Source organism: Phaenicophaeus curvirostris, chromosome 10, assembly GCF_032191515.1.
Source record: "Phaenicophaeus curvirostris isolate KB17595 chromosome 10, BPBGC_Pcur_1.0, whole genome shotgun sequence".
NCBI lineage: Eukaryota > Metazoa > Chordata > Aves > Cuculiformes > Cuculidae > Phaenicophaeus > Phaenicophaeus curvirostris.
In genome coordinates, this window is record NC_091401.1 from 23127011 (window position 1) to 23271189 (window position 144179).

General features: G+C 39.6%; 3 protein-coding genes, 1 long non-coding RNA gene and 1 other non-coding gene across 8 annotated transcripts; 4 read left to right on the plus strand and 1 right to left on the minus strand.

The window, feature by feature from the left end:
• The first annotated feature begins 641 nt into the window (after positions 1-641).
• On the plus strand, positions 642-26379 carry KPNA4 (karyopherin subunit alpha 4). The gene is made up of 17 exons (XM_069865138.1): positions 642-950; positions 10171-10215; positions 10994-11083; positions 11171-11200; positions 11282-11334; positions 12772-12867; positions 12997-13082; positions 15843-15929; positions 16994-17163; positions 17256-17300; positions 18592-18723; positions 18952-19080; positions 20686-20790; positions 22007-22078; positions 22760-22922; positions 23420-23514; positions 24458-26379. The coding sequence occupies exons 1-17, from the start codon at positions 882-884 to the stop codon at positions 24554-24556; spliced, it is 1566 nt and encodes a 521-aa protein (XP_069721239.1). The 5' UTR covers positions 642-881; the 3' UTR covers positions 24557-26379.
• Positions 13424-14859, plus strand: LOC138724832 (uncharacterized). The gene is made up of 2 exons (XR_011338114.1): positions 13424-14272; positions 14327-14859. It is a non-coding gene; the product is annotated as an uncharacterized lncRNA (long non-coding RNA).
• LOC138724976 (small Cajal body-specific RNA 7) lies at positions 19410-19725 on the plus strand. Its single transcript, XR_011338158.1, has one exon. It is a non-coding gene; the product is annotated as a small Cajal body-specific RNA 7 (non-coding RNA).
• A 4178-nt stretch (positions 26380-30557) lies between the features above and the next one.
• SMC4 (structural maintenance of chromosomes 4) lies at positions 30558-67090 on the minus strand. Of its 3 annotated transcripts, none has more exons than XM_069865121.1 (24): positions 66950-67090; positions 63546-63741; positions 62243-62421; positions 61451-61642; positions 59534-59710; positions 47239-47403; positions 46089-46216; positions 45440-45580; positions 44372-44522; positions 43377-43541; positions 42754-42987; positions 41960-42145; positions 41415-41576; positions 40643-40868; positions 40467-40546; positions 39366-39518; positions 39094-39220; positions 37496-37685; positions 36462-36606; positions 35215-35388; positions 33474-33656; positions 32424-32656; positions 31645-31828; positions 30558-30914 (listed from the first exon to the last, which is right to left on the minus strand). In XM_069865121.1, the coding sequence occupies exons 2-24, from the start codon at positions 63700-63702 to the stop codon at positions 30726-30728; spliced, it is 3921 nt and encodes a 1306-aa protein (XP_069721222.1). In that variant the 5' UTR covers positions 63703-63741; positions 66950-67090; the 3' UTR covers positions 30558-30725. The 3 variants fall into 3 exon arrangements, with proteins under 3 accessions (XP_069721222.1, XP_069721223.1, XP_069721221.1); XM_069865122.1 differs by lacking the exon at positions 66950-67090 and adding an exon at positions 64346-64597 and having other exon boundaries at positions 62243-62418; XM_069865120.1 differs by lacking the exon at positions 66950-67090 and adding an exon at positions 64346-64596.
• Positions 67091-71654: 4564 nt separating this feature from the next.
• On the plus strand, positions 71655-117084 carry IFT80 (intraflagellar transport 80). 2 transcript variants are annotated; one of them, XM_069865124.1, is made up of 19 exons: positions 71655-71923; positions 79293-79403; positions 81542-81610; positions 86957-87066; positions 87550-87639; positions 88666-88803; positions 98439-98618; positions 100984-101102; positions 101952-102026; positions 103276-103439; positions 106424-106488; positions 107252-107387; positions 108068-108215; positions 108985-109156; positions 109571-109588; positions 111809-111898; positions 111992-112164; positions 113295-113418; positions 116147-117084. In XM_069865124.1, exons 1-19 carry the CDS (start codon positions 71776-71778, stop codon positions 116258-116260), a joined length of 2244 nt encoding a protein of 747 aa, XP_069721225.1. In that variant the 5' UTR covers positions 71655-71775; the 3' UTR covers positions 116261-117084. The 2 variants fall into 2 exon arrangements, with proteins under 2 accessions (XP_069721225.1, XP_069721226.1); XM_069865125.1 differs by lacking the exon at positions 109571-109588 and having other exon boundaries at positions 71664-71923.
• The last annotated feature ends 27095 nt before the right edge of the window (positions 117085-144179 follow it).

Sequence of the window (144179 nt, forward strand, 5' to 3'; positions counted from 1 at the left end):
GTTGCTCTTCTCTGGACACACTCCAGAGTCTCAACATCTTTCTTGTAGTGAATCACCTCTCTTTGCAGGCTTTCCCGGTCTCACATGCAAAGTGAGACAGAGCTGGCTCCAAAGTTCCAAAAGAGCAAGAGTTCTGAGTGTCGTGAAGTTCATAATACCATTAAAAATAGTCCTTGGGGACTAACAAAACATGCATAAGATTCCTGGTAAAATGTATACACATGCATGTAAATGGGAACTACATCCTGTGCCCCTGCTCTGGCCGCACACCATCGATGGAGATCGCTCCCTCGCGTTATCCAGGCCTGATGAAGGGCGTTCGCTTCCTAAAACCCCTAAACGAGTCTTACAGAGTATATTTGCTGTCACTTTTCCCCGCATTTTCACTCCCACCCCAGCTTCCCCTCCCCTCTCCCACCCCGCCAGCCAAGATGGCGACCACCGCTCCCACCACCCCGCGCGGGGCCCGCGTCACGTGCCTCGTCACGGCGCGCGTCACGTGCCCCCGGCGAGCTCCCTCCCTCTCCCTCCCCTCTCCCATTGGCCACCGGGCTCGCGCCCCGCAGCCAATGAGCGTGCGCGGCCCAGAACGAGGCTCCCCGCCCCCCCCCCTTGCGCTCGTTCTCTCTCTCTCTCCCCCGCCCCGCCCCCGCCCGCGCGGCTCCTCGCTCCGGGGGCACCGGGCAGCGCCGCCCTTAGCGCCCAGGCCTCGCGTGGCTTCTCCTCGCCTCGTCTCCTCGCCCAGCGCCTCTCGGGGTGTGAGCGGCGCCAGGAAGGGCTCCCCCGGCGGGCTTGGCAGGGGCACGGCCCCGGGAGGAGGAGGAGGAGGCGGAGGAGCAGCAGCAGCGCTCCCCCCCCCACCCTCCCCCCCGACTCCCGCCATGGCCGACAACGAGAAACTGGACAACCAGCGCCTCAAGAACTTCAAGAACAAAGGCCGCGACCTGGAGGTAACGAGCGGGCCCGGTCGGCGCTGGCGGCTCAGGGGCCGCCCCGCCGTGTGGCGTCTTTCCTTAATCCGCCGGGCAGGGGCCCGCGCCGGGGCCGCGGCCTGCGCTGCCGGGAGGGGAGAGGAAAGGGGAGGGGAGGGAGGGGAGGGGAGGCCGCGCCGCGGGGCCGTTGGGCGCCGCGCAGAGGCGGCAGCGCCGCCGTTCAGGGGCAGCGCGCGGCCCGGCCACGGGGTCCCTCAGGCCCCGCCGCCCCGGGAGGCGACGGCCCCGGCGTGTGGGGCGGCCCAGGCGCCCGCCGGGTGGAGGGGCCGCTTCCCCCGGGGGCCGGCGCCCGCCGCGGTGGTTCTCTGGGGTTCTGCCCTCATCCTTCCCGGCGCTAAGGACCGTCCCACCGCACCCCCTCCCTTTTTCAGGCGATAAGGGTACACGGCCCCCACCTTCCTCCCCTTCCTCTTCTTCCAGGTGCTCGTGACCCCTCTCCTTTCCCCCCTTTTCCAGGTGCTCGGGACCCCTCTTCCTCCCCCCCTCCGCCATTTCCAGGTCCTTGGCTCTCCCCCCACACCCCCCTTTTTTTTTTTTCCAGGCGCTCTGGAACACATTCTCCTTTTTTTCCAGGCACTCGCACCCCCCCCCCCTTTTTTTTCTTTCTAGGTACTCGGGACCCCACCCCCTTTTATCTATGAGCCTGGGACCCCCCCCACCTCCCCCTCTTTTTCTGGGCGCTCAGGACCCCCCGACCCTTTCGAGGCGCTGGCGCTCAGGAGCCCCTCGTGGTGCTCAGTAACCCCTCTGGCGTGGAGCACCCGGGAAAGCCCGACGGGGTGTTCTGCTATGGCTCTGTAAAACGCTCGAGGGGATACGTGAACAAGTGCCTCTGCTTTATAGTAAAGATCAGTACTAAACAAACCCATTTTTGTTTTTTAAAAGCAGGGCAAAGGGTACCTTTTTACTGTTCAGTAAGTTGAGGTGGGAACAGCTGTGGCTTGTTATATAGAGCCTCTAAACTTTTTGGTGACTGGACTGCTGCATGCATTGTCTGAACTGTGAAGGTGCTTCAGCAGAAAAGATTGTTAACTTCGGATTTCCTTAGTAAATATTCCCAGTTTAAAATCGGGTATCGATCCTCACTCATAGACGCCAGGAGGACTGACAGGGTGAATCTGTGCACGTAATGCTGTCCATAGAGGGATATGATCAAGAAATGGGCTTAGGCCATTTCTGTTTTTCACTAGCCTTGGTATGTGTCCCTCTGAATGCCGTAACATTCTAATCTTTCATATGAAGACAATTGTACAGTATTTCTAAAGTAAAAGATGCGTTTATATTGCTGTCATTCATTAAAACATCTGCAGAGTTTTCCATTTGGGTAATTCAGAAGTCAGTAACCCCATAATTTTTAACTTGCCCAAATACTTTGATAAAACAGTTTATTATTCAGTTACGTAAAAAGTTTGGTAATACTAAAAATGTTGGAAGTGGGAATAATTACTTTAGTGATTGCTCTGTTTACTGACAGGGTTGTTAACTTTGTTAGTAATTACTTGCCTTAGATGTCAATTTGGTTTAGTGTACACTGTTTTGTTATCATTAAATAGACAGCTGTACAATAAAAGGCATCTTTAGGAAGGTACACGGTAAAGCAGATACCAACATAGTCAAAAAATGAAATTAATGGGAAAATACTGGTTGGAATTCATCTCAGTTTTCTCTTTCTGGGTGCCTGCATACTGAGTTTTAAGGTAAGTCAGCTGAAGCAGGAAAGGTTCCAGATGGGCAAGTGTAAGTAAAAAGAACATGTGGGTTTATCGGGAAGCAGGTGATCTCTTCAGTATTTTCTGAATTTGCTGATGCGCTTAAGTGGCCTCTACACAGTGTGAAAACCGGTGCTAGGCCATGTTAAATTTTAGATATTGACATCTATCCAACAAATCCTGGAACATACGCTCAGTACCTAAAATAACTACCATGGATGGCTATCTTTCATACAATGGCTCAGGCTTATGGCCATCGTGCTTCCCTATTAACTGCTTATGCCTCACGTTTTTCATTAGTGAGAGAGATGTTGGTAGTGTCCACTCATAGCCAAGTATCTTGTGGTAGTGACAGTTGCTAATGAGGCTTCTATTGGTAACACCTGTATTCCTGGTCTGCTTTTAGCAGAAAGATGTCTATGTACTTCAAAAAAGAAGCCAACATCTGATCTTTATCTGTTTCCCTCATCTTGCCTCAACTCCTCCCCTTTTTTTCTCTGCTGAAATTGTACATTCAGCCATTGGTTTCTTGTACAAAGCAGTGACCTTTTTTCTTTTTGTGACAATGTACTTCCATTTGCCATCAACAGGCAAATAACAAATCACTAGTTTTGGTGAATCCCTGATTAATAGATATTTCCAGAGGCTGTGAAGTCTTGCTGTGCTGTGATTTACAAACTGTTTAAAAATGGTGCATACCTGCTCAGTTTGGTCCATGGACAGGTAATATTGCTGGCAGTTGCTGTCACATTGTGTTTACCTTCCAGGTTTTGCATCTTCACAGGACGTTGTGTCTCTTGTAAAAGACAAGGAATTGCTTGCATTTTGTCTCCTAAAGTGCTAAGCCTATGCTTAGCTTTTGGGGTCCTGAACAAGTTAAAGTTGGACTTTCATTTTCCAATCCATATCACTGTGCCTCTAAAAATACAAATTCTGGTCTTGAAAAAAGGAAGAAAAAAAAAGCCAAACCACACATACACCTGCTTTACATAAGATGATTAGCAAAATTCCTTCATATGCTGCAGTATTGAGTAAACATGCATGCATGGACATGATCTGTTGTAAATAATTGCTGCTGTGTCTTTTAAGATGACAGATTGGTGACAGCAGTGGGAATAGAGAGATTCATTGTGACCAGAAATATAAAATACTTCTCTGTCCTTTTTTCTAATTTATGATAGTGCTCAAAGGAATGCAGACCATAAAAAACTTTTTAATATTGGAAGAGTTTGTGGTGTGAGAGTAATAAATTGTAGCTAATATTAAGGCAGTACCTCTACAATGCTTAAGATTTCTAGTCTTAAGGTGTGCAGCATTCTGTTAAGGCCTTCCAAGATTTAGGAGTTGTTACAAGGGGGGGAGATCACTTGTATTGTTTCAGCAGAAAAAGGAGATAGCCTTACAGAACTGCAGAAGTGGTCACGCTCTTTTTAACATCCACACTCAATATCTTACTTAAACAAGTGTTTATCTGGACTCCTATACAAAATTATGCAAATGTTTGTTAACTAGGGAAGCTAGTTAAGGTGACTTTTTTGGTCTTGTGTTTTCAGTGAGGAACAGGCCTTACTTACTTGGGCTTTTCTTTCTTAAATAAGAAAGGATGAGCTGTTTTTTTCTGTTTATTGTGAGTATGGCTGTGGTAATACCCAATTTTCTTTCCAACATTGATTTTTAATTGTAGTACTGCAGATCTTGGAATTGAATGCTGGATCTTCTCTGGAAATAGTGGAAGAAACTGAGTTTCTGCTGCCTTTTCCTTCCCTGACTTGCCTGTGTGGTTGGGCGAGAGATTAAGATTTGCTTTAATAGTGCCCGTGCAGGAGATGTGTCAAATAGATATTTCTGCTCTGTAATTTAGAGATACGCGGTGAAAAATGATGATAGTATTGTAATGCTGGGTATTTCAAAACTAATTTTGGAGCAGCCATTGAATCTAGATGTTTTAAAATTTTGACATTGCTGATCTGAAGAGTGGGCAGTATTGTTCCCTGAAATTGTGATGCTAACAATATATTTGAGAACAGCAACAAAGTTTCAGGGGATTTAAGGAACGGTAAGGTTGGGAGATGTACTGGCAATCCCAGGTAGGTAGAAGTTTTGCAACCTTTTCTGTATCCCACACATAATAATTTGTTTGGTATTCAGGTATGGAGGAACTGCAGGAGAGGGGGAATTCACTCAGAGTCAGTTAAAAATAGGTTCCTTTAAGCTCACTTGTAATTCTGTGCTGAAGCTTATACAGTTTGTCATTTAAAAATCATATGGAGATATGTGTTTGTATAAGGCATTTTATTTGGCATGCACAACTTCTCCAGGAAAAACTGGAATGACAGCATGTGCCATTTGTAACAGAAAGTCCCATTGTAATTCTGAAGGGGAAATAGCTGCTGATATGTGTTTTCTTGTGTTACCCTGTAGAGGTTGTGTTGGCTTTAAAATCCCGTAGCACTTATATCAGTGGTCTTGAGAGTTGACTTCACTGCTGCAGTCTGCAAATGAGCCAGAATTAGCAAAGGAGAGGAATAATGCATAGAGGAAAGTCTAGATCACTCCAACTGACTGTGAAGAGTATAGATTTTTACCAGATCCAGATTTGAACTCACGTGTATCTCTGAGAGGTTCTTGGCTTCTGTTGTACTTCAGTGCCTTTTGTACAAGACAGTTTCTTAGTCATTGCTGTGGTCACTGCCTGGGCTGGTTTGGGTGTCGGACTGGTCTCCAGGTGTGGCCTGCAGACAGGGCTCTTTCTGAGTAGCAGGATAGTGAGTAAGCAGTTTGTGCACAGGGCCATGGAAAGTCCTGTTTGGAAAAATAAAAAGGGCAAAAATTAAAAAGTGAAAGTGCCACGCAGTTCACCAAAGGTTTTGAAGGCAAATAGTATCTGTTTCTGCCTGCACAGCCCACTCCCATTATTTTAACTTGTCTTTTGAACCACAGACCTCACTAGTGGTGGTGTAGAGTAGTAACTTTCTAGGAAGGAAAGATGACTGAGCAACTCTGTTTCAAAGTAACTGTTGCCCTAGTAGTTTCACACTAGAAACAAAGTGTCTTCGAAAACCATTCACTGGAATGAGCGAGAGAAGCTCTACCATTATTTGCATGCTGTCAAGCCTTCCTGTTGCTGATGCATAAACAGGGCTACTTGAGTAAAATATTTCACAAAAGCAAAAAAACCCACCCCACAAAACAGTAAAGACAGGCTATGTGCCTGGTGGGGTCTGGGCAGCAGTGACTCAGAGCAGCAGCAGAAGGGTCAGGATACACCAGCTGAGCATGAGCTCTGGAGATGCACTAGTGCACTTGGAAAGGCCTAACAGATCTGAGCTGTTCCTGAGTGCAGGCCATAAAACATCTCTTCTGTGGTGGTGTGAAAAAGACTAGTGTGTATCGGAATCCTGCAGGCATCAGCTAACACAAGATTTTAATGATAAGCTGAAGGGCTCAGTAATGACTAATGGTCAGAAAATAGCCCTTATGATCAAACTTAAGCTAAATATAATTGGAAAAAAAGGAGGATGCAGGGGTAGCAGTCACAGGCAGACAGAAATAGATCTGATCATTTGATTTTCGATGTAGCAAACAAAGAACAGGATCCAATGACTGAAAGAGCCAAACGAATTTGTACTGAAGTGGTACATGTTTTTAAATTGGAGCACTTTCCAAAGACCATTCTGAATTCTGTTTCTAGAAACCTTTAAGTTGAGCTTGATTTCCTACTTGCAGTTGTGTTAATGCAAACTGAGAACTGATTCAGAGGAGATTAGCTATCAAGTCAAATCTTCTACAGAATGGGAGTGAGACTCTAGCTTTACAATGCCATCTTCCAAGAAACCATTATACCCGTGTTTCTGCCCTTTGAGCTATTTTCTCAAAGACAGCACAAGTTGGGGTTTGAGTCTGTTTATTGTTTTAGTTTCTCCAAACTTATTCATTTTCTAGGCTGGGGTGATGATGCTGTGAAACTCCTTGACAGACCTCACTTCGTTTCTTATTTATTGTGCATTTTCTCTTCCTAGGAGGAGGAGCAGTGGCAGGTTGACCAGTAATAAGTAGTTTGCTAACCAGCTACTGTTTACACAGAAAATTATTTTAGTGGAGCCCTATTTTGGTAGATTGTTCTTAAGAGTGACTTGATTAGTTACTTGTCAGTCGTGGGGAGGCTTCCGAGTCCAAAGTATGCAGGTCCTCTTCAGAAGCATGCAGGAATTAAAATCAAGGGCCTGTCAGCTTTTGTCTGAAGGGACAGTGTTCTTCCTGTTGTGTTGATGGTGTTTCAGGATTTTTTTGAGCCTGATCAACTGCATATAGGATTTTTCAAATCAAGAGTTGTTTAAGTGACATGTCTGAGGCTTTTTTCATGGAGTATTTGTTTTGGTCCCACTCATCTCTCGCTGTATCTATCACCATGCATATGTGTGTTTGACCTGAAGGTATGTTATCACCTGAGTGGGAATACATTTCCTTTGGGGATCACTAGTAATTGCAACTATTACTTTTTAATATCCCTTTACAGCTGGTGTTTGAGCAGTTCCATGGTCTTCTCCTTGAAAATGTACATTGGGTCTTGCTCTTGGTTAGCAACAGCTTTTTTGTGACCAGTAGTATCATTATTGAAGTCTGGCAAGAATAATCCTTCTTGCAATCTGCTTTTCCTATAGGTACATTTGTTTTGTCAGGTTGCAGTAACACTTGTGTGTCAGGAAGGTGTTAATTAAGTCTTCCAAGATCATCAGGGGATGGGTACATTTCTGCGTTCTTATCAGATATTTTCCTCATTTTATTTTTTTTCTTGATTTTGCCAGGTTAGTAGACTTTCAGAGAAACTACACTGAAAACCTGGGAGAAAGAACCTATAGTAGATACGTCAGTTGTAAAGCTGCTGCATATTTCCAAAGCCTTTAAGTGGTCGGTCGTATCCAGTAGTGTATCAGCTTCCACTTCTCCAGGAAGGCAGCAGCACTTTAGGCATAGAGAAACTGGGAGTATCTTGCCTTTGACTCTGTTGTTCAGACTTTCCATTCATTGTTCAGATGGGATGCGTGGCTTCTCTGGTGAATTGCAGCCAGCACTTTTCTGGGCTCAAGTGTCATAGTGCCAACCTGAAGTTGTGACCATCCTGCAACATGTGCAGCTGCAGCGGGAGACTTGGCTCTCCAGCACTGACAGGATGTGCCCTTTGGAGATCTGAGCATGAGCTGCCAGGCAGTGACGCCAGCGGTCTGTGATCAGATCGTTAACAAATGCACGTGTGGGAGAGAGCGGTTGGAGAAACTTATCTCTTTTCAAGTTTTCTTCATTTTCTGTCAGTACAGACACTTGAGGTGGAGCTACTACGAAACATTAAAGGTTCATTCACGTATTTAAGACTGGTATTACATTAATTCAGAGAATACTTGTTGGGCCAGAAAAGTGTTAATTAAAAATTATTAGTTAAGAATAATTTTCCCCTCTCTTTAGAGACTGCACCTTTGAGACTCACTTGAACAATTCTAAGAAGTATTTGAAAAGCCTATCTACCTGTAGAGAGGAAGTCTGTAGCACTGAAATAAAGTTTGTTTGCGTGCTTGGAATGTTCAGTTTTAACTGTTGACCTTGAGTAGCAGACAATACGTTTTATAGGTTGAAAACTGAAAAAACCATGAGTCTAAGCTTCATGAGACTCAGTTATTAATTTTAAGTTAGATTGACATATTGAATTAACATTCTTAGGAGGAATGTCTTTCCTGAAGCTTGCTTTGGTGCTTTTTAGTGTTGGACAGTTTGTACTGGCTCATTACAGCTCTTATCTTGTTGCTCCAGGTGCTGCAGCTGCATTGGGTATGCTTGTATACATTGGTTTTATATAGTGGGGAGCTATCATTGTGTGACAGTGTTGGGGTTTTGCCCTGCTCTGCCGATTTTTCTCATGATGAATGGCATTTTGGGTCCTCAAGCATTGAGGAGTTCTACCTCCAAAGCAGTGGAGAACCATTGCTTTTCCACTGGCATCCTTTCCTGCCCTTTTCTTTCTCTTGAAACTCCTTTCTTTGAGAAGGTAAACTGTCTAGCTCAGAGCTGGAAATATGATTCTGATGAACAAATTCCTTTTGATAAAAATAATTACGCTCCTGTAAGTCAAGCTTTTAATCCTTATCTTCAGAGCTCCTTCATTGCTGTTGAGAAGCTCTCTCTTAGCTGTTCCTTTTCCTTGTAGTCTGTGTTAATGCAGTCCCTCATGGCCTGGAATTTCAAGCTTTCTCTGGGCTTGTGAATGTTTAAGTTATGATAAAAATGCATTTGTTTTTAACTTAGCTGTTCTGATTCACTGTAAAGTTCAAAGTGTAGAATAAAATAACTATAGACTGATTTCCACCCCCCCCATTTTCACTTTGCACTGTAGTAACACAAGCAGTAGTAAACTAATTTATTTGTATTTACAATTACTTTTTTTCTGAATACTCTCAATGGGAGCTGTAAAGGAAATGACCAAAAAAAATTGCCCTTACAGCCTCTAGGTTTTTGTGGTTCTCATTTATAAATCAACTTTGCTTGCTAGGTTTCTTAATTTGAACTTATTTGTGATGCTATTCCACAAGGCACAGAGCTAGTACTGTTTTGTACAGTAACAGAGAGGTGTGCATATCAGAAATATGACGTCTGTGAATTTATGTAGGTGTGCAAGTAGCATTGTGGAGGTTTGAGTGGGTGAGAGTTCCTGTAGGACTTCCTCCCCCTCTTTGTGTCTGGCAGGGCGTGTACGTGTACGGTGTTATGCTTGTCTGGGACCATTCGGAAAGAGCCAGGTGTGGCCCAGATCTATGTATTCTGAAGAATTAGGTTATTGAAATACTTTTTGCTCTATCAGTTGCGCTTTGTTTAGGTGAAGAACACACACATAGGCTGAACTTCAGCCTCTGTTTTCCTGTGTAGCTGTACAGTGACGGTTGGTGGTTGGTAATGGATTGTGCCTAATTGTATAGATGGGTAGTTGTGCTTAACTTATATTTTACTGTTTTCAGGTTTACCAATATGCCTTTTCATAAAAGTGGCAATTCTGGCTGTCACTACGGTTTTGGCTCGTGCTCTGTGGTTGCGTTAAAAAAACTTAAGAAAAGGTTATAAATGCTGGGCAAACTTATGGTTTCTGTTAGTTTTCCCAGGTGTTTAGAATGTTTCTGGTGGTGCTGCTCTATGCACAACTCCTTTCAACATCGCCATTTGTTAAAAGACACTTATTTAGTCCCTGATTCTGTATACCCATTTTTCTTCAACATGAAGACCTAGGAGACTGTTTTACTATGAAATAACACAGGCAGAAATAATATAGGTATATTAGTTCCCAGTTGGTTTTCTGCTTTTATAATGAAAATTAAATCTTGCATGTACAAGTACTGTTTAAAGTGCACGAACTTTAAATTACTTGTGCAACAACCTTTTAAATTGCTTTAGATTCAGAACTTAACGTATTTGATCTTGATTATTTTCAGACTATGAGAAGACAAAGAAATGAAGTTGTTGTGGAGTTGAGAAAGGTGAGATGACCTAGTATTCTTATCAAATGGGATCTGGCTCTACTGGTATTTTCAGTAAAATGTTAGAGGTTTTTTTTTAAAGGCTTAAAAAAAACAGGTGCCATTGTTCTTTCTGTAGTCCACCAAGAACACCATTGTTAAACTGTTTGTCTTTTCTAATTGTGACAAGGTACATCGGTTTAGAAGGAAGTTCTAAAGCTATTATGCTTGGTACTAGAAGTTCCATAATTTTTGTCCTGAAAAAGGGAATAATTCTTGCTTCTCCAGCTAGGTGTTTAATTTTAAAACTCCTGCTAATCTATAGACAGAAAGCTCTTTTCTTTCTCTGACAGTAGTTAAACACACAGTTAGGTGGAAGTCCATGAAGAGAAGTTGGAGTTATTGGAAGACTAGCTCTTGAGAAACGTAATCGTGACTTGAATTATTTTACTTCTGGGATGACTGTAAAACTAGTCTTTGGGGATTTCCTTGTCTTGTTACAGATAATGGCAAATAGGTTGTAGTGTTGATCTTGATGGTGTGTCCATGAAACTTCCAGCAAAAGTAGTTACTGCTGTAGACAGAGTTGAGTGGAGGGGTTTTTCTAGGAAGAAATTATTTCCAAAATGAGCTTCTCTGTGCAGCCCTTTCCAGCTTTTTGGATGTTGGAAATGAACGGTATTGGTAAAAGCATGTTTATGATGGTTGCTTAAAATGGAAAATTCTATTCCCTTCTTAACACTTCCCACATACCCTAACTCAAAATTTTAAAGGTATTGCATCATTTTTCTCTCTAAAGAACAAAAGGGATGAGCATCTTCTAAAGAGGAGGAATGTTCCCCATGAAGACATCTGTGAAGATTCTGATATAGATGGTGACTTCAGAGTGGTAAGAACTAACTCAAGCATGTTGTCTTTTTATGTACTTAAAAGACATTTGTAATTTCTAATTACTTTTCTCTCTTCTGTTTTCTAGCAAAACACTTCTTTGGAAGCAATCGTACAGGTAAAAAATAAATTTGTTTGATTTAATTCTTCGTGCAATTGTGACAAATACGTGAAAAGTCTAAAGTCTCTTTTATTTCAGAATGCTTCAAGTGACAACCAGGGCATACAGTTGAGTGCTGTGCAGGCTGCAAGGTAAGAACACACTTTTATCAAATATACTATTTTGATTCTTACTCTATCATGCTCTTAAATTCAGAAAATGTGTTCTAGATTAGCTAGAACAAGTATGTCATTGATTTCAAAAAAAGTAAGCTTGATAAATAGAACTTCACCAAACAGATCAAAATACCTGAATCTTTGATGTAGTCAGGATTTTTATTATGTAAAATAAGTACTGGGTTTTATCTTACTGCAATACTTGATGCTTCTCACAAGTAGGGAAAAATATATAATCAGCAGGACTATAAAGTCCTTAGCTTTAAATACAGAAAGAACTGGCATAATCCTTTCTCATTCTGTCATGTATTAGGCCACTAAAACCACTTTTTGCTTTAAGAGGAGGAATACTGTGTAGTTGTATGTATTGAATAAGTAATCCTAAAATACTCTTATGAACTTTTCTTGCTTAGATTTATTATTTAACTGCTGTTCCGTGAACTACTGGGTGTGCTTTTGTTGTAGCAGAAAGCTATAACTTTGTATTGGTTTAGCCCCTCTGGTTGAGGGGGTTGATTCTGGTGCAAGGAAGGACATCCAGATCAAAGAGAAGTTGTGTGAACTGGAAGTCACTTTGACTTTGGGAGATGAATGTATTTGATAGGTGCAAGAACAGTTTCTGTGCCCATTTCCATTGGTCAACTTGCCTTTATTGAAGAGGTTTGTCAGCTTAAGGTAGCCTCATGTAAAACACACTATTTACTATAGCTGATCTAAACCAGGTTAGACTGAAATACACAGAATTAAGCCTGACTTAAAATTAAATGGGAATATCCATGTTGATTTCTTACTACTATTTTTTAAAATTTAAAATCAATTTAAAATTAAAGCAGTGCAGTTTACGTTATTTTGAATCCTTACTTTCTGATATTGTATCTGCCTTTCCCCTCAAAGCAGCCCGGATCTGTTTATCTCACATATTGGGTGGAGGAGGAAGAAGCTGCAGGAGGGTGTAACTGAATAACTCTGGTGATCTTTATTTTACTGACTGGTAATAAATGTCAAAAGCAGTCAGAGAAAACACAGCAACTGAAATGGGCAATGAATGTAATGACTTTGGTTTTCCAATATTTCAGTAATTTCAATTTTGGAAATTTATTTTTCACTTACAGTGGGGAAAACAAATCTTGCATGGTCTTTGAGAGTATGAGACATACACTGGGGGGGAAAAACTTCTCAGCTCAGGAGGTAGTCCAGCACTGGAACAGCCTGTCCAGGGATGTTGTTGGAACTCCATGCTTGGAGGCTTCTGAAACTCACCTGCAGGAGGCTGTTACTGACCTGATCTGATGTTAGCAATAATTGCACTTTGAGCAGAAGGTTGAACTAAACCTGCAGGGATCCTTTCCAGTCATGACTTTTCATTCTGTAATTTGTCTGTTAAGTCTTGTGTTTTCTCCTTTTCTTAAACAGAAAGCTGCTTTCCAGTGATCGCAATCCACCAATTGACGATCTAATAAAGTCAGGAATATTACCTATTTTAGTGCACTGTCTTGAAAGAGATGACAAGTGAGTATTTCTAAAACTCAGTGTTTAATTGTTGCAAGAATTCTCAATATTTAGCTAATGTGCCTATGGCATCTTATTTGAAAACTCATGTTACAGTCTTTCTTTTTTTTTTTTCTCCTTACTTTGCAGTCCTTCTTTACAATTTGAAGCTGCATGGGCCTTGACAAACATTGCTTCTGGAACCTCTGAACAAACACAGGCTGTAGTTCAATCTAGTAAGTCCGACAGTGTTTGATCATTGCTAGAGCACGCACTGTAGCTTCCACAAGAATAAGATCATCTGAATGATACTGTAAAGAGCATCCACACTCCTGTTCCTCTCTACCTCAAGCATGTTCACCAATCCACATGTTAGGGTTGGTCCTTTCATGCGATAGCCGGGATGGTTGAAATTGAGTTGTCAATCACAGGCACGTCGCTGAAGGACCTGCCCATGAAGTCTCCTGCCAGATGCTCTACCTCTTCTCTGGCAAGCAGCGTCAGTTGAAGCGCACACCTGCTTTTCTTCTTCATTTTCTCAGATTGTAAATTCAGTTGGGTTTCCTAATGGTGAGTAATCTCTTCTGGAAACTCACACCGTTTTAGCAGGTTCATATCTGCTGGTTTCCAGTTTTCAAACTTAAAGAAGAAAACCAAGCACAACAAAAACACCTGAAACAAAACCAAACAAAAACCTTACAAACTAACTCCCATGGAGAGAGAATCTTATTGCAAAGAGGGAGGAAGAGGTGTGGAGCAAGTCCAGAGGGTGCTTGACATCAAACTCTCTTCCAAAATCAAGTTGAAACAACATGGTCCTTTGTTTTGAGGAATCTGAAGCATGGAAAGAAATTGGTTTGGAATCTGAATTGCCAAGCAAAATGAACTTTCTTCAGTACTGTAACCACGTCTGAAGTCAAATCAGTACTTCTGTTGCTAAAGCAGTTCTAAGTGGAATTGTCTGCAGGCTTTTTAAGTTGAATGAATAAAACAGCAGCACTTCTTGAGACACATGGAAGAATGAAATGTACAGTAAAACAGATTTTTGCCTAAAATTTAAGGAAACAATGCACAAAAATTGTTACATGAGATACCAGTAGCTTTAAGGGTTGGAATCAGTGTTGTGTTACAGTGGATGCTGCTGATACCATTAAACTTGCTTCCAAAAATGGAAAAAGATAGAACTGTGCTTGATCTTTTCTGTTTTCCACCACCACAGCTCTCATGAGTTAACTTATTTTAGAACTACTTGGAACTTTTATTCAATGTAATAAATACAGTTTCTAAGATCCATGGTGGTAATTGAATGTTAAAATGTAAATGTCTCTTAAATATCTTCCCAGACTTACTGTTTCACTTCAGTGTTCAGAGAAGATTTTCTTTTTTGTTGTTAGTGCTAGGCAGTTATGGGATTCTCACAAACTGTGTATTATTTGCTTTATATTTTGTGTAAAAAAAAAAAAAAGTGTTACCAAGAAAGTTCTTAGCACCATCTTCTCATTTAAATGGCTGGGTGTGTTTCATAAATCTTTAACTGGCAAAATAAGCTAATTCTACATTGCAAATGTGAAGGAATTTAAGGCAGGTGCCTTCAGTTTAAAGGATTCTTTTTAAAATTGGATTTATGTTTTGAGATTGTATTGGTTGCAAGATCAGTTGCCCTTTGCTTTTACAGACTGTTGAGAGCCTGTTAACTTTGTAGCTTGTATGTGTCTCTGCTAATACTTTAAACTTTGCTTTTTCCCCATACTCCTCCTTCTTTTCCCAGTTGCATCCTGAGTTTTCTTTTGGAAACCTATCATCTAGTCTGTCCTACACCTCTGTAGATCTAGAACACCTCTTTTTACTTAAGCCTTACTTATCGATGGATTGGAGATGAGTGCCAAATATAGTAATTATTTCTTTCAGTGATGATCTGTTATTTAGCTGGGTCTGTATGTATGCACTATTTAATTTATTAAATTTAATAATTTTAAAAGTCAATAAAATAATTTAAGGTCAATTTAATGGTTATAACATATGGAAGTACAGTTTGTTTCTTGCAGTGTTTCCAAGAGTACTTATTAATATGCTTGCTCAGGATGCTTTTTTCTCCTGGCATATACAGACCTTGCAAAAATTCTTCTATTTAGTAGGAAATAAGAAATCTGTCATCTGTTATTTCTGTAGCAAAAAATCTTTTACAATGAGTAACTAAAAATACCAGCCTGTTTTGAAATGTGATCTATAGTAGATGAGAATTTCTTACAGACTAAACTCAGTTGCAAGTTCTGTAAGCAAGCACGTAGTGCTGTGGATAAAAAATAAGAATTGAGTTTCTAGATGTGTCACAGGCTCCCTCTTGGTAGAGCCACAGGTGGAGTTATGCATTGAGGCATTGCCTGGACTTCTGTGCTGGCAATGTATACAGAAGATCCCTCAGTAGTCAGCTTTCTGCCTGTGCTAGGATTAGCCATGGGCACATAGTTCACTATTAGTAAGGATGTGATTGGGGATATAGGATACTGTAAATCAGTGAGATTGAAACAAATTAAACTCCTGTATTTCCCTTTTACTACGTTGCCATTCAATAATGTACATTTGTATCTACTGACTTTTAAGGTGGACATTTGAATGGGTGAGGTTGATCTTTAACAGTGCTTTGCAGTTGGTTCTGATAGATGATTTAGCGTGGAATTTCTGAACTCAATAAGCATAACTAAATTTAGAATCCTGACAAGCATCAGTAAACCTGTGAGACTTACAAACAAGTTAATTGTCAGGTTATTTTAAGAGTTGCTTTCGTAATATTCTGAAATAAGAAAGTGCAATAAGGAAGAACTGCCACTTTGTGTTCTATTTCACTATCATCTGGGAAGTTGAAGTTTTGAGCAATGTTTAAACAGGAGAAAAATTCCTTGTGCACTACTGAGATTTTATTTAAGAGCTAATTATGTGAGCTGTTTTGTCTTGAGATTATTTCTTAACAAGTAAATGGTGTTTTGTTTGTCTTTCAGATGCTGTGCCACTTTTTCTGAGACTGCTGCATTCACCTCATCAAAATGTTTGTGAGCAAGCCGTGTGGGCTTTAGGAAATATCATAGGTTTGTGTTCCTCCAAATGTCTAAGTTCCTTTTGATATTAAATGAGTAAACTTGGTAGGGTTTTGTGTTAGAACTTGTCAATGTTCACCTGTGAGACAGAAGGAAGCTGCTAGACTGGCAATTACTCTGTTCTGAACTTATTCCAGTCTTCTCTATTGGGCTTCAAAGGTGTGCACCCCAAACCACAGGCCCACACGCTTTTCAGGTACAGGAAAAGGAATTGCTGGCAAACAGACATGCAGGTTATTTAAAATAAAAACTGTTCCACACAGAGTTCTGAACTTTTGCCTGAGCTCACATATATTGTGTTGAATTCTAGACATGTTGTGAACATTTGATCTTTCATTTGGTTTTTTTTCCTCCTCTTGTGCAAGCATTGGCTTTGTGTTTTACAGCCCTGACCATGTTTGTAGTGCTTGAGGACTAATACTTGCTCTGACATACTGGGATTTCTATAATCTGATATATTTAGAAATGCGTAGTCCTTCCTAAGAAACAAACAAAAAAAAAAGTACAGTATTGTACTTGCCTGAAGCTGGTGACATTGTGTGCAGCACAGGTCAGATGCTGCTTTTAAGGCGACTGGATAGTGATAAGTGTTTCTTTCCAATATGAAGATGGCTATGTCTGTTTTCAGGCAATTTTGAGCTACTTTGGGGATGTTTTAGTATTGATTATAAACTTCGCGAAGAGATCTGCGGGGATGCATTGGGCTATCAGCTGTTCTTAGAGGTCTGGTATTGTCTACCTCCTCTTCCCTCTTACCCACCACCACCCCAGCCTGTACATCACCTGTAAATCATGGAATGCTTTTCTGTTAAGAATTCAGCTGGTTTTAATGAGTAGTTCCAAATGAAGCAGTTTAGTTGGACCTGTGGCTGCCTAAGTTTTATGTATCTAGAGAAATACATATCTCTACACGTGTTTATATGCATCTTTTCAAGGCCCTTATTCATTAACATTGCACACAATTTAAAGAACTGAAGTTTTAAGTATGCAGATGTTAGACTTTGTGTGACTGGCCTGCGATAATCTTTCTCTTGATAATTCTTTGTCTTAACCAGGTGATGGACCCCAGTGTAGAGATTACGTTATTAGTCTTGGAGTAGTGAAACCACTGCTGTCCTTCATCAGCCCATCTATTCCCATAACTTTCTTAAGAAATGTTACTTGGGTCATGGTCAACTTGTGCCGTCACAAAGATCCTCCTCCACCGATGGAAACCATTCAGGAGGTGACTGCATTACTCACTGTTCAGTATCACTAAACTGAAGTTGAGTATCTGCCTGCCTTAAAAATAACTCAGATGCTTCTTTTCCTCCCTAGATCCTTCCAGCTCTCTGTGTTCTAATTCACCACACAGATGTAAATGTAAGTAACACCACTTAGAGTTTTGTGTTCTTGTATAGTTTTTTACCTGAAGTATAAAGCTTGTCATAATTAACTTTTTTTTCTATAAAAAAAAACTCTGTGATATCTCATGGCAAACTTCTTTTGATATCTTTAACTGCTTATTTTTAAGTGCCGCTTGGGATTCTTGCCTGATATTTCTCTGTATCAGTGCATGCGCTTGTACCTTCTCTACATATAAAAATAAAATGCAATTTCAGTTGTATTTCTGTGAACATTCATTTACAGATAAGCACTAGTCAAAAAAACCTATATTTGAGTTTGAGGTTGCAGTGAAAGTGACTGTAAATTAAAAAAATTGTCTGCTGCGCATGTAAAGTGTTCGCTTTAGATGTAACTTCAGAGGTGTTAAATACAAACCTCAGGTTATTTTAGTAGTGAAGTGAAATGAGTGAGACTTGACTTAGGTAAAAAGCTGAACTATTTATAATTCAAGTGTAAGTCAGAATTGTTGAAGATTGATTCTTTGGTTCCTAGTGAAGTTGTAGTTCGGTTGTCTAAGTTAGTGGCAGGAGTGCTTTACTGGAATATGTTTAAATATAGTAACTAAAGTTTGTATAGTAGTTATAATATTTAATGCCCTCTGTTTAAATAGGTGAAATTAAGCTTATTTGAATTTCCTGAAATGGCTGTTTGTGAGTTGGTCAGGAGTTGTCAGCTGATTCAATGCCCACTCAGGTTTTTTGAAATTTCATTTGAAATGTTCACATTTACTGCTATTTAAATTGGCTTTCCTGTGTGCAAATACACACATGTATGCGTGTACACACACAGGAAATTCAGTTTAAGTGCAGCATCAAAGTTTTGCTTAAATTTTGTGGGAGAATGTCAAGAACAGAATTACTTCATGTCATATGTCACAGGTTTGAGGGTGCCAAATGCCTGTAGTTTAATAATTGCTAGGGCTTTATCTTCCTTCCAAGGGTGAGACTTCCGTATCTTACATTGTCCACCTCTAATTAATGGGAAGAGAGATACAGTTGAATTGCCTTTATTATATCCTTCAGAATTTGAGCTGTAGTTAGTAGTTTAGCTGCTTTTTTTAATCTGTGTATTCTTTGGAGGTTGAACAGTTTGAAAAGCAGTTGTATTTAGACTTCTGTAGAGTGGAATGTATGAAGGTTGTAAAACAGCATGGGTTTTTGCTGTATTGCATCAGTTCTGGCTTCACAATGAGATTTGTTCTCTCTTTTACTTTCTTAAAAGACTTGTGGTACTTCTGTACTAATTAAACGCATGTTTTCCCTGTTAGATATTGGTAGATACAGTCTGGGCACTCTCATATCTAACGGATGCTGGCAATGAACAGATCCAGATGGTGATAGACTCTGGAATAGTCCCTCATTTGGTTCCTCTCCTCAGTCATCAAGAAGTTAAAGTGCAAGTAAGTTTGGATAACTTTAAGGAGTGTTGCTCGCAATGTAATACTTGAGAAAAGTAGCTGGCTTCATTTTGTAGTTCATGTTGAAGTTTAAAGAGTACATTTCCCTGTGTGGTACAGCATTTGCATAAAAGCTTTTGGTGTTTAAACTGTTACTGTTTGAAAGTATGTGCTCAACTATAAAAATCTTTGATAAGAACAACTCTCTTTAAAGAAAGTGTTTTGTTTCAGACTGCTGCGCTGAGAGCTGTTGGAAATATTGTCACTGGTACCGATGAACAGACACAAGTAGTTCTGAATTGTGAAGCTCTTTCACATTTTCCAGCACTTCTGACGCATCCCAAAGAAAAAATTAATAAGGTAACTGTAGAGACTTCACTCAATTGATAACTTTTGTATATTTGGCTTGGTGCTTTTGGGTTCCATGTAATGCAGTGTGATGGAAACTTGAGTAATTGAGCACTTATAGCAGTTTATGGCAGGAGCAGGCAGGGTGCTGAGTTTTTTCTTGAAGTTAACATCTGTAAAAAATCTCGAAGGAGCTGCAAACTTTTACTTGACAGGAATGTTGCTTCCCAATTCTTGTAATGGAATTTTTATGAAATTAAAACTTTATCTTAATTTTGGCTGTTGACTTAAAGTAAGAGTTCTTAATACGTGAAATGTCACTTTAATTAAACTGACTCTCTTGGAAGTGATGAAATAGAGATAATTGGATGTCTCTCTGAATGGAGTGTGTGTGATAAATAGAATTTAAACCAAATGAGACGGGGTGGGGGGTGGAGAATGTGTGTGCAGGTGCATGTATAAAAGAGGCTTTAAATGGGGGCACTGATAATGCAGTGCTGATTCCGGAGTGCATCTGAGGCATGTTGTTAATTTCTGGGGTGCCACTTTGCAACATTGCCAATGATTAAAGCCCAAAACAAGCCCACCAGGACAAGCCTAGGCATCCTATATCTCTAACAGGTTCGCTAATGAAAGTGATCCTGTGATCTGATCCAAGAGACTCAGGTGAATGAAGTGTGAGAATTTCTCAGCCTCATGTTGAGAGAAATTAGAGGTCTAAAGCGTTGGCATGCCAGATGAGTTGAGAGGAGTAAGGAAATTAAGGAGGAGTGGTGGAGGGTTTCTGTGAAGGGAGAAATTTATCAACTGTAAGATTGAAAAAAAAAAGTGATACTCAGAATATACTTAGAATTTTATGTGAAACTGCTTGTTATTTCTTGACTGAAGTTTGGATTCCCGCTTAAAAGAGGGGATGAAGGGGATGGAGCTTCTAATCATTGTTTAATATAAGAATTCAGATGCTGAACTAAAGCCAAGGACTATATATCAACTGTTGAGGGCCTCCTGGGGAAAAGATGTCTTACATGCTTTCCTAGGCACCTGCTGTTGGTTTTTGCTGGAAGGAGAGGGTCCTGAGCTTATGGACAGAGCAATCTCTAAGGGTCATTAACTTTACAGTGTTCTTAAAAAACCAAGCATTTAATAGGTATTGCGTTTTCTGGATGTTTGGCACTAAGAGAAGAAACAATATGAAGCTGGTAACATTGTCTTCTACCACTCATGTCTGGAAAACATGATGCTGTAACGCATTTTGGAGCTCATCTGGCCATCAGCTGAAAACTGCATTCATGCTCAGTCATGGAATCAATTACGATGGCTCCTCTGTAGCCTCGTGATTTTTTTTTTTGTCCCCAAATATTTTTTCCTTCTTAATCTGTGGATTTAGGAGTATTCAGTTGTAACTTGGTAACAATGAAAGACTGAAGACTCTTGTGGACTTCCTAGGGTGAAACTGTCTGCCGTTATCTGTGTGTCTGGGCTACCTACTTAGAATGTAAACATGACTGGCTTGTGTATAAGCTGCAAATCTGAAAATCAGAATCTTGGTGGAGTAGAAATAAAATTATACAGAAGAGTATCTGAATTAATAATTTCTCCCATCCTTTTATTTTGCAGGAAGCAGTGTGGTTCCTATCTAACATCACTGCAGGAAATCAGCAGCAAGTTCAGGCAGTAATAGATGCAAACCTTGTTCCAATGATAATACATCTTCTAGATAAGGTTTGATAACAAAGAGTTAATGTTTTGTTTCTGTAATTTGGGAAAGTCAGATTGGATTCCTTTGTTTCATATTTTACGTCATGCAGTAAATATTGGGGATGGGGGTAAACTACACCCGTGAGCATTTTTCATAGGTTGTAAGGTAAAATACATGACTGCTGATATTCTTATGCAAAGAGCTGTGAGATGGTGAATACCCAATGCATTCTGCAAAGGAAGCAGACCAGGGGAAGCTCCTTCTCATGTCCTTCTAAACTTCACTTAAATTCCTTTTCTCACTCTGTAAAGCGTGGGGGTAGAATCCTTTACTGTCATGCACAGTGCAAAGGGGTCTGAGTGGGAGCAGCTCTGAGTTAGTTCCCAACATTTTGCCAAAGCTTAAGGACTTTGTCCTTTTCCCCCCCGACATTATCTGGAAACATAAGGAATTGCTCAATATTCGCAGTTATTGACCTGTGTTGCTTTTCAATTGTTGGGTATTAGTGTCTTTTAAAATATTACTTCCCAACTACGTTGTCTTCCCAGGGATCTGCCTTGAGAGAAGGAAGGGTAGCTAAAAGCACATTTTCAAATGGGAACTATGCAACATTTCTATCTTTCAAACGTTTCCTACATTTTGCTTTATTCTTACTTGATTCTTTTCTTTCCTGAAGTCTGGAAGGAAGACACAGATGCCAGTCTTATGATGTGTTCAGCCATGCTTCAGTGTAGAGGCTGAAAAATTGTCTGTTCTTCTAAGTAACGTTACACCTGTTCACAAATAGTTCTATTAACTGCTGGTTTATTGGTCACTGAGAAGAGCTAGAGACCTTTCTCTTTAAATTTAGTAAGCAGACTTGAGTTGACTAACTTTATGCTGTAACTGTGTCTGCCTCTGTAGTGATTTATTAAAATTGATGCTTACTCCATATCTCTCACTGTAATATATGACGACTGTTGATAAGCAGTGTGAGAGTGGAGTACTACAGTTTTTGTTTACCTTGATGCAATCAAATCTCCCTTCCTCTGGAAGATCAATTTAAAAACATCCTTGGAGGGGAGTGATGATCCCTCTGTGAGCAGGCTCAAACTTCTATAGGATTTGTTAGTTAACCACCCTGCTTGCTGAAAACTGGTAGTAAACTCATGCAGAATGGTTTAATGGACACAAGCTTTTACTGCAATAATATGTAACAGAAAAACTGGAATGATTCTTTCTATTTGTTTGTATTTTTAGGGTGACTTTGGTACTCAGAAGGAAGCTGCTTGGGCAATAAGCAACTTAACAATCAGCGGAAGAAAAGACCAAGTAAGTCAAACCTTAAGAAAAGCATTCATTAGCTTTCTCAGGTGCATTTGAGAGACTACATCAGTCAATTGGTTTAAATGACCTCTGTGCCGGGATTATCCATGTCTGTATTCCTCCCTTGTTCAGTAACTCTTCCCTTTTCCACAAGGGATTTAAGAGTGAACTCGAGTAGTTGTTTCTGGAATGATGTGAGATTAAGAGTGTCAATGAAGGTTTAGATGGAAGCTCTTCTGTTAAGATGGCCTATAAGCTATGAGTGAGTGCATTCCAGCTCTCATGAGATTCTTGGTCATTAGACATCTTTCTTTTTATTTATTCCTCTGATGGATAAGAGTGTGACAATTCTAACGATAGTAGCCATTGAGTAGGATTTGTGGCACAGTTGGGGTGTTGGTGTCATTCCTCAAAGATGAGCTTGAAGCTCCTTGTCTAATAAAAAAAAAATTTACAATATCTACTACTCGTGTGTTCTAGACATAAAATACATAACATAATTCATAGATGTTAACTTTTCTGTGCTCCACAACAAGACTTTTCAAAAGTAACTGCCACAGAATACTCTTGCCTTGTTAGGTAATCGAGTGCTTTGACTTCATTAAACTTGCTTGTATAGGTGCTTGTGGTGCATTGGTTGCTTCTGCCACGCTTCTGATGTAACTGGTTTTTTTTTTCTCCCCTTAGGTGGCGTACTTAATTCAACAAAATGTAATTCCTCCCTTTTGCAACTTGCTGACAGTAAAAGACGCACAAGTTGTGCAAGTGGTTCTGGATGGACTAAGTAATATATTAAAAATGGCCGAAGATGAAGCGGAAACCATAGCCAATCTTATAGAAGAGTGTGGAGGTATTTCGATTAATATTTTGATACTGGTTCTTTTCAGAAACTGATGGTTTGTTTATATCTTGTAGGCTTTGTTGTGGAAGATGTTTTAAGCAACCTTTAAAAGTGACCTTGCCGTGCCTGTAAGGTGGATATACTTTTCCAAATTCATTAAGTTCATGATCAATGTAAAGGAATTTGGACAATGGAGATGAACTTTATTAGATGCACATTTTCTAACAGTCTGGTGTACTTAGAGCAGTTTGTGGGAATTCATCTGTTTGGTTTTTTTGGTTTTTTTTTGTATTTATTCCTCAATCTGTAATGTATTTCCTCAAACCTCTAAGAAGTTCTTATGCTTTGAGCATGCCAAATGACCCTAACAGCATCTTATTTGTAGTCACTCTATTCTGAGATCTGGTTTTAGTTACTTCGTATGATGAGGCCTGAAGGAGAGGAGGAGGAGCTTGTTTTGCCTGAAGTTAGCATTTTAATTCTGTTATCTCTTGTGTTTATTATAGGCCTGGAGAAAATTGAACAGCTACAAAATCATGAAAATGAAGACATCTACAAACTGGCATATGAGATCATTGATCAGTTCTTCTCTTCAGATGATGTAAGTGTGTCACAGCTCTGCAATCTGCTTGTGTGTGTAATTGTATTTATAAATATGGTTCAAGATAAAGGCGACGGCTCTGAGCTTGCTCTGTGGCATTTGGGTTTTCAGAGAAGGGTGAGCCCTTATTTGAACCTGTTGCATTTCTTGCCGTTATTCATGATGAAGTGTCTAAAGATCTGATGCCCAATTTAAGGCTCATCTCTAGGGATTAAAAAAACTGCTTTGAATAGTTCTCTTCACTGTTGGCTTGTAGTTGAGCTTGATGTTTCACACTTGATAAGGCTCCCTGCTGACTTGAGTACTGACTCTCTGAGATTCTGCTTCTCAAGAAACAAACTATTTTGAATATTTTAGTCATTTGGAGGTAGGATGTGTTGATCAAGAATGTTGTTTCCATTTTAAACCTGTAACATAAGTCAAAGGAATCATCATAAAGTTAATTGTGTATAATTGAAATACAATCACGTCAGTCTATTATGAAGTGAGAAGGTTTTCTACTTGGTTTAAGAATTTTCAGGAACAGATTACTGCATCCATCTGGTAACGTGGGTACTGCAGGTCAGCTGCTTAAATTGAAACTGCAGTTTTGGCTTAATTGTTACTTGATTTAATGGTACTGCTCTCTCAAGAACTGTGACAGTTATGAGCTGGCAACAAGGAGGATGCATGACTGGCAGGATAATTTGCTGGACCAAAAACTGCACAAACCAGAGAGACTGTTGGGTGCCAGGTAGCCTCCCTACTAAATACAAGCTAAAACATGTCGGCCTAAATGAGTTTGTCATTATAGCGCTTTTACTAAACTGGGGAGTAGAATGGGAAGACTTGATGTGAGGAAGTAGACTAGGGGAAGAGTTAGATGCTCTTTAGGATTGTCCAGCTCCATTTTAGTGAGGCTTTTGCATTTTTATTCCTACTGATAATGATCTTTCTGTTACAGATTGATGAAGATCCTAGCCTTGTTCCTGAAGCAATACAAGGCGGAACATTTGGTTTCAATTCATCTACCAATGTACCAGCAGAAGGGTTCCAGTTTTAGAGTGGTATTTTGGAAGTTAGGTACAATGCAGCACTGAATAAAAAAAAAAAGGTTTGATCCATCAATCTTGGCTCATGGGATCCGCTGCTGCATTAAATCGGGAAAGAAAATGTGAAGATTTCATTTGGAATCACAGAAAAGCCCAAATGAAGTCAAGATGGCGAGTGGGTGCGAGTGAGAATGAGTGGCAAAATGTAATGAAAAACTTCACACTGAATGCTTATTTAGATTGTTCAAAGATAAAGGGCTACAGGTCAAAGATCTCCAGTGCCTGAGAAGGAACAATGACTTACTAGAGCAATTGGGGGGAAATGCAGTGCTATCATCATCAAGCCTTGTAAGCATAAGAGAATAGGATGCCCATATAAGTCCAAGGAGAATGAGCCCAGGCCTTGCTATGAAGCACCGTGTGAATGGACAACATGGAATGAATGTCTGGACTCGATGCTGTGGAGCCAGGCTTGTGTTTCAAACGGGGCTCTTCAGTCCTGAAGCAGGCTCCTGGTCCTGGAGTGGCGTGTGTACGAGAGTATGGTTGTGATGCTGTATGTGAACGCATGCAAGCTTGATTCGCCTTCAGGGGGCTGATAATAAACCTAGTAAATCATCAAAATGAGTTCATAAGTGTTATCTTACACTGGACACACAAAGACCGGTTTAGCAGCAGACTCTGGTTTACTCCTGCAGCCTGTGTTTCTTTTTTTGTTTTTGTTTTTTTTTATTTTTCCCCTCTTATTTTTCTTTCAGTTATTTTTTATTTCTTTCCTGTATGGCTTATTAGTTGTTTGTAAAGTCAGAATTTCAGGAAGGCTTCCCTGTGCATTTGCACCAGATGAATGTTTGATGTTATGAAAAGCTTTCCATATCATCAAAACTAATTTGTAGATTTTTGCATGAAAAAAATCATACATTTCCCTTCGGGTAGACTGTGTTGCAGTACACAAGTTGCCATAATAGTAGGAAGCAGTAAAATGTGGTAATAAAATCTCATCCTTTTCATTTTCAAAGATAACATGACAACCTTTGCATGTGGTGATCTACAGCATAGTTCATTTTTAGATTTCGTTGAGTCCTGTAACCAAATGTTTCCGTTGTGGTAGGATACCGTGCTGTGTTTCAATGTTACTTGTTTTCAAACTTTGTTTTCTATGAAAATGATATGGAAACTTCTAAAAATGAAATTTGGTGCATATGTACTGCTGAATAAAGACCGAAAAAGAGGTGTGAATAGATGTACAAATCAAGTCATGGTTTGAACACCTTTAATATGCCTAATCCGATTGTTTTAGACTCTTTTTACCTTAGATGTAGGCAGCCATGAACAATCTATTTTGAGCCACTTTAGAGAGAAAACTTTGTATTTTTAAAACTTGCACAAAAAGGATGCAAGTGTTTTTATAATTGGAGTAATACCTCAGTTTTGAGGTTCTGCACACTAAATTAAAGGTGACGTTACAAATTTGTACAAAATGAACTCTTTATAAGGTGGCTCATTGTAGGAAATGCCGTGCCTTCCCCTTTGAGCACAAGTGTTGCATGAACAACAGTTTGCTATAATAAAACATACCAGATTAGCCACCATTAGCATCTATATCTACCTTGTGTTTTAAAATCGACTGGTAATTCTGAAACACTGTAGAATGGATAAAGATTATTTTGTGATCATAACTCTTTGTTGGACTAGAGTATTTTTGCAGCATTCCTTGTCATCAGAAACATGGTTAAAGTTTAAACTAGAAGCAGCGGAAACTAGCTTGTGAAATTTATCCAAGTAGAGTGCAGGCTAGGCTGTCTTGGGGAAATAAACATTAAAACTTGCAAAAGTGGTGCATTTGTCTTTTGTGTATGTGCTCTAGTTCTCATCCAAAGGTCAAGATGATGATTTGCAAGAAGTTACAACGAGATTTCTGAATCTCTTGTCACGAGCCAGATGTCAGTGTCAGGTGGCGAGTTACCTGAGCTTGAGGTAAATAACTTTTTTGGTATAAATATTAAGAAATAACTACCTATATACAAGGTCTGTATTCACTAAATAAACTAAGGATGCAAAATGTAGGGAATCCTTAGAGGAGGTGAAATGCTTAAACTGGTGGTTTTAAGGAAGTTACAATGCTATAAGTAAAATTAAATTTATTACTGACTTCACAGTGAAATATCTGTGAAGGTTGTACTGTAGAAAATTGGTTTATTGTTAGAACCCTTTCTTGTTAGGGGTAAGAGAACAGATGTTTGTATCGACTTTTATGTTTCAAAACAAACAAAACTCACAAAACACTAGGGCAAGGCCTGTGTTTTACTGCCAGTAAATGCCTCTTTTGGGGCCTTTCTGTGATGGGAAGTGCTGCAGCTGCAGTGCACGTTGCACTTTCTTCCGTGGTGGTTGGTGGTGAGTTTGGTGAGGTTTTTTTTAAATGAAAAATTGTCTTCATCTGCTTGCCAGCAGATCCTGTCACTATTCCACAATTTCCCAAAACGCAGACGGCTTGAGCTTCTCAGCCCCCACCGGGTGGCAGCATTCTGAGCGCTAGAGGAGAAAACAGAATCCTGGTTTTTCAATGCCTTTTTCCCCAAAATTGCAGTTTGGAGTAATGCAATTCATTACTTTGGGCAAACAGGAGTTGTCTGTGAGGAACAGGGGTCGTTTGGGAGGCTTGGAATACAAAGAAGAAATAAGGATTCCCTTTAGGAGTGCTAACGGGATTGTTAAGAGTTTGGAAAGTAAGAAGGCAGAGTTACAGCCTTGAGTTGCTGCAGGGGAAGTCACAAACCAGTTTCCTGCCTACACGGGAAGATGAATAAATTTCAGCCTCTGACTTCCCAGAGCAGTGGAATTGGGTCAGTGACAGAAGCAGCTCTGATGTTTCTGTTTTAACATCACACCTGTGGCATTGAGGCTGGTGTTCAGTAGCAGAACTGCTGCTCTGTGATGTTTAGGTTGTTTGGTGTTAACTCTTTGGTTGCTGTCCCTCAGTTCTGATAAAGGCAACCATGGATGCAGGTGTGAGGTTTTCCATTAATCTACTCTTTCTGGATTTTGAAGTAGAAAATTAGCTTTTCACCTGCAGTTGGAATTACATATATGTGGAAAAAGGCCTTTAAAATATTAATAGGACAAAAGCTAATCCATAGCATAAGCCACTTCAGGTACCGTTTTTGTTGTTGAACTCTATTGGAATCTTAGGATGGATGTGAGGGTTGCACTCACTGATGGAGCTAGGAGTTGTTTTTATATAGAGGGAAATGGTGTGCTGGAGCGAAAGGGAGAGCTCAAGAGAAGCTCATAGAATGGTTTAGGGTGGACCAGATCTTAAAGATCATCCAGTTCAACACTCCCTCTTTTCGGTAGGCCCCTTAAGTTCTAGAAGGATCCTAGGTCTTTCCCCCCATCAGGCTTTCTCCAGGCTGAACAAACCCAACTCTCCCAGCCTGTCCTCACAGGGAAGGTTCTCCAGCCCCCTGGTCATCACACTGGCCTCCTCTGGCCTCAGATTCATGTCCTTCCTGTGCTGTGGAATCCAGAACTGAACAGAGCACTCCAGGTGAGTTCTTTCTACTCCACTCTCAAAGGACAGAACTGTGTCCCTTGCCCAGCTGGTCGCACTTTGGGTGCAGCCCAGGACACATTCGGCTTTCTGGGCTGCAAACACACATTGCCAGGCCCTGTGAAGCTTCTCATCTACCAGCTCCCCCAGGTCCTTCTCCTGAGGACTTGCAAGTACGCAGGATGTTGCAGAAATTGCCAAATCACTTTTGCTGCTTTGTAACTGAGACTGTTTTCAGGTGTAGACTCTGCCACTTTTAACTATAAATGTTTCCTCAACTGTGCCTGTCACAGAATTACTGGCAGGAATTCTGGTCACAAGGCTGGAAACAATTACAGAAGTCCTGCATCTGGATCAAATAGACTTTATGCAAGGAAACTTAGTAGCATAAAATGTGTAAAGTTTACAAACTCTTCTTAATAGTAAGCTTTGGCTACTGCCAGAGCGAAACACAGGAGGCACAGAAAATTCATTTAAAAAGCTAGTAATGCTTCAATACCTACAGAATATTATGACTGGAAACTTAATATTGGTAAGGGAATTCCCATTTTTGCTTGTAAATCCCTTGAACTGGGGGTCCTGTATTTATTCTGCTGGGTTTCCTCCACAACTGAGGAAAATGGTTTTTTTGCAAGCCACTGTTAAAACTGTCCTATGTAAATACCTGTGCTGTACTTTTAAATGTCTATAAAACAACATGGAAAGCTGCTCTCACTGGAAAATGACAAATGGGGGCAACTCCAGCTGTTGGCTTCGTAGTTCAAGGGCAAGGCAGCTGGTCAACAGTCAGAATCTTAGAGTCACTAGGCTGGAAAAGACGTGAGATCATCAAGCCCAGCCCTGTACCTGTCAAACCGTATCCCTAAGCGTGGTGGCAAAGGCTTCATGTTGGCAACCCCAGATCATGGTATGAAGCAAGGTTGTCCTGCCTAGAACAGCAGTGTTTCAGATTAAATGTTGCTTCATCTTGGATTCCTAGTTATTTTAAAGTACATAAAAATAAACTGGGTCTAAAACAACAGATGTTCTCACTCTGAACTTCAGTTATTTATATTGTAAATTACTGTCAAAACTCCCTAGCTTGGTTGTGTTCTGTAGCTTTTCCCTTAAGGTTTTCCTCGTGTGTTGAGGGGAGGAAAGGATTGTAACAGTTGTAGTTGTGTATTAGGTGCTCCCAGGTTGAGTGCCTGTGCTATTCATACTCCTCCAGGCACCGTAGTCTACTAGGAGATCTTCTCTGTTGTTGCAGCGTCCTTAGTGTAGATCCTGGAGCAAAGCATCGATGGCCACCACCACAAAAATTAAGAGTGTGGATGAGCTGGAGAAGCATCTTCCAAGAAATATGAAGCAGCCTTAGACCTTCATGAGCCTGGGGAGAGGAGGGAGCGGAGCAGTCGGGTGCTGTGTTAGTGGGAGTCAGTCAACGATATGGCACGCTCAAAGGTGGGGAAGTTAGGAGAGGAGCTGGTCATTGCACTAACTGGTTTGACATTGAAGTTAAGGCAAAAATCTAAGTGCTTTGTGCAGACAGAGCAGGCCAGGAACAGTCAGGGGCAGGAGCGGAGCAGCTCCTCTGCAGTTACAGTGGTTTTCTGAAGATGACTATCCTGTCCTTTCTGCAGCTCCAGTGAAACGCGTTTTCTTTGGGAAGAGAACTCCTCTCCCTTAACGGTTCCTTTGGAGGGAATTACAGTCCTGGATTTACCAAAAACCAGCAGTGGTTAACACACATTTCTGTTAAACTGTATCCATTACACAGAGAAAACAGTGAAGGAGGGTTCCCACCACACATTCTTTAGTTTCTAACCGTGAGCAAAAGCTTAACTGATTACTTTTTAAGTGGAAGTGACATTCCCAGGACTCATAGTAACTTTATGTATAAAATAAAAACTCTTAAATTTATTTCCTATGAGAATTAATTTCATTTTCAGAAAATAATTAGGCAGCAGAGTACACTGGTTGTTCGGCTTCCCTTCATTATGGACATATTTCTTTAGTTTCAATGTCTGAAGCATCAGTTACAAATATGAAATTATTAACGTATTATTAATACATATTAATAATAGGTATTATTAATGTATATCCCTACAGAACTTAGTGTTGCCACTGTGGCCCATTGGAAGAGATCATAAAATCATAAAATATCCTCACTTGGAAGGCTCCCACAAGGATCAGTGAGTCCAACTCAAGGTTGAGGAGCTTGAAAACAAGAGATGACAAGAGTCAGAAGGCAGAGTGTTACATCCCTACCCACACACACGCATCATCCCTATAACAGACACGTGTCCTTACTGGAACCCATATAATGAAACATTACAGAACACTGATGACATTTAAAAGCAATTTGCTTACTTTAATACACACAGTAAAAAACAGGCATTTAAAAACAAATGCAGAACCCAAACAAAAAAGCCTACCTGCAGAACAGTAAAAGGCAGCTAGATACATAATTTGAAAAATTAAAAAAATTAAGGTCTGTATAGACTGTATAATTAAAAATGGAATTTTTCGAGGTTGGTTTTATTCAGAAGCTCAAATAAACACAAACCTGAAAGGCAAAAACCTCAAAGACAAATGTTGTTAGATCAAAATAAAGAGCAGCACTGAGAATCAGAGTTCTTCCCACTCTATTTTTCAGTTACCGCACATCCAAGAGCGCTGAGCTCCACCAGTCCTTTAGCTGCAATAACTTTGGGGTTTGTAGCCACGCTTTTTGTGCTATTGTGAGTCTTATAAATTCCAATTAGCCTGTCTGCGATCTCGAACATGTTGTTTCGCAGGGAGATGATGATAAACTGCGCGTTTTTCGTTTGTTCCTGTAACAGAAGTTATTTGTGTCAGCCCACAATGTTTCAAAAGCCCCATGTTCATAAGGTTTCTGCATTCAGGTTTAGGAACTCGAGAGCGCAGCACTATCACTTCTGTCATTCAACAGCTCCACAGGTGCTGAGGCCTGCGAGCTCCTGCTATCCATAACTGGCATGTGCACAACACGCTCCGGGCCCGGCTCTCAGCATGGAGCACTGTAATTTACTTCAGCAGGAGCTTCCTCCTTTTTTCCGTTACACGACTTGTTTGAGTGATTTCCATTGGACACATTGGTTCTTCCCAGAGCTGCAATTCACCAGTTGTAACACAAATGCCACCACTACAGCTGATTATTTTGGGAGAAGGATCTATATTTTAAAGAGGAAGTACTAGCAGCAAGGAGACGTGGAAATGTGGCACCTTTGGCAAAATCTAGCCCTCTTGAGACAGCTTTTGAAACTCTGCAGTCAGCATTTGGAGGGAAAAAACTTGTAAATCCTCTATTGCCTCATTTCAGGAAAGCATCAAACTTAGCAGCTTAGGAAAAATATGCAGAAACCAACATTCTAAGCACCTTTCTGGAAATTTGCTTAGTACAGAGTTTCCACTTAATTATTTGGAAATTATCATTCCAGATTTTTAAATCTGGCCATAACTGTATTACCACTTTGTCTTCTCTGGCAGAGAAGAAAATATCTTAGAAAAATTATACTATAATAGTTACTGTTAAATACTTACATATATGTAAAAGGCTACAATAGATACATTTTTGAAGTCAAGTGCTGCATCAATCTCATCCATAAAATAAAGCGGTGTTGGCTTATAATGATGAAGAGCGAAAACCAGAGCCAGGGAACTAAGAGTCTTCTCTCCTCCTGATAAATTAAATATCTTCTTCCAACTTTTCTTCGGAGGCCGAACACTGAAAGAAACGGGAGTTTGTAACTTATTTGTGTTCATGATGAAAATGAATACATCATGGTGAAAAGCAAGTCACACAACAGGAAGGAATTCTTGGAAGACATAGACACAAAGAAGCTGGACTAAAACCATGGATGAGCTGCTTGATTTTCTCAGTCCCCCACAGCTGAGACGTAGAGAACTGTGATATTTCTGTTCCCCGAGGAGTAACTCCCTGGACACATACACAGCCATGTGGCAAGCTGATGTTTGCCTGAATTCCAGCTACTCTAACACTCAGCTGCTCTCTGTAGGAACTGTGACACTTAAGTGACTGACACCATTCCCCAGGCAGAATGAAATGATTTGGGAATAAAAAAACCCTGAGAAATCACTTCAGCAAAGTCTGACTTCTGTCAGTTCCTTTTTTCTTCAGGAGAAATGAATCTGTTAAACAGGGCTACAAAGTTGTGGTTTCTTGGTCTTGGCTATATTTGCCAAGAGAAAAGACTGTCTCGGTTAGCTGATGATCAATGAAAATTTACTTAAAAAGCAGGTTGGAAAAAGGAATACAATAATCAAGAACTGCCGCAATGATACAAAGTACTTTGACAAACCTAAACACGACTCCCTCAGAGAAGGGATCCAGACTGTCCACAAGTTCTAATTCAGCATCCCCTCCCAAAGTCAGCATCTGGTAGTTTTCCTTCAGCTTATTTGTTATTACATTAAATCCTGCCATAAATTCATTCAGCCTTTGTTTCCTCAGATCTTCAAAAGCTTGTCTGAACTTATCTCTCTCATTGGTAATGTCATCCAGTTCAGCCACACGTTTCAAGTACAGTTCTTCCTGTAGAAAAAAACCCAGAAAGCGAGTTAAAACAAGCTGCATCCTTAATTTAGATTTTAAACCATTTTTCCTATTACTTGAAAATTCATTGTTTCCAAAATGGCTAACAGCCTTGACACAAAAGAACAAACCCAAACCATCTCTTTTTTCTCATCTCTTTATGTGCTGCTGATCTCTCTACACTGGAAAGCCAGTGTTAAAATAAAAATAAAATAAATAAATATTTAATCTGTTGAGAGGAGAAAATGATCCTGGTATCGTGTATCTGTCTAGGCTGGCAAGAGGAGCTGACCGTAAATAAACTTTCACAGAAGAAAGTTGTCCTTAACTGGCCATCTATGATATCAAAAATATAAAAGGTGAACCTAAGCTCCTATATGTGGTTTCCCCACTTGGCTAACTAGGAGCTAACAGGTATTCAGGAGGCAGCACCAGCACAGCCTGCAGAGAAGAAAGAGACAACTCACGGGTTCCATTTCAGTTTCCGAAAGAAAGGAACAAAAGACGAACAGGACCCCCTTTCCTTTGTATGCCTATAGATGAGATATTTTCTTTTGTCACCTCAATAAAAAGTGCATTTTTTATGCACTTCAAGTGCAGGATCCATTTGAGCAGTCAGCAAAAGAAAAAAGCACAAGTGAAGATTACGTACGTACTTCAGAAGCAGTGACATGAATCCTGTGCAAAGCCAAGTACTGGAAAGGAATAAGGCTGTCTGCGCAGTGCTCACCCTCGATGCAGGGTGTGCCATATTACTGCACTGGCAGGCAATACAACACCAAAAAGATGAATCCTACTCCTGCATGACAGTGCTTACCTTCTTCCTATATTCTGCTATTGCACCCAGGTTGGGTTTCATTTCTTGACACTGGGCTTCGAGAAGAGCTATCTGATTATTGATAGCATCTGGATCCTTGATAGCATCAAGCTCTTCTTGACTTAGTACTGGAAGTTCTTCAGGTGGTTTATCTTCTATGGGGTGCAGTGATAACTTTGACATCTACAATTCAAACCCAGTTATTAGACATCTTTTAGAGATCTCTTTTATTATCACACAAATGTGTTCTCAAAAGAAACATCTTCTCTATTAGTACAAACTGACACTTCCATTCTCAAAACATTCAATTTCACACAACTCCCTTTGAAAATAAGATGCAAATACCCTTTGATCCAATTATTCTGCTCCTGAATATTACATGCATCGTTATAAGGGAGATTTGACTGTAATAGGAGCAGTAGCAGATCACAAGGAAATCGGCTCTACCAATGCCACAGAACTTTAACAACTACACCCTTAATGCTTTGTGTGTTCAAGATTGAGAAGGTTCTGGTAGCAGCTTTGCTTACTGGGCAGCTGCCCCCATTTGCCTCACATTAACAAGGGCACCCTGCACTGCAAGACCATCTGCTGCTCTGGGTCCCTATCTCTTTTAATGATTTAAATATGAAGTAGAAATGGCATATCATAAAAAGGTATGTGAACCAGGCACCTAACTGGCCTTTCCTCTGAGCACACACCTGATTTTTGCTGTCTCCATTAACCAGGAAAGCCAAACAAGACCAACTCTCAGCATTACCTCTTGTTGACTCTGCACTTAACTGACCTATGGCCAGAAAAAGTCAGGATTCCCTTCAGAATTGTTTCCAGGAGAGTTAAAAGCCCTTCCCCAAAGCTCATCAGATGCTTTCGAAATTAAGCACAGACTGTCAGGCAGTCTTAGAACTGGCTTGTTCAGCAGAATTAAAGCAGTCAGAATGGCTGTGACAGCAAGCAGCACAGTCTGTGTAAAGAGACTGAGGCATTTGCCAGAGTGAAGGGTGCTAGCAGTCCTACTCAGACCCCAGCCCCAAGCCTGAGAAGCTGGGTGCTGCAGCACCTAGAGTCAGCAGTAATTCTTTGCTCCTGCTGGCTCCCATTTATTCAATGAGCTGGTGTGAGCAGCAGTTTCTGAAGAGCAGAGTTTCTTCCTGACCCCAAAGGAATTCCCATTGTCCCAATCATCTATAGTCAGGGAAAGGCAACTTGATATACCAAATGGACTACAAGTTTTAGGTGAAATGCCTTTAAGGAAAAGTCTTGCAGTTCGTAAAGAACAGCTCAGTGGACTCAGCACTGACAGTTACACATAACCCATGTTTCAGCTATCAACAGCAACTCGCTCCTTTCTGTGTCTCTCACCCATGAGGCTGCCTACTCCTTTAAAAACAGTTTTTAGTGTGTACAGAGAGGATATGCAGGCACAAAAAGTCTCCTGGCTGCTGTTTATGGCCTACTTATTTTTCGCTCATTGCTCTTAGTAGCTCATAAATAAAAACATATTGAAAGCTAGAAGCTAAACCATTTAATACCTAAATTGTCCACAATCTTGTATGCAAACCGGAAAGTAAAACACTGAAAAGTCATAAATTTCAGAGCCCTTTTTCATAGCATAAACACCAATAAACTAGGAGCTGAACACAAATTTTCTCCCATATTACCTGTTTTCTAACAACAGGCTAACATATTAATCTTTTGAGATCTCAGAGTTCAGATTTTAGGAACTAAACAATTTCCCTACCTCTTTTTTCCAGTATTTGATCTTTGATTGGTGTGCAGAAATATGACTATCAACCTGTTCAAGTTTCAGCTTAATATTAAGAGCCTCCTTTTGAAGTGCATGTTCATCATCTTGAATAGTTTTAATCTCCTCGAGCAAACTGCGATGCTCCTGTTGAGCTGCTGGCAATGCTGCCTGAACAGAAACAATAAAAAACGTGCATTAATTGGTTGCCTACAAAAACATTTTCTCAGGTTATAGATTTGGTTTCACTACATTATCCACAGCACTTGCTCTCCACAATCCTAAGTACTGATGTAAACAAATACATAATCTTGTATTTAGAGTAACCTGGTCCCTGAATTCTGGAACAACTGAAAATTTGCTGCAGTTTATATTTTCATTCCAGATCTGGATTAAACATGTCCTAGACTCGGATGTTTTTAGACAAAAGACAGTTTTAGAGAAAGACAGTCTGTAAGAAACAGTTTTATTTGGAAGAATGTCAGCTGTCCTGGTTGTTTTCACCCTCTCTCATATGCAGATCTAGATGGGGAACTGAAGTCCAACGTAACTGGGTAAAATCTATTTTCCAACAAAGGTTTTTAAACTGATAATATCTTCGGGGAAAGTTGGTTTAAGTTTCTTCTTAGCTTCAGTAAACTGGGTCAAGATACATTTCCAGGTAACTACATAAAAAAATACACCATTCCCTCGCCATCGCAGAATGTCACTCTGCAGCAGTACAACATTTGCGTAAGAATAGAAGGATATAACTAGGATATAATTCATCATCCCGATTTTACCTGAAGACCAGACAACTTTTTAGGACTGATTTAGCCTCATATCCTCCCCACCCCCTGCAACTATATTTGAAGGTCTGCTTTGATTAATGATTAATCAAAACTATTAGTTGTGTATGAATATATTGCGGAATACAGAAAAGAACATTCTTTGCCTTTTTATCCCCATGTGAATTTTTGAGGATGGGTAGTAACGTAACCGCAGAAAGAAAAGACACTCAAGACCAGCATTATCAAGTCTGAGGCTGAACTGCCAAGGTAGTTATGGTGGTTTAATTTTTTTTTTGTTTAAATAAAGGTACTATCAGCTAACGCAACCCCTTACTAGGCCTGCCTGGAATGTCTACAGAGGAAGGTTAACAGACATCAATGATTAGGACAACTCTGACACAAAAAAGCTGTTATCTGAGATTTATTTCACAGACTGGATCCTCTGTGAAGAAACACAATTAACATGCCACTTACTTCAGCTTTCTTGCAGTCTTCCATAACCTCAGCAGCTTTGTCTTCTAGCGTGGTCAGCTCTTCTGTTAAGTCTTTAATTTCTTTTTCATTCGCTGAAATTTCCTTTTCCGTCTGAAGAAGAGCCTCTTCAGATTTTTTCAGGTTTCTGAATGGGTACAGAGATGTTTGAATACCATGTGTGAGTGCAAATATGACATAAGACGATAAAGATCATACAACAGATGCTGACAACACTCAGACTCCTGGGATATCCAAATAAAACAAATTTGTCTTCCTAAAATGTATAGCAGAGAGGCCTAATGAAATGACTTAATTTGTTCTTTCAGAGACATTTTTGATATTTGTTCTAAGTAGTCACTATGAATTGATGTGCTAACATAGATAATATACCATATTTCATTTCCTGGCACACCTCATGTTAAAATCAGTTCCTTCAGATTTGAACTGCTCCCTGAATGGCAATTAAGTGCTATTTTGAATATTTATCCTGAAATATTGCATTTCAGTAACAGGCAAATATTAGCAGAAAAATCCTGTTTAAACGTGACTTTTAAACTGCCTATTAGAATCTACAAAACTTTTTCCCCTTTACCTAGCTCCTTAACAGAAGCAACATTTAGTATGAGACTTGCAAGTGAAAATTAAGATTTTAAGATCACAGGATTTTTAGCTATGGAGACTACTTAAAACAAGCAAATGTCCTGCAGGCACTGATGTCAACAGGCTAACATGATTCTCCTTGGTTAGGTTTCACTAAGCTTTATAGGTCTCTGATCCTTTGCCTGTAAAGCATGTTAATTAATAGAGATTAGAGTTCTTATTTAAGAACCAGTCTCAGTTTGAGGTAAATCAGTTTAGAGAAAAAGGTTATGACCTTTACCCTCTAAGTTTCCTGTAGCTATAAAGAGGTGAAAACCCATCTCCTCCAGCCTGACAAATTCCCCACTGAAGGGTTCAGCAGTAATGAAACACAAGCCGCAGTCATATACAACAGGATAAAAGTTTACTAGTGAGCACATCGATGCCTACTATACCTGTTTGCAGTCTTGGCTGCCACTTGGGCTTTCGTAATAGCTGAAGTACATTCATCTATTTCTTTGCTGATCTTATCAAGTTTGTCTTGCTGTGCTTTAAGTTTTTTATTATTGATCTCAATTATGAGGTTATGTAACCGTTTCACTTCATTTTCTATTTTCCCAGCTTTCTCAGCAAGGCAATCATAATCTGTCAATAAACAAAATAGAGTTAAAGTCCTTGTGCTGCCCCTAGAAACACCAGACTACACCAACACATCAAGAGTTAAGTGATAGAAAGCTTTGCTGCATTACTGTATTAAGAAGTGTTCTTTATAGTGTGAAAAAAGTTATTTGTTCATTTACTGTGGCAAAAAGAAAACCACCACCCACATCTTTCTGACACTATTATACTACCAAAACTGTTTTGGTGTAAGCTACTAAAAATCTTAACTAGAATACTTAATATATAGAGAGTACTTAAATACCTAAGAAGATATTCCAAAACTCATTCTTTGCATTTATTTAATGGGAAGATGCTCAAAGAGCATAAACTGTAAGATCCAGCCAGAAACTGTAGCTCTGTAGCTGGTATTACTACATAGTTACTATGCATGTTGAATAATCAGATAGCACACTCTGCCCTCAAGGAGATCAGTTGCCAGTAGTTTATAGTTAAAACTCAACAAAACCATCTCAAGTCGAACAGCTTTCAAAAATTAAACAACCTCAGTTGTTTAATTACACATTAGTTTTCTAAAGGCAAAACAAAAAAACCCACATTAAGTTTGATACAGACTTATAATTTCTTTTAGGGACAGAAGAGGTAAAGCAGAGGCTTGAAAGGTGGAAGGCATTCATCTCTCCACAGAAGAACCCAGGTTTGTGTCTGTCTGGTAGAAGTGTTAGAGGAGAGATTTATAACCATAGTGTGTTTAAAAAACTAAAGCATTCATACTCTCTTGATGCTAATCTGTTCAAAAGAGGCACAGAGGGAATCCACAGTAGTATGTATTCGTTTTCTTAAAATGCTATGAAAGTGGAATCATGGGGGAAGGGAACGATATTTTACTGTGGTCGTATTACTCCCTGAGCAAGAAATATAAAGAAGCATCCAAGGTTTACTTTAGTAATCCACCAATTTATTCAGAGAAACTGTTATTCAAGTTTTTAGAGTAAGCATCTTTCACAAAAAGAACACAACAGAATACAGGGTATTCCTTTTTAAGAGCCATGTAAGAGTCCAGAGTACAGCAAAAGCCTTTACTTGATTTTAATATCATCACCCTCCACGTTAACGTTCTGACCCCTAAATAAGCTTCATGATGAATCTGTACTTATCACAGCCATAAAAGTCTATCTGAATTAAAAAAAAAAAACCAACTAAAATTTATGTTTACTTTAGCATGACTGAAACATGAGCTTGAACAACTGCAAAAATAAAAACAGGTTTCACTCTCTAATCTCCAGAAGTACCCCCCTTAGAAGAGAAAAGGTTCCAAACCAAGACAGTACCGCACTGCTAATCTGAAAGAATGAAGCCACAACCATTCACTCCTGTATTAGTAAAAGAATATGACTACAATTTTTATCTATAATCCCCTGTCCACAAAATGTACCTTTTTTATAACTGTTAAGGGTTTTTTCCAATTCCTTCTGTTTGATTTTGTCTGGAGCAGCAGCAATTACATTTGCTTCAAGTTCCTTAACTTGGGTTTTTAGATGAATTTCTTGTTCAGAAAAACTCTACAGAGAACACAGCTGTGTTAGAATTCTGTGCTTTAAAAAGTCCTTTAATGCTAGCAATGACCGTTAAGCTGAGGCTGAAGAAGTTATGCCCCTGCACATTCATGAAGAAGCCAGATATTGCCTCAGTAAAAAACTTGCTCACCTGGATACTTGCTGTGTACTTTTCTAAAGTATTTCTCATTTCCCGAACATCCTGGTGCAGATTTTTTATGGCTTCTTCAAGCTGTAATTTCTCTTCTTCACACTGTACTGCTCTTTTAGAATTCTTCTGCAGTTGAGATTCCATTTTACTGATCTACACAAAAACAAGGTATTGTCATTTGTGTAGTGTTGCCACCACAAATCCACCACAGGATCCCATTCATGTGCTCGACAGTCTATGATCTCTTAAATCACAGGAACAGAGGGGAGTAAAAACTTGAGTTTGCTCTAACTGGACAGAATATGTAAGCTGACTGCTGAAAAGATCAATTGTAATGGCGAAAAACAAGAGGAGTAAGCATAAGAAAAAGTAAGCTGAATAATCCCATGACAAGATAGCTCGTAATGGAGAATAAAACTAGATTAAGCTTGAAAGGATTAAGTCAGAGTAATGAAGGCAGAAATGAAAAAAACACACAAGTAGAAGCTAGAAGCAATTTTCATTATAGTTCAGATTTGATGCTCATTGGTCTTCGTGAGGAGGTACCAACACTTCAATGTTTGACACCAGTTAAGCTGAATGGCAGATACTAGGCAAAAAGTCCATCCGCACTAAATAAAACTACAAACTAAAATCTAAAAGCAGTCAGAAGACTAAGCAAGCTGTATCTTGATATCCCAAAACACTCTTGAAATACAAATTTGAAGGAAAGCTCTGCCACTCCCTGACAAATCTTACAAGGACATAAAATGAAGGGGCAAATCTGTCTTTTCTCACTGCTGAAGTCTGTGCATACTGCTCTGCAGCTCCACAGTTCCTTATGATCAATATCCTCCATGTTCTCATCTCTATCTTCAATCAATTGTCAAAAACTAAATAATAGACATGGGATAGCTGGGTTTGAACAAAAGCACTTAAGAGCAATATAACCTATGCTAACCTTATGAACTTTAGCTTTATAAATCATTGTTAATGTATCTTTCATCACAGGCTGTTAGCTGCTCATGTTTATTTAAAAGGTCATAGCGCACACATGTATGAACTGCCAAAACATAAGGAACTTTGATGAAATTCCACTTTTAATTGAGATTATGTACTAACCTCTTCTTCTGAAACATCCATTACAACTGAAGCACCCATTCTGCCCTTCATGACTTTACCCCCACCACCAGTCATTGTTCCTAAAGTAAAAGCGACAACAAAGAAGTTAGCAAGCTAATTGTGCTTAGATATCTATACAGTGCTTCAAATATAATTGTAAGTTTTCACTTAAATACCTGACTGTTCAATGATTTGTCCTTGCAGTGTTACCACTCTCCATCTTTTATCTTTTTGGAATGCTACTCTGGTAGCTTCTTCCAAGCTGTTAGCTACTAGGGTGTCACGTAATGCAAAGTAAAAAGCCAGGCGAACCTTCCCATCTTCTACTCTCACCAGATCAAACAACCGAGGAATATTTTCAGGAGTTGGGATTTTTGCAATTTTTTTTTCCCATACAGTCATCTACACCAAAAAAGTAAAGAAATGTATGAGAGATTCCTTGGGATAAATTAAGAGGTAATTTCATTTTTCTAAGATATGTTAAGACTTCAAAGCAAATGCAATTAGCAGCAAAGCTTCTTTCCTTGGGGGATCTCTACTTATTTCCATAACAACTGAAGATTCACTGATAACTCAGTGTTCTCTTGCATAGTTTACAGTTACTCAATTACTTGGATTATTAAGTTTGCTAATTTGTTAAAAATATAAATATGAAAATACAAAAGACATCAAACATTTGTTTTATGCATATCGGTATCTAAAAACCTTTGTAACTCTCTGTAAGTAAATGTTAAAATTTACTAGCAGAATATTCTAGGGTACCAATAGCCTATTACAATGTTTCATATTTCAGCTTTATCTGCATTTAAACACATACAGCATAATATATTAATATACTACTATGTGTTTATACACAAGCAATATTAATACATTATACATATATATATATTAATACTGTGCACATCAGGGTAAATCAACAATTTGTTCTGCCAAACTGCTAGTACTTACTTTGTCCAGGGCTATAAATGTGGCAACTCCAATTCCACTTGCCTTTAAGAAATTCACACATGCCTGTGCGGTATCAATTGTATCAACAACAATGTTGTCTAAGGCACCACAACAGGATGAAATAGCAACATCGTACTTCTCATCGATAGCTCCCAAGTCTCCCTAACAAATGAGGGGGATAGGCACAAGTAAAGACATCATGAAATTTTATAAATTTCGAAGAAAAAAGAATTTGTACAGTTTCACATTAAGTTACACACAAGCAGCAAGATGTATTTTTTAAGTTTCACGGCAATTCTACCAAGTGTGGAGTTACCCACGGGTTCTGCCTACTGTGGCACCAAAAGGTAAAAAGCACCAGTCTATGATACTTCTGCAATATATACATATTGAGGAACCTCAACGATCTTTTATTTTACACCAACTCTACTGTTAAAATTGATAGCACCAGCCAAGTGAGGAATTCTGCCTTTCATTCAGTTGCATAAACACCATACTTCCTGTAAAGACTAAAAGTATAATATAAAAGCCTTTTAAATATTTACCAGTCTTCCATACAGTCCAGGAATATTTCCACATCTCTTCTGCTGAAGCAGAGCCTCAAGCACTTTTCCTCGACCGCGACTTTGTGCTAAAGAACTCTTGGCTTCTTCTACTTTTTGACGCAGATTTCGAACAAGATTCTTTGCACCTGATTCTTCTCTTCCCAGCTTCTCAAGCTCATTCTTTTTCTAATGGTCAAAAGACAGACATGATCTTAGCATCGTGAAAATGGCAGTATGCAGGGAGTCTTAGATTGATGATTGTGTAGGTAATGAAACCTGAAATGTAACTGAAAAGCAAAATAGCAAAAATTTACCAGAAGAAAGGCTGGTGTTTGGATATACTTCAGCTAGTGTTTAGTACACTTTGATACAAATAGGACAGATTATGAATTCATGAATCAGGCTTAGGACAAGGTAGTGGGATTTCTTTTCTTTGGAGAATGAGAAAGGAGCAAGAAGTGAAATTCAAAGAAGGCTTAGAAAACACAGCCATTTATTTATTTTAACATATCTCATGACGATATTTAAACTGATTTCCTTGCAAGAACAGGTAGGATTTAATTTCAGTGCTTAACATTAACCTTGGCTTAACCCATAAACTAAGTTTGAAATCAAATACTTATTTCACTAGTTAACTGAGGATTCAAATTGAGATTTTTAATGTTATTTAATTAGACATTGTCTTTGGTTTAATTTTACCAAAATTAGTGCTAAAAACAGAGTGGAACTTCGGGTTGTCTTTTGTAGCATTGTGTTGTAAATCAAGGAAATTATATATGAAAGTTAAGTCTCACCTCCTTTAATTCCTGTTCAGCTTGGGGTAATTTTATACCTATATCTTTGATAGCAGCTTTCCTTTCCTTAAGAGTTTCTGAAGTAGTCATCAGAGTCTCCTTTGCCTGATTTAACTGAGCCACAGCAGTATTATGACGGCTGAGATAGATGTCGAGTTCTGACTGGGCTACATCCATCTTTGAACGTGCTTCATTCACTGCTTTACTGAACTCCATGAGCTCCTTCTCTTTGCCCTACAAAATGAAAAATGTTACAACTGAAAACTGTGGGATTTATTACATCAACCACATAGCATGAAATAAAAAGAGGAAATATTTTGCAATATTTTGATGGGAGAAACTTAAAGTGTGTTTGAATAATGGAAGTGTAGAATCATTTAATACACATCTGAACAATATACTGGATGATGTGATCAGTATAAAAATCAAACAACTGTAAGAACAATATAGCTCTTGATTTCAAATTCAAAATAATTTCTCAGTTGTGCTCTACTGAACTAACACGACACAGTGTATTTGTCACATAAACCAGCACTTTAAAACTACCTTGTAAACATTGTAAACTATAAAAGCTATACACATCAGTTAATACAGTAAGCGTACTAAGTCAAAACAGTTCAAACCTCTTTTTCTTCCTGAATTCCTTGTGTTTCTTTCTTAAGATTATCCATAACCTGCTTGAGTTTTTCTTCTTCCTTCTCTTTTGTCTTTTCAAGAAGCTCTTTCTTCGACGTTGCTTCACTGATAGCTTGTTCGCTATTGTGAGGTATCTTTTTCAGTTCTTCTACCTACACAAGGAAAGGACTTTTAACTTTCTCCCTTAATGAAACAAAACAGTTTTGCCATATCTTTAAACTCTGCTTTTTAAGTGTTGCGTGGAAGTCAAAGGAAAGATAAGCCCACATGGTTTTGTAGGATAAGACATACTGTGGCCCTAGCAGGAGGCCAGGATTTTATTTGCAAGGTTTGTTCAGTTCTAGAGCCCATTCAGAGAGAAGCAAGCCATAGCAGTAAAAGAACACAGCTTTATGCATAAGAACTCAAGTCTCTGAATCACAATAAGGCTTAATTCCTAGACACCTACTTTCAGAAGTCCACTCTTGATCCAGAGTGATTTAAGGCCTATAACAAGTGGCAACAGCCAACTTGGAAAAATATATCAATTACATTAACTAGGGAAACAGGAAAAAACATATCTTGAAAAAGTAGTAATTATGAGAACATGCTATATTACTGTAATCTCAACAAACATGATAAAAAGATGCTTTTCAAGACATAAGACCTCCCACCCAAGTTGAGAAGCAACAGGAAACCTTTTGACTGTCTTTAGGCAGAAAACAGCCTGGTACTGCCAGCCAGTCTCCTGTGGTAAGGAAGTTGTGTGATGAGCAATGGTTTAAGGGAGAAAAATGTATTACTTGATTAAGTTTTGCAAACAAAACTCATAACTGATTTAAATGACATAAAATATCTGATTAAAAAAATTTAAAACATTTCTCCATCTTCTTTGTGGCAGAAAGTACAATTGGTCCTTTGCTATTTTACCCCAGCTACATATAGATGTTCTCATCTAGGGTAACCAATTTCTTCCAGTAAATCAAGTTGCAGTTCACACTACCTTTTCTTTGTCCTTTTGGAGTTGCTTCTCCAGTTTTTTAGCCTTGCTTTTGGCATGTTTTAGATTTTCCCTTACTTTAACATCCTGCAAATCCAACTGACTAAATTTTTCTTTATTTTCCTCTATGTACTTTGCAATTTTATTGAGTTTCCTAAAGGGAAAAAAAGAAAGAATCATCTGTTCCGTGCTCTATAAAAGGAACATCAGTAGAGCTTGGCTTAATACGTAAGCATATAGAATTTAAACCAGGACTACTCAGTTCTTGTGAAAAACAACACCCAATACTTACAATACTCACGGTATTTTCCCTGGGGAAGTAACATTTCATCAGAAAAAGATCAACTCATCAAGCAATAATAAACACATTTTCAGAAACGTAATTTTTCCTTTGATAGCATTTATAATTCACATCTCTCAAACAACTTTAGTACTATGATCTCAGAGGATGAGAAGGTTAATATTGCAGATGGACTGGGGATTAACACCCAGAAAAACGAATTTTAGGGAAACACAATTAATGAATAAGAGATTCATAAGGAAACCAGAGAAAAATACCCAACACCCATGCATTATGTCTGCATATCTAAAACCCCGAATCTCCCATTGTGATTCAAAAATCTCCCAACTATTTTTTGTACAGTCAACAGGAAAAAAGTATGTACTTTAAAAACCATCAGAAATCAGACATTTCCTTTTTGTAACTGTGAATATCACTCGTATTTCTCCAAGAGAAGCAACCTGCAGAACCAAATTAAACCAATGAGAAATTTCCTAGATGTAGTTTGTGCAATAGATAATTTAATCCATGACAGGGAACGTTCAGATATACCATATGGGACTCAGATCAACAGATAATTTAACATTTTGGTGGGAGAACTACTGAAAAACCCAGCTGTGCTCTCACTGTTTAATGACATCCCCATGCAACTACTGTATAGTTCTGGTCTCTCAGATGTTCCCCCCACGGCAACACTTCTTTTTCTGAAAATCCTGCTACTTAATACCACAAACACAGAACATATAGAAGACTGCACTCTTAGCTTTCAAGTCTCTAACCAAAGTACTTACTTTTCCAGTTCTTTTAAAATTGAATTCTTGGTTTTCATATCATTTGCAAGTTTAGTACTCTTCTCATTAATATCTTTTTTTCCTTCATTAATTTGTTCTTTCTGTATTTCCTCATCATTTACTCGTTTTTGGAGGTCATGGCTAGAAAAACAATTAAACCCCAAATTATTTTTTCCATAAAGCTAACATTCATAATGAATATATATTTCCAATCTTAAATGTAATGAAGTGATTATGTAAAGTAATAAATTCTAATATCCTTTATTGAGTAACCTTGCAATTTAGTACAAAACAGCAAGGAAGCCTAAAAATTTAAGACACTTCAGATGAAAACAGTCTTTTAAGTGACCTACTTTCTCATTTTAAGTATAAAGCTGTGAGATATTAATTTGCCAGACTACTTCACTTTGTAAAGAGCTGGCAAGCAGATTTTTGGCTTTGCTGGGGCTTCGGAGGGGGTATTTAAAGATTTTATGAAAATGGTCTGTATTTTAAAAATTGTAACCTCATAATGCTACTTGACTAATTTTGAAAGACTTGACAGGGCTGTTAAAAAAACACAAAATATTTCTGATTAGAGATATAGAAGCAGAGTTTACACTACCACTACCACATTCAAGCAAAATCAAAACTTTAGAGAAGTACTTACATATAGAACTGGCAGACACGATTCTTTTCTTTAAATATTCTGTTTTTCAAACAAAGAAATTCAATGGCTTTATTCTTGTCGGCTTCCAAGGCATCCTTTTCTTTTTCCACCATTTTAACTCTATTTAACTAGACAAAACAAGAGGTCAGAGCTGACTTCACTGCTAGTACTACAGAAGAACAGACCATGAGAAGAAAAACCCCAGACCCTTTGTAGCACGCGTGTCCTCTAAAGAGATGTGTGCAACAATTAACTCTACAAGGCAATTTAGCACTACAAGCTTTCAGAAATAACAGATCACTACTTCTGCACCAGAGACTGTAATTTTAGGGCAATTTGGGTCCTACAGATGCTAGGAACAGCTGAGGCAAGTCCAAGAAAATGTAGGTAAGAAATAAAGAGGAGATACACGCGGACAGTCTGAGTATGTTATTTTCTGTATCTCAACTTATGTCTACGCTCTTTTTAAGTTAACTCCTGCAATTGTGTGTCTTTCGTTTTTCTTCCCAGCCTTTAAAAAGGCTGCTACCTATTAAGGAATTACCATGGCAAATAATTGATTCTATTTAGTACTTTTAGAACTCAATATCTAATTAAAATGTTAGGAAAGCAAGTTCTGGAATAGCTCTACATAGATCAAATAACTAATTTCCTATATTTTGAGCCTCCTGATACAACTGTGTGCACATCACCTCACCAATGCTCTGCCACCCCTTTTTCTTAGCATATAAATTTAATTCCTTCTCCTATGTACTATTTAGCAACAGGAGTAAGGCAGATGTATCTGGATGCATTCAGATAATGATAACCCATTTTTTTAATTCAGTCAAAGGAGCATTTAATATATGCAGATATGATCAGTGTTCAGCAGCTAAAATTCTATACTCCAGCTCAAGCATTCAAACCTTTGCAAATTGAAAGCCAACAGCATTATTACTGTTTAAAAAGACTAACTGATGTTGATCACCCATTTCTTTTGTAACTGAAACAGCAGATGCAATCAAGAACCCAATTTCTCTGTAATTCTGCTCTTGCAGAGTAACAAATTTTAACCAAACCTCAATATTAATTTTTTTCTAAAGCATCCAATGAGAAACATTGCCAGTTTGTATTTTTTATTTAGAATTCAAACAAAACTTCTGAGACTCACCTTTTCTCCCCTCTGTTCATTTAAAATCTCTACCCTGCGACACAGAGTTTGGATAGGATCTTTTAGTCGTGCAGATCCTATTAAGTCTTCTAAGTATTCAAGCATGCCTTCATCATGTTCAGTCTGGCCTTTTGGTTTCATCATTGCGATTTGTTCAACTTCCCCCTTGGAAAAGAAAAGTTTGATGTTTTCTTTTCTTAATGTGTTTTATTTTCTAGAGGGAAGAGTCAGTGTTCTGAAAAAACACAAATTTCTTCGGAATGCAGCTATGTAGCCATATTCTAGCACTATAAAAAAACCAATAAAATAATGCAGTAATCAAGACTGACTATTCAGAATAGTGATACATTTGGGAAAAAGAGGATAAAAATGAATAGAAATTTCCTCCAAGGAACGCATGGTGGTGATGTGCATGAAAAACAGCATCTCTTCAGAAGCCAACATTCAGGTCTAAATAGTGCTTCATTTCTCTAAAGATTCAAAATGTATTTCCTCAACCTGAAAAAATAAGAGAATAAAGCATGCCCCCTAGGTCATGTAGCATCCAATAATATTAAGATAGCTTAATTGGGATTGAAGTCCTTGAAGAGGTCTATTTAGAAAACAGAAGGTCCATAAAATTATGTCTGATGAATGAACTGGACTTGTAATTCATACAGCTGAGACTTCCTTGTTGGAAAAAAAAAACCCAAACATTCCTTAACCATTAGGCTTCATTCATTAAATTTTTCTTTAGGTACAGCATCAACTTTAAAATTCTTAAGCTGAATAGTAACAATTAATGTTTTTAAGGTAATAATTAGGAATGATTAACCGAGGACTTTATTTTACTGATCCTATCATTAGCCAACAAAAAGCCCACTACAGTTGGGACAGAGTAGCACAAAATCTTTCCAAATACAGGTCATATTTTATAAATTACAGAGGCACATATCAGCAAATGAAAACATGAAAATGAATAAACACATATTAAAATGGTATCAGGAGGAAGAATAGATTTGATAGATGCTGCAAAAATAGAGAAAACTGAGTAACAATTATTCACCTTTCAAAAAGCCAGATAGTTAGGTACATTGCAAGTGACAATTTATTTGTAAAACAAAGAACCAGTAATGCAGAGCACGAGGACTGGCCTCTCTGACTGATTCTGAAATGCATGAAGGGCAGGATTTCTAGGCAAGCATTGTAAATCAGACCTGTAGCCAGCTGTGGAAGTTGAGGATAAGGTACTTCTGAACCTTAGCTAGGGAAGTTGTTAGAATGTTTTGCTGAACTCATTTCATCCTAGTACTCGGTATACAATGACACCTAGCGGCCCTGTGTTTTTCTTTCAATTCAATTTTCTTTCAATAAAAGTTCTGCAAATTTTGCCAAATAGGAACTAGTATTTATTAAGATAAGTCTTTCTGGCACATAATTCCTTTGTTAGAGTAAAACACAGAGGCAGAGGGTTTTTTTAAATTTAAAAATCTAGAAGTTTAATGCCTCTAAGCTTTTACTTGATAATTGCTGTTCCTAAAAAGGGTCCGCAGGTTTGACAAGAAAAAAAAAAAACACAGGAAAACCCAACACTAATTTTTATTTCTTAGGCATGTCAAAAAGCCAAACAATTAGCTTACCAATAATTGCAGTTGTTTTGTATACAATTCCAGTTACACATGCAAGTCTGATTTCTTTACAAAAAGCCACCTGAGACACTGGTTATGGGTAAGAAACTGTAACTTAAATTTCCCTGGAATGGCCACAAGTCTCTACTTTATTTCTTCTTGCATTAAAGCCTCTCCTCTGTTTACATCCAAGAAAAAACAAAATCACAGAAAACATACTTAATTCAGGAGCCAAGCATCAAGTCTAATAATTTTAATACGTTTATATACAAAAAAGTATGTGTCTATTACTGACAGCAACCATACATATTTACACATATATTTTTGTAGATGTATAGCCCTCACGTTAGGTGCTGCTGTAAACCACAAAACTCCTCCAGATTTAACACAAGTGCAGAAATTCTGGACAATCAATGTTTTTAGATGATCCAAGTATAATTAACATTCTTTAAATCACAGCCATCTCATAGAGATGATAATGCAGTTGTGAGAGTTCTCCATGGTTCACTAATGTAGTGGAATGTAACTATATTATGTTTAATGAAGTAGTAAAACTAATGAAATTTAATCCCATTGTATCCAATTTCATAATCTCATCAGTTAGAAATCAAGGGTTTGGTTGTCTACATGATAAATAAATACATCACCATATCACCAGAAATCACTGCTGACTTCAGTATTACTGCTTTCAGTTCCAGACTTAAATTTAATTCATACATGCATCCAATTACATTTTGATAACCTGAAGTGAACCGTGTACTGTTGAGAAGACAATGCATGTGAATGGCACTTGCAAGGTTGACTTATTGCCAGTTCCTCTACCACAGACAAGCAATTTTAGAAATACATATTCTTCATCTGATGTGAAGAGATGTAGATGGACTACCTACTTAAACTCTTGGATTCTTATGAAGAGCAAAAATGCAAACATTTAGAATATAGAAATAATTTAATAATAAGACTGTTAAGCATTATTTGATAATATAACTTGGAAAACAATATAAATATGAAATCTGTATAGTTCACCTTTATAGTTAAAAAACTAAAAGGTTTCCAGACACTTTAATTAATAAAGGAGACTGAAAAAGCTGTACTTGCTTTTCTTGCAAGTAGTCATGTCAATGATTAACAAGGGAAAAAAACATTTTACAACTCTGTATTCTGTTAAGACTTGATAGTCAGTTTAAGTATTTCCTAACTTTTAAGTGTACTTATTACTTGACGCGTTATTTGAATTATGCAAAACAAAACCAAATGCAAAAACCCCCAACTTTGCTCATTTATCTAGTAAAAAAATCTTTTGAGAGACGGACAGCATTTCTGAAAGTGAAACTAAGGCGGCAGCAGGCAGACATTTGTAGAACGGAACAAAACATGCTTGGGCATGCTTAACATAGTTGTCACACCTAAATTTAAAAAGACTCAGAACAGACCACCAGGAACTCTTTAATTATTTGCCTGTTAACTTCCTCTAGCTCACAGGCATGAAATCATACCAGGAGAAGAATCAATGTGTGTGGAAAAAAAAAAATAAATCCTCTATTTACTCAAGAAGACAAACAAAATGGATGTCAACACCAAGACACTGGAGACGCAGAGAGACAGCTCACAAAAAAAACAAAACACCCACAGATGTTAAGTAATCACTGCATGAAAAAGCATCCATTGAGTATTTTGGAAGTGCTCTAAACACAATGAAAGAGCCCTAAATGCAATTATTAACACAACTGTATCTTCTGCATTGCGTGTGAAGTCTTCTACATCACTGACATCATCACTGGGATGCCAGTACATCGCTAGGAATGGAGGTAAGTCAGTTCAAGCACCTAAATCACAGCTGCTACAGAATGCCTCAGTGTCCTTACCAGGACACAATTATTGGTATGTTCTAAGGAAGAACACAAGTTTATCTGTGGAGAAATTTCTAAGCAATAATGTTAACTGACAGCTGTGACAAATCATGAGAAACCTTGCTTGGCAGCAGGTTAAAAAGTTACAAAAAAGGGGCAAGATCCATTCTCATTTGAAAGCCACTTCCTCCAGCGAAAAATACCAGGAATAACTTCAAGGAACTTGGAAGCTGGAGATTCCGCTTTTCTTTGCACAGCCGAACTCTTGAGGAAGTGAATTTCAGTACCATGTTTAAGATACTTTCTAAACTTAAATTTTGCATAAGAAAAGAGCAAAAGCTTTAGAGTTAACTGTAAAGTCCTTGAAAAACCAGGGTAAGAATTGCTCACAATAAAATTAACCTTTTGAAACCAACGACTCAGTTGAGGACTACAAGGTCAGCATAAGCACAGGATGAAGCATCAGCACAAAATGCACCAGCAAGGTGTGCTTGGACTTGCATCTGCTATGTTCAAGCTCCATGAAGATGACTGATGAATCAACAGAAGCAGCGACACCATCAGCACCATGATACAAGGCTGCTGAGAAAAGGGTCTGTTCTGAGTTCTGTTCATTTCAATGGAAGTTATACTTGCATCCTCGAAAGCTTTCAGGAACTGTGTACATTTAACCTAAGGCATCTATCACGGAGAAAATTGCTCAATTCTCAGTATCTACATGGCATGCACACTCTTCTGCATTTGTGTTAGACTGAAATTCTCATTAGGACTAGTACATCTTTAAGGCAATTTACTTAAATATCCACACTCCATTGCTGCATGTAACTTGCTAGAGCAAATTGGTGAAGGGCAAGGATTTCACTTCTCCTGTAACCCTCAAAAAGTGGGACAATAAATGCCTAAACTCTTTTACCTAATTTCTTAGAGTTACTCCTATTTTCTCTAAAATTATACATTCACTTCTTAAAACAGCTGATCCTCTGAGAACAGAAAGCTTTTAATCTGAGTTTATCCAACGTTTTCAGGCACAGGATTTGAATTTTAAACAAGGTTATCAAACTGCTTGAGCAATTTATGCTGCCTTTCTACAACTCTTATCACTAGTCTTAAAACGGGACACTACATTTCACTTCTGCAGGTAACTCCTGTCCATTGCTCTTCGACACCAGTCAAATTCAAGGGTGGAATAATGCAACATCTGAGTAAAACATCTAAGTGAAATGAAATTTATATTCAGTTTTGCTCATGAGGAATCATTTTAAGGAAAATGCTGCCTACAAGAGACAATACTACATTGGGAAAATCCTGTGTTTATCAGCCCTGCGTGGCTGATGAACTTAGTGAGGTTCCACCTTAGAGGGCAGGACAACCTATTTGTCATAGTTTCCCACTTCAACTGTTGCAAGCAGAACACAAGAAAACTTCCGAACCCTTTGCAGAACCTTCCAACGTAGTTGATCAAGTGGATCCAGGCTTAAAAATCACACATTTGTCTATACTGGTAAATTAGACAAACCCTTTATGCAAGCTTTTCTTTTTGTTTACATTTTCTCCACCTTTGAGGTGCTGGGCAGGAGGAAAGCCTTCTTTCTTCAAGTTGTTCAAAGGTAGCCAATTACAAACAGGGAGCATCACCTGTAATATCCTGGATATTTTCCATTCGTAAGAGCTTTTCTGACATTTCAACATTCGGATTCCTCCCTCATACCTCAATGTCAAATTTACTTGGCTGTGGTTCTGCATCAATACACAGTATCTCCATTGCAGAATTCTTTTGTTACCAGCATTTGGAGTAATTGAAAAGAAAATAAGCCCAGCTACTACAATCTGCCCAATTTCTAATTCCTGCCTGTTAACAGAAGTGTTAAAGAATATTTGTAGAGAAAGATGTTGGCTGGGGTTATAGTCAGAGCAGATAATTCCCTTTGAGTTAAATTAAGCTATCACAAAATTTTAGATATGATGACTGTGGCTATAATTTTTGGTATTTTTAAGGCAATCGCAGCTTTTTCTAAAATTCAGAACACTATCTGACTAGTTGCAGTGTAACAGTAACATACTTCTGTTAACACACTAGCTTTTAAGGCTTTTATACACCCATAAAATGAAGTTTCGTTAATGGGTCCAAAATCTGAGTGACAGATGAGTACCAGCAGGCTATACTGTAATCCTGAGCACAGCCCATTACAATAATCGTGTAATTTCTTAATACTCTCAATATGTATATTTTATTTGTTTACCAAATTAACTGATTAAGTGAATTACAGTTTACAAATTCACAGTAGCCCACAATTCTCTTTCATATAAGTGATATGCAAATGTAGACAGTGCTCAGAACATCCTTTCATTTAACTTCGTCAAGCATCACAAGATCAATGGTGATATGCATGTATTAAAAAATGTTTATGCAAAGACATTTAACTTCAGATTAAAACAGGTGAAGCATGAATGTTTGATCCAAAAAAAGGGCTGAGTTATTAGGAAAACTCATCCCACATTGAACTTTGAAACAGTCAGGTTTTCTCTATATGCAACATGGGATCAACCTGCTTGTCCCTTAAGCACTGAACTGAAGCAAACAGTTGAGTTGCAGCCAGCATATCCAGAATGCTGAGGAAACAGTACTTGGCAGTTGTAACAGCCACCTCCAACTCAAATTTTTATTGAGGGTTACAGTAACCATAGGAAAAATCTGGGTTTTGTCCTACTAAAGAAAATCAGTCTTGATAAATCTAAACTATAACACAATTTCAATTCTTTTAACTTCTTAACATGGAAGACTGCACAGAACTGACCTGGCATAAGGCAAACTTGTCTTAATAAAATAATAGTAAAGTTTAGCATTTCTAATCTTATTTTCTAGAGCACAGCTGTATCTCAATTTCTTTCAAACGATGAAACATTTCTGCCAGAGCAAGGGGAATGAAGACGAGGCTTTGCAAGTATTTCACCAGCCAGCTACAGGAGTTGAAAATACAGTGCACACACTTTAGCATTACAAGCATAAGGAAGAGCATTGGCTTATACAGCCAGTAGAACGAAACCAGTGGCACTATGGATTTGCTTGAATGAGAAACCATATTAGAATATTTGGAATGTTTACTATAAATCTGGTTTTCTGTAGAGATTTAAAAGACAGAAAAGACAAGACTAATTTTGGGAAATTCCACATTTATTTTTCCCTTCCTTGGTCTTCTATTCTAACCCACTCCCGAATATCAACATTAGAACTAGCACTAATGCTAAATTACTACTAATATGGCTCAGACTTTTTTTGATGCAGCTCCAATTCTATGTGTTTAATAGAAATTGTAACTGCTGCAAAAGTCAATTGGGAGTAAAATTAGAGGAAAAGTAGCAATGATTACCAACATCTCACATCATTTGATAAGTGCTAGCTCAGAAATCGTATAATTCTCAGTTTCTGCATCTGACATGAGCTGCCTCCCAGAATTATTTTTCCTGGCTACTTTGTGCAACCAGTTTCTTGGTAATATACAGGCACCCAAACTGCCTTTTTTATCTTATATAAGCCAGTAGGCAGTAACATGAGACAAGACTTTCCATTTCCCTGTTCACTACTTGCACGGTTTTCAGCACCTCTCACATTTTTTTATATTGGATAAGCACAACAACACTCATACTTTACTTTTTTTCTGATTTACCAAAATCCTAAGTCTCACTTTTTAAGCAGGACTACAGTAAGAAGTAGCAAAAATAAGTGCTAAATTTATGAATCTTCATTTTTCCATAGCAGTAATTTCAATTTGACTTTCTTTGACAGCATGCCCATACTCCCCTCTTCATGTAAAGTTTTGACTATGAATTCTAATTCTACATACATACAGCCTTGGAAGCTACATGCATAAATACCCAGTATTCTTGTAACCTTGTTCCTCTGCTGTTGTTGTAAGCCACAATAGTTGTTTGGGGTTTTTTTCCAATTCCACGTTATTACTTAATACCTGCAATTATATCTCATTCTACCCTTCAATTTTACCAGATGGCAAACATACAAGGAGAGGAAAAAGTATCAAATACTCAGCTTCACACTCTGCCTTCCAAGTGTTATAAGCTAGGCTGGAAATCAAGGAAGTCAAGTAATTAATAAATGCACATACACAAACCTACACAGCCACTACACAGTCCAAAGATGAGAAAAAACTTAGAATTAGCCTGTTCTACAACACTGAGTTGTTTGCACAAAACTACTATTCTGTATTCTGGAAATAATTTAAAAGTAGCCTTTGTCAAGCTGTTTGCACATCTGTCTAATTTTAGAAGCTTTCTTAACTACATTCTTGCATTTAACACAAGAATACAAATTGAGTGCAAATCGAGAGGCACTTCAGAATCTAAAGTCAGTTATTGTCAAACTCAACCCACTATAACTTAAAATTAGTGGTACATTCTGAACTATTTAATTGATCATTTGCAATTTCACACTGTCCCTAGAAAAGTGCTTTTCTTTACTTTCCAAATTTCGTATTTTCCTGAACAAAGCTCAATAAATATTGGTTACAATGTTTTGTTGCAATTTGCAAAATAAAAGTCATACAAATTGCCAGCATAAGTTCTCTGATAATGTAATAAGATTCAATTTGAAAGTGTATATAGACAGATTAGCACATTTTCTCCTGCGCTGTACTCACTTCAGCATAAAGAGCAATATTTAAATAGCCAGTGAAATCAATTCTGTACTCTATGAATCAGTGTGAGGCTTCTATTTTTACATAATATTTTATTCAAGGAATTTGATTTTACTTAATTATATTACCATGCTTGCTTTAGTTCTTCCTACCACTACAGCTCAGCTGTCCTTGACCTTTCTAGAACAAACCGCTCTTCACCACCAATGCTGGCAGCAGAGACCTCCATTTATAATCCCAGTAGAGCTTTTCGGCTTGTACTCCACTCAGTGCTTTAGCTCAAATGTTGGTGTGCCTCATTAGGAAAGCAGACCTCAACAATTGGGAACTTCTGGCTTATCTCAAAGTGAGAAGAAAACCTGCTCTCCCTCATTTCCTCTCCAATACACTGAAAGAGCGACTCCTACATTATTTTCACTAAGCAGCAGGTGAAAATCTTGACTAGACTTCCTTTCTGGCAACGCAGTCTTGCCATAGGATAAGACTTAGAACATTACAAAATGCCATTCCAATTAGTTGTAAAAATACATAAGTATAAAATCACTACTTTTTTTATACTTGCTTCAGATCACGTGACAAGAAGTCTATCAAATACATTTAAGTGAATACTACTGTAATTAGTACAAAATTTACTTAAAACAATTTCAATTTGCTTCAAAGACAGTAGCTACTCTAAAGCAGATGGAAACCAACTCGCAGAGGTCTGCTTTCATGATACAGCCTTTTAGTACAACAGTAACTCCAAGTTTTGTGCCATTTGCAACCATTTTTACAATATTCATTTGCAAAGATGCTGAATGGCAGTTACCTGTGAAATTCTACTTCCCTTTTAAAAAGTTTAGATCAGCTATGCTTCTCTTACCTTGAAAGATTACAAAAGCCCATTTCAGCAGGCGTTCATGGTTGCTCTCCACAGCCAGTCTGCTTTGCTCCCAAGACATGCATACACAGTGATGCCCAGAACGGACATTCCTTTAAGTACTCCCCATTTATTCAATAATCCCTTAGAGGCAAACTAGACAGGAAAAAGATGCTGCGATTTTTTCTGGCCCCAAGGTTAACCTGTTCAGAGGAGTCACTATTGAGCAACAGCAAACATACCTACCTTTCAAGTTTTACCCACCCTGGTCAGAGCGCAGAACCCCACAGGTTTTCTGTATAAATACACTAATGTCCCAAGTCTTTCAAGAAAAGCTAAGTAATTTTATTTGGTGTCCCTTACAGATATACAAGTTACTGAAGCTGGGGGATTAGGTGTGGAAGACTGAAAAATATCAGCAAGATGCTAGATTTCACCACAGTATTTTACCACTTTATTTTTTATTTTTAAGTTACAAGATGCAATTTTTTTCCTGTTGCAGTTTCAGGCTGTGGCAAGCTCATTAAAAACATACTGAACAGTTGTCTATTCCTAGAGCACTAAAAACATACAGCAATTTATTAAAAACAAAATAGTAGTGTTAGAACTTAGGATGACAAAAATGACAAACTCCTCCTGCTAAGTGGAGGATACCCCATTTTAACCAAAACCATTTTTAAACAAGATTCTTTTCATATAGCTAGTTCAGGCCCAGAATTTGTAATATTTATAGAACTACTCAATTAGTCTTACATATTCTGTTTTTCCACAGGTGTTTTTTGGTAATGTTACTTACAGAAGTCACCAGTAGTTTGATTTTAATATTTTCAGGGTGGCATCAGCAGAAATAGCTACCCGCACACTGCCCTATCCAACTTCTACAACATTCTGTCTGGCCTAAGCTTTCAAATTTTATCCTAAATGGCACCAAAATCCACAACGTCAGAAGCAGACTGCAAAACCGGGCAGCAAAGTGGGGAGAAGCAGCTTAAAAAAGAAGGCAGCCTCCTAAAAAGAAAGTGTTTTCCACTAAGCAATACCAGATATGCTAGCAAGATATAATCAAGTACCTAAAGGTTTTGTTACTACATGTAGGACATGTTGACTTACAACTTTGTCTTTACTACTAACCAGGGAATGTTCTGTCACACACCAAAACCAGCATTCGATGCTCATTAATTAACATTTTGCTAAAAATATATTACAAGGGAAATATTTTAATTACACCCTCCTGACAGTCAAAATTAGAGACCTATAACTTAAAACAATAAATTATTCTGACTTGATACCAGGTTAAACTTAGTTTAGCTATAACAAGAGAAGAGAAAATCTAAATAAACCTGTTACTTATCCCTCCAATTTTAAATAACTTTATTTGAAAAGCATTAGGGGAAAAAGGCAATCCCTTGTGATAGCTGTTCACAGCCTCAGCCTTCTGATAAGGCCTCATTTACTTCTAACTATCATTTTTGGTATTTGGGTTTTGAAGTTCTGTTGTCACTGTGTGGAAAATATTGCTGCACTTCCCACCTGGAAAGTACTCAACTTCAAATCGCCACATCAGTAGATTTCACTTTAAAAAAGGCACAAAACCTTACATGCAAAGAGAAAGGACTTTGCCTCTCTTAGAAAGACTAAAGAAAGAGAGAAAACTACTAAAGTTTCCTCTGTCATTCATGATAATACACTATCCACAAACTAGTGAGATGGAAAAAATAACGGTGGGAACCATTGCTTTATGCCTTAATATAGGTTATGCCTCCTCATTATTTCACTCTGTACAGGTGAAAAGCATGAAACTCAGACCTTTTAGGAGAAGGTTAGTTCTCCTCATTAATTGTTTTCCAGGAAGTCATCAATGGGTGAACAAATCACATTTAGGGGTTAGAAATAAATAAAATAAATTTTTAAAATTTGGCAATGCTCCCTCCCAAATGTTCCCTTCCCCTCCTCTCAGCGGTAAAAGGGTGTGCTCTCTACTTTAGATATCGCTGCACCGTTTCTACCTGGCTTAAAATGTTTGACTCTGCATCCTTTCCCTTTTGGAAATTTTGCTAAAATGATACTTCAGAACAACTGTATAGAAAAAAAATAAGTGTGTTTACTACAGTTGTTTTGCTGGAGGTACTTTCCACTCCACCTTGACACAGAAAATGCAGGAATAAAGAGCTGGAGGGAATAATTAATTAGCATGGAGACTTCAAAACAGATATATCCTCTTTTTGTGGGTGTAGCTGTAAAAAAGGACTGCACAAAAAGGCTTGAGGAAGTGAAGCAAGCACAGCGACCTATCTAGACTTTTTTTTTAGAGGGGAACTGGAAGCTCCTTTGACATAAACAGGCCTAAAATAAACCCTACTGAAAATTTTCAAGACCATGGGAAGCTCCCAGTGTTCATTAATTTCCTAGACCATGATTCTTCAGACTAGATTTGGGACCTCTCACTAACAGCAGCGAAATAATTACAGATAATAGCAGATACAGTTATTCCATTGAGTTAATATTAAATATTTCCATCAAGTATTTTAACTCAATTTATATTTTAAGTAATCACTTGGCACATAGCAGAATTCTCTGCTATTATTTAAAAAAATAGCAAAAATAGCATGGTCCTCTTCAGTCTGTTTCAAACAGCAAACAGGTGCCAAGAAGCCTTATAATTCTGAGGTAAAAATGTGAATATAAATGATATTATACTGACAAATTCTTAATAATTTTTACTGTATGAGATGTAAACTAAATTTTTAAAAAATTACTTCAAGCTATGAGCCTGCCATTCTTTTAGTCTTCTACAATTGCTAAACAAGTGTAAACAAAAATTACATTTTTTGTGTTTTTTCTTGCACTTAATTGTTATGCACACTTGATTTTTATATACATACTTCTCCAGTAAAACCATGTCTACATATGATAACAGTACAATCATTCAGATTTAATATAGATGCACTTTTAGATAAAGCATAAACAAGTTGCTGAATCTCTGCTACGCTTAAGCAGCACAATAATATTGGGGTTTAAGGTTTATTTTACTACACCAATATTTACGTGCTGCTAGGGCGGAACAAGTATGACAATTCTTCTATTCATCCACATGTCAGGAACAATTTTTTTAATAGAAAAAATATTAGTAGCTTCAACTGTTTCTCTTCCTTAAATTTCTAAAGCAGCAAATAATGATTCGCATCTTTATTACAGCATGAAAACCATGATGTGCTGCTAGAGTACTTTAAGGCCTCAAATACAAGACTTACAACCTGGACAGGATTTTTTTTTTTCATAACTAACTGGAAATACAGCTTTACTGAAAATTGGTTTTATTCATATACCAACCTGTAAAATTAAGAACCTGTTATGGTCCAGATCAATTCCATGGCTTCGAAGAAGAACACCAACATCTTTGAAGGTCTTTTTTTTTCCATCGATGTGGTAGACAGAAGAATTATCTCTATAAGCAGTTCTGGATACACAAAAATTGCTGTTAGGAATGACTTCGTAATCATCTCCTTCCTGTTTTGAGGAAAAACAAAGACAGAAAAACAATTACTATATCACAGGTTTACCTCATTTCATAATTAAGCACAGAAGTTTTATTATGTTCAGGTTTTAGTTCAACCGCACTCAGGAGTCCAGAAGAAGTGGGAACTGCATATCTCAAAAAAGAGGAAAAAAACTAAAACAAAACTTGATAACCGGACAAAAAATACTCCAAATCATTTAAACAGAATAGCCTTCATATTCTTTTTGTCCCACCTCTAATACAAGCTATTGCTTTGAAAATACTTAATTTATTCTCTGTACCACTGCTTCAAATCACAAAGGAAAAGGCCTATTTCAAATTTAAAGTGGCTGTGCTATTCCACCCTTTAAATTCCAGATTAGGAAGTCCTGAATGACTTAAATACTGTTTGCATTTATACTCCCTTTTTTATAGTTCTAGGAAAAGCAGTTACTTTTGGCTGAGTAGTTCTAAAGAGAAACTGTAGAAGATAAAAATGCAAAACATTAAAGATGTGACAAAAATTACATCATCAGCTTCAAAAGATATCTTAGACTTACCTAAAAAGCAGCAACTAAAATAAAGCTGGTACTACACTTTAAAAAAAGTTAAAATTGATGCATGCCTCTTCTAAAGACTTAAACTGGCCTCCCACTTTCCCACATTAACCTCAAAAGTATTGATATCTAGCATATGCAGAAGTTTTTTACATTATAAAATCAGCTTCTAAACGTTAACACTAGGTCTAGTGAAAAAAAAAAAGAACAAATTTAATAATTTTTTTAATGTGGTTATTAATAATACAAACAAAAGATATGTGTGTATGTATATTAAGTCAAAGTAAAAATTACCTAGCTTTTAGAGTAGTTCCTCCAAAGGTGGATAAATTGCTACTTTATTAATACAGTTTTTGAAAGTTCAATGTACACTTCCCACTATTTTGACTGACCCCAAAACTCAACACTTGATAATTCAGCTAGAATGTGTCCACAAAAATTTAAATAAAGTAATAAAAATAAATTCCTTACAATTCCACTGTAACTGCAATAAATCAACAAAGGAATCCAGAAGTTTTTATCAGCACATGAAGTGGCAAAGCAAAATAAATATTTTTTTAAAATTTGTCTACATCTTCTTTATCATTCAAAGAAAATATCAGGTTCAAAAATATTTAGTGGTAGGATGTGAGGTCCCCAATTTTTGATGAAAAAACTGTTTTAAAATTGCAGGCATGTTTACAGTATATAAAGTGTAAATAAGAAAGTTTCAGGTTCATTATATATTTTTCTAAATTTTGTTAGCCTAAAATAGTTTAATTAGTTTGAAAAAATCTCGTTAAATAAATTTTATTTATTAAAATATATGCTTATATTATAAATTTAAGAATACATAACATGTCCAAACAGACTTACAAATTGTAGGGTTCTTATTAATTTCAGAAATAAAAACGATTTCTCTAAAATTATTAAATATTTCTAAATATTTCTAAATATTTTAAAAGTGGACATGCACCAAATATTAGTCTTGCAGAAAACAAAAAAAGAATCTCTACTAATATTTTAAGAGCTGCACTACTCAGAGGGATTTTTTTTTTAAGCTAATTAACTTTGAATTGATGTTTTACACCCCAAAAGTAAACTGCTCATGCTATGAAGTTTCCTCCAGCTCAAATTAAAATAACCAAATACTAAAAGTTTTCAAATACTTAAAGAAAAAAAATATCCCTACTGTTCTGGATACAACATACATACCTTGTCAATGATCTTTTGGAAGTGGACTTCCACAGTACAGCTCTGGATGTCCGTGTGTTCGTCAGAACTATGGATCAGCACAGAGAGCTTTTTGGATCTGATTTTTTGTGCTCGATACCCAAACACAAAAAGCATTGAATCAATGACATTGGATTTCCCACTGCCATTTGGCCCGATAATACATGAAAAACGCTGCATAATAGAGAGAAAAAAAAGGTATATTCAAAGGGAAATAGATCCTGGCCAGTGTACATCAGCCATTTCATTTGTGAACAGTTTAAAACACAATTGTTTCGAGTGCTTGAAACTGCAGACTATTTGATAGTCTAATTTCTACTGCCAAAGGTAAAGCAGTAAAACTTATAAGAAAAAAACCACCAACTCAGCTTTCTAAATTTTAACTTGTTAACTCAAAACGATACTGCATTCAGCAAGCATGTTCACAAGGAAAGTTTCATGATTAGCCACGTAAGTCTCTTGTGGGCACTAAAAAATATTCTCATTCTACAAACACACCCTTAAAAGTTCTCCAGTAAATGAAATAAAGAGAAAAGAGTGCTTTTTAAGGTTTACTGATAAATTAGAATTTTACAGTATCAGAAAGTTGCACTTAACTGTTTTTTCTACTGTCCAATAATGCAAATTTAGAATCTCACTATATAAGTAACTATAAAACTTAAAATATTTTTCAGTTATTTTGAGGTAAGCTTACATGAAAATACAGGAAGGAATACTAACAAACAGCGAAGCCTTACCTTCCTTTTAAAAATGCTTAAGGTAAAAGAAAGATACCTTATGAAAAGGTCCCAAGGTTTGCTCCCCTGCATAGGATTTGAAGTTCTGGTTTACAATATGAGTTATCATGAGACGAGGAGCACCAGCTTCATTGGTCATTGCTGGAGGTGGGGGAGGAGAGATGCTGCCCAAAATCTCTTCTAAACTTCGATTATCAAGCACCTCATTTGAGTCTGCTAAAAACCACCCAAAATAAACAGAAAGAAAAAGACTATAAGCTCTCAACAACCAGGCACCTCTTAGAATGTTCCACTGGACAAGCAAACATCATTTCTATATGAACCAAACCTATACATTTGCCTGTAATTATCAAAATAAGCTAAGTGGAATTAAAAATTCTTCGTTCCACAAACTGAATCTTGAAAGAGAGATACTAAAGATGTCCAATCTATTCACTAGTGGGGCTTGTTCTTTTATTATGTAATTCTTATTCTAACACACTTTAATAGGCACTCTGCAATTACAATAGCTACAACCGTCACAATAAGCCTACAAATCTGAAACAGGCAAAGTCTTTCTAATTAATAAGTGCAAAGCCACATTTCAAGCGTGCTCACAAGACACTCTGCAAGATTTGGGGATCGCTGCACAATGCTCTGAAAGCTGTAATGACAGCACAACTACTCTGCAAAGACAGGAAGTTTGTTACGAAAACAAACTGCCCCCCTGGATATCAGCTAATTGTGAGCACAGCAGCTTTTCAACAGTCACCAGCAACTTTTTCTTCAACTAGACAGTAGCTTTTGCCACCAATTTCAAGATGTTAATCCATTTGTCAAATACCTTGCCTTAATAACTGCATGTCTGGCTACCTAAAGAGACAACACACTCTTGTTTTTCCAGACCTTTTCAGTGAAAACTCAAGAAACTCAAGAAACAAACACTGCTTCATGAAAAAGAAAGTTAAATCATTTTAAGAGTTAAGTAAATTAACTTGACATTTATTCCATTCCAAGAAATCCCATACCATTAGGTGCATACAAATTTGGAAAATCTTGCTGTTGTACCACAATCTTAAATACAATATTACAGATCAGGAATATAAAATAGGTTTTATTAGGAGAAAGTCTACAAATTGCTTGTACTAAATCACTGGTCCAAACACTTAACTCTTTGCAATCCCTCTTTATCATTTTAAAAGCATTTTAAACTTGACAGGAGTGAAGGCTTTCAAAAATTCCTGTCTAGAAGAGAAAAGAGCAAGTCCTATCTGGAACAGTTGGTAAATTCAGCCAAACCTTGCTTCTAAACTGGCACAATCATCAAGTTTACACACCAGATCAACAATACACCGACCTACCTTCTGGAGACACTTCACCAAGCTGCTTGTTGCCTTCATTTTCCACTTCCATGTCACTGGTGGACTCCTCTAAGGGCTTTCTGCCTTTCCGTTGGGCTGCTGTAGAGGCTTTGGTGCTCTTACTTGGCATGAGCTCTGCTGGCTGTTTCCCTTCCATTCCAAGCAATCAAACTACTGAAGGGCTCTATCTCCTTTGCTAGCACAAACAAGAAAACCCCGTGATCTAAGCATCGAACTACAGTCCCCTAAGGAATATACCTACATGTTTGCCCAGATGTTTGACTAATTTAGAAACTAAAGACTAGAGCTATTTTGAAGACAAAAATCCAAATTTGAAACAAAATATAAATCTTAGCCTCCTAATGATATATTTTAAGATTCATCACACCCCACCCCACCCTCCGAAAACAACAAGCCGACCCTAATCAGTAGAACTGCATGAGTACCTTCCGAAAACTCCTACAGCCATGTTCAATGCTGTTACTATGCTCAGAGAAAGCAACCGTGATGCTGGGGGCAAAAGAGTTAAAGACACATTCACAATAACAAGCAGAGCAGCTTGAGTCTATACTCCTCAAGAAACACGCTTCACATATACATTTAAGACCTGAAACATATTTTACTTTCAACCATCCGTGCTGATTATGCATTTTATACAGACAGATAAACAAAAAGACCTGTGTAATTATAGCAAAGACTTGACTCTTAAACAGTTTAAATCAACACACTCATTTGGCTAAATACAACACAATCACTACTGCCAGCATTCAACATATAACAGAGAAAGCAAAACAAAATACCTTTATCTAGTTGCGATGTTGAAGTTAACTGATCAAGAACGAAACATTACAAAAGTTCATCAGCTGGCACTTAAGCACAGCTCCCAAAGAGTATAAATAGAAAGCAACCAAGAAGACAGACGACAGCAGGAGCAAAACTCTCTCCAAAGAGTCTAAATTGCAGCAAGTGGTGAAGTTAGCTCACAGAAAAACAGACATGAGAAAGTTTACTTCTCACAAGATAAAAAACTGACGTGGTTCGAAAGTCATCTTACAATTGGTGCCAATCATTTGACGTTTTCAGACCTACCCCCAGCCCACACTCTCATGAGAGTCCTTCATTTGGGACAATGGGGGAGGGGGAAAATGAGAGAACGAACTCATTTTAAGGCAATTTGAGTCTATGCCCCTGTTCAGAAGCGTTCCGCAATGGCTGTCTCAGACAATTGCAGCCTCTCTAAGTACAAGATTTTTTTTTTTCCCCCTCTCCAAAACTGCTCCACTCCAAATGAATTGTGCAATATAGACCTATTTACCTTACCAACCCTTCCCCCGGACACTTCATCAGAACGAACAAGCACAACTACTTGACCTCAGCTTCTAAATCTCGAGAATCCAGCTGCCACACACTCTGTAGCAAATTTAACGACTTCGTGCCCAGCCCCTCCCGAGAGGCAGCTCCAAGGTGTTAAAAGCATCCCTCGACATCTCCTGCCAAGGGCCGCTTTTGTTATAGGGATAGCGAAAAACAGAGTCAAGGGACGGACAGAAGGTCTTCCTCGTTAACAGCCGGTTACATCTGATAGCAATAACCTATGCCAGTGAAAAATTGTTGGCCTTCCTTTAATCCATCCGTTAACCTACATAGTCCAAGTGCACCCTTGCCACGGTCTTTCGAAGTCGTCATGGAACTGCTCAGTATTTCACTCTCATAGTTCAAGCATGAAAAGCGCAGGCAGAGCTAGTAGGGAGGGTCCCGGCTTTGTAAGCAGATTAAAATCGGGCCCCTGTGCTACCGAACCGTATTTCTGCACTTGCCCGTCCCAGCTGGGTCTATGGCTCACGGTCCCCAGAGGTCCCGGAGGGCACAGCGGGAAACCTAAGGCTTTTTCCCGCAGGATGCAGGGAAGCCTCTCTCACGCGCTCTCCTCAAACGCCTCTGCCTGCACCAGCCAGGACGGACAGACCGGGCAGGACCCCTCGGGAAGGGCCCTAGCCGGGAGAGATCCTCAGAGGCAAGGGGGAAAAGGGAGAAAAAGACTTTCGGAGGGTAAAAACAGGGAGGAAGAGCCCCCTCGGAAGCAAGAGGGGAAAAACGAGGAGGAAGAGCCCCCTCGGAAGCGAGAGGGGAAAAACGAGGAGGAAGAGCCCCCTCGGAAGCGAGAGAAAAGGGTGAGGAAAAGTCTCTCAGGGGTGAAGAAAAGGAGAAGGAAAAGCCCCTTCGGAATGAAAGGAAATAAGGGGAAGGAAAAGCTCCCTCAGAAGCAAAAGGGGAAAAGAAGAGGAAGAGCCCCTCGGGAGTGAGGGGGGAAAAAAGAGTGAGGAAAACATCTTCACAGGTGAGGGAACAAGGGGGAGAAAAAGACCCTCAGAGCTGAGAGGAAAAAAGAAGAGGAAAAGCAACTCGGAGGCAAGGGGAAAAAAAAAAGTAAAAGCTCCTCGGGGCAAAAGGGGGAAAGGGAGGAGGAAAAGTCTCTCAGTGGGGAGGGAAAAGGGGGAAGAAAAGCCCTTTGGGGACTAGAGAGAAAATGGGGAGGAAAAACCCTTTGTGGGCTAGAGAGAAAAAGAGGGAGAAAAAACCCTTTGGGGGCTAGAGAGAAAAAGTGGGAGGAAAAGCCCCTCGGAGGTAAGAAGAAAAGGGGGAGGAAAAGCCCGATGGGAGGGAAAAAGGGAGAAAAAGCCCTTCGGGGGGGGGGGGTGGTGGTAAGAGGGAGGGAAAAGCCCCTCGGGGGCGAGTTGGTGGGGAAAGAGGAAGGGAAAAGCCCCTTGGGGACGAGGGAGGTGGGGGGAAAGAGGGAGGGGAAAAACCCTCAGGGGCGAGGGGAAGAGGGAGGAAAAAGCCCTTGGGGGCGGGGGGGGAAGAGAGAGGAAAAAAAACTTGGGGGGGAGGTGGGGGGAAGAGGGAGGAAAAAACACTCAGGGGGCGAAAGGGGGAAAGAGAGAGAATAAAACTCTCAGGGTTGAGAGAAAAAATAAGAGGAAAAGATCCTCGGGGCGAGAGAAGAAAAGAGAAGAGGAAAAGTCTCTCAGGGATGAGGGAGAAGAAGGAGTAAAAGCCCCTCAGGAGCGAGACGTAAAAAGTGAACAAGAGCCCCTCAGGACTAAAAGGGAAAAAGAGAGAGGAAAAACCCCTCAGGGCTGAGAAGGAAAAAGAAAAGGAAAAGCTCCTCCAAGTTGAGGGAACGAGAGTGAGAAACAGCCCCTGGGGGCGAGAGAAGAGAAAAGGCAGGCAGAGCCCCTCGAGGGCGAGGGAAAAAGTGGGGGAAAGCGGCGCGGGGCAGAGCCCGCCGCCTACCCCCTCAGGTCTGGCGCCGCGCCCCGAGGCCGCCCCGACCGCCCGTGCCCCAGCTACAGCCGCCGCCACCACCTCCCCTGCGTGGTCCCCCCATCCCGCCGGGCCGCTACCTTGCACCCCGGAGCGGCGTCCGGCGCCGGAGGAGGCGGCGGCTCCGTGCGGCGCGGCGGCTCGGCCACTTCCACACTCGAAAATGGCGCCCAAACGGCGAACTCGAACCGAAATTCGTTAGAAAAAGGCGCGGTGCACGCTGGGAAGGGCGGGGGGCGGCGCTCGCGCCGGTTTGAAAGCGGCGCAAAAAGCCCCGCGCGCCGCCATCTTGTTTTCCGTTGCGGGGGCCGCGGGCGGGTGGAAAACCGGGAATAAAGCCCTTCCCGACGCGAAAAATGATGTTTTGTAGTTTTTCATGAGGGAGAATAAGGAAGGGAGAGGTTTACGGAGGCCGCGCGTGGAAAGGGTTTGTGTTCGTTTTCGAAGTAGGTCAGTGGGCGGCGCTTGGTTGGAGTGGAGGGGGAAGCGGGAAGCGGGAATGTGACATGGAATTGAATAAAAATTGCTGGGTTTATAGGATTTTAAGGCGCTGTTGGATGTTAATTCATTAACGGGCGGTGTCACCTGGTGTGGGAGGGACCGTGAGGTGGCGGTGGGGCGAAGAGGAGGAGGAGGAAGAAGGAGGAGGAGAAGGAGGAGGAGGAGGATTCTCGCGCGAAGTCGCCATAGAGACGGGGCCGCTGCGCCCGCCGCTCCTGGGGCTGCGCGGGGATAAGGAGAGGGAACTGGGATCATCTCGGGAACCGGGAACGGCTCGGGAAGGGGACGCTCTCCCCGGCGCAGGTAAAGGTGGGGGGAGTGGGATAACGATGATGATAACGGTGAGGCTTGATGTAAGAAGTAGATTGCAAAAAGTAGAGTATTTTGATTTCAAGTAGACTAAAGTTTCATCTAAGTAATTGTATTCTTTAACAGTGCGATGTAATGTCCCTCTGAGAGTGTGTTTGCATTTATACAGTATTTTTCCAAGCGCTGTTCATTCTTTGGAGATCATAGAATTACTGGGTTGGGAAAGACCTCTTAGATCATTGAGTCCAACCATTCACATCTGCCACTAAACCATGTCCCCGAGCATGACAACGTCTTCTGTTCAGTGTGATTTGTGCTGAACAGGTGCGTATTTTTTCCGTAACCATCTCTCTTTGCAGGCTTCCCTGTCTCAAACGTAGGGTCAGGCAGAGCTGACTCCACAGCTCCAAGTTAGCAGGAGATTCAACGGCTGTGAAGTTCATAATACCATTAAAACTGGACCCTGGAAGGTAATAACGCATGCAAAAGATTTGTGGGAATACTTATATGAGTGCCCCCCACTACAAGAAGGATTTTGAGGCTCTGGAGTGAGTCCAGAGAAGAGCAACGAAGCTGGTGAAGGGGCTAGAGAACAAGTCTTATGAGGAGCTGCTGAGAGAACTGGGGTTGTTTAGTCTTGAGAAGAGGAGGCTGAGGGGAAACCTTATTGCTCTCTACAACTACCCAAGAGGAGGTTGTGGAGAGCAGGGAGCTGGCCTCTTCTCCCAAGTGATAGGGGACAGGACAAGGGGGAATGGCCTCAAGCTGTGCCAGGAGAGGGTCAGGCTGGACATCAGGGAAAGCTTTTTCACAGAAAGGGTTGTCAGGCACTGAAACAGGCTGCCCAGGGAGGGGGTTGAGTCACCATCCCTGGAGGTGTTTAAAAGTCAGGTAGGTGAGGTGTTCAGGGACATGTTTTAGTGGCAGAAAGGAATGGTTAGACTCAATGATCCAAGAGGTCTTTTTCCTACCTGGTGATTCTATTATTCTATGCATGTAAGTAGGAAATACGTTCTGTCCTCAGCTCCTGTCTAGCTGCACACGATTGATGGAGATCACTCCCTCGCATTGCCCAGGTCTGATAAAGGGCGCTTGCTTTCTAAAACGAGTCTTAGTTTATTTGTCGGCATTTTTGGGAGCTGGTGCGACCGGAGAACGGGCTTTGCTGCCTGTGTGGTGGCCGTGGTTGCCCTTGGGGTTGGGGAGAGGACACAGATTGGGATCCAGGAGCCGCAGGTCCCTCTCGGCGGAGATACTGGTGCAGTGGGAGCGAGCCCCTGCCCCGCTATCCACCTCCTGCCCCTTCCCTCTTGCCCTCTGCCTTTCCCTCTTGCTCTCTGCCTTTTCCTCCCCTAGCTCTTGCTCGATCTCCCACTGCCGTCTCTGATCCTCATTGCAGCTCCGGAGGGGAAAGGGCTGAGTGGAGCGGGAAGCATGGGAGCCCGAGGCTGGGGGAAGCCGATCCAAACTCCCCGTGCCAGCAGAATTCCTCCTTATTGCCCCATCATTTTCAAAACTTGTAGTAAAGGCTTTCAACCAGCCTGCTGTTCCGTTCGTTGCAGACTTGTGATGTGGAGTGCGGTGCTGGGATGGGTGATGATGTGTAATTAATACCTGTCCAAGATCAGAGGCACCTGTGTAATGTTAGGGTGTGCGGTTTGCTGTTTAGGCACACGTAACGAGTGTTTAAGCTATTTTCAACAGTTATAATAAAGTTCTGTCCTTGTCTTTCAAAGTAATATAACAGAATTTGCAAGAATTTTGGGTGCTGGTGCAGAGGGAGCGGGGAGGGATTGCAAGCTGGAAGCTGACAATAGTGTCACGCTTGCTCTGAGAGATAAACAATTAAAAACTACCACGCAGTGACTGAAAAGGTGGGTTTAGCAATGTGTGATGTGTGCAGAAAGTAGTAGATGTGAGCGGTGCATCCAAGTAAACGTGAGGTATTCTTTTAAGCAGGAGAGATGGTTACATTAAAGCGGAGAATAAATCTTTAATACTGCTTTACTCCGTAGTATTTTTTTGCTGTATACAAACCTTACAGTTTGTTTGGTGATTTCGCATTAGAGATTTAGATTTAGCACAGAGAGTAGCCTTGCAGGTCATCAGCAGAAAATGTTGTGGTATATGCTGGACGAGTATATCCACGTGCTGAACAAGGATGTTGCTACCATGAAGGAGGCACAGACATGATCGAAAGGCTACTTTGAAAGTTTAATACAAACTTAAGCCCCTTTTAAGTGCCTTGATGAGATTCCCTATGTTCTTTTTGGATAAGAGTAGGAGAAGGAAATTAGATGTTCAAGTATGAGAGATATCATTAGTTAAAAACAACTATCATGTGTTTATCAATTAATGTAAAGTAGGGTTGAAAATAACTTATTTTATTCTTTGGCAACATAAAATTATGTTCTAGGACTATTATCCTTTTAATGCTTCTTAAATTCTGCATAGTAACTGTTTGAAACACAGTAGTTTTTGTGGTGAAAATAATTCCAGAAGATTAGAAGCCCACCCTGTGCATTGTCGTGCTCTCCTTGGAGCATACCTTCTGCTCCTTTCCTCTTACCCTCATTCCCTTTGTCGTAGAGGACAAAAAAGCTTTAACCTGGATCAGTGCCTTTATGCTGTCCAGCCAGAGACATGCCAAGGCTTTTGCTGCTACAGGAAAGGAGGAGATGAGAGGACCCCAGTGGACTGGGTTTGGAGTTACTGTGTTGCAGTGAAGTATCATGGACATTAAAAACAAGCCTAGGTGAAGCACTAAGATGTTTTATTATTTTTTCAGGGCAGGAATAATTTCTTAGTGTGGCTTTTTCCTCTAAATTTTCCCACAATGCTCATGCTAAGCATCGAGTTCCGTGTAAAGTTTGTGATTCCAGGTTTTCTCTTGCTACCTTCATGGCTGTTTAGCAGCACGAGAGAACGATAAAGTTTCAGCAAAACGTTCCTAGAGTTTATGCTCCACAATCAGATCAATATATGGTTGGGTACTGTACAAGCAGAATTCCCTTAAAACTCCCACCTGGTTTTGTGCTTATTTTCCACAGTCCTCATTTAATGTTACTTATTTCAAAACTTATTATTTTGGTGCTACTGTCTCCCTTTTTAATTTTGGTTTCTTAAATGTGTATGGGGTTTGTTTTATTACAGTTATACCTGCATATCTCTTTTTAATGCTTCATCCGAACAACTGAAATGAGACTGAAGACTTCACTTCTCAAGGAACCAAAACATATCCTTTCTCTTGGAACAAACTGTAGAATAGCATTGGAACTCTGAATTGACTCTTTTACAGAAAGGTTTTCTTTATCACGGCTGTCATAATAAAATATTTGTAAATTGCAGATGGCTTTTTTCTCTTTTTGTTTTCTTCAGCTTGCTATTGCAGGAAGCCTTTAAGGGTAACATTTTAAGAGATGTTGAACAATCTTAGAGCAAGACATACCCTTCATAAGCTATCAATGTTTTTCTAGAAAGTTTTGAGTTTTTCTCTCCATTCTTATATTTGTAGTGATAAGTTAAAAGCTTCCCCAGACAGTAAACAGGAGGAATAGTATATCTACTTGCCTATAATAAGACACACACTTAATGGATGTAAACAAAACTAATTTTCCTACTAATAAATTAGACACGTCAATGATCTATGTATGATGTTGTATTAATGAACTGACACTAAATGATAGTTGGATGTTCTGTACTTGCATTGTCCACTAAGACCCTTCTAGAGGAGTAACCCACTATTTCAGCTATGCTTAAATAAGCATGCCTCATAATAATTATATTGTTATGAGATGGCTTGCTTTATTTTTTTTTTGCTGAATTACTACCAGCTCTTCTCTTGAAACAAAAGAGCTAAGAAAGAATGAAGAATCTTTTTTTCTTTATATAAAACCTTACATTTAATCGTATCAAAATAATATTTCTGTATGGTTCCTTTGGTTCTATATAGCCTAGATGAGATATATTGTAAGCTTAATTTTAGTAATTAAAATTTTCAGCCTTCCTTAATTTAAATAAACATAAAGAATTAGTCAGCTGTGTGGGATGGACTACAGCAGACGAGCTATATTCCTGCAGTGATGATCACCAAGTAATGAAGTGGAACCTTTTAACAAGTGAGACTACTCCAGTAATGAAACTTCCAGATGATATTTATCCCATAGATCTTCACTGGTTTCCCAGAAGTATAGGTGGGAAGAAGCAGTCCCATGCTGACAGCTTTGTTCTAACAAGTTCTGATGGTAAGTGAATTTTAAAATATTTGTAATTTTATAGCACTTTGAGCTTACATCACTCAAATACGTGAAAAATTACTTACAGTTAAGTAGTCTGCAATCAAACCATTTCAAATACCTGAAAACCAGTTGCACTGGTGTAAGATTTAACAGTTGTTTAAAATTTAATACACTGTATTATAATTTTCTCTGATGCAACATTCTCTGACAGCAGATGTTTGGTTTTTTTTTTTTAATATAAGGTCAATTTACACCACCTTCTTTCAGTTTCATAAACCAATATCTTTAAATATGTCTGCACTATATGCCTACACAGATACTATATAGCTATAGTTATGAAAACTAAAGATGCTCAAGTTACTGAAATTGCATAACCATAATGTTTTGTATCAACGTAGTCCATTTCTTGGACATGTTGCAAGAGCATTTCTTGTCTCTAGCTTCTGTGGGGTCTTGAATATCCCTCTGAAGCTTCTACTTCTGGCTGTTGTCAGAGGTGTGAGACTCGTACATGTGTCCACTCTAGCCAGTCAAGTTTTGTTTCCTACAGATGTACTTGTATTCCCAGTTCCATGAAGAAATTTTAGGTAACTAGCTCTATTGTTATTTTACATCTATTATGAAGCAGTCCATACAGTTCAGGTCAGACTTTGTCTACTTTTTTCTCAGTACTGTAATGGGATTATGTTCCATGCCATGAGGAATTTTCTGTGCGTTATTTCCCCTTCTTTTTCTTCCTTCATCCCTTTTCTTTAAGGAAAAATATTTGGGCTGTCTTCTTGATCTAGTTTTTTCTTTGAACAAAATATGAAAAACAATAGTATAAAGAAATTTTCTTAACATGCCCTCATTTTATTTCTGTTACAAAAAAACTACCATGTGGAAACCCTGCAGTTTAGATGAGTGTTTCTTCCTGAACCTACCTGTAAAAGGGGTTGATCTTTTAAGAAAGCTGTTCATACCTTTGTATTTTATTCATTTGATAATGCTGTTGAAGGTTCCAGAATAAGTCAATTAAATTATCCTACTGTAGTAGTAATTATGTGCCACAAAGAAGCAGATTGCATCAACATACTAAACTTAGCTTGTATTTTCTTGTCAGTGGTCAAAGATCTTGGTGGTAAAGCTGTACTTCTGCACAAATGGCAGTGATGGGAATTTCTCAATACTGAACTGAAAGCAATATGCTGCTCGAAATCGCTGCCAGCTTTTTCAGGCAGAACAGATCATGGTCAATTGTTGTAGAGAGTTTCCATCAGGATAATAATGGCCATCTGCCCATGACCCTGTTGATAGCTTTCACAGGGACCTATTGATAGTTTTTAATGGGACTGATGGATAGATTCCAGCTAACTTCTGCCCGTGTTTTGTCCAGAACTTTGAATTTGTGGGTCTAGGATGTTTTCTTTGGTGGGGGGAACTTATTGTAGGCTTTTGGCTAGCGGCATAACAAGCTGCATTGGGAACAGAAGGTTTGTTACTAGGCATTAGCAGTGTGGAGCTGATGCATACAGTATGGCTTTCTGAATAGACGGAGAAATAGTATGTATTTGAAAAAGGTAGAAGAAATTAATTTCTTGCATGAAATTTTGGTGATTTCTCTGAGTTTTGGCAATAGTTGCACTTAAAAATTAGGAGGGCTGGGAGTTCAGCTCACAAACAGTGGTAGCCAAGCTTTCTTGAAAGTATTTACTACTTCCCAAAAAATAAGTACACTGAACTTACAGAACAAAAGCAGGGCGTGCTTAGGTCAGTGCTCAAAGGCCGATTCCCCATTGTTTTCTATGTATACATGAGGAGGGAACACAAGAAGTTCAACCAAGTACAGTCATAATTTTTGCAATACTTGGTGCTGAATTTTACTCTGAAATTTAGGCAGCTGGGTCAAATAACATACTGCTTGTAGAGCTTTTCAGGTGGAAATGGAAGCTTTTGTGAAAGCTGAAAGGAAGATCCATTTGTATCCATAAGTATTATATTTGTATTTCTAATGTCCTGTTTCTGTAAAGCTCCAAATCGCATGTGTAAATAGTGAGCAAAAGAACAATTGTAGTAAGTCAGACCTGGTAATTTATTCAGTCAGTTTTCCAGTAGTATTAAAATAGCATGGTAATATTTCCATGTTCTGCCTGAATAATGCTTTGCAGTTGATTGAAGAAATACATGAGGGCCACTACTGCCTTTGTGAAAAAGATGAGTTTTAAATCTCTGCCATGCAATTTTTCTCTTATTTTTATATTACTAAAAAAAATAATCATATTCATAGGTGTGTTTGGAGGGGTTCTAAGTCTTGAGTTTTTTTTCAGAAGTGTTAAATACTCAGTGTGTTGCAGGAACTGTGCATTTGGAAACATTTTATGTGAACCTGGTGCCAATTTAGGTACTGTATCTGTTCTTGAGTGTAATGTCTAGTAGATGTGTAGGAATAAAGATTCATGAATAACACCACATATAGGTAGGCCACAGAATCTTCTGCAGTATGCATGAAGACCTTTGCAAGACTATCAGTTAACTGCTGGAAGTTGGATTACTTTAAGTGCTGCAAGTCAATAGAAGAGATTTAAAGTGAGGGATTCCTGTAGTTTAGCAGATTATTTTTCTTGTTGCTCAAGATTGTAGCTGGGTGTGACCAACGAATTTTAAACCAGTCCTTCAGTGTCGGTCTGCATTTTCCTCAGTAAGACTTCTGCGTTCGTTTGCTTATAACTTTTATCAAACTTTTTTTTTCTAATCTGAAGTTATCATCCCAGGATTCTAGCTAACATTGAAGTACTTTATAAAGATTTCAACTACAAGACATCATAAGAAGGAGGTCAGGAAATATGCTTTCCCCTCTGTGTCAGTAAAAAAATTAAACATTACTGCATGAGAAAAAAATTCTGTGAAACCTGGAAATGATCACATAGTTATATCTCTGTTAGAATTTGTGTGTAGTTGATAGACTCTCAGTTCTATCATTGCCCAACTTTTGGAGATCAGCTGGATTAACTTTCTCTTTCGTTTAATGCAGCTGTTTCTTGCTTGTGTCTGTCTTGCTTGTGTCTTGTTGTGTCTATCTTTGCCAACTGCAGTGCAGTGAGGGTTTTGTTTGTTTTCTTTTTACATATGTGTAGGCCCTTCAAACATCCCTAAGGCTTATCTTGATGGCTGTGTAGCTGGGATGTCTTGTCTGATCAAAGTCTGCAATCCACTAACTTTCCTTGTTTCCCAACATCACACATCCTGTAGTTCTTCAAGCCAGTCCAGTGATCAGTCGTTAGATAATTTTGTATTGTTTAGTGAGTTGAGTTTGTATTCAGCCCTTGCATTCCTTGTGGACATCAGGGGCCTTTGTTGTTATTCCTACTGTTAATTTGAATGCTACTGTTTTGCTAGCACAGGATAGTGCAAAGTAGGACTGAGTTTTGCTGGATGAATTTCTCTTAAAAATAAATGGTTTGTGGTTGTTACAGAGCAGTAAATTCTCTGCAGAAGGAAAATAATGTGATATTGTGGAAGGAAGATTGGATGTAATTTCCATCTAAGTGAACAGAGTAAATCTCAATTTGTTTATAAGTTTATAGTGTGCTAAATGCAAACAAAACCGGATGAAGGAATCAGCCTAGGAACTCTTTTATTTCCTTGAAGCTCTGTTCTCTAAGAAAGCGGTGGGATTTCCCCTGTCAGTGTTGTAGGGGGTTGGCTGGCAGGTAATCAGAAATTTTGGAGCTCCTTGGTGGGTTTTATGGCAAGAGGCAGCTATGTAATGGGAAAATGCCTACTGAGGGGGCAGCTGTAGAACGGGCTGCAAGCATTTTGCACTGGGAGGAGTTGTTCTGCTTGCCCTTGATGAAGAGAAACATTGAGCTGAGGTCCCTTCTCAGGCAGTGTAGAGTACTGGAACAAAAGCTGATTTAGTTTGCTGTTATATATGGAATGAGTTATTTTTGCCATAATTGCTCACAAGTCACAAAACATGGTGTGTTCAGGTTTTGTTTTGCACCAGTTAGTACTTCTTTCTTGTAGGGATTTTTACCTAATTAACTGTTATTAGAACTAAGGGATAAGCTGTTAGCATTGATCAGTAAATTCATTCCGAACATTCAATTTCTGGAACACTCTTCATGAGGTACATTTGTCAAAAATGAGTTTGTTTTGATTTTTTTCTGGGTTTTTTTTTTCAATGAAGTCAAAATACAAAACAGTGCTAAACTAATTTGTGAAAGAGTCAATTGAGATAAAAACTTAGCGTTGAAAATGTCCAAGTTTTTAACTTCTAGTGTAACTCAGCACTTTCAATAGAGAGAATTTATCTTGTAAAGATTATTTTTTTTTGCATATGCAATTGAATTACTGCATGGTAAGAGTGTGAACAAGCTTGGTTGCTTAATTCCTATTTTCTAAAAACTTTACATTTAAAATTCTGTTATCTATTACTTATGTAGAGTGCTTTATGTGTCAAGCCTGCAATTTTCATGCAACAGCTATATCATCTCTTTGATAAGCATTCCTGGAAATTTGCTGAATCCAATGGAAATGGAGTATAACATCTTTACAGGGTTGCATTAATTCCTGGTTGAACTCCAGATGTTTGTGAAATTAGAGCAAATGTAAAGTTAATCCTCTTGGGTTTTCTTCTGAGTTGCATCTTTTGTGGGATATTGTTATTTTATTTCCTACTTACATTGATCTTGTTGCATTTTTACAAAAATAAGGAATATGTTCACCTTTAAACTGCTTATTAAGCACAAATTATAATTGAATAGACCTATTTTTTCAACTTTTTGTGTTATTGATAATTTTACATTGGGTCAGCATTTAAGAGTCTATGAGAAAAGTAATGAACAAAACATACATGTTTTATATTCTGTATATGAATAGGCTGCTAATCTCCTATTTGAAATTCTTCCAAAACTGGAGAGTCACTTTAAGACTAAAGACAGCGTCTGGCTTCAGTACATAATAAAAATAAAGGAACAGTATTTTACAAATCTAAGATCAAATTGAATCACTCCTATCTACTCCAAGCATATAGCTAAAATTTTCCTTTTCTTAATTGTGTATAAGGCAGTAAGTTCTAATTTGAAGCCTCTCCTACCTCAATGTTAAGTTGAAGAACAGAAGGCAGAGAAATCCATCACAACGTTGCTTTTGGAGCAACCTCTGTGTATGAATGCAGTGAAAAAAGCAGTGTCTAATGAGTCACATCGTTTGACTGTCATCAGTTGTAAATTCACATGTTGGAAAAGTAAAAAAGTTGCAGAAGTAAAGATGGTATCCATGAAAACTTGAATCAGCCCTGTTCTGCATAAGTATTATGATACAGGTTTTAAATGCATGATCACATTTTTTCCAGATGAATTCTGCCTTAATGCCTAAGGTAGACCTGCTTTTATATGAAACTGTATTCTCTCCTGCTATGCTACAATTTACTGTTTCACTGTTTGAAGAACCCGTTGTGAAAGCTTGTGAAGTGGGAAAGGATGCAAAAGATGGATAAAAGAGTTGAATGTTTCCCTGTACAACAGGATTTTATCCTGTATTCTGTGACATGGCCTATTGTTTGCCTGATAATGTGATCTAATCCAAAGTATTCAGTTGCTTGCTGACTGTCTGTTCTTTCATTTTAATTTTTTTTTTTTTTCATATGTGTTGGGGACCTTGTATTGAGGTCTTGCACATTTTGCCTGGGACAGCGGCAGCTGTTGTTTCAATATATAAAACGTCACAGTTCTTTATACCTCTAAAGAAGAAGTTCTGAATATTTCAGATTGGATACTGAAAGTTGATGGAGGCTTTTGAGATTGATATATGTGTGTCTTAGCTCCTGATTTGCAAAGTTCCTTTTCTTTTTGCCAAGAGAAATTAATGAAATATGTTTCTAATGGCTATGAAGAGCTAAGCCACTTAATGGTGGGGTTGGCATGAGGGCGTTTGTAATCCTGTGATCAGAATAGGCTTAAGTATTCTGCAATAAAAAAGGTCTTGTCTACGTGTTGAGCAACTACACTACCCATTGAATAAGGCAGGTGATCAGAAAATAAAACATGTTTTTTTACTGTATTATTTTAAAACCAGAAAAGGCCATTTTGACTATTTCATCAGAGAAAGTAGCATTTAGCTTTGGAATTCCTGTGAATACAAATTATAATCTTAGACCTGAAAGATGTTTTAGGAAATAACTGGTGCATTAATTATATAAAGTATGTTTTATAGTGCAAAATAAAACATGGGAACCAGGACACAATAAAAGTAGTTCTGAGCTCCTGGCAGTGCAGGTTGCCTAAATTTTATCATCTTGGCTACTGTGATTTGAATCTGGATTTAGCGTGGTGGTGTCCTGTGTTTTTACCTTCTACGCAGTTTGTAGTGAATTCTGTTACCATTTGCCTGCACATATTGGTCTTGATAATATGGTCCTTCATTGAAATAGTCAGGTGGTACTCAGTTTCTGGTTCGGTGTCATCAGGTGTGGCCTGTTTTGTAATTCATTTCCCAAGCAGGATATTATTAATGGAAAAATTATCCCATGTGAAGTGACAGAGCATTTGCACACACTTAGTGTAAGTTACCTGTGTACTGTTTATCTTGGAGAGTACTGGTCACTCTGGAAATTGCTTGTAGTGGCTCACTGACAGATTAGATAAAATAATTTTAAAAGAATTCTTGTTTTAAAGTAGTTAATTTGAATCACTGAACTGTTCTAAGCCATGCATTTGTTCTGCCACATGTTTCCAAGTCTTCCTTTGTCTGCTCTTTGGTCCAGTTTAAATTTGATCTTCCTGGATTTAAGCAACATCCCTCATTTGGAAAGAAAGACTTCCTCATGCCTCTGTTGAAATCATTAGTAGCTTTGTTTTTGGCTCCTGTGAATTTCCATAACAGCTCCATAATGCAAGCAATAATACTTCCTCAGAGCAACACACTCGCTGATGGTCAGATTGTTCTAGCTTTTCCATTATCCTTTTGGTGTTGAGTGATTTTTCAGATCTTAACAAAGAAAACACAAGGGCTCTTCAGGGTTGTGGTGTATATACCTCTGTTTGTTAGCCCTCAGACAATGAAATAACAGCAGGCGGTTGTGTCCCCAGAGAAATGTGCAAACCTTAGAGGGACTTAAGAAAAATGAATAGGGAAAACATACATTATACATACCAAAAGGGAAAAAAAACCTGCTAAACCAATGTCGTAGCTACTTTACAAGTTCTGCAAGAGCTCGTTTGTTTAGGCTAATCATGGTTGTGAACAGTGTAATTGCATGTTTTGTTCTTTTTTGTTATTGTTACCTTCATCATCTTTTGTGTCAGTATTTTTAACAAAGATGATGCCGTTACAGTTGTAAATAATGATTTGCAAAATTAGATACACTATTTCTATCTTGAACTTTTTTGTTTAGGGAAGTTCCACTTAATTTCAAAATTAGGAAGAGTAGAGAAAAGTGTAGAAGCCCACTCTGGAGCTGTACTTGCGGGAAGGTGGAATTACGAAGGAACGGCACTGGTTACAGGTAAGCATTCTTAAAGTGATGAAGTGTTTTGAAAACTAAAACAACAGAAGAGCTCTTTCAAAATAAAGCCTTTTGGGTTTTTTTTTAATATACAAAGTGTACGTGCCATCATGAAGAAAGGGTATGAAATCTATGAAAAATGCTTTCAATACAATGTGTTGAATGTAAGTACTTAATGGGATAAATACAACAGAAGATTTTGTAAAAATAATTTAACCCTTGGCATATGTTTAAAAGATGTAATCGCAGATTTCATAGTTCATATTGTAGTTCCCTTGCATTCAAATGAATAAAACCAAGTCTATTAAGTGTTCACACACTGGTCTAGCCTGAAATTCTTGTGAGGTAGGGGAAATGGACACAAAAAATTAACAATATAAGGAAAGTTAGCTATAATGAGCGACTTTTTTATGTCTTCATTATCACTGGGGTTATTATCACCTTGTTTGACAGAAGCTAATTTTGCGCTATTTGATTAATTCTGTTTTAGAAGGATGTTGTATATTTTAATACAAGCTCTATCCTAAAGCAGTATACTTGACTTTTTTTTTCTTATTTATTCCAAGATAGCTTGATAAGTTGGTACGTTTGTATCCCTGCACATGACATTTGAGGCTTTTTAGCCAGCAAAGTTTACTGAGGTCTCATGAGTGACTGGAATGTTGCCGTGCTTCTCTTTCTTAATTATTAGGAGCAGTGTAGGTCCAGCTCTGGTCTAGCTCTATTCTCCATTGAGGCTGGGAGAGTGATCTCCCGGTGCCTGCATCTCTGCATGTCTTTTTGTCCTAAATCCTTTGGTAATTAGTTGCTTTTGGCATTTTTGTCAAAAACTTCTATCTTGATGTTAAGGGGAAGCTAATTAAATTTCCTGTGATAGACTTCTCCTTTATGGGATTTCTGTTGGTGTCAGAATTTTCTGCAGCCTCCTGTTGATCCAGCACAGCTGATTTCTTTGGACAAATTCCAACTCAGTCCAGAAGTATTGAAGATAATTTTGGATCTGCTTATTTCCAGACTCAGTCTGACTCTAAAATGCTGCTTCAAGGAACTCTGGCATGTTCCTCTGAAATCCCAGAGGGGTACAAATATTGTTCTTTTTAAAGACGGATTTGCCTCAGGAAATTCTCCAAAGAAAAAGGCAAAATTCCCTTTTCGGTCTCCTTTTCTTTTATTGTTTTTGAAGGACTGCATGACACTTACGGGGAGTATGGGAATTCATCACTATATCCAAACGGTGTACACTGAGTAGGTCATCTACTCTTGTACCGCAACTGTACCTTGAGGAAGAGTGAATCATTGCTGATGCTTTATCTGTCAAAATATTCTTTATGGTTCTATTTTAACAATATCAAATAAGATTGTTAAAATTTTTTTGTTATGCTTTTTAAACACTTAAAAGCTACATAGACCAGATATAAAAACCTGAAATCTGGTAAGGAAGTTACTTTTGAATGGAAGAATGGCATTAAGCGTCCAGGTGCACGTTTTTCCTCTTTAATTCAATCTGGGAGGCCTAAATGAAGGCCCAGAGCTGTATGTCTTAAATATGATAGCACACTAGGAAGTCTGTGCTCTTAATGCAGACACAACTATGCCGTATAGTGTATAAGAACTTAATGTTTAATAAGTAAACCAAGTTTCTTGGTAACATGCAGTTATGTTATGAAATTTAAGCCTTCCAAACGGAGCCTTCAGTTATCTTCAGTTTCACCATTTATCAAGTGTGAAGCCTCCAGATTAATGCATAAAATCTGCTCCTGCTCTCTTCAGACTCCTCAGAGACTCATTTAATCAGTCTCTGGGCTGTTGAACTGTAAATAGATGAAAAATACCAGCAATGCTGTATCGAAAATACAGAACTTACGATACTTAAATAGGGGTAGACTTTCTCTTCCCAGCAGCAGCTTCAGATAGCACTGTAGGGATTTTCGGGAGAGGAAGAGAGTTGTTGATTAAAGCAGAACAACAGTCTTAAATATTTTTTCCTGAATATACTATCTGGGTATATGTTAGGAAGACTACGTAAACAGTATTTACCTGTAAGAAGACCTGGACTTATTTTAATGCTGGATAAATACAAGTACCATGTTTGTAAGACTTACTGCATCTAAGTTGACATTTCTGTGATAACTTTACAGTTGGTGAAGATGGCCAAGTGAAAATCTGGTCTAAAACTGGAATGCTGAGATCCACTTTAGCTCAGCTAGGTAAGTTAATTTTGTTGAATTTCCATTAGAACTTTATAATTTGGGGTGTTATGAAATATATTTAAATATAAGACCCTAAATCTGGCAGTAATGGTTTGTTTAAGGATTTTAAGGTCTAGGTAAACTTAATTCATAGTTGAATACAGGGGGAAATGGATCTTTAATAAGATGGTTATCTAAAAAAAAAAGCAAACCAAAAACCCCAACTCCTTCAAATTAGTATTATTGCAACATTTTTAGACAATAGTTTCAGTTCCACCCTAAGGATTCTGGAGAGGCTAAAGAATTAAAAATAAAACCATCCAGTTTTTAATACCAAACCACAGACTTTTACGGTGAAACTAAAAATAAAAATCTCTTAAAGCATTGCAAGAGTGCCTGAAAGATGCAAAGTACCTGTAGGTTAGTTCCTCTGAACTTCAAAACTTGTAACAATGCTTTGTTCATCTATGTAACCCAATGACTATTCTAGTATATTTAAACAGTCCTGCCAAAGTGAAACAATCCCTATGGTTAAGGTCTTTGTTGAACTGGGGCCTTGGAGACCTAACCTTGATCTTAGCTTTGTAACTACAGTTTTATGCAGTCTAGAGCATTCCAGTTATTTGTATTTAAGTTGATTTAAAATCATGTTATTATAAAGTGCAGCAGTATAAGCTGCAAATAGAATACATAGTTACAGAAATGCTGTTTGATATTTTTAAAATGCTATTTTTATAATCATAATTTCTAATATTTTGTACTATTTCAGTGAAGATACTGAGCTAGATTTTGTTTTTCAGACTTCATACATTGAGATCATGTGACCTTTTGATATTTTTTAAGAAACCACATGCACCTGGGGTTGGGTTAAATGTCAGACCCTTATCTCTTTCTAAAACAAATTATCTAAATTCTTTCAACCTGTTGAAGGCATTTTAACCACAGGAGTGAATGCAAAATGTATTTCAATTCTGTTAAGGAAGTTCATAGTCAGATGTAATGTTTTTTCATGCTTACAATGTAAAAAGATAAGCCAACTGAACTATAATTTTTGAAAGAAAAGTAAAGGTTGAATCACACGCTCTTCCCTGTTTCTCAGCTGATGTGTTTCAGGGGTGTTTTTTGCTTAACGGTGTTTGCTTGAGGTTTGATGCAGCTTATAAATGAAGAGATATGTTCTAGTTTGAAATATGCCATCAGAATTTATTTATTTAATTTTTTTTTAGTTTCTGGTACAGTATAAAAATATAGTTGAGTCCTTGTGTCATAATTATCTTGTATTTGCATCTTAAGATAAGACCCTGTGAGGCTCCTAACCCATTTAAACTTAAGATTTACAAGATCGGATTAATGCAGATCCCTCTGATATCTACTGACATACCTGGGATCAGGATAGGATTCTGCAGAAATTATGTTAAGAGGCATGTTGTGTTTAAGCTGATTTTTAACTTCCTTTATCATCTCCTTGAGAAATGGAAGGTTTCCCATTGCTAACATTCTTTCTACTCATTCCATTCTTTGTATTAGAAATAAATTTTCAAACTCTTATCTTTGTATAATAGTCCACATGCCTATTCTATCTTTGGATTTTTATTCACTGCAAAAACATGAACATACGTTTTTCCCTTTTTTAGCTTTTTCAGTACTTTATATGGAGTGCTCTAGCTGTGTGTCCTTCCATTGTGTTGATGCATGGAATAACAGTAGTGTGACCCCATAGTGTCTATTGCATCCAGCCTCAAGCTGTAACATTGCTGCCATGGCTGCATTGTTCTTTGAGCCTGGTCTCACTTCTTCATCCTTACATTATACTAATGTTCTTCCTTCTGTTCCTTCCTTTCCTTAAACTGGAAGCTTTTTTAAAAACTGCTGTATTTGCAGTCCTTTGGGTTTCCAGCTGTCTTGGTGCCCTGATATGTTTTGATTTGGCTCTCTCTCTGGTGTATGTTGGTAACTCACAGGATTATGGTTAAAGGAGGATTTCTCTGTGTACTCTGAGGTTTATACATTGCAGCATGACACTGCACTCATCGTATCTTTGGAGAGAGCCACGCAATTATGAAGAGCAGGAACTATAGAAGTATTATACAGTATTATACAATATTAAGTGTTGAAGGGCCATATGTGAAAGAAAAGATGGCTCAGCATGAATTTTTACAGTGTTTTTTAGACACTGAGACTAAGATTGTTTGAGATGAAGTCTGTAGTATCAGTAGTGCTACCTGTACCAATGGAGTCCTTTGCAGGCCAAGCATCTGGTCAGGAGGACGCATGCTGAGTCCACAGTTGCACAGCCGCTCTCAAAATCTTTGTTTCAGATTGCTACTGCTGAGGTTCATAAACCACTGACTCCTTAACCTTTAAAGCCCTCTGCTGAGTTAAAGGTATTGGTCGAACTGAAAATTCAGTAGAATGAAAGTGTGACTTCCTCACTACAATCAAGATTATTCTGCAGCACCATTTCTTTAGCTTGTCCCACTAGTGAAGCTGACAGCTTTCCTGATAACTTTACTCTTACTTCAAGGTCTGAGAATCTTCAGGGCAAGCAACCAAGCCTCGTGGATCCACCCTAAATAGAGAACCTCGTTGCTAGAGAACCTGTATCCCTTTTTCCAGTTGAGATGGGAGTAATTCCTTGTGGGAAAGTAGCATTGTATTTCACATCCACAGGGTGGCTGTACTTCTTGTGCCATGAAAACTTACTTTTGTTCAGAGCATTTGATTTAGGACATCACCATGACCTTTACAAAAATACATATATGTTGTTGCAGACCAAGTTAGTGCTCTTCATGAATTTTTTGATTCTCGGTGAAGCTGTGATTTCCATTATAAAAGGATGACACTTGCTCAAACATGATTGTCCACAGACTTACAGTTTCTGTGCCACACATTTTACCAGTTTACTTCAAATGGGTTTCCAATTCTTCAGGTGATTTCTGTGACCTTTCTTTAAGGTTTAATTTGACATTTAGTACTCTTATAACCATATTTTTCTTAACTACTTATCTTTTGGCCCTGCTGATCTTCTGATCTTCCAGTGGCAATATGCTGAGTAAGCACAAAGGGGTAATATCACAGAATCATAGAATGGTTTGAGTTGGAAAGGAACCTTAAAGATCATTCAGTTCCACCCCCTGCCATGGGCAGGGACACCTCTCACTGGACCAGGCTGCTCAAGGCCCCAATCAACCTGCCCTTGAACACCTCCAGGGAGGGGGCAGCAACAGCTTCCATGGGCAACCTGTGCCAGTGCCTCACCAATAATATGTATAGTTGGTGTATAGGATGCCTTTTTGCTTAATTGAAGCAAAATCACAAGAGCTGCAGTATAAACAGTTTTATTACAATATTTTTATTGTGAAGTAGAACTTAATTTTTAAGGCACAACTGTATGCCACATGCAGCTTCTGTTCTTGTCCTGCCACAGAGAGACATAAAGTTGTCTGAATTAATGTTTCTACTCCTGTAAGAGTAAGAAGTCTCACACAGAGTGACTGTTGTAATAACCGAAGTATCTGCTGTGGCTGAAAGAGTCAGTGATTGCTCTATCCCCCCCTGCTCTCAACCCTAGCTTTCTCTGCTGTATGCATTGGCCACAGAAGTGACTCAATGGGGATTAACATCTGCTGGTAGAGCACCGAGATGTGAAGAAGCCCACCCTGTGTGCTTAATGCTGATGTTCCTTCTTTGAACCCTCTCTTCAGATCTCACCTTCTCTCCTTCACTCGCTTCTTTTCTTAGAGGGTATTTTTTTCCTGAAACTGTTTATCACCAATGCAATTCATTGCAGTTTGTCTGTTCTGCTGATTTTTTCTTTCCACAGCAATGCAATGTGTTGGCAGTCTTTTCCTAACCAAGTTCTTGTTAAGTGCAGAAGGAAATGAGTTAACTTAGCTCCTGCTGTTAAGCCCTGGAAATTGTGGTTAAGTAGTCAGCCATCATAAAAAAGTTAAACATTTGGTTTAAATATAAAAGTCTTCTGATTGTTAAATCAGGATCAGAGCAGGACAAAAATTAGTTTATTTAGAATTTCTGTACAGCTGGTGACAGAATTTATGTCATTTTCAACATAAATTGCTGCCGGTAGGAAAATAGCTAGTGCTAGGTTTACTTAATATATGTTGTATGTTTCTGTAAGTGGTCTCCTGTAATGGTTGATGAGTTAAAGAAAATTACATCATTCTGTATTTATAAGTAGCATAAAATAAATGCCTTCCTAAAAGAAAATATGCAAAGTACAAAAATGTTCAGGAGTGATGACACCAGGTCTCAGTTTAGAGTTTGAATATTGAATGCTCAAATGAAGTTTAGTGTGCTGAATTGATGTGGCCATAATAAAATCAGGTTTGTGTTAAGAAACAGAATTCAAAGGCTTAAGAGGTAAGGTACTAGATGATGTTAGGACAGTTGATATAGCAGTTCAAGTACTTAAATATCTAAATCTCATCAAAATGTTCCCATAAAAAGATATTCCTCGGTCATACTTTGAAATGGAACTTAATATGCCAAAATTGTCTTTGAAAATTTTATCTAGTAAGAACATTTCTTAAGCCTTTTGGGGTTTTTCATTACCATAAATGATAGATGTATATAAAGTGGTTTATTTGCTCAGTTTTAATTAATTCGATCAGTAGATATTGGTCAACGTCATAGTCAGTGGTCTCCATGTTGGATTTAATGTATCGTGGGTATTCTGGCAAACGAGTCTGCAGGGATTTCAAGGTAAACATGAAATGGTTCTGCAGGTATTTGTTGAAAGTGTGTACAAACTATACAGAGAGCAATATCTCAAGATTCAACAGCTGACTATTGAAAACTGAGCTCGGGGACTGATCAATTGGGAAGAGTCAGCATTTTAGTACTGAACGAAAGATACCACCATACAGATAGACCTTAAAAGTAAATTTGCCACGAAAGGCTTTGTCTCATATAATAGAGGAAATAGTACAAATGCAAAGGGCAGCAAAAATCTTTGCAGTGTCCTGGTTGACCGTGAGTCAGGGGATCAGCACATCAAGGTGAGAGCGGAGCACCTTAAAAATGAAAGGTGACCCAGAGGTGAAGAGGACAATCTCCTCTTAATTTGCTCAACTGTATCTCAGAATAAATCGGTCAGGTTTTTACTTTTAAGAGTGGGGGAGCAAAACCAGTTGGGAATATGTACATGAGGTTCAGTGAAGCTGAAGAAACAAAATTGTCTAGTTGTGAAGATGATTGACTGCACAAGAAGAAGAAAGTTGGTGATTTTAATTCTTCCAGACATGGTTTTAGAGAAAGCATGAAGTGAAGAAAAAAAGAGGTGTCAGTTTCTGTATAATTTGAAAAGTCATAAGGAGTTTTTTTACTCTTCCTTTCTGTCTACAGGAACACCGGTGTACTCAGTAGCCTGGGGGCCTGATTCAGAAAAAGTTCTTTATACTTCAGGGAAGCATCTGAATATTAAACCTCTTCAGCCAAATGCTAAAGTGTTGCAGGTATCATTGATGTATTAAGCTTGTCTCACACTTCATGTGAAGCTTTGCCGAACATAATGTGCTAAAATTGCCCCCCAACACTTCTAGGTTTTTTTGAGAATAAGGAGATTGTTAATTTCTCTAAATAAAGAATTCTTGACAATTTCTGCTGTAGATATTCTTCAGGCATGTGATTAAGCATTTCCCTTTTCATAAATAAACCAAGATTCCGAAGTCTTTCCTTATTCATTTCTTGCAAAAGGGCAGAAAGATACAGAAGCAATTGTTTAGAACATGCTTTTAGTGCCTCTTGTTATGCCCATTCTGGCTTGTTCAGGCCATATTTAATTTATTTTCCTGCAGAAGAGATGACGTCTGTGCATTTGTACTGTTGGGAAACCTGATCTATGTTGGAATGTATGAACGCTAGTTAATGCTGAATGACAAATATTAAAAATAGAAGTTGTCAGGCTTGCTGCATCTATGTTTCTTTTTCCATTTCAGTGGAAAGCCCACGATGGACTTATTTTAAAAACTGACTGGAACTCAGTTAATGATCTTATTCTTTCTGCAGGTGAAGATTGTAAATATAAGGTGAGTGCTAGTTAACTTTTTAGGGGAAACTAAATGACCTGAAGAGCTACTGGGAATTCTGGTGTTTTCTAGTTGTAATAATACTTGGAAGCTGAACTGAGAAGTCTTTCAGTTCTCAAGAAAACTTGTTATCCCAAGTTGTGTTATTTGTAAGTACATCTTGCTTTGTCTAGTAGCTTCAAATTAGAAATGTTTTCTTTAAATAGGGCAGAATGAAAATAGCTAAAATTCAAGTGAAACAAACTCTGAAAGAAAAAGATGTAGAAATATAGAAATGATAACTTGAAATACTATAAGCTATGACATGTACAGAAAAAAATAGTGATGTATAAAAGCAGAAGAGATAAAGCTAATGTTTTCCATTCCAGGAGCATTAGGGAATCCCTTAGAAATTTTTTTGGTTAGAATATTCTATATCCAAAATGGAAAGCCCATATTTTATTTCTTCCCTTTAGAATGAACTTACATTTAGTTGTATCATATGTTGGTTCTATCATCCCATGCATGTGCAATGGCTGTGATTAAATAGTACGCAATTAGAAAATAAGAAAATAATACCAAAGTGTTAAAATCAAATTACTTCACTCTCTGAATTGGTTCCTGATATTCTGTTGATTCCAATCAGTGAGAATATCTCTTTGGTCTGGAAATCTGCAGGGGTGCCTCACGCTGTTGGGAAATGAGTGCAAACAAAATAAGCCTTGTGATTATTTACAGGCTTCACAGTAATTTGCAGGAAATAAATTATTTTGAACTAATGACTTCTATACAGAATAACGTAACACTTGCCAAGCTGCAAAGCAAAGTCTACTGCATTAAGCAAACCAATATTGATTAGAAACAACCCTTAATGAAAAATGAACTATAATATACATGATTCTTCCAATTACACAAAAAGGCACTGAAATAACTTTGAGATTTTATTTCTGCAACCTCTGTGATCATGAGGGAAAATGACAGCTCTAGAATCAGTAAAGGTATGTCCAAACTGTGTTCATGTAGGTATATATTTAATATTTTTAAAAGGTTTGGGACAGTTACGGACGTCTGCTGTACAGCTCGCAGCCCCATGAATATCCTATAACATCCGTTGCCTGGGCTGCGGATGGAGAATTATTTGCTGTGGGGTCTTTTCATACTTTGCGTCTGTGTGATAGAACTGGGGTAAGTAACAAATCTGACAAATAGCAAATACGGAATTGTCCAAATGCATTGATAGTACAGTAAATATTCCTGAGGATATCTGTGCACAGGTGGGTATTTCTGGTAGTAATAACTAGTCATGACTTCCAGCTCCTTTGTCCTGGGTGCATCTAAGATACTGCCTGCTTGATCTGCTTAGCTGCATTTCTAAATATGCTTTGAGTTGAATACAGTTTTTTTATAATATTTTGCCTTTCAGGACATTACATTTTTCTATGTGTTTTTTAGCTTTTTTCCTTAACAACAATAAGAGTTTACAAGCATTTCTTGCAAGGCCATCATAAAATGCAGCTATTAACCACAAAAAGAAAGGAGTGAGTAACAGTAACTTAGAACTATGTCCCCTTTTTTTTTACCTGAAGCTTTATTGTGAGTTTGTTGTTGATGGCATAGGACTTTTTTCAGCTTGGTCTCCAATTAAAATGAATTTGTTGCAGTTTCATCTGCCTTCACTGGTATTCTGTTAGCCCAGAGCACAGATGGACCCAATTGTCCCTGTGGATTTCCTATGGTTCTACAGCATTCTGTTCAGATTCAAGTTGCATCAAACCTTGCTGCTTTGGGACTTTTATTGTCACATGCTCTACCTCTTTCTGCATTGTGTTTGTTGCTCTTTTGTACAGCTTGGGAAAACAGCACTTGCTGTAGTGTTCTTGGGCATCTTCAGTAGAGCCTGGTTCTCCTTTCTTTTCTGTGTGTTTCAAGTATTTGTATGTTCATGAAGAAAAGCCTTTAAAAATCATATGAGAGGGGGGATGCAGGATAAGATCTTTGAGTCTTCATATTTCACTTTCTATACTGACTCTGGTTTCAGTGATCTTTACTTACAAAAGTAAGTGTCAGCTAGGCATTAAATTTGAAGTCGGGATTGCTTCTGTTTTCTGTGAATCTTCCTCTTGCTTTGAAAAATTTGTACTGCTGCTTAATCTGTATAAGTAAAATTTGGGAATAAGTATCTCGAAGGAAAACAAAAATACTGACATGCAATTTTCCTTTGGAAAGTATTAATTTTTTTATTTAATATATAAGTTGTTTTATTTTGATATCTACATTTGTGGGATTTTTGTGTTAAGGAGATTTGTATTACCTGTGTGTTACAAGCGTGCTAGAAAACTAGAAGAGTAAAGTAGTGAGTGGAGTTGGAGCCTAAGGTATGAAGTTGTGCAAAAGATTGGGATACCACTCACATAGGTAAAAAGATATTGAAGCAGGTTTAAAGGGTAGCGAAATAAAGAAGGTAGTTTCTGTCTCTTTGGTACAGGGCTGGAGAGTAGATTGCAATTTCCATTACATAATGTTTTCCATAACTGAAATTATTTTTAAAAGATTTGTCTGGCTTTATTTTGTTCAAAATTGGATGCTATTTCTTTTTGCAGAAGAGAATGGATAAATTGTCTCTGTGCACGCGGTCGTAAAGATTGTGCAGTTATGCCTCAGCTGTTAGAGGATGGGACACTCAGGTAGTTGTTAAGTGGCTACATCACCATTGGGGACATCTTTTCTCCTCCCTGGCATTGTTCTGTTTTGGTTAATCTTATAGGTAGGCATTTGGGGTGAGATTGTGTCATCATCATTACCAGCTCGGTGTGCGTACCTCTTGCTTTCCTTAGAAGGTCCTTTATGATTGCCTGAAAGCTTTTGTTCCTAGGCAAGATGGACAGGAAGATTTTTCTCCATTTAATATGCCACTTCACTCCACTGAAAATGTAATTAAAGCAGTAATCTACCCTGACAGTTGCCTTTCCATCTCCCTGTACAAATAAGCTTTTGTAGAAATGTTTATATACATATACCATATTTCACTTGATGGAGCCAAATAAGGTATATTTGTATAAAGCCATTTCTATTAGTATAATTACATCTGTGTTGGACTACTACATTATGTAACCTACATCAGTTTAAACAATCAGATTAGCCATTAGTGTTTTCTTCTCAAAACATCTCTTTAAACCATGCCCTCTTCTTTCGCAACCACTTTTTGTCTCCTTTTTGAGTACTTGCTGTATCAGCAAGTAGAAAATGGAAATAGATATGTATTTTGCACTCAATACAGAATTATGCCTTAAAGTGGCAAAGACTGGTGCAGTGCAAAAGGAAGAAAAATACTAGGATTATTTTTATGCTGCCCTGTGTGATGTCTTATAGCATATAGCTTTTGTTTCTGATCCCCAGGGCCTTACTGTTTGTCTTGCTAGATATTATATAATATAATTCACTCTAAATACGGTTCCAATTCCTAAAAAAACAGTAGTTTTTAAGTCAGCAATTAAGGTTGAACAATGCAGATAGGTTTATTTTTTTCATAAAATTAAGGGGTTTTTACCTGTTTTATTACTGAATTCTTAAAGAAACAAAGACATATACAGTAGCTCATGCCAGATGCTTTTTTCTGTTTTGCAGCTAGCAATGATAATTTATCTTCCAAAGTCATGATTTTTCGTGTAAGTTTCTTTCCTGACATTAAATGTAAATAGTCACTAAAGAACTAGCTTTGCTAGTATTGAGGGGAAAGGAAGAATGATTCGCATACCACCAGAGTGATGGAGTTTGAAGAGAACCAGACCTGGCTTTTACTGGTCAACATAGACATTTTTATTATGTCTGATGTAATGGAGCTGTGTTGGCAAATTGCTCCTCAGGGAGCCATCAGGCGATATATATATCATTAACTCTTCTCTAGCATATGTGTTCAGTTTGGGGACATAATTAAATTAAATTCTGTTAGTGTATGTTCTTTTCTCCTTTGCTTTCAACCTGGATACTTTGTTCTAGCAGCTTCATGTTAATAAAGAAAGCTACAAATATTATAACAACTTTTAGAAGTTTTGTTTCTTCCTTTAAAAATCACTTGTGCTTTGATATGATTATGTACCTAGAAGAAATTGTTATAGCTATTCTATGGAATACCAAACAAAATATATTTAAGGTTGAACTTTGTGTGCTATAATGATCATTATTCCTGTAGCTAAGATTTTGAAGTACATATATTGAAATTTAAAGCTGTATGCGTTGATGGATAGACTTTAGCCTTCTTGGTGCTCACAGCTTTTCAGAATCTAATCACTTGGATGGAGGGCAGTGCTTAAAAAGTTCATTTATGTAAGCTATTTCCTGTGGCTCTGCATGCTTCCCTTGACATTACTGATCAGGTCAAAATATTTATACAGTAAGAGATGGTAAGAATGACTGAAATTCACTGATTTCCTCTTTCCCCACTCCACTCCCACATAAGTATCTTAGAAAATGGACCATACCCATCTGCTCCAAAGACAGGTTGCTTTCCCAGTGCCTTGGAGAGCATAGGAAAATTGCTGAAAAAACTTTGAATGTGATGAAATGAATCCTTTTAAAATTACCAACAAAAGTTAACAGAAATGGACTTCAAATTTATATTTTAATAATGCTGAATGTATTTATGTGCTTATTTTTGGGAAGCCTTTTAGATTTTCTTCCATTAGTGATTTATTTGCCTTTACTGGGGATTGATCAGCATATTCTCCAAACTCTTTTTTATTACAGAATGAATTATGGCCATTTTGCTAGACTGTTAGTTTGCATATTTGCCTGATTATGTTGTTTGTGGCTTCTTCTATTCCATAGCTTGCTCCATGGAATGTCTAATCTTGCTAGAAATTCTATAAAAATCATTTGGAAAACATAATAACATTTGGGGAATATTGTTAATATCTATAAAAAATAAAGGAATACATTCTGCAAGTCTAACAAATACTCCTCGCCCACCCCACCACCTTATTTAAAAAAAGTATGAGTATGGTGCTATGTCAAGAAAATGTCAAGCTCTGGTATGTTTCTATTCAACTTTTTCTCAAAAAAGATACGAGCTTGAACTTACTGAAAGTTGATTACGTTAATTTACTGCCCAGAGTTAGTCATATGTTAAATAGTTAGCAGGTTTTTTCTTTGTTGTTTTTTTCTTTTTTTTTAAACTGTCCCCAAATAAGGTAAAAAAAAAGCATTTATGAATTTTGAATCTGCAGTGTAACAGGTATCTACAGAGAGAAACTTTGAAAAGAATTTAAGTGTTTAGCATTAAAACCATGATTTTCGTTCAGGACATTTAATCGTGTGACTATTGTAAAATTACTGTAATTTAGCCTCTAAATCAACATTAGATATTAGATAATTATAAAAGAGATAGCAAGAGTTTGAAAGTGAATCTACACAATGTGTGTGTTTATGTATTATTCTGATAGTGCTGAATTGTCCTAAACTAGAGCACTATTAAAACCCCTACCAAATCTGTTTTCTATAGAGTTACAATGAGCTTTGATCACATTACATTTAGTTTTAGTCTTGCTTCACAGTGATACATGCTTGGCAGCATAACAAAAATAAGTCTTTTTTTGCACTGTCTCTATTTCATCTACCTTTATTAACAGTCATTATTGTGAATTTTTTGTAGCTCAATAAAAGAAAAAATATTACAGATGGGTTTCCCATGGAGTTATGTTGTTTACCAATGCTTTCCAAGTTGGCATATTTTAATTTATTGGAATGGGCTAATGTAATTTCTGGAAGCAAATGAAAACATGGATCATATAGGGAGATAATAATCTGTTTAAAGAACTATATCAATGTTTAGTTTCTAAGGTTAAGAATTTAAATGGGACAGTTTATCATATTTTTTATTCTTGCATCTAATAATTGTGCAAGTGTGCTTGGATTTCAGGAGAATTTAAACATCCTCGGTTTGGCTTTGTTCGTCTAATGGGCAGCTTAAGATACCTCACCTTGGGGTCGTGGCTTAGTTATTGATAATTCACATTGCTTACTGGGGTCAAGTCCAAGAAATGTTTAGGGCAGCAACTGGAATCCTTCATAATTAGGTACTTCAGTAGTTGTGTCGAGGGTAGGTTCTCCTCTTTGGGTAAATTGCCCTGTATTCACATGCAGCACTGAATTTCCTTATCTCCAGTTACACATATTGCCTCTGATTTGTAGAATCTTTTTGTGGATTCCTGTATTGTAGGAACTGAAAGCCTAATAAGTTGTCTTAGATTGTAAAAAACCATTATATTTTATATTCAGTAAAATATGTAGAAAGAGGGGACATTTATAGATATATTCACACATATATTCCCACAAGCTAATTCCATATACCTGTGCGTATTCGGGTGTTTCTAATGTATGGATTTGCTTTGGATAATTAATTTTTATACTCTTATACGATCCAATTTGCTTTCGATTACATCAGAAAATTAATAGTCTTTCTGATGAGAAGCTTCTGGGTAGTTTGCAGTGCAGTGTCAGTTCATCGCTCAGAAGTGGTGAGAGCTGATTACCAACTATTAATGGACGTTCACACTTTGATATATTTTCATGTCAGCTACCCCTGCACTAATGTGAAATGCCCTGTGGGGCACAAGGGAAACTGAGCCTTCGCTTAGTAGGAAATAATAAATAGAAGTTCTCAGTTATTAGGACCTGAAGCTTTCTGTGTCAGACTTGGATTGGAGATTGGTTCTAGCACACTCAGCTTATTTTCTGTTTGTCCATTCTGCCTTCTGATTCCTGGAGTGTGTTGTGGGAGCAATTGCACGTTTTCTTTCCATAAACAAAGGCAAAATAATGGGCAAGGACTATTATTAAGGTCAGTGGATTAGATATGTTATGTAGATTCTGACGTCATGAGGAGGTTCAACAGCATCAACTTCAGTTCTGTGTTGTCAGCATTCCCTGTCCAACACTCCACATGCTGGTAAAGAGAGATGAAACAGACACCAGCCACGGACAGTCAAGTGTCCTTTGCTCAGCTGACATCAGTATTGCTCTTATAATTTAAAATTTAAGAATATATCTTCCTTCACTACATTTTTTCAAAATACTTATGCTGTGGTAATATGTGGATAACCATTCTTAATGTGTTGTATTCAGTCCAGAAATAACTAGATCCTTCATACTGAGTTTTGGAGCATCAATGTCATGCGTGTGAAAGACTGTCTTTGTCCCTGGGACATAGAGTTCTCTGAATCCGCTCACTGAAATAGTTTCACTGACACCTCCAGAGCCTACTCAATTCCCAAGTCTTTGTGCGAGTCGAAGTATTCGATGACTGCGGTACTTAATCTCTTTTACTACATTGTGCAGTCAGAAAAGGGAAGCTTGAGTTATTGCTTTTACGTATTTCTTTAATATAATTTAACTTCTATAACTGCTGTTTTTGTTCTGGAGAGAGTTTGTTGAATTCAATGAAAAATTAATTAACACAGGAAAAGTATGAACTAAGCAGTAATACCCAAGTGTAATACTGCAGCTAAAGTTAGAACAGCATTCATACATTTATTCATATAGGTACGTTCTTACCCTTTTTCTTTTTTTAAGTCAGTGTATCTAGGAAATACAAAACAGCTATTTCAGTTGTTTCAGTTGTCCTTGTCTTACAAATGGAGAAGTCAATGATTTTTATTAAAACATTTTGTGTACATGATAAATATACCAGACATCTTCAGGGGCTGTGAATCATTGGAGTGGTCTGAACTATACTGACAGCTTTCAAAAAATAGCTGGGAAATAAAACTTTAATTTCTTTACTTCTTAAAAAAAAATAGGTTGTAATCTGGAAATATTTCAACCACTTGGAAAAAAAAGACTTCTGGTTTAAAAAGAAACAGTAATTTTGGAAATACATCCTCTCAGAGCTACAATGTATATGAAAGTGGCACCAAAGCCACACTCTCCAAGCTCCTTAAAACTGGTTCTTAGTTGATGGTTTGATGCCTCTTTGTTGTTCATTCTGACTGATGGGTGATTCTTGATCTAAGGGAAATGACCTTAGAAACGGCCTTGTCTGTTTGGGAGGATCCCAATATTCAGTTTTGAAATCGTACTTCTTCAAACTGTTCTCAGATAGATCACATCTGGCCAGCTGTGAAAAATATGTCTCAGATGTAGGATGTGTAGAGCATTCTCTGAGTGTGCTTGGTACGATCATTTGTCCTGCAACCTCCAGAGCTTACTCATATACCATATAAGGATGTCAGACATAGTTAAATATTATGCTCTTAATTACAATGGAGTGTTTCATACAGAACTCATCCCGTTGAGACAGAGTAGGTTGTGGACTTCCCTCCAAAAATTGCAATCACCTTCCCCAACTGCAGCTCATGTAGGCGTGTTTGTGAGCCAAGAGGCATGGAAGCTGAAGCCTTAAAATTGAATGCTTGAAATTGGAGATTTGGTCAGTGCTGACACAGTCTTTCGCTCACCCTTATGTGCATAGACAGGCAAAGAGCCTTCACTCAGAAGGTCATCTGATGGTGTTCTGCAAATCATAGCACAACTGGGAGGTTGAATTTCTTCCCACTGCGTTCTCTTGCCTGTCAAATATTTAAGTTTATTTTACTGTTATTTTTGTGAGTTCATTTCTTATAAGTCATATGAAGACTTTGTGTGAAGGACTTCGTGTGTCTTGGGTTTTATGTGTACTGCAAAAGAAATCAGAATATGAAATGTGTTAGAAACATTAGGTGAGACAGTTGGAAGAAAATACTCTCCTTTGGTAAAACATCACATATCCCAAAGTCATGAGAACATATTGTCTACATGTGACTTCAATCACATTTTTTCTGACTGATTCGATTCTTAAGATTTCAAATATATCTGAATATTCAGGTAAGGTCTTCAATTGCTAAGTTTGTTAAAATGTTATGTTATACAGTTCTGAAGAGGCTATAGTTGACATTCGTTTCTCATTTTAAAATCTGGTTTAATGTCTTCCTAAAAGTCCATTAAAAAGTTATTTCATTTGTTGTCGTCCACTTTGAGGGGAACATTTGTTGGAGGTATGAGATGATTTGTATGAATTGTATTTCTGAGGTGCAAGAGAGAGAAAACAAGTGTCTGGGCCTGAAAATTCTGGGGCTTTTTTGCAAGAATGTAATAATAATCGCGCTCAACTTTAGAGGAGTTTCATACATAAGGCTGGGGATATTTAAGAATAAAGTTCCTCATTGCAGGAGATTTAAATATTGAGAAGGAACAAAATTAGGTTTAGTACTAAATGTAAGCTTCTCTCTTAGGTACGTTCATGCCATGGATCAGAAGGAAAAAAAACAAATGCTCGTTTTAAGACCTGTATTTGTGCTATGGAGAATTTATAGTTTTGGTTTTTGCAATGCTAACAGAAAGTATGAAAACGGCAGGGGGAGGTCAAAGGATAAGAACTCGTGCTGTTTTGTTAAATCACTTACTTTGCCTGCGCATCCCTGCTGCACTGGAACAGGCGATTCCGGGGAGCACATGGGCAGGATGGGGGGCAGAGTGCAAGAAATTAAAATGTTTAATGCAGCTTACATGCTGTTGCTAGAGAGTTTAAAGCTCTTTTATGTAAGTTTGTATTAAAAGCATCTTTTAGCAGCCAGCCCATGGTTTGTGAAGTGCTGAATGGTGTCTGTTGTGGAAGGTGTTTGCCGGAGGCAGAAGCCTGTGTCCCAGTCCCTGCTGCGTATTGCGCTCACCCCTGCGTTCACAGCTTCCTCCTGTCCCAATAATTGGGGGCCTCCTTTTAAAATCCAACAAACCAAACAGGTAACTCTGTTTTGATAGATATTAATTATGTAAAGCAGTAATAGGAGGTGAAGGTAAATGTTAGCCTCAGTACCATAGATGTGTTCCTTAGATCTAAATCTTCCCACCTTGCAAAACCCAGTTGGCAGCAAAATTTACAATACCTTTTTGCCTATTATTTGAAATTCTAGCCACACAGGAGAGCGGCTACACTTTTGAGCATAAGAGTAAGACCTGTACCTTGTGCCATTAAGCTGTGATACTCCTCGGTGAGCACCTCTTGGTCTGAAATGATGGCAGCACCCAGGGTTCTCTCTGGTTCTCTCCAAAGCTAGGCCAGCTATCACTGCTTCGCTCGCAGTAGCAATCCAATTTTTTTGGTTTTATTGCAGGCGTAACAACTGAAAACGTAATAGATCCTTCCCCTGGACAGTAAAAACAGAGACTAGAGAAAAGGGTAGGCGTGGCGTTGAATTTTTTTTTGTGTTGGGAGGAGAAGAGTATACAGGCATTGCCTTCAGAGCTTTTATGTCCCTTGTGGTGGAAGCATGGAGAGAAGCAGCACCAGAGCTTTGAGTTCTCTGTGTGCTGGCATAGGAGTGCCTTGTTTACACCAACTGATGTTGCCCAGGCCTTGCTGTTTCTGTATTCAGGAGCTGCTGTCACCACAGCTTAAACCAAGTACATCACACCTAAGACCACGACCTGTTGCACGCATGTAACCATATAATGGTTTCAAAGTACCTCCACTCATTTTTTTAGGTAATGTTTGCTTGGACTTGAATGGCTAGGGATACTTTAAATGTATTGTGACTGGATAACTTTTACCTAATCTGCTTCAAGCATTGTGACATTTTTCTTCTCTGCCATACCTGATGGTTTTCCTGTTTGTATTCCTGTTCTTCAAGAATCTGACATTTAATCTCTTCGGTTTGCTTATTCAGGCTGTAGTGAAAAGTTAGTTCATTGATGTTTCTTAAAAAACTATAACCCTGTAACTCTGTATGTTACACTAAAACATTTCCAAAAAGTACAGAAAAATTAAGAGTTATTTTCTCTTTTTCTGCAAGTGGTCTTATGCTTTAGAGAAGCCAAACACTGGCAGCATATATAATATCGCTTGGTCTGTTGATGGCACTCAACTAGCCGGAGCATGTGGAAATGGACATGTCATTTTTGCCCATGTCGTGGAGCAACGCTGGGAGTGGAAGAACTTTGAAATAACGTTAATTAAGAGGAGAACCATGGAGGTAACCTTCACAGTTCCAAGCTGTTCTGATTGATAGCTTTCTAAGGCTTTTTTTAATACAAAATTGGAATTTTTAATAATCGACAAAACATTATCCCTGGTTTTTTTCTGTGTATATAGGACTGCAAATGTTTTAAGATCATAAAATGACCAGACTTAGCAAATGGTGTAAATAATTATCAGTTGCACAGCAGATCAGGTCCATGTCAACCGACCCGTACCACCAGATGGACCAGAATTACTTAAATCAGAAGTACTTTATCCTCCAGAAAAAATGCAAAGCTCATTTGAAGAGCATCTGAAATTAGCTATGGGAGGCCACTTACGAGAGAGAGATAACTTCAAGTGCAATTAAAATGTGCAATACAAATACATTGGCCTAAACCAAAGCATCATAATAAATAGTATTACAGTAACTCAGCAAACATGAAGCTGCATAATTAAGTGTAGATAATATAGAGGAGCTTTCTTTATCTTATCTCCATTCATGAGGCACTGATGCACTTTGTAATAGCTTGTGCTTTAATAGGGTTTACTGTATCCCTGTCTGTGATGAATGTTGCTGTCTTGGGCTATTTCCAGATAAATTTGGTTACTGGCTATAATTGTAAAGAGTTGTAATGTACTTTTCTGCACCACATATTGTGTTACAGCCTAGATTCAGATCTTCCAAAGCTACAGAAATTTGTCATATATCATATAACATACATGAGGTACCTGCGTGGTGCTTCCAGCTGAGTACTGAGCAATAGGCATTGACCTCGGTGGGAGCTGCCAAGTCTCAGCTCTGCTGGAAATGAAACAGGCCCCTGCATGTGGTTTCTGGAGCTTAAGTTTAGGATCCTTCTTTTGAAAAATCTTGGCCTGAGTCCACATTTAGGTTACCAAATATCTGGAAATTAATACAAAAGTATGAATTTTTACCTTCTAATTTCTCCTCTGTGTTCCCAGACACTGACTCACAACATTCGCTTTCTGAACACTGGGATAATAGATGATTTCCATTCTTACAAATTTTCCAAATTACACGTTTGATATTGGACATGAGGCCAGTCTTTTCAATATCAAAGTCAAGTTCCTAAATTCCTAATTAGGCTTTCAAATGATTTTTTGGTCTTGGTTCTTTAATGTTGGATATATAATTGGGAAAAGTAACAACAGAAATGCTGAATTACAAATTGGTCTGGTGGGTGGGATAACATGAGTCAGTGTCTGGGAACACAGAAAACAAATTAGCAGGTAAAAATTCATATTTCTTCTTTCATTCCCAGACATCAACTCGTAACAGATGGGCTTTATGAATAATCTCCAGGATGTTTGAATATGCAAACAACAGAGGAAGTATAGCTAACCCTGAATAGGAACTATTTTTTATTATTTTATAGTGATTTTCTTTTATTCCTATAAATTTATATAGGAAAATATTGCCTACAAGAAAGTTCTAGATGTATTCTTTTTTTTCTGAGTACAACAATGGCTAAGTTAATAATCAACATATCACTGTGGTAAACATAGCAATTAATAAGTCTTTGGAAGTGATTTCTAGGCTGTTGTAATAATTGAGTTCATCCCTTGTTTTGCAATTGGTTGCATAATGGAAAAAAATCAAAAAGCAGTTACCACCCTCGGAATGGTGACATCTTAAAAAAGCAACAATTAAGAAAATCAGAAACAAACAAACAAACCTGTTGTAAGACATTTCCTTAGATTTTAGCTGCCAGAAATGTTTGAGCTCAGAAATCTGTGCTGATTACAGACTGTGATTTTATTGAAATGTCCTTTGAGCAGATTTTCACAGAAATGGCAAAGGCACTGCCTGCTCACCAAGGCTGTCTCCTAAATTTCCTTTACTTTGGAGTGTGGTAGCATTAAAATATAAGCTAGATCTATTCAGCACCTACACAACATATTTTTATCCAAATCTTGGATATTGCTGAATTGTTTTGATGGGGTCATGATGGCATCACTGAAGTATTACATTTCAAAAGTTTAAATAACCAGCAACTGAACACTGAGTCTTAAAATGGGAACTTTCAGACATCCTTGGACTCAGATGATTTTCTTATGTATTATACTGCACTTATCTTTTGTCTTCCAAGTACGCATTAATTACTCCTTTCTTTTAAGGAACTCTGTCCAACTCTTCAGTAATTACTCATTGTTTATTCAGAGTTTAGAGAACCTTTGAGTTTTAAGTTTTCACTAGTGCTGTGAAAGTGCTAGTTCCCACATAGATATATGTTCTTCTGCTAATGGCATAATAGTATCAGCTTGTCTTTATAATAAGAAAGAATATAATATTTCACTAGTGTAATTTTCATTTTGGTTATTGTTGTTTTATTTAACCAATGTTTTCTTTTGATTAGGTGCACAATGTTATTAACGATGCAGTAGATTTGTTGGAATTCCGTGACAGGGTTATTAAAGCCTCTTTAAACTATGGGCATTTGGTTGTTTCAACTTCTCTTCAGTGTTACGTGTTTTCGTAAGTAATACATATCCATGAAGCTTTCTGAAGTTTATCTAACAGTTGTGAGAGTAGCAGAAGCTTTATTTGAAGTACAGTAGTTATTTTTAACTAATTTAAATATTCTGTGAAACCTAGCATCGTCTAAAACGTGATGTGTGGGAGTATAGTTGCCCTTCCCCTGCCATCCTTTCTTTCAGCTTCATGCTGGTGCCCTGGCTGTTCATTTTCCTACAGCAGTTTGGGGCAGGCTTTCTTTTCATCTGGAGGCAGCAGAATGGTGCCTGGATGCAAGTCTATTTGTGCCTCCATCTAGGGACTCCTCTTGCTGATACTGCTTCTGTAGTGCCTTTATTTTGGAATAGAATAGGAATGACTCAAGCCTGCATCGTGTTTTAAGAACACGGTACTCTGTTTCAGATGCTGAAATTTATAGTTTACTCCTAAAGGCTTTTATCTGTTCAGCAGGGTGGCTAATGCTGAATAATAATGCAACCTGTAGTAGGGCACACATGAGAGGGACTCTATCCTGCCTGCAGATCACTGTAAAAGAGTTGAACCCAAATTCAGTAATATTGGAAAAATATTTATTTCATATGAACACAATTTTGCTGTTAACTAAGACTCCTAGAGCAGCTGCTGCTAGTGAGAAGGGGTGCAAAAGTGAAGGCAGAAGTGTTTTTGGATTATGCTGCATAGTTATTGCTGTTACTTGGCTTCTAAAATGCTACTTTCCTTTTGAAAACCTCCCTTTTTAGGAACATTATATGATTCAAATGTGTGCTTTACCTAGTGTATTCAACTTTGTATTTGCAGTAACGTATGAAGATTAGAGGTTTTAATGAATGTTTAACTTTTTCTTTTCAGTACAAAGAACTGGAATACCCCACTGATATTTGACCTGAAGGAAGGAACAGTTAGTTTGATTCTACAAGCGGAAAGGTAGCTTAATGCTTGTGATGCTCACTGGTAGATGTGAACATGCATCTCCTAAAACTTTGTTGCATAACATAAGCTCTTACTGAAATATCAGAAGTAGACAAGAACCATACAGTGTTGTTAAGTAGCAGGTAAAGGGTTAGCTGGTTATATTTGCCATAGGTCTGTGATGGTGGTAGTGAATCTTTTAATATATTGAGGATGTTTATACTTTTATTTATGGAAGAAAGTAGAACTTCTGACATTGCACTTAGCATCTGGGTTTTGTGATGTTTTATATTGCTTTTTTGATTGGGAATATGTTTTATATAAGTGATCTTTGGTCTCAAATTTTTATTAAAAACATTGTTAGATGTGCCAAATTTAAAGAAATAGTTGCATTTTCCTTGCAAGAAATTACTAATTTATCTCAGTTTAAGAAAATTTTAATCTGTATTTCCTGAAAATTGCTTGTCAAAGATCTTTATGTGTGCTTTTGTAGAAAGGGAGTCTTTCAAAGGACTAAGAACAGGAACAGGAGTAAAAAAAATTTGAGTTTTGAATGTAGTCTTAATTCTCTTGGGCAAATACTGTCAGACAACTATTTCAGCATAGTGCAGCACACAGCTCACTGCGTTTTTGAGTGCCCCAGACTCTTCATGAGATGCCATATGTACATACATAAGAAACAGCTTTAATGCTTACAGCTAGCTTTGATAGGATATTACCTGTATCATTTTCTTCATTTCAACTAGATAATAATGAAAAGCAAATACAAGACATTTGTAATGAACTGCTCACCATATATTACAATGCAGGCCTTCAGTAAAAAATAACTTATTTGCAGGAACACTTTGCAAAATTTTATACAGAATATAAATTGTTCCACGTAACAATAACAGTTTTGTAAGTACAGTGTCTACACTCAATAGACACAAACCACATCCATAAACAAAATGCCAGTTAGAATCTCAGCTGGGGGCAATCTCAGGAGCTGTAGGGCTTAAATGTTATAATATCTATAACAGGTAAAATCATAATGATTCCAGGTCATAAATAATTCTCATGGAAAAAGATAACATTCACATTAAAACTGAAATTTTCCACGCGGAGCTTTATGAATATCAGCTTTGAAATGTAAGGGATGGAAGTGCTGTAGTTTAACAGAAAACAGTCGCAGGGTGTTACACCTTCAAATTGTTGAAACTGCCATCGTGCTTTTCTGTGTTATTTAGTGATTTACATTTTCATTGGTGTTTTTTTCTTTTTGTAGGCATTTTCTTCTTGTAGATGGTGGTGGACTTTATTTATATTCATATGAAGGAAGATTAATTTCCTCTCCAAAATTTCCAGGAATGAGAACAGACATCTTGAGTGCCCAGACAGTTTCTCTGAGTAATGATACTCTAGCAGTAAAAGACAAAGCTGATGAAAAGGGTAAGTTCTCAGTTCTAATAGCTCCATGGTTGCTAATAATTCATGATGAAGTTTTCAACTTCTTTGCATTTAACTGTGCTTAGCATAGTTATGGTAAAAAAGAAAGCATACAGCATAAACAGTTTATCTGTTATATAAATTAAAGATAACACTGTAAGTACTAGTTTGCAAAAAATATATGAATGGATAGGTGAAAAGTTGCATCTTATTTCTGATCTTTTCTCTTTTATTGTGTGTCTGTTTTTATATTACACAAGTGTACGTATGTTTATTTATATATTGCTTAAGATGAGTAACACAGAGACTTTATTGCCTTATTGATACCTTGATGCAGTTAGAATAAAAACAAGTATTTTACACAAATTGAGGTGATAAAGAAAATTCATCCAAAAGTACTGACTGCTCTCTATATGCATGTGCATTTAAGATTTTGGTGGTAAGCTCGCTCCCTTGCCCCTTTCTCCTGCCAATTTTCCTAAACAAACTGAAGAACATCTCCATCTCCCAAACATTTGATTAGTGTCCTGAAAATCTTGTCAACTTGCATACAGGCTCTCTTCATCAAAACGGTAATTTACAGAGGCTGGGTTTTTGGCTGCGTTCTTCAAGATAAGCTCTCCACATGATCCTGCTGATAGGAGCTTCCATCAAGGCAATGAGTAGGGGTGGGTTTTTTTGTTTTTTAGATATGAGCCCCACTAGTACTGGTGAAAAGCCTTGCAATATGCAGGCACATGGGAAAACAGATCCTTAGCACAGGGAACCGTGGCTTATCTAGGCCTGTTTATTCTTCTTGACTCACCCCAGCAGAAGCTTTTTTTTTTTTCTTTTGCCCTGTTTTGAAGGCAGGTCTGTTTTTCATAATACACTGCATTATAGAAATATCTAAGATAGCTCAGTTTGGTAGAGGAAGCTCTTTATACATCGTAGCGTGGAGCTCTCTGCAAGCTAATTTAGTCCAAAACAGTGAGAGATAAGTTGCTGTGCTTCAGTGTTGTTACTCGGATGTCCTTCCTCTTTCAGTAATCTAGAAAAATAGGTTTGTACCTCTGCACTTACAGTTCCTCTTCAGTCTCTAATGAAGGTGGAAGAGGGAGGTGAACCTGTGCTCAAAAGGGAACTGCTGGCCCTAGAAGCAGTTATTCCATGATAATAGAACATGTGTGTTGTACACAGAGTAGCTCTTCTCTTGCTCTGGATTCTCAAAGTGAGAGAAAGCCTTTTGTTTAGTTTTTCTGATTTTTATATATATATATGTATATATATAAGATACATTTCAGGTTCTGAATGATTGTAAAATGATGTGGAGTTTTTCTAGATGGGGGAGGAGAAAACCCAAAACAACCCCAAACTTAGTTTCTTAAGCAACTTAGTAAGCATTGTAGATTAATGAAAAATTAAGCAATTTTACTTGACAATTAAGTACAGTAGTTTGCTTTAAAACACTCTTAATCACACTTCCTATAGCCAATATAGGGCCAGTAGGATAGGCTTGTATAGCTTGATCAAAATAAATTGCATACAGGGAGCCATGCATAAAAGTGAGAAAAACACCTCTTCTCAGGAACAACTAGTTTTCTTTCATATGTTTAGCCAGCTGCCAAGAACAATGCTTGTGCAAAACCCTTTCTTTTCCTCCTCTGCAAACTCAACCAGTGCTTTCTGAACACCTGCTCTTACAGTTTGTTTTATTTCTGCCTGTCTAACCATTGACCTCAAACCAACATCCTGTGTCCTGGTTAAAGAAATGCACAGCAGGATTAGCATGTTAACATCGCCATCCTTTGGAATGAAGGTGTATGTTCATATTATATTTTATACTGACAGGTAATGGGTTGAAACCACAGGTGGGATGTGTGACTGAACATCTGAAATGTTTGTCACGTCTGTGTTTTCCTTGAACTAACGTGGAACCATGTGCTTTAAATTACAGCTGGTGTTCCTTATGTTAGTGTTTTCTCTAGATTTGAACACTCTACCTGCATCTGTCTGAATTCATGTGTGTATTCATAGGCCATATATAAAGCATATATGAATGGGTTTTGAATACATATGGCTGTGTGTGTCATTCCTGTATACAGAGAAAGAAAGAAAGCAAAACTTTAGGTTTAGGCAAGTTGCAAATCTGAGTCTTCACTGACTATCCCAGGAATACAGATGATGTAGAAGCTGGCAGAGGGAGTTGAAGAGGGCTTTTGTTCTCTTTTTTTGAGGGTGAGACAAGGAGCGAGTGGAAAAGATGGATTTTTGGTAAAGATTGCAAGAATTATATATAAAATCCAAGTGTATTTGCATAAAGAAGGCAGAAGCCCTAAACTGTTCTGGGAGAAAATACGCCTAGGGGCCACTGTATGAAGAATTCAAAATAGAAGAGATTATTAACAAAATAGAGAAAGCTTCTGAAGAATGTTTTACCCAGTAGTTCAAAGGACAGTTTTCTATATATCTGATACTAATTCCTTTAGGAAAATACATCAGTCAATGGTATCACTTCCTAAACTTTCATATTCATCAGAATTGCGGGTTAAGATTGAGAACATCTATCAGATAGTCTTGGTAACATTCATTTATTCAGATTGCAGGGTACATACTTACATCAGGTCGAACTCGATGTCATTTCTGTCAGTAACCGTTTGAGTTGTGATAGGAAATAGAACATTAGTTTTCCTCAATTCTCTGCCAGTCCATGATATCATCTTTCAATGGCCGTCGATGCTCTGGAATTAATGATATTTGAGAGTTTTCACAGGTTCCAATTGCAAAATGAGGCTGTGCCTCCTAAGCTCAGTGGACTGTGACAGCTACGTTTCCCGAACTGTAAGATTCTTTTGTCACCAGAGTGTGAAAGTCCCTGGTAAATCTAGCACACAGTAATAAGTATCCACTTGTGGTAAATTATACACTGAAAATCAATGGAACTGCTTGAAAAGCCTATGAAAAACTATTGCTTTTAACTAATAAACCATTTATTTTCTTTTCTTCAGTTATTTACATATTTGAAGCTTTATCTGGAAAGCCACTGGGTGATGGAAAGCCTCTAACCCATAAGGTAAGGTGAAGGATATAATGTCTTTTTTATTATACTTTGAAATTAAGAATCAATACTGGGTTTAGTAACCTAATAAAGGTTTACAATCTTCATAGAAAGGAGCCTGACAGCTCTAGCTGACTCTCATAAAAATCAGATCCATCATGCAGTGTCGATGTACACAGAGATATACTGCAAGTTGTGATCAGTTACTGCTGTTGATTTCCCATGCATATAAGAGTTTGAAACTATGAGTAAATAGTTTTAGTATGCAGTAGAACAGATCAACTGAGTTTCCTTTGTGCGTTCTCCAAAGCAACTTTTGTTAGTGCCGACCTGTCGTTAATGTTGAAGAACCTCAGCGAAAAGCTGTCTGTCTTCACACTGAGCTTTTGCTGGTTTTGCCTCAAAAAATGATTACCTGAACTGCATTTTACTTTTCTTGACTCTTTTTATATGCAACAAAAGCAAAATTAGGCTGCTGCTTTGGAGAGAGGAGTAAACCTTCATCTTTTAGGCAGCTTTTGCTCCGGGACTGCCATTTGTATTCTGTACTTCTGTGATAAATTCCCAAACTGCTGACTCTTCTCATTGCAGTTTCATTTTAATCTGCATGAAATTCCATTTATGTAATGCTTCATTCAACAGAGAAGACACACAAAGTGTCTATGCAGTCCAATTCTTCAAGACTCTTTAGTAAAGCATTTGTTTGTTTGACTATCACATGATTTCTGTGATATGAATCTCCAAAATAAAAATCAGATATCTTCTTTTTCCTTTTCAGACGGAAATTGTGGAGATTGCCTTGGACCAGAAAGGACTTACCAGTGAAAGAAAAATAGCTTTTATTGATAAGAACAGAGATCTTTACATTACTTCAGTTAAACGATTCGGAAAAGAACAGAAGATTGTCAAAATAGGTAAGAGAAATTCAAAGTAATGTTTACATGCTAGCAGGCAAATAGACTTTTATGTAGCACAAGCAACAAAATTTTGCTTTTTAATGAATAGCAAAATTGGGTTTCTAAAACATTAGAAATAGTCCGGTGGCTTTCCTAAGATAGTGGTAGAAACAATTTTAGTGCATTGTATTTAAATTCTGATAATGTTTATATAGGTTACATGTAAAGCAGTTGTTAATGTTTAAGCACTTGTTATTGCATTCCAGAGGAAGCAGCTAAGAGGATATTGGAGAAGGAGGTATTCCCAGAATGATTCACTGCAGAATCTTGCAGACGTTTTTCTTGCAAGTGCCAACTCTTTAAGTTCGTATTTTTAATTAAAAGTATAAATGCTGTAGGCAGAGGCACAATACAGTAACTGCAAAGAGTGCAGTCTAACCATTATGTTAATTTAGATCTCCAGTCTCAAAACTAAGTCCCAAAATCATTACTCTGAAAAGAATTTAATTTCAGGAAGAGAGAACTGATTTTAGCTGAAAGTTTGTAAGTTGTTACCTTAAAACCAGGGGGTTAAATCCAGTCCTTTTAAAACAAACTAAGAATAACTAGTAACTACCCTTTTACTGCAGTTTGAGAAATGTACCTTTATTTGAAGTTTCTGATGCAAATGCATATTATTCTGTTATCTTCAAATTAAGGGACAATGGTTCAAACTTTGGCTTGGAATGACACATCTAACATTCTTTGTGGGATTCAAGATGCCCGTTTTACAGTCTGGTACTACGCCAACACAGTCTATGTAGATAAAGATCTTTTGCCAAAAACTCTGTATGAAAAAGATGCAAGGTAATATATCCTTTTTGATCAAAATAATATTATTATATATTTTAAGTAGCTTGTTCATTCTTTAAAGAATTGTGTTAATTTTAGAAGTTGAAGTAGAAGCCAGGGTTGCAACTTATAAAATTATTTTTGTATTACTGCTTCTTGACTAGGAAAAGAGGAAAAAGCATTTTATAAGGTATATCATAAAGTTTGAAGTTGAAATGCTGATGCACAGTTTAAATGAGAATAGCATATAGAATAGCATCTTGATGCAAAAGTAAAATTTCTCGATTAATAAAAAGTAATATTTCTTGAGAATTATTGCTATAGGTGTTTGTAAAACAAAAAGCAAACAAGATCTGTTTAAAGTATCTGTTGGAAATTAAAATTATCAAGCTATTAGGTGGCAGATAATATCTCTCTAGCTCAGCATGTATACATTGTGATATGCAATGCTTGATAAAGAATACCTGCATTCCTTATTTCACTCTAAGAGCTATGGGAGCTCAAATATTTTTTACTGAAAAATGTATTTAATTATTTTTGCACAAATACCCAGTTTACATTTGCCTCACAGCCAGTGAATGTGTGTAACTATAATTTTACTTTCAGAGAACATTGCAACTACCTCTTGGATGTAACTTGAATAACCAAGTACTTGGATTTTCATGTGCACTGAAAATGAGACATAATCATGTTGTAATTTTGAAACAAAGATTTCTTTAAATTTCTTATGTTCTTTTCAGTAAGAAAGAAGTGAACATTAACCTACCTTTCTTTTTCTACCCAGTGAATTTAGCAAAAATCCCCAGATTGTACATTTTGTGGGAAATAAAGTCACAATTAGAAGAGCAGACGGCTCACTTACTCACCTTAATGTTTCACCTTATCCTGCAATTCTTCATGAATATGTTAGTAGCTCGAAATGGGATGATGCTGTCAGATTGTGTCGCTTTGTCAAGGTAAATGCTAACTATCGGGAGCACTTGCATAGAATTTCACTGTAATATTTATGCTTTTAAGTATTAGTTTAATAATGATAATTGCATATCAGATGTTACGTCTTATTTCCATTCTGATTATTTTGGGGCTGATCATGAGAAGGGATGCAATTTTCATACTTGCATAATATACAGAATTTCATAATTTTCATTATACATAATAAAAATTCTTGGTTTTATTACACCAAAGTCCAGATGGATTGAACACAGGTACTCACAGAGGTTAGTAAATAAGCTTAAGTTTTCAGGACTGTGCCTTAATATAACTGATTAGAAATGATCTGCTTTTCCACATGCAGTTGCCTAGTATTTCTTCATCTTTTATTTCACTTGTTTTTGTTTTTGTTTCCTTTGCTTGCTTTTGTCTGTATGTAGGCAACAGCAACAGATGAGGTGAGTCTGGCAGTCTTTAAAGCAGACAGACCCCCAAACCCTGTTTCCTTTCCTCCAGTTACTCCTAGAAAAGAGTTTAGCACGTTCGTATGATTACTGTGACCTTAAACGTGTATTTAAAACATGTTTATACTTGCATTATTAAATCAATACACTTCCAGATAATTTGGGTTGTAATCTGGTTTTTATTTTGCTTGTTACCCCTTTAACAGTAGTCTTTGAGTCCACAGTTTGGCAGTGGGAACTGGGATTTCAGTTTTTAAATACAGTATGATTTTATCTTTTTTTGTGCAATCTAAATGCATCATCTTTAAAAATAAAATATCTATATCAGATGATAATATTCATAATATTGTTTGTTTCTGATTAACACGAAGGTTTCCTAATTCAAGCAGATTTTTTTGTCAAACTTCTCGTACATCCTCTTCATTCTTATGAGTAGAGTGATCCAATGATTTTAATCATACTTAAAAGGAAAAACGTTTAAACTTTTTAGTGCTTTTTTAAAAATCCCAATATAGGTATTTTTTTTCATTGTCCATTTTTTATGAACTCTTCCTCATTAGTCTGTGTCTTTCATCAAATGAGGAAGATCTTCCAAGAAAATTGTAACAAAATCTTTATTTTCACTATGAAGAGTAGTCACACCACCTGGTTTTAAGCATCCCATGTTAGGTACCCAGGTCTCAGTCTTTGGAGGCTTCTTCTTTCCTTGGATTACAAGAGAAAGGTTTTGTCTTGAATGTAAGGTGATTTAAACAGGCCTAAACCTGATGGTGTGAATATCTGATCTATCTAACAATTTCTTTGGGCTGAGGGATAACCTGGAATACCCTTACACTGAGATAGAGAGTCATCACAGCCAGTCTGGCCTTGAGTGCTTTGTTTTTCTTTCATGATTCCTGAAATCTTCATGGAGATGCAGGGCTATTTTGTTGATTTGGGGAACCCAGGTAAACAGCTCAAAATGTTTCCAATCAATAATAAGAAAGTGGACTGTCTTTCTGAGGGAAGAGAGACCAGCAAGACCTATTGGTGAAAAACTCCTGGGAATTTGGTCTCTTGAATAATTTCAGGCTGCGTGTTTAGCATTTTATCACCTCATTTTCTAAATAATAGGGAAATAGGGAGACAACGCAACAAAGGTTTTACTAACATTGGATTCTCTGAATAATTTTAATTCTCCTAAGTTACAGACTACCAGCAGGAAAGTTTATCTTGTCCTGAATTGTGGTGTAGAGTAGGAACACGTGGCCAGAGTAGGAACACGTGCAGGGGTGGTGATAGTGAAACCACAGCCTTAGGCTAAATTGCTGTATTTCATTGGCTTCGGCAGGTCTTATCAGTCTTGTTTTACAGAAAAGCAATTGTGAGGCAGGGCGTGGGAATGTGTATAGAGCATAATCAGTGTAGGTTTTTATTCTGATTTAAATCAATAGTAATCCTGTGCTACTTCTAAAACCCTATTTGGATTGCAAAATGTTTAATTTCAAATTTGTTATGGAACATATTTAACAAAAAAATGAAACCCCACTTCATTCCTACAGTGCACATGAGCTAACGAGTGCATTCAAAATTGTGTTTTTCTGTCTGAACTAGAGTTTTCAGATGTGGTAGCCTAAACTATGTTAACAACTATATTTTAGTAATATATCTTTGTCATAAAGTTGTCAGGTTTGAAAAGGGAATACATCAAAATGTCAGGATCTTCTAAATGCTTTTCTGAGTTAGTGGTTTCCATAAGGTTGTGTAAAAAAAATAAATGCCAAAGTCATGAAAACGGAAAACAATTTTTACCACTAAGTTTTTCTAATTCTGAATTCTAAGCAAAAAAAATGTACTGAAAATACCATAAAGAAGACTGAAATTTGAAGTTTTCATTTACTTTTCAGCAGGTTCATTGTTTTACAGTCAAGTCTTTTTTCCTTTCTCTTTCATTTGTAGTACATTTATGATAAATGTACAGTTACTGTGATAGTCAGCATCATGGTTCCAGTACAGTTATTTATGAAACCATCATTTTTATAATGAAGGAGTTCTGAGAAACAGTAGTGACTTTCTAATAAGAGACCTAGACCACAGTGCTTAAATTGCAGACTGAGAAGTGTTGCGGTGTTACACGTTATTTTCAGGACTTGTACTTTCTTTGAGAAGTCATTTTTATCATGATAAGAAATATTTGAAGTTTTAGAAGTTGCGTTTTTTTTCGTCAAATTGCAGGATCAAACTATGTGGGCATGTTTAGCTGCTATGGCAGTTGCCAACAAAGAGATGGCTACAGCAGAAATCGCCTATGCATCAATTGGTGAGGTAAGAAAACTGATTGATTTGCAGTTAAATTGTTGCAAAACTCATTTTATTAATTAATTTCCCTTATTAAACTATTGTACGTCTCATTAACAGATCGACAAAGTTCAGTATATCAAGTCCATCAAAGATCTTCCATCAAAAGAGTCAAGGATGGCTCATATACTGCTGCTCAGTGGAGACACCCAAGAAGCTGAAACCCTGCTTCTCCAAAGAGGCCTTATTTATCAAGCTATTCAAGTCAACATTAATCTTTACAACTGGGATAGGTAATATTTCTTCAAACATAGTATGTTTACAAGCAGTCTTACTGAGGTAACCTGTAAATTATTTAGATCAGTTCTTTTATTGCAGATACTTAGCTAATTTCCTATCTATAATTGCCTAGAGCTGAAAAAAAGATGGATTAAATCATATCCTAACAATACCCAAAGAAGTAACTGGTTTTCTGTCTTATTTAGGAGATACAAGTGTTCTGCAATAGAAGCCCCAAACATACTTGGAAGCATTTTTAAATAGCATTTGGCTTTTTCATTATTGTTAATGCAGGAAAGTCATTAGTGATACCTCAGACTTTGTGACCCTCAAAGAATTAAGGCTGTTTTGAAATGTCTTGTTGCTAAAATTAGATATGTGGCTATTTAGACTCCCAGCACTGTGTAGGTGGATGAAATATGAATTAGGCCTGAGAAAACACAGTAGGAATTTCACCTTTAAACAAAAACCCACGTTTTCTAGCAGAATCTTCTGAGGCCATTTATTACTAATTTCTCTGCTGTTATACTCATATCGCTGTGGGCAAAAAGTTGTTTTTCCCTCACATGTCTGTGTTTTTTATTACGTTGCCTAATGTGTATCATCTAAAAACCTTTTATATCAAACGTAAGTATTCCGCATGCCATTGAGAAGAAAACAGATTTGATAGTAATCCAATGGCTAATTTTTCCCACCTGTAGAGTATTTGTAAATGATGTGCGCCATACACCATAAATGTGTGTTATAGCACTGCTCAGAAGTGATTCTTAACTATAATAAAGTTATTTAAAATTAATTTTTTTGCCCCTTTATATTGAGAGTGCTATTGTGAGAGCTATTTGGCTTAACTTCCTTGAAATAAAAAGTCTCTTATTGTCAAACTCCAACGATGTGATGAGATTGTCAACAGAAATAATTGTTGGATGTTTTTCATAGCATGCATTGTAAAGCGGACAGTCATCTTCTCTGGCTACTTTTAACCTCCTGTGGCTGATACGAACGTAAAACTGCTTGGCACTATAGATTAGGAATCTTTGCCTGCAGCCTAAACGCTTTTAAGCGTATCATTTTGCAAACCCGCAGTGATTGTAGTTGTGCCAGAGAGTTTATATAGCCTAACAAGCCCATTTCTATTTTATTCCAGGGCTCTAGAACTAGCAGTAAAGCACAAGACACATGTTGACACGGTCCTGGCTTATCGACAAAAGTTCCTAGAGGATTTTGGTAAAAAAGAAACGAACAAAAGATTTTTGCAGTATGCGGAAGGTGTAAGTATTCCTCAGAATTATTCCTACAACTTTAGTTCATCATGCTCTTTGTAGTAAGTTTGGGAAGGTGGGGGAGTTGCTCTTGCATTTTCCTTCTTTGGTTCAAATGTGGACACAAATCTTAAGATTATAGATCTGAGTACAAGTTCATAGCTTGATGTGTGGCTACTTGGCTAGTAATAGTTGTGCATATGTTTCATTTGAAGGCACAGATATGGAATGTATATATTTAGTATCTGGCAGGGGTTATACAAATGAAGGCACAGTTGTTTTCTATAAACAGGGAGCTAAACGTTCTTATGGTTGAACCTCTTAAAATGGTACCTCTTAAAATGCCATTAAAATGTTGAAGACATTTATGGATAGCAACAATAACAAACTTCGGAGGTACCCAGATATATTAAGAGTGAACTACAAACCATTCTGCCAAATACAATACATAGCTAAATATACAATTTCATCAAACCTCTGGAAACCCCCTCCGTCATCATTTCAATTTATTAGCATTTCACAGGCCTTAAAGACTGAGGTCAGATCTTACAGTTCATAAGCTACAGTATCTTGCATTCCACTGGAGGAATACTTCATGTGTCTTTTATGAGAGACACCACAAGTGCACCTTAGACAGCAATTTCACTTCCTGCTGTTTCCCTCACTCTATATACGCATTCTGAGAGTGAAACTATAAAAAGAGATATGTACTTCGACTGTGTTAGATCCTGTCACCCACTGTAGCTGATGGATCAAGAAACACATCTGAGCTGTTAGTTCAGATCCTTTAATTGAACAGAGCCCATTACCCTTTCAATAAAGCTTGATTTCTAATGTAAGTCATTACCTTTTAGCACTTCTAAAGATGTCTCATTTCCTAAACAAGAATAAAAATCTGCACAATATCTAGCCACACAACGAACTATTCTGCAAAATACAGAAAAATACCAGAACAGATTCTGAGCACTCATCATGCAGCAATTGCAGCTGCTTATGTTGGAAGCATGTCTTCTACATGCTTTAAATCCATTATTGATACTTCTGAAAGAGACTTTTTAGGTACCACTGTCCTATCTTTAAATCATCAAGAAAGCTGTATTTTCTGGAGGGGTTCCTAACCAATAACACCTTCTCAGTGGCAAGATGTGAGCAGAGCATTGTGAGTGGAGCCTGTTTCACCTTCCACTTGAAACTTGGGTCTCAGACAGGAGAAGGTTCCTGGAGTAAATAAGTCTGTGAGCTGTATTCTGCATCCATGTTCAGGCGATGATGTCTGCTGGATCAGAAACTGAAAAGGAACCTATTTAATGAAGTGGATTTTAAGCTCATGGCTATGGTGGTAGCTAACTTCTTAATGCAGCCTGTTAGACTCATATAGCAAAGTCAGCAGGAAATGTTAAGGGCATCAAAGAGAAAAGGAAGATTTTGTGCAGCTATTCCTTCTCAGGGAAAAAAAAAAGGGGTCTCACTTTACCTCTCACCACCTAAAACTCCTTCAGGCTTAAGCAGGGAGTTCTTAAGTTTTGTTTCTATACTGCAGCTGAGACCACTGACGTGCAATCAGATATGGAATCTAAACAATGTGCTTAGTTGTTATATCTCACATCTTTATATATAAGGTATTAGGAACCTAATGTGTATACTGAGTATCCATATCTTGGCAGTTACTCAGTGTCACTGGCACGGGCTGTTGGCTTTGCTGGCAAGTAGCTCTGTGGGCTAGATGGCAGAATTAGCCCTGTCCGTGGTATGTTTAGCATCTGCATGACATCTGTTAAAGCAAACACATTCTTTAATCTTAGAGTCTCGTAAAGATTTCAGTCATCAGATCCAAAGCACCTGGATCTAGTATTCGCACCCTGAATTGAGGGATTAACCTTTTCACATGGGAACGTGGGTACTGCAGTTACATCTCCCCTCACAGAGATTCTTCCTTGTTATTTCATGGCTTAGTTATCAGAATAACGGCTACTCTGAAAATTCCCTATGCAGCAGTTGAGATTTTTTTTCCCATCCCATCCTTGGCAGTTTTAATTCTCCAGCAACAAAACTGAACTCCTCAATGACATTTTTGCCCAGTTTTTGGGCATGTTTTTGTAGTCATCAGATGCACCAGGATCCATTCTTCCTTGTCAAGCATTTTTTGAAATAGAAGTACCATGGATACTGTCCTATATCTACTGTTCCACTGGTATAGAGTACAGCCAGAAGATGACGATTCTCTGCAGCTGGAGAAATGCCAAGATAAAGCTAAAACGTTTATTGATGTCAAAGACAAATTTCAGTCAGAAATCTGATTTCTCTTCTATCAGATAACTAGTGTAATGTGCTATCAGTTTACTTGGTGGATTTTAGGTGCAGTCAAAAGACATCACTGCATCTATTATTGATCAAGGGCTGTATTTTCAGTAATAGGACACAGATGTCATTACATTTAAATTAGATGCAAGTTGATCCAAGTTATTTTCGTATTTTAATGTTGGGATTTTTTTGCCAGGCACAATGAGATGTATTAGTATTTGTTAAAATGCATCAAGCTTGTTTTATTTTAAAGGTGGTATCTCGGTTTGTTAGAACTCAACTGTGTCTTCATACATTCCATTTGTAGCTGTCACACACAAAGAACTGTCACTTCATAGTTGTAACTTCAGATTTTCTTGATAGCGAATACCTATCTGTTTGACCTCTCTATATCATGTTACTTGTCCTCTGCATACTCACTTTTCTGTTTTTACAGCTGGAAGTTGATTGGAATAAAATCAAAGCCAAAATAGAGATGGAAATTGCTAAAGAAAGAGAACGAGCAGCAGTGAGTCCTGCAGTGAGAGCTAGTGTAACTGTACAGCAATAACTGCTGTTTGGTCACCTTAATAAGTGCTCCTGAATGTTTTGTACTGGCATATTTTGACAAAGATAAATAAAACATTGTGGAGAACGGGAGTGAGGATTGGTGTAGTTCTTGTTAACTGTTGGATGACACGCAGAATTATTTATTCACTACAATCTCATTTTTGAGCTGGGTTTGTGTTCTGATGCCCTAGCTCCAGTGAGGAGCTACATTGTAGTCCATAGTACATCTATGATAAAAAAAAGGGAAATTGACTGTTTTTTCATAAGTGACTTTTAAATTTTCTTTGCCATTAAACTAATATAATCTTTGTTGCCTCTAATTAAGTACCGATTTTGCTGTTTAAGCACCTAGTTAATTAGTTTGGTTATTTCCACAACCACAGGGACTTCTGTAAAGACTTGTATAAATTGGCCTGAATCAAATTTAGCAACCTAAGTGTTGAAAACTTAAAAAGGATCTTACACCTATAAAGTACAAAAGAATATTTCACTCAGTTACAGTAACACATATTTCTGCTAGTACACGTGTACTAGCAAGTTCTTTAATAGACAATTTCAGATCACTTCAACATTTCAGGTTTGTCACTGTAGCAAACTTTTCAGCAATAAATGGTATTTTCTGAGAATGTAAATTATTTAAAATATCAAATGTGCTTCGAATTTTGTTTGAAGTAGCAGACAGTGTTATTGGTTGGTTTTGTACCATCTAGCATGTATGACTGACAAGAATATTGAAAGCTTCCATAAGGTTAAAATATCATTCTCATTTAATATAAGGAAGAGCTTTCCACACATTTTTATTGAAAACATTGGTTCCATGTTTGCGTTATATTTTCCATTGTTTTACATATGACAGTGGCTGCATACATTAGACATTCTTTGCAGAAGGTCCTTTGCATTATAAATACATGAGCAGGTTATTCATAACTGACATTGTATAATATGTATCTTTCAAATGTTTCTATTAAAATGTTAAATGTCTGTTTATCTGAGAAATTTTTTCTGGTTTGTAAGTCATTATATGACACTTTGCATAGTTAATAAATTTCTTCATAAAAACAAATAATGGGGGTTTTAACCGTATCTAATGTGATGCGTTAGGTGATCTCCATTGATTTACCTGACTGCTAAATAAAACAATTTTGATGCAGTTTATTCAAAGCTCTGCAGTACTCTAGTGTACTGACATGTGGCAAAGTGAACACCTTCACCTTCCATTGACTTGCAGAAAGCGCTTACTAGTTCCAGAACTTAGCTCAAAATATCACTAATGGCAACTGTTTAATGTTAAATTTATGAAGCCTGGCTCAGATCTCTAATGCAATGTAAGTGGTTTTTGAAGACCAGTCTGGTGGTGATACAGAGTTCAGGGTCTCTGCTCAATCTTGCTTTTTTTATTCTGGGGCCGGTTGGAAGTACAGCAGAGGCAGCAGATTCACTCGGCTTCTTAAAAATGCCTGCTGTAACAATTAACCATTGCAAAAATGAGCTAAAACAGTGGCATGGATACTGCGTTTGCAAAGCAGCTGACTGACCTTCAGGCTGATGTCAATGTCATTCACAGCAAGTGGTACCGCAGCACTTCAAGCTGGATCTCTGTGTCCCCGTATTAATGAGAAGTGTTGTGTTTCTAGGTGATGGGAAAAGTGGTTCAGATCTGAGGCCAAAGCACCATAAAGCCCTGGAGGTATTTATTACAGCTCAGATCTACTTTTTCCCATGCATGATCAGTCCTGAATTACACTTTGTGCTGTGCCTGTTTCTCTTAAATAGAACAAAGAATAAAAAACCAAAGAGAACTAAACATTTTGGAAAAACACTGTTTATTTTCACCAGGTACTAAGTACGCAGGTAGCCTGGTACAATTCCAGCCTTGAGTGTGAAATCTAAATTTCAGAATATCCTAGGAAAATAGCATTCTTAATATGCCTTCCCTGGGATTTTTGCAGGGTTTTTACATAGCACAATTGCAATTTAACAACTGCTGTCTGACCAAGATATTTTTGTGCTAGTTTGTCTGGGGGTTTTAAAGTTCTTCATTGCATTTATCTGTACCTGTTTTCAGTCATTTTCAATAGTTCATTTAATGAAATCTATTAGGTAAAAGGAAGTACCAGAAGGATGCAGATTTTTCAGGTGTGTTTATAACAAGCCATTTCTGAGGCATTCAGATAAGATTTGCATATTAGCAAGTGCAAGGTAAGACCAAAAGTACTTTCACTCTACTTGTTTTTGTGTCCCATTACCTCAGTATCCAAACCCTGATTTAAAACCTTCTGGAGCTGTAAATGCAATAGCTGGTTGCTTCCTGGTTGCATTATTATCTAGTGCAAGAATATTGACTCTTCAATGATTTAAGAATATCTATTTTAAAAATAGATAATGCCCTATTTAATTATTGAGTATTTAATTTAAAACATCATAAACCTATTTAAGATGTAGGGAATAATACAACTGAAACGTAATTGTTTCAGTTACTGTTGTGGTGGATCAGTTATTCAAATAACCCCAATTTTGCCATAGCAGGATGGGTGTTGTAGTTCATACGCTTCAGTTCTTTGTGACCTTGGCCACAGTGGGTTCTCTCTCTTTATAAGAAGTGAGGTACAAATGGATATGTGAAAAATGTATCTTTAAGTGATGAGTGTTTAGAAGCCATAAGTGAATTAGGAAGACTATATACTGAAAAAATGTGTGCATTATGTGTGCAAATGTGTGCAATTCTGTCCTTTAAACTCTCAAACTGTACAAACATCACACTTGGCTCTCCTTGCATGTAAAAATAGGCAGGTTTTGGTTTTTTCCTGTTCTAGCAGTGTAAAATGGAACAAACCAAACTAATCTGTTAGTGTAAATCAGCATCCTACCCTGCTTTAGAGGACAGACATTTTCACATCCTCACCTTTGTGCATCGCACATCATCTGCTCGGCAACAGGCAGAGGCTGCAGTCTGTTCCCACTGGGCAGTTTATTCATGGTCCACAGCTGCCACCACACCTTTCTCGGAGAAATTACTGGTGGGTGCCAGTGGGGATTGCAATGAAGAGCAGTGAAGGTGGCATTTTAGAAACATCCTTTCTGATTTGACAAGAAAAAAATTGGAAGTACTTCCTTAATCTTGCTTCACACCACAATTTAACTATCATTTTGGCTCCAATTATTCCAGGTAATGTAAATGGTTAAAGAAACCTCTTCCATTTTTACCTCTGTTTTTTATGGTTTGCATATTTTTAATAATTAAAAAAAAGGAAAAATATTTTTTGTGTTCTGGTATTTAAGACAGCAAGACTTTGAGATCGGCATTTGTTGAACTTTATCCTTTGGAGCTGGAACAAGATGAAGCTTTCAATCACCTGACCTGAAAACTTCATTTCACAATTCTGTCGAGGCTTTTCCTTCTTCAAGAAAGCAAGTGTTCATCTCTACAAGATTCTGTGTATAAGATGATGTTAGGTCTATCCCACTTCTACTAGAGGCGAGAAACTGTATCAGAAGCATCTCTGAGGGAGATGAGAGGTAGCAGCAGGCAAGGAGCGGTGTTTGAGTGTGGCTGGGAGATTTGATTCTGTTTGTGGCTTTGTTGTGGCCTCTTTTCTCTTGGCTGCAGTTGGGAGTAATGTATTTAGCAATGTTGTAGAGCTGGGGTTTAGATTCTGAGAAGTTAATGTACTTAATGCATGCAGACAGCAGAAAGGCTGGTGGATCATCACTTTAAAGGATTTCAACCCCCAAACCAATAACCATTAATAAATGTCATGGCACTTTGTGAAGATGATCAGTACTGCTCTTCCCTATTGACAGCCAAGTTCACTTGTTCATGGTCTCCAGCAGACTTTTTCCAGCTCTTCAGCCAAGCCCTACCTACCAATCCAGATAGCTCTAAAGAGACCATCCTCATCCCTGCTAGAAGCTGGGGTAGCTGGTGAGGGCTGCTGAAAAGCCAAAGAATCCATTTGCAAAGCAAACTATAAGGTTCAGCTGTGCAGCTCTTGTAGCATCTAACAGAAACTACCCCAATCCCACCTGACGGAGATTTTGGAGTCAGGAGTTCAGTGAGATGCGTGTATGCAGCAAGCGGGGCTGGGGAGGGAGCTGCACGAGGTCCACCTTGAGCTGCAGGGGGATTTCAGCCAAACCCATCAACCTGCATTCCATTAAAAGGTAAAATTCACTGTTGTAGATAACAAAAGTTGTCCCATGATCCTCTGAGAACTGGTCTTTGCTATTTCTTCAGAAGGTACATGGGTTTTCTTGAATAGTGAATGGAAATACTGATGGTAAGAAGGCGGGGGGGAAGAAAGAAGCACGATTCGTTGAATTATAATGTGTCAGTACTTCTAGTTCCAAAAGAAGCAAAAAAGGAACCAAAAAGTTGGTGTTACACTGACAGAGTGAGTCTTAGGAATGGCAAATGCCTCGAAGCTGTGAAATACTCTGCTTTTCAAGCAGTAAAGCAATTTGAAAGCTCAATCATACTGGCTTGAAGCCAGCCTTGACATGATTTTTTGGCCATATCCAGCAAATCTGCCTGAAAAGTAACGTAAGCCCAGCGTGTTTGGTTTGGGCCTACTGACTGAAATGGTGAATTCCTTTACAGCTTAACTTTTAAGAAAAAATTAACTGGGAATTTTATTCATTTCTAAACTAAAGACATCGTTTTGGCAAAATATGAAGTTACTGCATTGCCAGAATGACACCCCTTCTGGCAGCTACAAGCTTTTGAAGCCGGCAGGGCTAAACATTAGGCTTAACCATGATAGGAGCAACTCACAAATATGCCATTAAAGACTGGAAAAAGTGTGGAGAAATGGGAAAAAATACTGGGAAATCAGAGTAATCTGCCTGGTGATGGAGCTGCCCTTAGCCTAGTAAGAAGAAAAGCATGCGCATGATGATGGAGGACGCTGACCCTGCTTCTTAAAAATGTAAATAAAGTAGGAGACATCTTCTCTTTGAGCTCTCATTAAGTGATTGGAGTGTGCAGGCATCAGACAAATAAACAATTGCAAATGATTACTCTTTCAGGAATTACATTTTTGGGGGTAGGCACATCTGAAATGAATGCTCAGTGAAGAACTCGGTTGTTCATCGTTTTTTCCAAATCTCTTATGACTCATCCTGCTTTCATTCCAGATGTTAAGCCATGTTTTTTTGTATAATTTAACCAACCTGTATTCATTTCTGTTCAAAATAGAACATAGTAAGTTCTGGGTGAGTGCAAAATAGATATGTGTGATGATTTTACTGTTTCAGTTGTTGGATGGTTTATATTGATGACTGTAGGGATTAGGTCAGCCAGTTGCTCTTCTGTTTTGCTCATCCATAGAAATAAGAATGTACAATAAAAAAAAAACCAAAAAACCCAAACAAACAAGGACAGCTGCCATTTAATAACAAGGAAGTGTAAGTTATATTTTATTCTGCAAATTAATATCAATACAATCAATTACAAGGAGAATCTAGGGTTGATTATTATGTATCTAGAAACAAAAGCAAGGTAGAAAATATTTTGGAAAGAGTTATCCCCAACAACAAACATGGAAGGAAAAAAAGGTGAAAATAGGTACTAATGACTGTAAAATACACGATGGACGTGGCCAAGACTTAAAAAAGGCGTCTGTATGTGCTGCCCTTGATGGACCATGGACAGTTGAGCTGGACTCCCAGTACTAACTCAACGAGTATAGGAGACTAAACCTTTCCCTTCTGTTTTCCTCTTCTGTTTCCTTTGGATTGGAAGCTTGTAGCATTCTGGGTTTTGAGAGTTCCTAGGTGGTATCAGCCCTGCAGTTGACTGCACGTGATTGTAAAAGAGGGCACCAAAGGCTGCAGCTCTGCCCACAGGGGCAGGTTTCCAGCGGTTTGCTTAGAAAACGTAGAGCTGAGGGTGTGTAAATGATGAAAATCATTGCAGAAGCAGATGTGAAATTCTGTTTGGTGTGCACAGGAGAGCCCAAGCAGGACTTAGCCGTTTGCTTGTGCTGTGAAAAGGAACGAATTTCATTTACGTTGCAGCACGGTGTCCTGGGAAGGCTGTTTGGCTCATTACAGTTGTATTGTTTTCAGTTGCCTTATCCTTTTCAGAATAGTCTAAGTTACAAATAACCAATAACGGAAAAGCTAGAAGCTTTCTAAAAAAAATATAATTCTCGGTTATATCGCCTAGAGACAAGGGGGAAGATGGGAGGGGGACAATTTATTGCTTTTTTATATTTAAGGATTGATATTAAACAGAGAAATTTTGAGACATCCATTTCTTTATTTTTGTGAGAGCAGATATATCCCTTGTCACTTTGATTCAGCATCTGCAAAATCAGCTGACTCCAGAAATGCTGTTGCATTATAATTGTTGATCTGAATATGTATGTGATTTAAATTGCAGTGGCTATTACATTACCTGTGTAATAGGTATTGTTTGTGCACTGATGATTGTGTGCTGAGCATTACGTTAATATAAAGAGAGCACAACGATTATAAATTGAGCATTTATCACAATCATCTGGCTATCGTCTTCTCCTGGGATCAAATCTTTGTCTCCCCATTGAATTTGACGTGCTGATGTGTCCTCTGCACTGATATTTTACTCTGTGGGGTATGGGGGAAAGCTAGGGAGAAGAAAGGGCTTTGTGAATTGATCGTATGTAAGAATCTATATTTCTGAAGTATATTTTTATTGATCCAATTCAGTCACTGGTTGCCCCATGCTATAAAATTTAAAATACTGAAATGCAAGCTGTTAGTTTGAATTCAGGTACCTTCACCCTACTGTAAATATTTCAAAAGAGAACTCGGATGGTTTGATATCTTCAGGGAGATGGAGGGATATGTTCTTCCTCTGCACAGAGCCAGGCAATATGCCTGTAACAATTAAGCGAAATGGATGTACAAAGGATAACATCTTTAATTACTTCTGTGTCTTTTGTGAAGGATCTGCAAGAATTTTTCTCTTTACGTAAAGAAATAACTGTGGTAGTTGTAATCTTGCAGTTTGGAAATATTCTAAATAAGCATTTGGGTTTTCTTTGAGGCTAAACAGATATGCCTTTAAAAGAGGTAGGAGAGAGGGCTTGTATCAGCATCTCCATAGCATCCTCGGTTCTGCCCCAAGCACTGACCTCAACCTAGAAAAAAAAAGATATTTTACGTGGTCTTAGGGCACAAACCTGTTTCAGTCTTGTGGGAGAGCTCAGGTGAAGCTTGTGGTGATTGGATAGAAAGCAGTGATCAATTAGTAGTTTAGGACAAAGTTAGATACTCCCATCAAATTCAATTGCAACATCGGTGAGGATGGAGATGCTTTCTGCCCTTCGTTGGTGTTAGTAACGTGCCTTGTTCATGTAAAGTTTTCTAGTGAAACACATTGATAGAACATCATTTTTTCAGGCAGACACAAGCACAGGCAATTCAAGCCTCTCCGTGAAATCTGTGGATCTGTGGGTGCTTCACAGGAGTGAAGATTTTATAACCACTCCTGGTTGGAATGGGGATATGAAAAGGCAGGCTGGGCAACTTGAGGTTTTTCCTGGTTTTTAGGAAGACTCGGCATTATTCTATAAAAAAAGCCTAATTCAATCCCAGTAAAATTAGGGTTGCCACTTCAACTAGATATGGGGGGGTTTACGCAGCATTTGGGAACATCTTTCTTTCTCAGCATTTTTACTTCTAACATAGAAACGTGTAAAAGCCACAGCAAGGAATATTTCAAATGTCAAATGCCCATGTCAATACCTACATCCATGTCTATGTTTGATGTATAGCTGAACCCCTGGTTCCGCAGCGTGACGAACAGCTCTCTTGCACCTAAAATAATTTGCTGACTTTGCCTGTGAGGGGAGGAGGGATATCTCATGCTCGCTCTTGTTGTGAGCCCTGCGGCTGCGACCCACAGAGAGCGATAACTGGATTTGGGGTGGGTTTATGTGCAGGAGACCTGGCAGTGGTCAGCACCAAGGTCTGGTGTGGCCTGCACTGGGTTAGGCCATTCATTTCTCTTAGAGCAAAAGAGATCCTAGGTCATCTCAAGTGAAATAAAAAGCACAGGACCAGAAGGGGCTAATATTTTATTACCAAGCTTTGGAGACTGCTCTCCTCTGTTTTCCTCGCTGACAAAGGAAAGGCCATGCAGAACCCCTGCATGATGCCAAGCCTGGTCTTGCACCTCCCCTGCCACCCATGGGTGCAGGAGGTGTGAGGGTTGTTCTGTCAGGCCAGCTTTGTCCGGTTGTGTCCATGCAGAATCTGAGCACAGTCTCCTGGTCCTTCCACAGACAAGCGAACCCGGCACTCCCAGCACGCACAAACTCACAGCACGTGCCCAGGCAAGGGGAGCTGAGGATGCTGTACCAAACCGTAACCAGCTCTTTCCATCAACCTATGTTGTCGTACTGGAGGTGAGGTAATAGTACTGGAGGCAATGTCGCCAAGTCAGCTTCCTACTGGACATTTCCCTTTTCTTAACCAGCCCCCACTGAGGCTCTAGGGCTGAGCAGTGGTCTCTGGCCGGCACGCTGCCCAACCCACGCTCCTGGGAGGGCTGAGCAGGAGGAGTTCCCAAGGCTGCCAGTCCCTCCAGGCCTGTGGCATGTTCCTCTGGAGAGCTTCGGTGTCCTGCAGGCTGTCCCACTGGGAACACCAGCACGTGCTTCCCAGGCAAAGTAGCACATCCATCTGTGGGCCCTGGCATCCTGCAGCCCATCCGCACTGGGAACCCTGCGCATCCTTTCTGCAGTCCATGCTGTTCAGCGAGCCATCACACCGCAGGCCCTGGCAGACGGCCTTCCTAGGGGATGGGGTCCACAATATCCCTCCAGGGAAACCCAGTGTGTCCCTCCTAGAGATTTCTGTGTCAGGCATCGCATCCCTCCTGGGGTCCGCTGTGTGTTCTGGAGACATCCAGCATCGCATCCCTCCTGGGAACTGCTGCCTGTATCTCCAGGACTGTCCAGTATCCTATGTTCCCTGGGTCTCCAGCATTGCATCCCTCCTGGGGACTGCTGTCTGTCCCTCCAGAGATATCCAGCATCTTGCCACCCCAGGGTCCCCACCATCATTTGCCTCCTGGGAACAGCTGCCTGTCTCCAGGGTCATCCAGTACCTTCTCTTTCCAGGATCCCCAGCATCGGATCCCTCCCAGGATCATCCAGCATCCCCTTTCCCCGGGGTCCTCGGCATTGCATCCCTCCCGGGGACATCCAGTATCCTTTCCTTCCAGGATCCCCTGCATCGAATCCCTCCTGAGGACACCCAGCATCCCGCATCCCCGGTGTCCTCGGCATCGCATGCCTCCAGGAACATCCAATATCCCGCATCTCCGGGGTCCCCGGCATTGCATCTCTCCTGAGGACGCCCAACGTCCCGCATCCCCGCGGTGCCCAGCATTGAATCCCTCCAGGGACACCCAGCATCCCGCATCCCTGAGGTCCCCAGCATCGCATCCCTCCAGGGACATCCCGCATCCCCGGCATCCTCGGCATCGCATCCCTCCCGGGGACGCCCAGCATCCTGCATCCCCGATGTCCTCGGCATCGCATCCCTCCAGGAACATCCAATATCCCGCATCTCCGGGGTCCCCGGCATTGCATCTCTCCTGAGGACGCCCAACGTCCCGCATCCCCGCAGTGCCCAGCATTGAATCCCTCCAGGAACACCCAGCATCCCGCATCCCTGAGATCCCCAGCATCGCATCCCTCCAGGGACATCCCGCATCCCCAGTGTCCTCGGCATCGCATCCCTCCCGGGGACATCCCGCATCCCCGGCGTCCTCGGCGTCGCATCCCTCCCGGGGACATCCAGTATCCCGCATCCCCGGGGTCCTCGGCGTCGCATCCCTCCCGGGGACATCCAGCATCCCGCATCCCCGGCGTCCTCGGCATCGCATCCCTCCCGGGGACGCCCAGCATCCCGCATCCCCGTTCCCCCCCCCGGCGCTGGGTGTCACCCGCAGCGCCCCGCGTCGCCCTGCCCTTCGCCGGGGGGGCAGCGCTGCGCCTCCTCGTAGCTGGGCAGGTGCTTCACCTCCTCGTAGCGCGGCAGCGGCGGCAGCTGGAGGGCGGCGGGGGGCTCGGGGGCGGCGGGCGGCGGGCGGGGGGCTGCGGGCGGGGCGCGGGGGGCGTGCGGGGCCCGGCGGCGGGGCGGGGGGCAGGCGCGGCGGCGGAGGGCGCAGCCCGCGGCCACCAGCGCCAGGAGGACGAGCAGAGCCGCCAGCCTCCTCGCCAGCCACCGCGCCCGGGGGAGCCAGGGGGGCTCCGCATCCCGGCCCGGCCCGGCCCCGCCGCACCCCGCCCGGCCACACGCCATCCGAGCCCCGGGGATGGGCTGGTAACACCAACCCACCCCCCCCACCACCACCACCACCAGCGCCCCCTCCGGGCCCGGCTCGGGGTTTTATCGGCGCTGGATGGGGTTTTTCATCCCTGATGATGAAAAATTGATGGAGCCATTTGGCGGCGGTTCACGGGCTAATGGGGCGTCGGTGCGGGATGCGGCGCGGGGCCAGGAGCGGGCGCTGAGCAGGGAGCTGCGCCCCATCCCGGCCTCGGGGCCCGGACACCCCAGCGGCACCCCAGGTGTGCCCCAAAAGTCACCCCTGAGCCAGAATGTGTCTTGCTGCAAGTAGGAACAGGATCCCTGACCAGGGATAGTCGGTACGTAGGAACATGGGGATGAGTGGTACCCAAGGGCACGAGGACAAGCAGCACCTGAGGATGCAGGGAGGAGTGGTACCCAAGGATACGAGGATGAGCAATACCCGAGGATTCTGGGATGAACAGTACCTAAGGATACAAGGATACAGTGTCCCCGTACTCAGCACTGGTGAGGCTGTGCCTTGGATCCTGTGTTCAGCTCTGGGCCCCTCACCACAAGAAGGATGTTGAGGCTCTGGAACGAGTCCAGAGAAGAGCAACAAAGCTGGTGAAGGGGCTGGAGAACAGGCCTTATGAGGAGCGGCTGAGAGAGCTGGGGGTGTTTAGCCTGGAGAAGAGGAGGCTGAGGGGAGACCTCATTGCTCTCTCCAACTCCCTGAAAGGAGGTTGTGGAGAGGAGGGAGCTGGGCTCTTCTCCCAAGTGACAGGGGACAGGACGAGAGGGAATGGCCTCAAGCTCCGCCAGGGGAGGGTCAGACTGGATATCAGGAAAAACTTTTCACAGAAAGGGTCATCAGGCACTGGCAGAGTCTGCCCAGGGAGGAGATTGAGCCATCATCCTTGGAGGTGTTTAAAAGACGGGTACACGAGGTGCTGAGGGACGTGGTTTAGTGTTTGATAGGAATGGTTGGACTCGATGATCCAAGAGGTCTTTTCCAACCTGGTGACTCTGTGATTCTATGATGAGCGACACCTGGGATGTGGGGATGAACAGTACCTAAGGATACAAGGATGAGCAGTACCCGAGGACATGGGTATGAACCTGATGATGTGGAGATGAGTGATACCCAAGGGATGCCTGCAAGGAAGCAGGCATAACTTGTACTCGAGAATGCAGGGATGAGTGATACCCAAAGATGAAGGCATAAAAAGTACCTGAGGACAGAGAGATGAGTGGTACCCAAGCGCGTGGTGGTGAGCCGTACCCAGGGACATGAGGATCTGTGATACCTGAGCCCTGAGCAATCCATAGAAGGGGAAATGCAAGGTGCACAGCCTACCACTGATTTTGGCACTTACAAAGGACAGCTGCAGTGTTGGAGCAGGCAATGACAGGCTGGATCCCTGGTCCCTGAGCAAGGCACAGATGATAGTGAGACCTTCATTCCTCCTTTCTGTTGTTTTTTATTCCTACCATTAAGATTTCACAAATTTTCACCTACTGGCAAGGCCAGGGGGTCCCTGTGTCACCCAGCAATGACCATTGCCCACCTTTCTGGGGATCCAATCCATGACTTTATTTGGCTTCCATAATTACAGACCCTTGGCTGCACTGTTTCCTGATTACCCTCAGCTCAGTTGCAAAACTCCTCAGGCAACCGGGAGAGGAGAGGAAGGTCTAATCTAGTCATGGAAAAACTTACTAATATGAAACATTGCAAAAAATGACCAGTACTTTTCTGCTTGGTTTCCTTTTAGGTGATGATGCCAAATCTGATACGCAGCAGCAACCAACCTACGTGACGGTCACGTGTAATGTATTCGTTTCCTTTGCCCTGTTTACTCGACCTGGGGTGATTTTGTTCCTGATATCTGTAAGGGATACTCCTGCTGTCATCCCCACGTGGGGGTAATTCACGCTGATTGTATCTATTACAGATTTTGTGGTGCTCAGGAAGAAAGATGAGCAGAAAAGATTCTCAGCGGTGATAGAGCATTGGGCAGCCTTGGCATAAAAATAGTCTGAAAGGAAGGAGGGGGTCAATGGTCCTGGGCTTCCGGCAAACAGCGAGAAACCACAGTTTCTTTCTGTATCTTCAGGGGTTTATTCTGCATACATTTCATTACTTTGTTGGGCATTTCTGCCCGCAGAAGGGCGCTGGAGCAGGGAACTGGGGGAAAGATGAGCTTCAGGCATGGGGCTGAGGCAGGAGGGGGGCAGCACGGGGACACAACCCTGGCTCCGACTTCTCTTGGACCAACCTGCTCGGGCAGTGCTGGCTCTGCCACCTGGCACAAGGAGGTGGCCCTGGGGACGCTGGCCCTGTGCTTCAGGAGTGCAGGATTGGGGATGCTGAGCACCGGCACCCCACCACGCCGGGGGGCTGAATTTGCTCTAGAATATTAACAACAACCAACATAATAATTTTAAGACAAATACGACAGTGAGTAAACAGCAGGGCGCCCGTCAAGGCCTGCCTATCCATTAATAAAGTGCCACATTTTAACAACATTTCTGATAAGCTGTAACTCCGCAAGCAGAGCGCTATGAAATATTAAAGCCTGTTGATAGCTCATTAAAGGTAACATTCTGGCTGGCCCTCCAGCATGTGCTGCAGCCTGGGCTTCGGTGCTCAGCCTGCACAAGGGGCTGAAGATTAGCTCTGTGCCCCATCAGAAAAGGAAAACTAAAGGGAACAGGGCGCTGCGACAGCCAGAAGAAATAAGAGCTAAAACCCTGGTATGCAGCTATACTCACTCCAGCAGCCCCTGCTCCAACAGCTCCACACTTGGCTTGGGAAAATGAGGAAATATTAGCTCCTGGAGTGGGGGTCAGGGCCAGGGGACTCATCTCTTCTGGCTCAGTGGCTGCATGGGGATGCTTGCAGCCTTCCTGGGGCAGCTATGAGTGAAGACACTGCATCCCCTGGGGGTTTGGGGGCTTCAGGGGGGTTTGAGGGTAGCCAGGTCTGCTCCTATTTGGGCTTTTAGAAAGGTACAGAATGTGTCTTCTGCTCATCTGTAGGTTCTGTGTGGGTAAGTTGGGCAGGCTTGGGTAATTGGTTCCATCAGCAGTAACTGGATGGCATCAAAAAAAATCATGGAATGGCTATAAATTGGAGGGGGAAAGATTTAGTGTAGATATTAGGAAGAAATTCTCCACAATGAGGGTGGGGAAGGGCTGGCCCAGTTTGCCCAGGGAAGCTGTGGATGCTCCCTCCCTGGAGGTGTTCAGGGCCAGGCTGGATGGGACTTTGAGCAGCCTGTCCCAGTGGAAGGTGTCCCTGCCCATGGCAGAGGGGTGGAGCTGGATGATCTTTAAGGTCCCTTCCAACCCAAACCATTCTGATTCTATGATAATTGGTGTCACCCATGTCAGTGATGCAGCTGTAGGCAGCTGCAGGTGCTAATGAGGATGAGGGGCAGGTATTTTAGCGTGGCTGCTCTGCTGAGGGCCAGCACGGTGTGAGGACTGCTCACTTGCTCCTGAGAGAGAGAGGGAACAGGGCTGCAGCCACCCCTGGGACCCTGAGTGGCCCTGGGGCTCCCATCACCAGGCAAGGAGCTGGACTGGCTGAGGAGGCGGCAGCACTAGGGCAGTGAAAACTGGGATGCAACAGCCTCCTGGTCAGCTCCCTGAGGAGCAGCCCTCTCCTCCTCCACATGCAGGACCTCAAAAGGGCAAACAACACCCACCTGCAGCCTGGATGACCCCAGGCGATGGTCCAGCTGGGGACCGTAAGGGGGTTCTGACTCACTTGAGGCAAGGACGGGGGCGGCAGAAGCTCCTGCAAGAAATGCTGAGAGTGGGGGCCACGTGTGGTGAATCACCACATCTTTGGGAAGAGATTCTGTGGGCCTGACGGTGCCGGTGATGTGGATTCATGTCATGGTCCCCCAGGTGCCACTGGCAGCACAGGGCGGCAGCTCTCTGAGTTGATGCTCAAACTTCAAAGCAGCCAGGAGAATCTGGGCTTCAAACCTCATCATGCGCCTTGTAATTCTCTTAAACAAGCCTACAACCAGTTAACAGCATCTATATTAAAGCTCAAATTCAGCTGTTTAAACCTTTATGCTGTTCCATGCACAGAAAGCTTCTAGCAAATCGATGCTGTCAGCTACTGAAGTGTGGCAAGAGCCCCTGCGTGCCGGAGCTATCCTGGTGTGCTCCGAGAGGTTTCTTCTGGTTAGATCAAAACTTAGTTGCCTTTTTTCCCGGTTGACTGACTCTTCAAATGCCAGGCTTGTTCATCTTCTTGCAAGTTTTTTTTTTTTTTCTTACAGGGATGGGAGTAAATAGTAAAGCAAAGCATTGTTTCTGTTAGCAGCAGCATCACTTTTGGGCAGTTCAAGGTGCTTTCCATACTGCCATGACATTTTTCACTGATGAACGAGAAATGAAATTCCACATGAGATGGTCTAGGTGTTCATCAGAATTAATCTTGAAAACTGTCACATTGCTGTAACGTGAATTCCTTTAATTACATAACCACAAATGCCTCAATCACTAAACCCTCTGCATCCATAGCCTCTTTAGATCTCAAAAACTCAAGTAACACCCTGGTTACTGCACTTGGGAGCAAGAGCTACAAATCAGGCACAGGCTCAGCCATCGCTCAGCAGCTTCTTGGCCCACCACCTGCATCGTGGTCTTCCCATCACCACTCCAGTGCCACCACCATTCCATGGCCACAAGCACTCATCCAGAGCCAGGAAGGGTCACACACAGGGGAACCCCCCCCGACCATGGGGTAAGAGAAGAAACAGTTTTCTGGGAAGCTACCTGAAGGTGGGGAACTGAAAAGCCAGGGCACATTGTCACAGGTATGAGTTTCCCAGCAAAAGGGATGGCATAAGTTTGGTTGTGAGAACTTCTGCATGAATTTGATTTCATTAATGTGTTTTTACATTTATATTTTATATTTATATTTTTATGTGCATTTACTTATATTTTTTAATGTTAAAGCAGAATATGAGCATGGGTGAAGATGGGAAAGTCTTGTTAATTCCAACAACCCTCCTATTTCATTCTTCTTCCTCCTCCTCTAAATGCTGGTGAAGACCTTTGTGGCAGCCCAGGGTGGTCTGGGCTTAGAGCCAGTGCTGTTCCCAAGACTGCAAGGAGCTTTTTTCTGGACCCCAAGGATGATAAAGCACTGGGGCAGCACCAGGTGTCAGAGAGCATGAATAAATCATAGTTAGCAGCCGCATCGTGCCTCCCTCATCCTGAAATCTGCTCTTTTTACAAGCTCTGAGAAACCCACTTCGCGACTGCCCAGAGTCTCAGGCAAAATCCAAGGCTGCTGAGCGGTTTCTGGGAAGGAGCTTTAGAAGCTGTTTTTCTCCAGTTTTGCAGGGGAGGCACAACTATCGATCCTGCAAATGACCCCTGCAGGAATACATCGATTCCTTTGGAGCAGCAAATCATTAAATACTTGACTTCTAGATCTTTCAAATGGTGCCAAAGAGCTGACCTGGCAAACAAAAAAAAATCATTTTCTAGTGCATATAATTATCCCTGCAATCATTAACATCACCATAACTCTGAATTCACTTTTATGGAAGTTTGCTGCCTAGAATGCTGCTTCATAGATGCTGTACGTAGAATGATGCTTCACATGCCTTTTCTTTTCTCTTATATGTTTTCCCCAAAAGTGCAGGAAAACTAATTGGAAAAACATAACGAAGCTGAGATTTCTCATTTGGGGCAAGGCTGAAATCCTCGCATGTGTTAAGAAGTATTTTCTAATGGGAATAATGCTGTGGATTCATGGAGGGAAGCGCAGCTTTGGATGATGATCTGGACTGTAGATAGAAGCAAGCTGAGCCTTGCAGCTTCAATTATATCATCACATCTAGTAGACGCAAACCAAACGGTTGAAGCTTTTGTAGGAATGACGGAGCAAATTGCTGCTGCCTTGGAGGATGCACAGGTATTTCACATTGAATTTTGGCCTCTGCTACAGCCCTTCTGCAACTGTTCCTCTCGTGGTCCCTAAATCAGTAAATGCGATGCCGTGAGGGTGGGTGAGGCTGTAACTTGGGGAGGGGGTAGCTGGCAGTGACATAGTGTGAAGGCGCTGCAGCAGCAGTGGTCACTCTCTCCGTCTTCACAACCGTCATCCAAAATGAAGAACAAATAGTTCTTAGTGTTTCTTTAACAATTGCTAAAGGAGCCCTTAAGAAAGCCCATCCTCAGCGAGCTTGGAACACTGCTCATGGAAAGCTCAATGTTGCTTGAATTAAACACACAAAGCCGAGATCTATTGCTTCATGTTTTTGAGCACATCTGTAACTGCATAAAGGCTTAGGAAACAAGGAGATGACTCTGCATATGTAAAAAAAAAAAATAAAAAAATTACCTCACAGCTCAGAAATCCCTACTGCCAGCAAATATTTGCTGTTAGACTGTTAAAAGCAGGGAAAGTGAGAGGCTGCAACACCCCTGCATGACTCTGATTCCTTCCTGGGCTCAGTTAGTTCTTCTTTCAACAATTTTGGATGCTCTCCAGAAATTATATGTATTTTCTTCAAATAAAAAAAAAAAGGTGGAAACATCAGAGGGCGATTACATTGATATCAAGTGCGTTGTCAGCCTTCCCAGAATCCATGTCACAGTTAACATTCCATTTTATTCCTTCTATTAAAAAAAAGTATTAGAAAGATTGGATTGTACTTGTTCTACCCTCGTTCTCCCTTTGCAATAATTCCTCGCAATTTGGACTTGAAATCTTTGACTCCATGGAAAGGAGAATTCATCTGGTGAATTTTGGCTGAGGCTTCTAATGTTACAAATAATGACCATCTCTTCATATAACATCCGTATAATATGGATTCTTTGCTCCAAGGGCTGTTTTTCTTCTGAATCAAATTCTATTAATTTCTAAAAATGATTCCAGGATTACGACCTTGATCCGATACCATCCTTAAGCACATATTTAATTTCAAGCCTGCCACGGCAGTAAGACCCCTTGGGACCAGCTGGTGGCTGCAGGCGGAGAGGAGGCTGGATGGCCAGCGTGCTCTGGATGGATGTGTTGGCAGCTAAACACAGAAATGCTGAAATATATTAAAATGCAGTAACAACCGAAAGGCAATAAAGGGCAATTTGTCACAGTTGGAAGGTTCATTGCAGTGGTCTGGAATAACCAAAAAACTATTTTTTAAGATTTTTTTTACAGGGGGCAACATTTTTCCAAGCCGCGGCCCTCGTTAGTCATGCCATTTCTCAAGAGGCTGCCATGATCCAGTCATGAATTTCTGAGATGATTTCATCTCACTGTTATTTACAACTTAGCCCAAAAGCTCAGACTCTTCCTATTATTTGTGGTTAAATATAGCAACGGATTCTTTCCCATTCCTTTTTCTCTCGGAGCAGTTTTTCTGCCACCCACACGAATCGCATGAGTCAGGAGCTGTTCCCAGCTGGCCGGGACCTCGACGGCTGCCTTCGTGCATCCCCAGCTCACCCTGAGCATCAGGAGGTGAAATAATGTCTGTCTGCTTGCAACTGGGGCAAAGCCAGGGATGCTCACCCCACGCCCCGGGGATGTGAAGGGATGTTCCTCCCTTCCATCAGCTCCTGCATCCTGAATGGGATCATCCTGGCTGCATCCCAGATTCTTTTCTTCCATCCCACGGAGGAAATTTCAGGTGACCCCACTTTTCCTGCAACCTGCCCCGAGGATCAGAAGTCACCAGGAGCCGAGTGCAGAGAGGGAGCACTGTCCCACTAAAAACCCTCTCCCATCCCCCTCTCACTCTTCTGTCTGAAGATGCTTTGATTTTACTAAACTAATCATTTCCCACCCCGGTTTTGCCAGCACCAGCCTGAATTCCCTGGATCCCCTGTGCATGAGGCTCAGGCTGCAGCTGGAGCGATTTTGCTGGGGATAAACCCAACAGACACCCCAAACGAGGCTGGTCAGGGCATCCTCTGAGCAGCGGGGTCAGTATCTTGTTAAAAAGGAAAACAGGGAGAAAAAACCTGCCAGCATTTTTCCTGGAAAGGGAGTTATGGCTGTGCCAGGGCAGACGAGGGGCTACACGCCTGCCAGGGAAGCATCTCATAGCACTGCTCATCCAAAGAAGCCCCATGTGCATCGCTTAGGAAAAACGTAAGAGGGAGGGATGAGGATGCTGAGGTTGGGAGGGCAGCGTGGGGGCGGCAGCTGCTGGGGGAGGGTAAAGGGACAGGGGAGGTTTGACCCTGCTATTTTTAACTGTGGCGTTTACACGCTGTAAATAGCCGTAAATAACCGTGCCGGCCTCGGAGGAGGCACAGCAAACAGGAAAGGCCCCAGCATGGCTCACCCCTAGGTCCACTCTTTGGGCTTGGGGGGTCCTGCTGGCCACCGACTCAGCTTGGCTTTGATGGGTCACTTGTCAGCAACCCCCAGACTGGTGGGTCTGGATGCAAAAAAGCAAATATTCAACATTAGGAAATGAGGTGTGTGGGTCCCATCAAGCCAAAACAAGATTTGCCGTGTCCTCCCCACCACTGAGCCAGCCCCAGCTTTTGGCACAGGCTGGATTTATTTGTCCAAGTCGCATCTGCAGGAGCTGACATTTGAGTTCTGAGAGTCAAGATAAAAATATGGACAATGTATCATGGTTTTGCTGTTGAAAGAAGAAACCCCAGCCACAACACCTACCCAGGTGGCTGCTGCAGAGCTCAGACCCACCAAGGCTGGGAGTAGAGTGTGGGATGCGGAGCTCAGGCATGGATGAGGAGCAGGGGCTGCAGAGCTGGGATGGGTGACAGCCCCAGGCCCCCCTAGTTCCACAGAAATCAACCCAAACCAAACAAATGCAAAAAAAAAGAGAAAAATCTGCAGTGACTCTCGGTGGAGCCCAAGGCTGTGGGTGCTGGCGCCTCCAGGAAGAGACACCACAGCTAACTGATACCGGAGAGATTACATTGCTGGCTAATTCTCCAAGGACTGAATCAGTTACATTGTTTTTGATTCTTACATCACTTCCACAAATGTAATAGTCCCACGAGCAGTTGGGTTGCTACAGATAAATGTCTTGGGTGATTCTTAGCATCCCCAGGGCCAGCTTGGAGCCACAGGTCCAGACGCATCGTGTCAGCACCTACGCGATGGGATTTACTAGTCGTACCGACTGCTGTTGTTGAGGTTGTCACTCCCTGCTAGGCAGAGAGGTTGGAGGGATGTCCCCATATATGGAGGACCACCAGATAGAGCAGATGGCCCATTCCTGCTGTCATCAGATTGGCATCACTGCTCTGGCTCTTTCTGCATCTTTTCCAGCTGACGGCTGCGTCATCTCCTTTTCTGATTCCCCCACCATGCCACGGAGAGTGATCTCTGTGAATTTACAATGTTCCCATCTGCAGGTAGTTGTCCCCTGGTCCTGGCTGTTCCCTGGAGCACAAAAAAGAATGTCACTGCCATAGGCACCACAACGCCTTTTGCAAAGCCCAGCACTTACTACTGAAGGCAATATTTTAAACGGAAACCTGTATTTCAGTGTATTACAGGCTTTATCCCCCCACATCTCTTTGCTCTGTAATTAACTCATTGCCTTTTTTTAGAGCCATTATTTAACGTCTCTCCTATTGATTTGCTACCTAACTGGTAACACTGCTAATTTGCTAACCCTTGTCAGCGCTGTCTTAGCCTGGTGCTAATGGGTGCCTCATCAGTTTGGATGTGCTGAATAGCACTGGAGACCCCAGCTCCCATCTACACAAACATTTCCAAAGCAGCTCAGACTCTCAGTGCTCCCAGCAGCCAGCAAGATGAAGCCCTGTTAGTAAATAGTCTCCCTGGGGCATCTCTGAGGGCTTCCTGGGCTGGTTCTGGTTGGGGCTGTGGTTTAAGCAAACACACGCAGGTAACATCGTTGTGTCCCAGGTTTCCCTGTGAGGGTTTGGGGTGGAAAACTGGGCTGGGGGTGCAGGCAGCAAGGGTGCCCCCCCATCACCTCACCCTCAGAGAACATGACATATTTATTTTTTCATAAATGGACACAAATAGATGTAAGGAACAAGATTTTCAGTGAGTAATAGAGTTTAGCGTAAAATATGTTGGATGATCTCAACACCAGCTAGAATTGCTGTAATTATTCTGGTGTCGAGGAGGGGGATTTTCTGGCCCTGCTTTGTACGCTTGGTCCTTGTGAAGCACTGATTTTCGATGTCTCCTATGCCAACAGCTTTATGGCATTGAGACCTGAATTATCATCTGCTCAGGTGACGGAACAGGGCAAGCTTTTAATTCTGACCACACCGGGTAGCTTTCTGAAATACCAGTGTTTTAAAGCATTTTTGACAATTAAATGGCATTGATTTCATTTTAACAAAAAAAGCCACAGCATACTTTGATGGGAGAGGAGACCTGCGTAGTCAGGAGCACTGGGGTATCACTTGGGTTATGGAGATTATCAAGCACCATCCCTGAACAGCTTTTTCTAAGCAGATGGAAAGCTCAAAGTGCACAGTTCATGTGCAACATGAGTCTGCAGGGTTAATAGGATAAAAAGAAGGGATTCAGATGTGAGATTCTGAGCCCAGAGCATCCTTCTCCTTCCCTGTGCTGTGCACTGTATCTCAGCAAGTGCTTCAGTGCAGATGAATTGCCGCCTCCTGCTTTTTCTCTCATGCCTTGGGGATCCAGTGTGTAAAGCAGAATGGAGTGAATACAGTGAATACCCAGCAAACAGAGGTGGCTTAATTGTGAGCCACAGGTGTTCACCAGTTTCTGTGTAGCAGGAACTCTAGCAACACATCTCTGGCCTTTTCACCTCGAAGGAGAAGATGGCTGTTTGTAATTCTCTAAGTGACGACACAACATCACAAGTGGTGATATATGTGTGATGCTTTCATTTACAGCTTCCAGACAAAAGCCTGTCTGCAGAGAAGTCAGTGGAAATTAAAACCAGCTAATGCCTGTATATTATACAAAGGCCTGTACGCAATTAGGAAATCAGAAATAAAGCAGGATGCAGATGGAGGCGCTGGGAACTGTCTCCCCTGTGACTATGATTGGATTTTTTTGAGCTAAAATCCAGAATTTTTTTTTAATGGCTGTGACGTGTCACCCCGCCTGTGGGTCCCTGGGTGTCATTTTGAGAGGAAACACTGATTTTCTGACCACCACCTCCTCAAACTGCGTTGTGCCCTTTTATATTTACTGAAGAGGCTAACGCATTTCTGAGGCTAAAACTCATTTTCATTTCCTGGCTCTGCTCAGCTCGCCTGCCTTTTTTGCCTCATGGCCAGGATTTGTGTCTGTCCTTTCTGTCACATCCAGCCGTTCCCTCTTGTTTCCTTCCTCTCTTTCCGGACTCGCAGTCGTCCTCTCTCCTTACTTGCCCTTTTACTGATGGACCAGCCTATCTCCGCCTTTTATTTAAGAAAAAACACCCCCTTACACACATGCAATGTAGGAAAAAAAAAAAGCCTCTTAATGCATCTGCATTTATTTCCAAGTAGCATCTTCTGCAGCAGGAGAGGGTGTGTAGACCCAAGCCCGCATCGGCAGTGCTGGAGTGACACAGCACTGTGGCGTTTCCAGAGCCAGATCACCAGGAACTGTGCTTTTTAACTTAAATATTTTTAGTTTTAAGAAATACAAAGCTTCGCAAAGGTCTAGCTGTCAAGAAAGTGAGTGTGAGATTGATTTATGGAACGCTGGGGCATATGTAGTGTTGTATTTATACATGTTCTATACACGCTGCGTAAGATTTAGCCAAAAAATCTACTCTAACAGAAAAATTAAGTGCTGGAAATTGAATAAAAACTGTATCTGCAAACCCCACAATATAGTGCCCTGGGAACTGCCTGAGCGATGAAGTAAAAGTGCAGAGGGCTTTCCAATGAGCCCCTTCATACTTTGAGGACGCGATTAAACAGCCCCACGTAGTCAATTCAGAGGCAGCCGGGCACTGACTGCTCTGTAATGCGGTTGCCCCCGCAGAAAAATATTAATTTAATAGGTCTTTTTTGGTGAGGAAAGAGCCCCTTCCCTCCCCAGTGAGACGTTGCTGCCACCTGCAGGAGGATTTTGGTGCCGGTAACGACCCCAAAACGACGCTGGGAATCATAGAATCATAGAATCACCAGGTTGGAAGAGACCCACCGGATCATCAAGTCCAACCATTCCTATCAAACACTAAACCATGTCCCTCAGCACCTCGTCCACCCGTCCCTTAAACCCCTCCAGGGAAGGTGACTCAACCGCCTCCCTGGGCAGCCTGTTCCAGTGCCCAATGACCCTTTCTGTGAAGAATTTTTTCCTAATGTCCAGCCCAAACCTCCCCTGGTGGAGCTTGAGGCCATTCCCTCTCATCCTGTCCCCTGTCACTTGGGAGAAGAGCCCAGCTCCCTCCTCTCTACAACCTCCTTTCAGGGAGTTATAGGGCACAATGAGGTCTCCCCTCAGCCTCCTCTTCTCCAGGCTAAGAAAGTGCTGATGTGGGCAGAGGGAAAGTCCCAGGTAAAGGGGTTTAGGAGCCAGAGGCACCCAGCCCTGGGCAGCACCCATCTCCAACCACAGCACCTCCAACAATTCGTCCTGCTGCCCCAACTGACCAGGCAAGGCAGGAGCTCCCTCCTCTTCCTCCCCTTCCTCTTTATTGTAGAATCGTAGAATGGTTTGTGTTGGAAGGGACCTTAATAACCATCCAGTTCCACCCCCCTGCCATGGACAGGGTCACCACCCACTGGATCAGGTTGCTCAAAGTCCCATTGAACCTCGTGTTGAGCACCTCGAGTGATGGGGCACCCACAGCTTACAACCTGTGCCACTGCCTCACCACCTTCACTGTGAAAAATTTCTTCCCAATGTCTAATCTAAATCTTCCCCCTCCAATTTAAAGCTGTCATCCTCCCCATCCCCTTCCAGGTGCTGGTATTCACATCTCTGTCCCTTTGCAGCAGATGCTGGGGGGTGGCCAGCCACATCAGAGACGGACTGAAGTTTTGTAAGAGTCTGGGGAGTGACAGTCTGGGGATCCTGTTAGCATAATTAATGTTATTAATTAATTAATGTTATCCTGTTAGCATAATTAATGTTATCTGGGGGTGTTTAGCCTGGAGAAGAGAAGACTGAGGGGAGACCTCATTGCTCTCTACAACTACCTGAAAGGAGGTTGTGGAGAGGAGGGAGCTGGGCTCTTCTCCCAAATGACAAGGGACAGGATGAGAGGGAATGGCCTCAAGCTCCACCAGGGGAGGTTTGGGCTGAACGTTAGGAAAAAAATTTTCACAGAAAGGGTCATTGGGCCCTGGAACAGGCTGCCCAGGGAGGGGGTTGATTCACCTTCCCTGGAGGTGTTTAAGGGACGGGTGGATGAGGTGCTGAGGGACATGGTTTAGTGATTGATGGGAATGGTTGGACTCGATGATCTGGTGGGTCTTTTCCAACCTGGTGATTCTATGATTGATTCTATTATTCTATTTACTCTCCATCACAGCACCCTGTTTGGGGCACAGGGTGGCAGCGTGCACGGCTCTGGCCGTGCTGGGCTGGCAGAGCTGCCGCAGGGAACGGCAACACCATGGTTGTTTCTACAAAGGTTGGTCCAAGGCATCCCCCCCATCACCCAGGACCACCAGACCTGATCCCGGCTCTGGAGGGCTTCGTTCCCCTGCTTCACCTCCTACCAGCTTCTCCCTGCTGGAGCAGAAATCCACGATCCTATCACCCATGGAGGTGTCAGATAAGTAAATGTAATAGCAGCAAGCTATAGGAAAACACTTAGGGGATTGTTTCACTTTGAATCAAAAAATGTTGCTGCCGTATATAATGGCACCGAGGAGGAATCTGTAGCAACTGGAAACTTAAGAGTATTAAAATTGATCCCTTCCCTTCAGCGGGAGGACTTAATTCTGCCTCTATCAATAACTAATGGTCCTGCAGCTGCAGGAAGAGCTTGTTTAACTTGAGGATTGAGCAAGAGCTGGAGAGAAAAAAAATCTTATTTCATAATAATGAATAACGGCCTGGCCCGTGCTCAGGGGAAGCTGGCGACGGGGTTCCGAGGCGAGCTGTTTAGCAGGGGCATGAGGGCATGTAGGAATAAGAGCCAGGCTTTGGAAGACTGACAAGACGCTGCCCCTGCAATTTGAACACAGCTAATTCCACGCTTAAGCTAATTGCAAAGGGATCGCCTGCAAAGTACGTGACTCATTTGTCATTTGAATGAAAAGATCTCAATTTGCTGACAAAGGGGATTTAGCTGTACAGTGTTATGCACTGTCTCAAGCTAACAATTACGGCCCACATTTTAACTTTGGCACAGGGTACTGTCACAAATTCTTGTAGGAATATGTGAATAGCTATTCTTTGAATACATTCAACTAAATCCTCTCACTTTGCATACATTTTAATGATCCCATACATGGCTGGAACACACACACTGTTGTACTGGGATGGTGCAGAGCCAACTGAAACCAGCAAATACAACTGGTTGCTGATTTAGCTTAAAAAATATAGGTCCACTGAGCACTGGAAATCCTGCAGCCTTGTGACTTAGTGTTTTCATGGCTGGTTTGGGCAGAAACATACCTGGGATCATGAAGCTGATTGTTCAGAAGGATTTATATACTTCATGCCTCTTTCTTGCTTTCTGTAAGTATCCTGGCAAATGTATTAGTCACCCAAATACTACCCAAAAAGCTAATTTGTAGAATCCTCTAAGTAACAACAACAACAATGTGTCATTATAAACTTCTCTGCTGAAAACTCTTCTTCTGAATACCCTGGTTGAACTTGGTGAGGGAGAAAGAAATGAGAGTTCTTCTCCATGTTTCACTCCTTAGACAAATTATTATTTTGGTACAGGTACTGTATTTGTATGATTTATCCTCATTTGTAATACTGGGAAGTCTTTTGTGGAAGTGATGTTGCACACTCCTTGCCTGCTAACTTGGACAAAAACGGGGCTTGAGGGATGTACCTGCAGCTGGGGGGGAGTTGTAGGAGGGTGAAAATGCTCTGGGTGGCTCTGGATGGCTGCATTCAAGGGTGCCCCACCTGAATTGCTCAAGCAGAGATTGATTTTTAGATGAGGAGCACCTCGCACCATTGGAAAAATCCAAAGGTATCTCAGACTCCACACCATGAATCCTCTGCGGAGGCTTGGATGGCTGCTCATGGTGGTTTCCCCCAGCAGACCTCAGTGACGGGGAACTCAACGTGGAGGAGAGGCATGAGAACCCTGTGGTGCAGCCAGTAAGAACTTGTCCTGAGGTGCAGTCCAACTTTCTCTTTCTGCTGAAAGAACTATCTTGTCAAGTGTCATGAAAGCTACCCATAAATTGCTATTGGTTCTATCCCTGTCCTTGAAAGAAAGATGATTTATGCTTCAGGAAGCTGAATTCAGGCTTTGCTTCACCACTGCATGGCTCCAGTTGAAACTGGTAAAGGGTTGCTACTGCAAAACTGGACCAGTATTTGCTGGTGTGGAATCAGACCCTCGAAGGAAAAGACTTAATTTGAGTATTTTGGACCAAGCGATACAGCTGCTGTGTCTCTACAAACAATGTGCGCTGGGTTGGTCCTGCCCTGGGATAATTTATGAATACTTTGTGTTGGCACAGTTATCAGGATGTTGATTGCTTGAGCACATTTCTTCACCTCAGCTTGAGGATGTCTGGAAAAAGTCAGGAAAATAATGGTTCAGGACAGCTGCCCTTAGCAAGCTCGGAGTGGCTGTCAAGGGATGCGGCTGGAAAAGACAAAACAACCAGACCAAAGCCTCTGCATCACAAAGCCGTCTTCCGTTTCTCATTTCTCTTCTGCCTTGCTTTTTTTTCTTGTTTACTTTCCATTGTGTCCTATTGTAGGCACTTATTTTCACTTAGAAACTCGTGTCGTTGTTCCATAAACTTTTTTTTTGCCTCCTTTATTTTGTTCCAGGCTGGATTCCCTGGGTGCCTGGCCTGGCAGCAGGGTGTTGCTTGCAAGGGGATTTCCTTCTGTGACTTTGCTGGTCTTTTCATCTCAGCCTCAACTCCCTTTTATTTCTTGCAGTGTTTCGCATTAAACGGCTTTTTTATTTGGTTGAGTTTCGGTCACAGTTTTACAAACACTCTTTGCAGCCCAAGCACTGGAGCTTGTTCCCCCGAGCTCTGTGCGTGTATTTTCCTGGGGATATGGATTCTCCAGAACTGTTCGGGGATATGGATTCTGCAGAACTGCTGGGCAGCATGGGGCTGGCAGAACGTGGTGGCAGCCAGGGGCTGCGGCTGGATGCACAGGGGAGAGGAGGGTGCTCCTGATGCCAAATCCTGCTCGCTCATACCCAGTGCGGGAGGATACGGCAGCTGAGCACCTAAAAGGCGCTTGGAATACAATTTTGAGACTATGTTTACTTATATACTTAGGCTTGTTTATAGAGCTTATCTTTTTTTTTCTGATATGTGCCCTAGGAAGACACACAAAGGGTGACTCTGTACCCTGTGCCCAGGAGCTGCTGTGGGGGAAGCAATGGTGAGATTTGGGCTGGGGCCAGATGAGCTTTTGTCATAAGAGGAATAGCTGTAAAACAAACACTTCCAAAACACCCCCTTCCCAAAGGTCTTAGCTCATCTGTGCACAAAGCAAGATGACTTTGGATGTTTCCTGTCTGGTGCGTTCCGCTGGGAGGCAGCAGGGCAGGGGTGGAGAGTGAGGATGTGCAAGGGTGTGCAAGGGTTTCCTGGTCTGGAGCCTGCCTGGAGGTCTGGAAATCCCTGTCCTAGTCGGACACCAGCCCTCGTCCAGGCTTGGCAGGCTCTCACAGGTACGTTTTACTGCCTTGCATAGGTGAACATGGTCTACTGGCACTGTTAAGGTTTGCTGCATTGATAGGGGGTACCTTAGGTGTTCCTGTAGCACTTTACTACAAAAGCACTTCTGATGGAGAAGCTTATATTACTTTTTATAAAAAAAATAAAAAAAAAATACAGGTTTGGGTTGGTTCCCTCCCCTCCCCTCCCCTCCCCTCTCCTCTCTCGCGCCGCCCCTCCCCTATTCTATTCTATTCTATTCTATTCTATTCTATTCTATTCTATTCTATTCTATTCTATTCTATTCTATTGATATATAATACTTAATATTACGAGAGCAGCCCTACGGAGAAGGACTTGGGGGTGCTGATGGATATGAGGATGGGCTGAGAGAGTTGGGGTTGTTCAGCCTGGAGAAGAGAAGGCTCTGGGGAGACCTGAGAGCAGCTTCTAGTACCTGAAGGGGCTACAGGAAAGCTGGGGAGTGACTTTTTACAAGGTCATGGAGTGATAGGACAAGGGAGGATGGCTTTAAATTAGAAGGGGGAAGATTTAGATTAGACATTAGGAAGAACTAAGGAACTGTGTTCCTTGAAAGTTAGACAGAACGTCCCTCTGACACAGCATATTTTCTTTAAAACAGCTTTTTTTTCCAGACGCTTCATTCCTTGAAGAGGATAACACCTTGTGTTCAGTGTGATCTGTGCTGAACAGATGTGTTTTTCTCTGGAATCACCTGTTAGAGGTTTTCTTTCTGCTCAAAGGTAAGATCAAGCGGAGAACTGGAGCCAGCTCCAATTCAGCAAGAGTTCTCACTGTTGTGAAGCTCATAATAACATTAAAATTAGACCCTTTGAAGTAACAGAATGTGCATA

What these genes read in the sequence shown, in the direction of transcription:
- KPNA4 (XM_069865138.1), top strand. Translation starts at nt 882, where the DNA reads ATGGCCGACAACGAGAAACTGGACAACCAGCGCCTCAAGAACTTCAAG. An exon ending in AGTGCTGTGCAGGCTGCAAG is followed by an intron (nt 11,335 to 12,771) that starts GTAAGAACACAC and finishes TTTCTTAAACAG; the next exon opens with AAAGCTGCTTTCCAGTGATC. An exon ending in AGTTCTTCTCTTCAGATGAT is followed by an intron (nt 23,515 to 24,457) that starts GTAAGTGTGTCA and finishes TTTCTGTTACAG; the next exon opens with ATTGATGAAGATCCTAGCCT.
- SMC4 (XM_069865121.1), bottom strand. Translation starts at nt 63,702, where the DNA reads ATGGAAGGGAAACAGCCAGCAGAGCTCATGCCAAGTAAGAGCACCAAA. An exon ending in CGTGTCTGCCAGTTCTATAT is followed by an intron (nt 45,581 to 46,088) that starts GTAAGTACTTCT and finishes TTGTTTTTCTAG; the next exon opens with CCATGACCTCCAAAAACGAG. An exon ending in TAGCAGAATATAGGAAGAAG is followed by an intron (nt 32,657 to 33,473) that starts GTAAGCACTGTC and finishes TTTTTTCTACAG; the next exon opens with GAAGAACTGTACTTGAAACG.
- IFT80 (XM_069865124.1), top strand. Translation starts at nt 71,776, where the DNA reads ATGAAGTGGAACCTTTTAACAAGTGAGACTACTCCAGTAATGAAACTT. An exon ending in GTGAAGATTGTAAATATAAG is followed by an intron (nt 87,640 to 88,665) that starts GTGAGTGCTAGT and finishes TATTTTTAAAAG; the next exon opens with GTTTGGGACAGTTACGGACG. An exon ending in AGACAAAGCTGATGAAAAGG is followed by an intron (nt 103,440 to 106,423) that starts GTAAGTTCTCAG and finishes TCTTTTCTTCAG; the next exon opens with TTATTTACATATTTGAAGCT.